Raw genomic sequence first — 114,283 nt, forward strand, 5'->3', positions numbered from 1 at the left:
CAGGATTCCATTCAGTCACTAAACCAGAAACAGCAAATGGATAATGCTGAGCATACTTTGCCTTCCTACTGTTTTGCTGGGAATTTGCAAGGACCTCTCCCCCAAAATAAACCATTTACATGTAATAAGTCAACTACAGAATACTGTAAATAAAAGGTTTGACCAGTTCCATCAAAGAAGCTACAAAACGATGCTTACTCATACTGTTTCAAATTTTTGCAACTCTGTGTAGTGTCTCACTTTTAAAGGACCATCTTTGATTCCAAAGGCAAATGGAGAAAATAAGATAAGCAAAGAAGTCTTTCTCTCCAACTTCTCAAAGGCTTATGACTTCATAAAAACAAGTGAATCTTTCAGCATTCCACAACAGATTTAAAGCATCAAATGCCTGTGAAACAGCAAAGATGGGTAAGCAAAGCAAACTAGTTTTTCAGTCTGTCAAAATTGAACCAAATTACCTTCCTCTTAGTACAGTGAGACATGCTGTACGTCATGGCAATGGAAGTGCTTTCTGTATTTAAAACAATATCTTATGGAAAAGCAATGCTGGAAAGCATTAGAAGTCTTCCAAATTCAACATTTCTTCTTATGGATATAAAGCATGTATGGCATCAATTTTGAAACTAAAGCATTTAAGAATGCAGCTCGTAGGCACAATGTGTTGCAAAGTAGGGTTGGGAGGGGAAATTCTATGCCCAGTATGTTTCATTGAAGACACTTAAAACAAGCTGCATGTACTATATTTCTAACAAATATTAAAATCCTGATGAAATCAGGAATTGGCTTAGATTGCCAAATATATCAGCTCGGATATTGGGCATTTTCAAGCAAGCCATTGCAAACTTGACGTTTAGTTGGATGCCTGACTTTATTTTAGTTTTGTGAAACTGCATTATATGGGGAAATTCTAGTACAAGTGGCAGAACCTGTGGTGAGTTGTCATGTCGCAGGTAGAGCCATGAAGTTCAAAAGATGCTCTTGAATATAGTAGACTTGAAGACCTCCAACTAAAAAAAAACCTTGTTACTACTCTAGTCCTCAAAATAAATTTGCCGTTCATCTTATGGATTTAACATGGCAGTGCACCATTGGAAAGGAATGAGAATCCATAAGCCATGCAACCTATCACTAAGCCATTCCAGTCCATTCCAAGCCAGTGAACCTTCCACCACTTAAAGAGAAGTAGTAGAACTTGAAACACATTAATCTGCAAACCCAAGCTTGTGACTTTTCTGGGACCGGGATGGTTATAGGTTGGATAACCATTTTAAATCTGTTCTAGCTCTGTCATATCTGTTTTAATTGTTACAGGTTGATAACCTTCAAAGGCATGATGGTCCAAGGTACAGTTCTGACACGTCTGCATGGATAAGTGACCGCAGCTGTAACAGTAGGAAAGGTAAATTTTTATAATAGCACTGTAACTTTAAAGAAATTTCCTTTTTTTCCCATGCTCAAACTTTTGATCTCACTTTTTGGGTGGGGGGTGGAAACCATGCCTTTTTCTGTGCTTGAAAGCAAAATTTCTAGGATGTTTGAACGGAGTACTTTAGCAGGTTGGGAAGTGGCAAGGATGACTGGGAGGGACTTAGACAAGGCCTCTGTGTATGTATTTGGGCCATATGAGATGCACTAGCTCGGCTAAGAGCTCAGTAAAGAGTAGTTAAACTAGCGCAATCTGCTGTATGGATGCTTATTTTGGTTTTTGAGTTCACTTTTTTAGCTTTAATTTAAATTTACTCCTGAGCTAACGAAGCTAAGCCAAAATAAGCCTGTTTTAAAAGAAAATGGCCATGCTGCTTTTGCAGTTTTACTTTAATTTTTAACCAGTGCCGCCACCTTTAGGGAGATTTGATCTAAAATTATATGACTGAGGTTAATTTAATATCTAAAGATCTTTTGAGTTTGCTTTTGCTGAGGTTCTCCGACTAAACTGTGGAACAACAAACAAATGAAGCAAAACAACTCAAGTTCTGTAGGTCATTTGCTTATTGTTTAGCATAACAAAACCTACTTTCCCTTTAATCAGGGGCCCAGCAGGCACAGGAACAGATGTTTCCAGTTTGCTGAGACAACGGCATAAGGATGAAAGGCTCACTGAAACAAATACCTTCCCCCAAAAAGCATAAAAGTGGATGGATTATTGCTGTAACACAATTTTACCAAAAAGTCTCCAACCAAACAGTTGCAGTAGCAAAGATATGAGTTAACTTGGATCCTGAGTGTACTTCAAAACCTAACCTAAAGCATAGAAAAGATAGGACATTCCCATTTAAAATAAACTACATGAAAAATCTATACTCTAAAAGCGAACCTGCAGAAAACATTGGCTTCTTGTTTGCTCTCTCAAATGCTGCTTTTAAAAAAACTGAAATAGGGAAGCAGGTACTGCCTTGTGCATGTGACTTTCACTATTCATTTTAGGAAAGTTTTTTGGAGGGTTTTTAGCTGACAGTTGTGACTTACTGCGTTGGGTGTGTTCACATTATTGTTGTGTTGGAATTGTCATTTAAAAGTACAGTGCCCAGGGAATTACATAGCTTCTCAATTCCCTATCAGAATGTTATAATGTTGCTTTGTAATTTATCTTGACTACTTAAAGCTATTTTGACAGGAGGAAAATATTTACTATCTAGGGTACGCTATTAATTTAGAACATTGTTTTACTCTAGGATTTGTTCCTGCACTAATTTACTCTTTCCCACTACCTATCTAGGACAGTATAATGGATGCAACAAAAAGTTGTGGCCAGCCCACATTCCTATTCCTCATATCCCTTTATATATATATAAATATAAATAAAACTCCGGAAAAGTAAAATTAGTTAAAAGATCTCCATTTCAAGTTGCTGTTAGGACCAGTATTAACATCTCTAAGCCAGTGGTTCTCAACCTTTCTACATTACTTCAGGAGTCTTTGTCTTGTATACCCCAATTTTCACCTCACTTAAAAACTACTTGCTTACAAAGTCAGACCTAAAAATACTAGTGGCTCAGCACTCTATTACTGAAAAATTGCTTGCTTTCTCTTTACCATATAATTATAAAATCAATTTGAATATAAATATTTTACATTTCAGTGTATAGAGCAGTATAAACAAGTAATTGTCTGCATGAAATTCTAGCTTGTACTGACGTCACTAGTGCTTTTCTTATAGCCTGCTGTAAAAGTAGGCAAATACCTAGATGACTTGATATACGCCCTGGAAGACCTCTGCATACCCCCTGGTTGAGAACAACTGCTCTAAACCACTACTAACTGGAGCCCAGGGTCAGAGTTAAGGTACATCTGGGAACTGGGAGACCCAATTTTATTACCAGATTGGTTACAGGTGATCTTTGTGGCATTGTACAAACCACTTAATTTCAGCTTTGGTTTCCTTACCTATAAAAGTTACCAACCTCACAGTGGTAAATGGCTAAGCTGTTTGTCAAGTGCTCTGAAATCCTCTTGTGGAAGGTTTAGTACAGAATTAACTTTATCTGAGTCCAGGGCTCAAAAAAAATCTGGCCAGTGGCAAATAGGAAGACAGATTTCTAGCCTTAATGGCTGTTAATAAAATCATCCAAAATCAGAGTAGGATGGCAGAATCTGGAAAAATACTCAACTGCTGCTTCATTTTGTGGTGCATCTCTAGTGTGAGACTGACATTTAAGTATGTTTCAGTGATGGTAATTCCACACCTGGTGGGTGAACAAACTCTTAAATTGACACTGTTTAGGAAAGTTTACAAACATCAGCAAAGGTAGACATTGATCCTTCCCTATACATTACTCACCTCCTCAAACTTCTGCCTCTGACATTAAGAGGCAGACTTCTTTCCTTGCTGAGTCCTCTTTCCCACTTGCATCAGTGGGGGAACTGGAGAGTTGAAGAGATGGTATGTTTATTTCTTCTAGGGGCTAGGGAAGGTGAAGCTTAATATACAAAAAGCCAGAGTCTTGATCAGAACATGAATTCCCCAATCAAGAGTAAAGAGCCAAGTAAGTGGTGCAGCTTGGACTGGTTGCTAGGCTTTTGCCAAGGCATCTTGCTGGTGGAACTCACTTCTCCATCTTTCAAATCATCTGGCTTAATAGATGTAATTCTCTAGCTATATTAGATGTATTACAAAAATTGTCATGCCCTGGTAGAGTTCAGTTACTGCAATGAGCAGTTCTACTTTTGGCAATTGAACAAGCTCCTAATGTTTTGGATAATTGAGCTGCTGCTTATGTCAAATATCTTGACTTATCTAGTGTGTACTGGACCAGTTGTAATTCAAAAGATGTTACACTTAAGCATTGTGTGAGGTCTACTGCACCCTGCTGTAGATTTAATATACACAATTTACACTCATACACCTTATTTTCCTAATTCTTTCCTCCAAGAATGGCGGCTGTGCTAATGGAGGAAACCATTGCAATGGGCATTAATGCAACAAGTCATTTGCCTCTACTTTGAAACAATTTTCATATAAACAGTGTCTTGATCCAGCTGATATACTCATCACTCCTTGTAGTCATGTTTGTCCCAGAATGCACTGGTATTCTAATAATGGTCCTAATGTTGCAGGGAACCGAAGTCACTTGCTGATGAAGTGCAGATCATTTCATGAGCAGGAAGTGAATTAGTAGAGGGGACGTGTAGCTGCAATGTTTTTGTTCCCACAGTTGCATCACCAGTTCAATTTGGTCTGAAAGCTTTGTCCTATTTGTTAGTTAATTCAGTAAGTTATAACGTTTGCACATTCCAGATACAATTAGTGTAAGAGCTGTGCATGTCTTGGGGCACACTCAAATGTTCCAACCTAGTGGGTTTTGCCATCATCTCTTCTTGTGTGAAAAGGGTGCTGAAGAGCATTTAGCTTCTTGAAGTCTAGCCTAAACCGGAGAAGAAACTGCATTACCTCACTGTTTTGCAATACACAATGTACTAACACATTTCCTTTCTTCAGTTACAGAGTGACTGGAAGAAAGCGGTGGAACAATGGATGCGTATTGGGAAATCTAAGGATAACTAGTGCAACACAAATTTTAACCACCTTTAAAAGTGGTCTTGGCCAGCAAGCATTCAGTGTGTGCAGATGTTAATGTTAGCTTTGAAGAAAAAGGTGTTAATTGCCATTTTAGAGCTGTTCTCATTGGAGCATGAAAGGTTACTAATGGGAACATCTGAGAGGAGTATCTCCTTTATAGATGAAAAGTGTGAACTAAGTGGTGGTTGTCTGGCTTTTGTAACGGTCCACTTCCAAGAAGTAAGCGTGGGTGTCGTCTTGATGCTGCAGCAGAACAAACATTCCTGTGCTACTGTTAGGCCTTGTCTATGCTGCAGAGTCTTATCCGGAAAAGGCAGCTTTTTTCAGCAAAACAGAGCAGGTGTAAACACTGCAATGCCACTTTTAGTGACAAAACTCTTCAGTTTTGGCGGCGAAGTTAAAGCAACAAAGTGTCAGTGTAGATGCTGCTGTTCATTATATTGGCGGTACTGGCCTTCCCCAGTATCTTTCAGTGCCTGCCATGACTGCTCTGCTCACTGTTTGGAACTCTGCTGCCCTGCACGCATGTGCCCCTCCCCTTTCAAAGCTCCAGGAAGTTCTGGAATTTCTGACATTGAGAGCTCTGGCAGCAAAGAGCAAATCATTAATATGGAATGCTGCTGTCTCCTGTACTAGGAACATAGAGGCAGGTGTGTGCGTGTTGAAAAGTGCTGTGCTGTACAGAGCCAGGTGGGAGCTAATGAGGGAGGGTGTCTCCGTGCCTGAGGACTGGCTGCTTCTAGCAGCTGTCTGAACTTAAAGACAGCATGCTGACATACTCCCACTCTCCGCATATGCTTCAGTTGAAAAACAGATGGCAATCTAGTAGGATGCCCAAGGAACCATGAGCTTGAGGAACCTGCATCGTGTGATGCTGTACCTGCCCTATGAGACATTGCAAATCCTTCCTAAAGCAACCTGTGGCGGGTTGCACAGTGGATAGCTACCCATAGTGCACTGCTCTGTGTCAGTGCAAGAGTTGCTAGTGTGGATGTGCTCAGCTGACACAAGGAGCCTAGCATGGACGCACAACAGCAATTTAACGGGAGTGGCATAACTTTTGTTGATAAAACTCTGTATTGTCGACAGCCTTAGTGAACAGTTTGCGGAAACTGTCCCTCTGAGCTGAAAATGGAATAAGTTACTTAAGCAAAAGCAGCTGCCCACTTTGCCCACTCACAGTGGTGGGGTGGGGGGAGGACTTGCAAACACAAGAACCGTTTTTGTTTCACTGTTTTCTGCATGGAAAATTAAGTTGCCTAACCTTTAAATCTTTTTGGGGGGTAGGAGTCGGAGAGTCAGAGGCAATATTCATGAACCTAAAAAGAGGTGTAGAGGACTTCTGGGGAAAGTTCAAATCCGTCCTTAGAGTTATTGGTGCCCTTGTACCAGCTAGCATCTTTCATAAATGATTACTTCCAAATGTGATCCTTCTAAGATAGAGATAATTAGTTTGTATGGAATCTTGTCTTTAAGTACATCTTTAGGTTGTCTGTATTGCATTTGTACTCTGTATTACACGTTTATTGCTTATTTTGCCAATATATGGTAGAAGTGAAATCCAGTTTTCAAGCATCAGTAATCCTATATGCCATCCCTCATCTTTCTCATTGGTGAAGATGCAGTGTCATGGTTAATAAACTTTACATTGACTGAACGTGTGATAGATGCAAAGTGGTGTAAGTGAAGCAGGTAGCTTCAGTTTACAAATTTGGTCATTGAAAATGTTTGTGCCTGTCTGGACAGCTAGGTCAGGGACAAAGTATGGCTTAAAATGAAGATACTAACTTTCTGTGTGTGAAGTACTATACAAATTTGAGTTCAACACTGCATTTTAACTAGATCCTACAGAAACAACTGAAGCTGTATGTTGTTCATTCAGTTGGGGTGGGGGGACCTAACTCAAACTTAAAGGTGACTGGCAGGATTGTTAAGCAAAATATCCACCTAGTGTTTATCCTGTGCACCCAAACTCCAATGTGTGTGTTCCCTGGTGCCCAGTATCTACCTCCTAAAAATCCAGCTTCCCCCCACTTCTGCAGTTGATCTAGGTAATGTGGATGCAAAAAATTTTCACTCTGCTTACAGGTAGGCTGGGAGTTTAGTGATTAGTGTGTCTGGAAGTTCTGGATGGTGGACTTAGCTTTGAGTCTACACAATTTGTAGTAAGAGTGCTGCTGTAGAGTTTTAGGTCCTTGGGTTGTAGACTTCTATATTGATATGGACATTAAAGGTGCACAACTCCTGGAATATTAAACAAAATCCAGTTTTTTGCTTGGAATAGTTCTGATCTCTGATGGGAAGTGGCTAGTTACATATAATACAACGAACCTTTGTACTATGTATGTGACAAGTAATTCTCTTCTAAATTCTGATGCTAGTCTTCGCATTTCATAATTTTTAAGCAAGTGTAAGGTTAATGGAACTCTTGAAGTGTCTGATTTAGAACACATTAACTACTGAATAATACCTCAGTTTAGTTCTATACCTGCCTCTATTCTTGTACATGTTTTCTTTAGTTATGTAAAGCTTTCCCAATTCCCACATGTTCTCTTTATATTATGGTCAGTTTTGTCAAACAGTCTTAATGAATAGCTGTACCCACCCCTTTCAATTCACTTTGTCAGCTGACCCCCAAAATCAGCCCGATGGACTCTTGATTATGTTCAGTAGCTGTGTTTTCAGTACTCAGGATTCTGCTACCAAAGAATCCATATCACTAGTTTAGGTGAGCAACTTGAGGCGTGCCGGTGGGGCTTCCTTTGCTAGCACTCATGGAAAGATAAAGGTGACACACTCCTCACTAATTTTTAAATCTTTGCCTTAAGTCTTTCGGGCTGCCTTTATATATCATGAAAGAAAGGGCACCAGTTTATTTTTCTCTGCACAGGTTAGCTTTCAAACTTTATTAATTCAGGGTCAGATTTATTTTTTAAAAAATGCAGTTGCATCCAAATAACCATGAAGGAATGGCTGCTTATTCAGGCAATCTTGGTAATTGTGGATGCAGATTAGGCATTAAAAAAATAAACTCATGGGGTCTGCAAAAAATCCCATGGCACTGCTGTGCTCCCCCTTCAAAAAAAAGTTTATTTTTTAAAGTATTAAATGTCTAGGTCCCTGGGGATGCATTTCCTCAAATGTAAAATCTAGTTTGGGAATATTAACTCTGGAGAAACAATTACAGCTAGGTATTTTTCCTTTTGATGAACAACATGTTTAAGATAGACTGCACATCTTTTTGAAAGGCATTGATAATTATCTAAACCAGGGGAGCTTGTATTTTTGTCAGTTGGTGTCTCAGTAGACTAATGAGCATTTTCAGGTTACCTTAAGTTCCAAATACAGGTATTTGGTGGAAGAAAAAATGTCTTAACACCAAAGATTAAAAACTGATGCAAATAATTGTACTGTGTTAAACTGAAATACTACACAGTTGTCCATAAGAGATAAAAATAAAATATAAAACTGGGGATCACACTTCTGTGAGAGAGGCCTTGTAATGGGCTACAAATTTGAAGCTTGCAGGCAATGTTTGCATGGCAAGAGGCATGTGATTAAATGTTACGGGTTGTGCATCTTAGATTGTGAGCTTGTTCGTTTGCTCCAATATTGCTATTACGGCACCTGCTTTCATGTTACAAATCTCCAGCAGCTGCCATCTTTTTAAGTATCCTCTCAAACATGTTTCCATCTCTTCTTTCCCCTACTAGTGTGTTAAACAATTACTAGGGTTAAAATACTTCATGCCTTCCTGCTTACTGCAGTGTGTTGCCTTACAGCTTACTGGCTAAATAGGGCTGTTGATTAGGAAGTAAATTCAAGCCATCTTTAAAATAATCCATAGGGGGAGTCACTGACTAATGTTATCCTCAAAACTCTTAGCTGGTGTGCCTTTCTAAAATTGTCTGTCAGTGCTGGAAAAATTAATCTTGAAAATGCAAACCAGTTGTAAACTATTGCGTTGATGCCTGCCAGGCAGCCTGAAACAGCTGAGTGTTGTGAAATGCTCCACTCCACGTTCAGTGTAAATTCAAATGTCTTGATTATAAAAATCAGCTATTCATTGCTCATGTCTTTAGAAAAGACATCTAGTTTAATGTGCTTATCCAAAACTGCCACACCTTTAGGTGTCAAAAGCCTCTGTCTGCCAAGCTGGCAAAACAGAAGGTTCTGATAACTTCTTCGGCAGGTCTATACTACAGGCCTATATCTGTGTAACTATGTAGTTTGAGCAATATCGTTCTACCAGCCTAACCCCTTGTGGAGACAGCGCTATGTCAAGGAGAGAGCTTCTCCTGTCAACATAGTTGCCACTCCTCGAGGTGGATGATTAACAACACCAATGGGAGCTCTCAGGCACAGTGCAGTTGCGCCCTGTGCCGCTCTAGCATTGTACATGAAGACAAGTCCTTTCATGCAGCTAGGTGTTGTCATTGGAAAAACAGTAGGAATAGCTTAGAAAAAATTGGGACTCAGTACATATTTTTAAAATACATTTCATACCCAATTCAGTAAATAAAAACCTTCTGATCTGAAGTTGCTGCAGAACTTCTACTTGTGTGCTGAAGAATTCAGACTTGCAAGCTGTGTGAGGTGCCCAACTGTTGTAGTCCCCGTTGAAAGTCCCAGGATTAATGTGGTAGACTGGTATTGGATCCTTGTGCAAAATTGCCCACAAATTGGAAAAATTGCGTTTAGCTAACCAAGTTTTGTTTCAAAATGAAGTTGGCTTCAGGAAAGTGTTGTGTCCTTTTAACTCACATGTAAGCCAGCAAGCTGTGCAGGAATATAGGCTACAATTTTCAGAAGTGATTGTGGACATGTGGGGGGGGGTTGCTCAATTTGTAACACATTATGGGGGTTTGATTTTCTAGAAGTGCTGAGGACTTTCATGAAAGTTGGGCATTGTTTGTACATTAGACACCCAAAACCACTAGTCATCTGTGAAAGTCTTGGCTGCTGCTTACTGGTTCTGGGGCTGTTATCAGAAGATTTTGAAAAATAAAATAACAGGAAATGGAATAACATTTAAAATCGAGAGGATCACAAGAGGCAATAGAATGGGGCTTTATTCCTGTGGAGAATCACATTTTTGAAAAGATGGGGAGTCTGAACTCACGTTAGAAGTTCCAGTGTATAGTAGAAATATATAGTTACTGAAATATCTGCCCACTCTCCTACCATGAAAACGCCACTTCATCGGATGCATATGGGGGGGAGATTTTATATACACAGAGAACATGAAACAATGGGTGTTACCATACAGACTGTAACAAGAGTGATCGAGAAAGGATACAGACTAACACGGCTGCTACTCTGAAATCTGAGAATAGACTCGCACATTGTCAGCTAAACAGGAAAGGAGGTACAAGTTCCACATGCAGAAATGGTCATGCAATTGTGTATCTGCAATTGCTTGGGTAACTACAGGCACATTTTTGCATGTGGACCTTAGTGGTTCAAATAAGGTCACGCTTTCCTTGAAAATGGCACCTGTAGTAGTAGGCCTCAAACTGTCCATTAGTAATTAAAACTTTATTTTCAAATAGAGCTTATTCCTGCTGAGTGTTTCTCCCCAGCTGAGCTGTCAGTTACTGTTTTGAAGGAGATAGCTAGATGTATCCAGATGACCATTTCTGACTGACGCTTGGTGAGCCAGATTCCCTCTGCCATTGGGAAGCATGAACTTGTTACTGAATAGGATGCAGGTTCTGGCTCTGCTGGTACAAGCTCTGAAGAGAACAGAAGAAAGGACAGTTGCCCTCTTCTAAATTACAGCAAGCTCTTACACTAATAGAATGGGCTTTACTCAGGGCCATCTTTAGGATTTATGGGGCCCTACACAGTATTATTAAATGCCTGCAGACCCCAAGGAGAACCTCCCTCCCCGCCGCTATTGTTGACACACCAAGCTTTGTATGCGGCAGACGCTGCAGCAGCCTGGGGTGGGAGGGAGGGACAAGGCAGCAAAGTATACTGAGCTGTCCAGCCTGCCTCACGGTGGTGAAGAACAACAGTTCCCTGCAGAAACCCCCAAAACCTCTCCCTCGTGCAGAATGCACCGTGCTGGCACATTTGGTTCTGTGAATATGGCCCTTGCCTAAGGAGACTGCAGTGTGCGCTGGGTGTGCAGGAGCCAACCTGCTGTTCTGGTGGTGCCCCAAATTTTTGGGTTCCGTAAGCAGCCACCTAGGCTGTGTATGCCTAAGAATGGCCCTGGCTTTACTTTGTCCCAGATGTGTCCTGGGGAGGAGGGATAGCTTGGTGGTTTGAGCATTGGCTTGCTAAACCCAGGGTTGTGAGTTCAATCCCTGAGGGAGCTATTTAGGGATCTGGGGATTGGTCCTTCCTTTGAGCAGGCGGTTGGACTAGATGACCTCCTGAGGTCTCTTCCAACCCTGATATTCTATGTGAGTTCTTTATGCACACTGCAACTTTCCAAAGTACAGTGGAGTAGTTCATATGTGTTTTAGTATGGTGTGTCCTGAGTAGAACTTGTTGAAAAATTGTTTAAACTCTTGTTTCCAGTGGAAAGTGTGCTTTCTTCTATGTTGTTTTGTGAAACTTCGTATTCTTATCAGTATTCTTATCTAAAATGTTCATTTATCATTTTTCTGTGCTCAGAATAACTTCAACAGTGATATTTTTAACAAGGGGCGTGTGTGTGTGTGTGTGTGTGTACACAGAGGGGAGGGCAGAAGAAATCTCACCATATGGCTAAACTGCCTGAAAAGCTCGTATTTCAGATTTTGAAAATGGAAAGATTCAATGCATTCTATAAACACTTTATGTAAGATTTGTAAAAATTATCTCTCAAAAAATAAAGTTATTTAAAAATGTTTTATTGATTTTTTCAATTAAATTTTCAAGCTCTTAATTGTTGACAGCAGTCCTGATTCTGCACACACTTGCAAACACTTAAACATATGCATAACTTTACTCACATATATTGCTATTGACTTCAGTGGGACTATACACAAGGGTAATTATATACTTAAGATCTTGCAGGGTTGCTCCCCTATATTAGGATAAATTACTCAGATAAGATACCGATGGATGTGATATAAATATCTAAACAGAGAGGATATTCATTTTTATTTACAAGCAACCGTTCAACCCAAAAGTTCTACTTACTTTCACCATATTTAAGCACAATAATACAGGACCTGAAACCATTTATACAGCCACAAACTTGTTTCTTCATTTAGAATGAGCATAGCTTCTGTTTTTTTAAAAATCACAAGTTCAGAGGCTTTCAATGCAGAGTTAAAAGTTGTTTCAAGCTTTCGCTCTGCAGTCACTAGAAGAGGCAGGAAGATGCAATCACGGATGTGGGTTAGGGTTTGTAGCTGCACTAAACTGTAGTGAAGGCAGAATTCTTAACGATGAATTCAGAAGAGCGAATCGTGACATGGCTTATTTCATTAGGAGTTTTAAATTCCCCCAAAAAGATTATAGGTGATCCAGAGCAGTTCTTGAAAGCTTCTCTGAAAGATGGAGTAGTACTTTGCAAATTGGTTAATCGGCTTCTTCCAGGATCTGTGGAAAAGGTAACAACTTAAGTGTATTTTGGTAGTCACTATGGCAGGAGCATCTTGCTACACTGTGCTGCATGTCTCTAATACTCTGAGAAACCAGAGCATGATATTTTACCAGCAGGCACGGTTTCTAATGACTCTGTTTTTGGAGGAGGGAAGAAAGGAAATATGCCATCTGTTTTTCAGAGAGACTTCAGTATGTTATCTTGTGTCAAAGTTACTGTATTGTTAGTTGGATTTAAGTAAAATATATAAATTTGGATTGTAGCTTTTTAAAATTTTGTAATCTCTTGGAGAAATTTTGTCAGCAACAAGAAACAAAACAAAAAAAGCATATTGCTTATATTTACAGTTGGAATTGGCTGAATTATGCATGCATGGCGTAAGTCCTGGCATGACTTTTATGCATGCTCTTGTATTTGAAGTAGAAATATTTACTCAACCAGAGGTCAAATCTCCAAGTCTTAGATAATGTATCTATGACTTGTAAATATAATGCTTGAATTTTAAAGACAATTCCATAAAGAATGTACTAATATCTTGCTAACCAGGAAACATAATAGAGAAGGGACTCAAATAGGAATAAAAGTACCTTTCATCAGTGCCAGATTGTATTTGGTCTGGCCAATACATTTGCAATGTTTTGAAGCTGCTAAACCAAATCAGTACATCGTGTTATAGTTTTATTTGGTACGTAGGCAGACAGTTCAAATCAGCAATAAGTAACTGCAAACAGAAAAGCGGAAGGAGCTTGATGAGAGATAGGAAATGGCAACACAGAGGACAGGCTGTCAGTAAAATGATAGAAAAAACAGATTCCTCCCCATCCTATAAAACAGGAACCTTTAAAAAAATAAGTTGAACTAGCTGGATATATGTCTCCATTTATGTATGTAGTGGTGGTTTTGGGCAGTGTGCTGATAAAGGTCAAGCTTCTCACTATCACTTAGGGCAGTGTCATATGCTGACATTCAAAACAATATGCCGACCATTTAGATTTATGCATCATTTCCTCCAGTGGCTCTTCCTGGTTCAACAGCTTGCCTACCACCCCCGAGCCTCCCCCTAAAAAGCTTCTCTAATTCAGAATAAGATGCACATTGTCAAATATCCATGCAAGTCTGGTGAGCAGAGACTTTCCTGATAGTAATACAATAATCATGTCTGGGTTTTGTTTCTTTAGTATTGTCTGGAGCCCAAAAATGAAGCAGATTGCATCAGCAACATTCAGGAGTTCTTAAAAGTCTGTGCCACACTTAAAGTGGAGGTAAGTTATTCCACTTATCTCCATTACACTTTATAAAATGATTATTCTGCTAATCTATTTCCCTTGTGAATGTTCCTAAATGAGATCACTTAGCAGGAGATTAAATTGATCATTATTGGTAATCTCTTGTTTTAGTAAAATACATGAGTTTGAATTCCTTAATATTCGGGACAGGGATTCAGAGAAATTTTGCAAATGTAATAGTGTCTCAGAGTTGAATAGACTACCTTTCAAGCCTTTGAGATGGAGCTAAATGTTGAAATAGGAACATGTACTAAAAATAACATTCTTTCTAGAGAGAGCTGAGGAGTTTGATCCTGTTGAAGATTTTTTGGTACTAAAGAAAAATTCATTCAATCGTCAGCCCTGCTTTAGTTTTCCTTATATTGTAGTAATATTAAGACTACTTTACATTTATCCAAGGTCTTTCCTCACAAAGGGTTCTTGTGTTAATTGTGATAGAATAAATGGTTCCAGAGAGTCAAAAGTATTAACATGACCCTGTCTCTGTTCAACACTAAACGGTTAAATAAAACTTCCGGTTTTGAGTACAGAGACCTTGGCCTACTTAGTCCCATGGCAAACATACTAGAAAATTCATGCCAAAGTCTAGAAATTTGTTGATCAGGATACACAGGAGAAAAAAGAATCAGAAGACGACATTTTGGAATTCAAATTGATGGGTTAACAGAACAAACTTAATCAGAACCTATCTAAATCCCTTTTTCACATAGAGCATGTGTTAGTCTTTCTTTGTCAGGTAGTCCTTCTTAGTGGGGAAGAAAGGGTTGGAACCTTTTATAAACTTTCACCTACTTTCCAACAGCTAAACTTACAATTGGGGTAGGCCTGATAAACCCCGGTTATGACAACAGGATCCTAAAATGCTTTACAGATATTGGGCCTGATTCTGCAAAACATATTTGTATAGATGTAGCAAATAAATTGGTTAGTCTCTAAGGTGCCACAAGTACTCCTTTTCTTTTTGCGAAAAAGTCAATGAAATCAAAGGAATTACTTACGTAAATATCTGATTAAATGAGTAGGGGTTGCAGAATGTGCCTTTTATATGGTCCCAAAGAGTGCAAGCTGATTCCTGTGCCCAAGCCTAGCCCCAATGTGAGTGGAAGGGTGTGCCCACCCACAAAAGGTTGTGGGATCAGGGCCTAAATGACTGTGCTGATTCTTCAAAATAGAAGTTCAGTTAATTTTGCTATATACTTTCAGACTGGTCATGTGGCATCCCTTGTTTTTTTTTTGTTTTTTTTTTAAAAAAAAGCCTCTTATTTCACACAAAGGACATCTTGCCGTGGAAGTTTATTTGAAAATTTGGCATTAACTTCCTCAGAGTGCTAATGATGAGTCTGAGGAAAAAATACTGTTTTCAAGGGAAATAAGTAGAGCTGGTTGGGAATTTTTCGACAACTTTTTTTGTCAGAAAATGCTGATTTGTGGAGAAGTGTCAGTTTAGACTAAACTTTCTTCTGGAAGGCTTCTCGGGTTCAGGACGGAATTTCTGGTCAAAATGAGGGAGAAAGAGAGACCCATATCAGAATATCCACTCACCTGGGATGTGGAAGAATTACTCCAAATCAGACAGAGTAGGAGCTTGAACCAAAGTTACCTACATCCCCGATAAGTGCCCTAACCACTGGACTGGTGGCTATTCTGTATATTAACTGAAGCACATGGCATTAATAAAAAGCCATTATTTAAACAATTTCTTGGTTTTCACATAATTATTAGAAATCCCAGAAACAGTCATACTGTAAAAACATTTCTAAAAACAGGAATTTTGCTTTTCCTTAACTTTAGCACAAAGGGGTCAGATACTGCAAAGCCTTACTCACTCAGGTACCGCCAGTGAATTTTACTTATGGAAAGTATCGTCTCTGAGGCCAATATGAGAATTGGCACTTCAAAATTTGAAAAATGTAAACTAGCTCTATAGTTAGTCAAAAAATGGGAATTTAGCAAAAAAAAACCCCATCTTTTCCCAATTTCAATATTCTGTCTAAATTGGAAGAATTTCAGCCAGCTGTATTCAGTGGGAGGAGATGGGGAGGGAGATGGAATGACCAGTAAAAGTGAAGTCATTAATAGAGGAGCTCCTTCCAGATTTGGATTGAGAGACAGTGGCAGAGGGGTCTGCACTTACCAGTACCTGTGTTTCATTTCTGCTATGCATAAAGCTAGAGAGGATTCCATGCTCAGGGCTGTCTGACCAGCACCTTTCACGAGCATTACTTTCACTTGGAAAAAAAAAAAACTAGCTTTGGGACCCCCCTGCAGCAGCTGTTTACAAATGCAAGAGCAAGTCTGAACTATGAAGATGTACACCTGAGCTTCAGCACTGATGAAAGTCATGGAAACCATGGCCTGCGAAGTATCGGGGTGGCACTTGGAGAATGGAGATAAAGGAGCACAAAAGAGGAAATTTGGTTGGGCAAGGCAGCAGTACTTGAGAGGCAACATCTGGATGGCGAACTTGGTGAGATGTAGGGATGGGTTGCTTTCCTCAGGGAAAGCTCAGACTCCCTCAGGCATGAGGGAAACGGCAAGCCTAGGATAGAAAATACAGAGAAGAGATGGAGAGAAGGAAGAAGAGAGAAAAAGAGTGGAAGGAAGGAAAGAAAAAAGACAGGATTTTGTATGCCATCTTGGTATTACATAATCCACAATAAACTCCCCACCTCAACATACCCCAGGCTTGTTCTGAAAGGACCATTTCTAGGGAGCGAGAAGATTTCGGCTGATTCCTTATTTTTTCTGTTGGGACTGCTGGGTGTGAATTACACTGGTGGTCTCTTGTGGAGTAACACCTGAACCTGACCGCCATGAACCGGAGTCAGACCACCAACTGTCCTCCACAGATCACTGGAAAGCCATTGAGTGTTCATGACGTACAGTCACTATTGACTTTGAGTTCAAATGTGTAAACTCTTTTCCCACCCACCGTGATTCAGATGTGAGGCAGGGCTGTGTAAGAACCACCTACATTTGGGCCAAAAGATTTGTGATTTAAATTGGGTGCAATTTGAGGTGCAGTAGAAAGGACAATTTCTTTTGCATTTTTTAAAATGCTCTGGGATACAAAGCAAGGAGAAAGCTCCTGTACAGACTCACCAGATACCATGTACTCACATGTTTAAGGACACACTTAAAAGTGCAATCTGGACCGAGTGATAAAAAGCGGCTCTTATCCCTTTTCCCATCCCCATTCTCTTAAGCAAACTCATCTCCTGAAATCCTGTTCCTTTTGAGGTTATCAGCTTCTGCACTTTCTGTCTACCTCATGTCATAACATTTTGTTGGTGACTTCACATCGGTTTCCACAGCAATAGTGACACCACAAGCAAATCAAGGATAAGTTTATTCAGGTGGAGAATAAACAGTAATATCTATTTTTGGTACCTACCATTACCATATTCTTTGAGTTCCTCACAAGCTTTAATGTATTTATCCTCACATCATCCCTGTGTGAGAGGGCAGTTCTATTCTCCTCATACGGACAGGGAATTGAGACCCAGAGAGACTGAGTGACTTGCCCAAGGTCATGCAGGACATCTATCATGGAGCAAGGAATTGAATTTGGGTCTCCTGAATCCCAAATTTGCACCCTAGCCACTGGGCCATCCTTCCTCTCCAGTAGATTATTACATTTTACCTTTACATGCTTATGTGCAACTCCTAGCATGCACACATATGAGAAGTCTGAATTTGACTGGATGTTTGTTTATTTTAACAAGAAAGAGAACTTTATTTAGCAAGGTAAAATGGTTATTGGTGTGACAAAGTAGTTCCTACAAATGGCTGGATTTCTGAACCAAGCCAGGTACCTGCAACATTAATCAGATATTTGGATTAAATCATATAGTCAAGAGTCAATATCTGGATAGTAGAGTATGGAACTTTGGTGTTGCAGTTCTGAGCAGTTGGAAATCTGAGCTGCAAGCTCTAAGGCCCTGATCCTGTAAACACTTTTGCATGTGCTTAACTTTAAGCATATGAGTTAGTCTCATTGACTTAAGTGGAACTACAAATCGGCTTAAAGTAAAACATGTACAGAAGTGTGCAGCAGGATTGGGGCCAAAATTTTGGTTTTTATATTAGCTCTCAGTCCAATACTTCCATGAGCCATTTCCTTTCCAAAATGCAGCCAAATACTTTACTGAAGTGTACTGGGAATTTCACACTTCATGGAAGCAGGGTTGTAATTGAACATATGGACAGGAAGAGCCAGGAGGCTTTGAGGTTGCTGTTTGGGGCAATATTTTATTTTTTTAAATGTCACTTCCTTGATTAAATTGTGATTCTTTCCCAGGGCTTTGAATAGCAATTTGTCTCTCTTTTTAAGAAGTTTAGAAAAGCTGACACTTTTTCATTTTAACAGTCTGTTGTCTCTTTGCCTTTGTTCTCTTGATATTGGGCTTTTATTGGATTTTTTCTGCCTTTATCCCACCTGGTTATTCGATCCATATTGGTTTCTATCACCTTCTCTTGATAGTTCTGACAGTTGTGTTAGTCATCACTACTACTACTTTTTCTTCTTAAGATATTGTGATAGTGGGAACCACCAGCGTGTGCTGTTGTGTGTGTATATAGTCTTACAAGTTCTTTTTCCTACCGCAGGAGCTCTGCTGGCTGGCTATGGAGAAAAGCTGCAGTGTTAATTTGGTGGGTTTCTATTTGAGGGAGCTGTGGCAAGCGGTAGGAGAGCTGGTTTTCTTCCCTGACTGGAGTCAGTGCTTGGGGTAGAGCTGCTCCCTGGGAACCCCGCACTGGCGTTTGGGTGGAGATTCCCGACAGAAAGGATTACCTGGTTGATTTTGTGACCACTTTTGTGCCAGGCTGCTGTAAATAAAACAATTTACATTAAGAAAATACTTTGTCTCCATGCCACAGACTTCTCCATCCCCAGAGAAACAAACTGCAAGGCCCCTGACAGATGCTACTCTTTGGCGGAGGGATGACAATATTTTAGAGGTAGTGATTAAAATAGATGGAAACGGGATGGGTGAGATCTTCTTGGCAGCAGCCAGAGCGCTTTTCCCGTCCCCCAGCCACAGCAAAGCGAGCGAGCTCCTTTTGCTTTGGCAGAGAGGGAAACGGAGTTTCTCCCGTATTTAACCTGTTCCCAGAGCTGCCTTCAGCGCTGGGCGGGTCTGAGAAGCGGCTACCCGAGGCACCGAGCGTTTGGCGAGGCTGCGAAGCGGACACGCTCGCTTTGGCGAGAGATGCGCCGGGCACTAGAGGCATCTCCGGGCTTTGACTCTGCGCCAGCCCGGCTGGGGCTGCAGTGCGGGGGAGCAGCTCTGCGCGCTGGGAACCGCCGGTAGAGCGCCAGGGAAGGGGCCCCGGGCTCCGGCCAGGGCCGGCAGCTGCTCGCCCTGGGGGCTGGGGCGCCCCGGGCCGAGCGCTCCCCGGACCCGGCCGGGCGCAGCGTGCGCGCTGGGGGGAGGCGCTCCCTGTCACTTCCCCTTCCTAGCGCCGCGATCCGGCTCCGGGTCAGAGCTAGCAGCCGCCTTCCGCACCGAGCAGCGCCGCCTCCGCCGCGGACAGACCCGGGGGGCCGCTGTCATGCCCCGGGGGTGGCCACCATGCCGCCCTGCGCCGCACGGAGCCTGAGTGCCCGCTCCTGCCGTGAGTAGCCGGTGCCCGCCGCGCCGCTCCCTGCCCTGGGTGCCCTGCGCTGTCTGCACGGCCCCCCGTGCTGAGTGCCCGGGGCCCCCTGCCCTGCGCCCACCGCCCTCTTCCCGCGCCCCCGGCCTCCCCCTCGTCCTCTGTCCCGCAGCTGGTGTCTGGTGCCCGCACTGCTCGGGGCTAGGGCGCATGGGAAGTGACACACACACACACACACACAGCCCCCTCCCCACAGCAGCCTCCTCTCGGCAGCACGTTGATTCAGCGGCAGCCTCCGCCACCAAGTCCCCTGCTCACCGCCTGCCATCGCAAACCCTTCTCTGACCTTCTGTGGCAGCAGGTAAAGTAAGTCACAACTTGTGGAGCGTGGCCCGTTCTGATTCTTTGTGTCCGGCTCCCCCCGGTGTGCTTAGTGCATGCAGAGCTAGGGCAGCCCGTGCTCCGCAGTGACTGAAGCCGCCGTCTGAATATTTTAATGTTCGGCGCTATTTATGTTTGGAGAGAGGATGCAACCAAGGCTGGTGGGGAGCGGAAACAATTGTACCGGGGCCCTGAGCTCAGCCCTTCCCCCACGCCCCCCGCCATCTGTAATGGGTGAAATAGGAGGGGGTGGGGCCCGAGATACCAGGGTCCCAAATGTCTCTGGACCGGCACAAGTTGCATAAGTGACATTTATGGTGGTCGAATCTGAAAAGTGATTTGCTCTTTATGTGGAGAAGGTGCCATGCCTAAAAATGGTACAGCGTACAAGAAAGACTGGCCAGTGCCTAGGGTGTTAGGAAAGGTGGAGGTGTGACCAAAGTAGTGCTGCTAAGACTGTGGGACCAGCTATTTTGTGCTGTGCAGAATCTTCCTTGAGGAAATTCTCTTCATTAGAGCAAGGACTGGATAGTGCTGATTAAAACATTCCCCCCAGTTCTGGCATATCTCAGTTTTGCTGGTTTTCACAGATATAATTTGGTATAATATACAGATAGATATAATAGTTTGGACCTGTTCCTGCTTTCATTGAAATCCATGACAAAACTCTCATAGACTTCAGTGAAAGGAGGATTGGGCTCCTAATTGCCAAAAAGGACTGACTGCCTAATAGTTACAGCAGCAGGTGGGACTACAGCTGGCTTAGTTCACAAACCTTTGTTCTGTTTTGGTCACTTAGGTCTATATCGTTGTTGTCGGTTTCACTTTGAGTTTTGGGTTTGTGCTAATGGTCTGAGTTTTGTTGGTTTCATGTTAGAACCATGCAAATCTGCCTTTCATCCGAAGACCTAATTCATTGTTAAAAGGTTCTTAACCCTTGGTGAACCTCATTCACATACTGGGTTTATATAAAACCAGATATTCCAAAACTTTCTCACACGTCCCTGGGTTTTATTCCCAGTTAGTGACTTGCTAAATATGTTAGAGCCTGATTTTGAGAGATGCTGAGCGCCTACAGCTTTTATATAAAATGAGTGGAATGTCTCTCTCTTCTGCAGACCTTAAGAAATTAAAAATGGCTATGCTGGGTCAGACAGTGGTCCATCTAGCTCAGTATCCTGTCTTCTGACAGTGCCCAAGGCCAGATGCTTTAGAGGGAATGAACAGAACAAGGCAATTTATCAAGGGATCCATCCCCTGTCATCCAGTCCCAGCTTCTGGCAGTCGGATGTTTAGGGACACCCAGAGCATGGGATTGTGTCCCTGACCATCTTGGCTAATTGCCATTGATGAGCCTATCCTCCATTAATTTATCTTATTCTTTTTTGAATGCATTTATATATTGGCCTTCACAACATCCCTTGGCAACATGTTCCACAGGTTGGCTGTGTGTTGTGTGACGAAGTACTTTCTTCTGTTTGTTTTAAACCTGGTGCCTATAAATTTCAGTGGGTGACCCCCGGCTCTTGGGTTATGTGAAGAGGTAAATAACACTTCCTTATTCACTGTCTCCACACCGTTCATGATTTTGTAGACTCTATCATAACCCCCCTTCATCATCTCTTCTCTCAGGTGAACAGTCCTAGTCTTTTTAATCTCTCCTCATATGAAAGCTGTTTCATCCCTTAATTATTTTTGTTCCCCTTTTCTGTATATCCTTTCCAATTCTAATATATCTTTTTTAGCTGGAGCGACCAGACCTGCACACAGTATTCAAGGTGTGGGCATACAATGGTTTTATATAGTGGCATTATGATATTTACTGTCTTATTACCGATCCCTTTTCTAATGGTGCCTAGCGTTCTGTTAGGTTTTTTGACTGCTGCTGCACATTGTGTGGATGTTTTCAGAGAACTATCCACAATGACTCCAAGATCTTTCTTGAATGGTAACAGCTAATTTAGACCACATCATTTTGATTACATAGTTGAAATTAGGTTTTCCAATGTGTATTGCTTTGCATTTATCATCTGAATTTCATCTACCATTTTGTTGCCCAGTCACATAGTTTTCTGAGATCCCTTTGTAACTCTTCACATCTGCTTTGGATTAAACTATTTTGAGTAATTTTGTATCATCTGCAAATTTTATCACCTCACTGTTCACCCCTTTTCCCAGATCATTTATGAATATGTTGAACAGCACAGGTCCCAGTATAGATCCTTGGGGGACTCTCCTATTTACCTCTCTCCATTCTGAAAACTGGCCTTTTATTCCCACCTTTGTTTTCTGTCTTTTAACCAGTTACTGATCCATTAAAGGACCTTCCTTTTTATCCCATGACTATCTACTTTGCTTAAGAGCCTCTGGTGAGGCTTTCTCAAAATTCAAGTACACTGTATCCACTGAATCACCCTTGCCCATATGTTTGTTGACCTCCTTAGAAATTGGTGAGGCATGAGTTCCCTTTACAAAAGCTGTGTTGTCTCTTCCCCAACATATCATTCATCTATATGTCTCATAGTTCTGTTCTCTACTATCGTTTCAACCAATTTACCAGGTACTGTACTGAAGTTAGGCTTATTGGCCTGCAATTGTTGGGATTGCCCCAGAGCCTTTTTAAAAAGTCAGCATTTCATTATCTCTCTGCCAGTCATCTGATACAGAGGCTGATTTAAGTGATAGGTTTCATACCACAGTTAGTAGTTCTACAATTTCATATTTGAGTTCCTTCAGAATTCTTGCGTGATACCATCTTGGTGACTTATTACTGTTTAATTTATTTGTTTGTTCCAAAACCTCTTCCATTGACACCTCAGTCTGAGACAGTTCCTCAGACTTGTCACCTAAGAAGAATGGCTCATGTGGGAATCTCCCTCACATCCTCTGCAGTGAAGAATGATGCAAATAATTCGTTTAGCTTCTCTGCAGCAGCCTTGTCTTCTTTAATTGCTCCTTTAGCACCTGGATCCTCAGGAAAGGATTGCTGCTCTTCTAATCTCCCTCCAAGCTCCCACCTCTATCCACTTCCTCTCTCCCTCTTACAGTTGAGGACTGGGAAAGCTGCAGCTGATTTTATCCTAATATGATGTCACCAGTGCGGCCACATGTTTCCATTGGAGGAAGCCAGGATCTGTTATTTCTAATGTAGGAAAAACACCATGACTCAGTTTGGGTAAATTGGTGTGGGTTCGTTGACTTCAGTGAAGCTACACTGATTTACACCAGCTGAGGAGCTGGCCTCTTGTCTTTTACTATCATAAAGTATCGGTGGAAAGAGCCACACACACTTCTCCTTTTGGATTTGCAACTCATCTTTAATTAAGAGAACAAAATTAGGGACTAGAGAAACAGAAGGAGTAGAGTTTATATCTTACAAGTAAGGGCTTGTCTACATTATTCTAGAATAAGGTATGGAGTGAATTTAAAGTGCAGTAGTTATTTCAGAATAACTCCCTACGTGAACACTGTTATTTCAGAAAGCTATTCTGATCAATTTCCCCCATGTAGATAAACCTAAAAGTTGTTTGCTTTCCTTCCATCATCTTCCATCACCTTTTGCACATGTGCGCACACACACAGAGGGTATGTCTACATTAGACTTTTGTATCTCAGGTTAATTGAATGCCAGTTACGTCGAGGTGTAAAAGTCTAATGAAGATGAGCGCACCCATTCATTCTGGGTCTGGAGAGAATACGGCTTTCTTGAAGTATTTTTCTCATTCACTCCTTTAAATAATATACTGATGCCACCATTCCAAGTCTGTTTTCCTTGGCTGCTGAAGTGGAAGAAAAGGACATGACCCAGAAAATGACACAGCAGAGAAAACATAAGCAAACGTTGCAATCCCAGTGTTTACTTTCAGAATGAAGCCGTGCTAACATCACATCCACTAGTCACTGCCAATGGGGTCACTATACTCATGAGCTCTTTTAGCCCCCCTTTTGAGGGAGAAACTAATGTTGCTATTTAAAGCTGAAACCCTTGTTCAAGTAGCACCTACTGCAGACACCAGTGGGTAGTGTACGGCCCACTCCTGTGGGAGTCTTACAGAAACAAACCCAAGAACAGATTCAGCACACGCATTAGAAGATCTGCTTAGAGTATCCCCAATATATGTGGAAACTTCCTTCAATCTTACAGAGTTATAGAAGTATCAAAGGGATAAGTCTGGGTAGTTTGGAGTAGTGTCATTTGAAAAGGAAGCTACTAAGTTTAACACACTCTATCATACAACTCTAAATGGGGAGGCTTCTGCTTATTAGAGTTTTATCAGAGGTGGTTTTAATACCTCTTCTTGCAGATGATATTCTCCTAGATCCAAGTGGTTATATAGATTTTTAAAACCGAGAACTGCATGTTGTCTTCCTCACCTACTGTGTAGTGCCTGCTGCTCAGATGCTCCGTGATGTGTGTGGCACATACGCTTAGAGAGAGAGAGCGTATAGAAGCTTGGATTCAGGGGAGGGCAAAGGCACATTTTACTTCTAACTTTATTAGGAATTTGGTAAATGTGCCTGAGGAACTATATGTAGGAAATGAAAAAGGGCCACATCAAAGAGTAACCCCTCTTTCTGTGAATTTTTTAAGGTAATGAATGATCTTGTGCTTGTTTTTCACAAAGTACTTTTTAGTGCACTGGGAGAATCTGTCAATGGATAGTGTCTGGCTGGACAGTGGCTAAGGCCTTCCGTGCTCATTGGCTTTGCAGAACTATAGCTCTAGCCCCAGTACAAAGTATACCTCTTAATGAGCAGGTGGTGTCCACAAAGCTTCTTGTACCTCTTCAACCCCACTCAAGGTTTGGAAGGATTTGCACAGACCCTCCGCACTAAGGTGAATTTCTTCCATATCAAAGAGCGAGACTGTGGCTAGAGTGCTTTGAAAACCCAAAAAGCATCTCCTCTATTATACTGGATTGGTGTAACCGTGAATGCCACTTACAATGCAGAATTTTATCTCCAGGGTGATGATGGTCTAATAGGCCAGGTCCAGAAGATCCACTGACCCCAACAGATCACTGACATGAAAATAAAACCCTTCCCATTGATATATATTTTTGCCACCTGCTAATTGAAGCAATGAATCTTTTTGAATGGAATGTCTTATACACTGGATAGTGAGTGCCTGCTGCCTGGGATAACTGTAAATATGTACCGCGTGCTATGTTGTAAGTGCAGAACATCCTGTGTTTGGCACCATCGCTGTTAAAGTATTTACACTCTCAGGCCCATTAGCTTAGATAACTAAAATGGCAGTGAAATCATTCCTTCCCTCCAAGCAAGTGACAAAACTCTGAATGATTTCAAGGGGAGCAAGATCTGACCCTCATTTGCCAACGTCTTCCTTTTATGTCCATAGCATCCTGCTCTGAATGGGTACATGCACCTTCTTTCAGCATCTGTTGCCAGTTTAACTTCACTAAGCTAAAAGGAAGTTGAACAAATCAACTCCAAAACCTCTTCCTATATTTGAAATGCTGCAAAGATGCTTAGGGGGTTTTGACCATTTAATAATCACTGTCGTTGCTTACCAGAGTGGGCCAGTAAAACTGGGATTATAAGATGTTTTGTGTTAAACTGACATAGTTCCTTTTTTACAGCTCTTTGATGCACGCGATCTGTATGCCGGAGGAAATTTCTCCAAGGTGCTGAATACCTTAGCAGCTGTAAACAAAGCTACTGAAGGTATGAAAACTTTTATCTTTTTTTTAAAATACTACCTCTAAGTATGGACTACTATTTTTAGTAACTCATGATTTCTAATTATTTTCAAAGGTTTGGCAGACAGGACTGCCCACCTGGAGCATGTGGTACAGTGGGATTAACATTTGCATTTCTAGTGATTTAGGACTGAAATGTGCTACCTGAGATATGCATTTTGGAGGTTAGAATCTTCTTTATACTATGGCCCTTTACATGGTTCTGGCTGTATAAATGGACCTTCAAGTGCGTCAGCATAAATCGGCCTTAATATAAATGAGACTCTAGCCCCAACAAATGCAAACATCGAATTTTAAATGGTACATTTTAAAGTTTGAAGAAAAAAGTAGACCATCCGCATTGGACATTTGTTGAATGTCTAAACACACAGAATTGCCAGACGCTCAGTCCAGTGTGTCAATGACCTTTGCTTTTCCTTGTTTAGGTCTGTGAAGTGCGTCTCCCTGATCAGGAATCAGATGCCCGCTATGTGCACTGTGCCGCTTACAGTACTGTCGGCTCTGGTCAGTGCAGGAGCAGGTCATTCAGGCAAAGCAAATCTGGGTTGTCCCTTCTCAATATTTAGCTGTTCTCTAAAATTTTCCTCGTTCTTATTTTCTGTCAAATCAGATATAAAGTGAGAAGATTCAAAAGCAAACCACTAAATACCATGAGCGTGGAAACAGTCTTACTTTATTAGGTAGAACTCCTTGCACCCTGTACTGTCTGTAGGAAAGAATTACAGTCTATTCTGGGGAGTGTGGGGGAGGGAGGAGCAGGATGCCTTAATGGGTAGGTTTGGTGAGAGATCTGAAAAGAGGTTGGAGGCGGGAAGGTAGTTATGGTCCCAATCTTGCAACTGGATCTGCACAAGCAGACCTCTGTGCTCAGTGGAGTCTGTAAGGTTACAAATGGCATACTTTAAAGCCTCTCATGTTTCTTTATTATGTTGAAAATTGCATATTAGGTTATTCACACAGAAAGAATTTAAAAATCCAATTTAATTGTCACCCTTCAGGCCCTTTGTTTACTTTTTGCATTTCTCTCAGGGTGGGAAGGGACAATATGCCCACTCTTGCCTAGTTAGTTGTGCTGTCGAGTCCTCTTGCACTAGTGCAATGCTGCAGGGGAACATACAAAGAAGAAACTTTCTATAGCATTTTAATTCCAATGAGAAACATTTTTGCTGAGCTGAGGTTTTATAAAACCACATTTATACAAAACCTAATTTTGGGGCCTGAGTTTACCTGACAATGCCCCTTTAAAAGAGCTCTCCCTTTTCTGAATGCTGCTCCTCTTAGACAGAAAAATGCAAGTTCTTACCTCCAGGTGTCCAGCTGATCCACTGCTTCTGCTGGTTAGTCAGCTGCCTGAGAAGCCCATGAACAGCAATTCACCCTCAGTGCATCTTCGTAAAAGGCCCTTAGTGGGCCCATTAAATGAGAAGCCCTTTGGGGGCCAATTCAGAAGATCCTTGTGGGCCAATGGGATGCTAGTACAAAATGCAGGTCAGTTGGAAGGTATGCAAGGCAAATTTGCATGAAAACAGGATCTTTTGATTTCAGTTTTCATCTGCTCTGGTGCTTTTCCCCACCTGAACTCAGCACCCTCTCTGGTATTGACTGGTTGGCTTTTGAAATTATTATGACATCACAAATGAAGACTTATTTCAGCTAAGGGATGACCTGCAGCAACAGCTAAATATTTAAGACACAAAGATCCTATTTTCAGCCAGTTGAAACCATCTCTCGTATCCATTAATTCTTTAGTGCCTTTGGATGTACACAACATACATCAAGCAAAATAGTTCCCATATGGCCTCAGCATATGTCATACATCTCAGAATTGGAAAGGAAGAAAGTCTGATATGGTAGCAGAAATGTTAGCAAACATAATGTAATTGGAAAAAGTTCTGTAGTGCCAGCAAACTTAATAACAAGTAATGTAATTATAGAGCTAGTGCCTATATGCTATACTCTGGATTGTTGCATTAGATATTATTTATTTATTTATTTATTATGAAAACATAAATAACAGGAGGACTATTTGCCAGCAAACTAGATGTTTTAGGAAAGAAGGTTTCTGCCTAATACATTTGGGAGATTGTTCAAGACTATTATAATCTCTTGTCTGTCTGCTGCATATGTCTCAGGTATTTCCAGATCACCAATCTTTATAGTGTTTAGGGGCTGATAACAATAGTTTTACATTGATATAGCACCTTTCTGTCTGAAGGATATTATCTGTCTTACAAACTATTTACACATAGAACATCTGAAATGCTCTGCTGTGTAATAATCACTGTTGTTACTTTGCCAAAGGGGCCAGTGAAACTGGGATCATGGGAAGTTTCATGATAAACATCAGTTTGAACACATGCTTTTTCTGTTAAAAGTTAGCATAGCTTGGTACCTGTGACATAATTAATCGTTCAGAGGGAGAAAACCTTTGGAAAGAGGAGAGAGGTAAAAAGCTATAGTTCTAAAATGTCAAACCATTTGGTGGCTTGGCCCAGTTCCCAGGAAACAGGAGACCTTGTCCCGGAAACCACCGCCACAGATGGCACAGATTGGCTCCCAGGCGTGTGGTCTCACCAGAGAGGCCCAGAACTAAGGGGATGAAACGCCTCCTCACCCTAGGGTCCCTCCAGTTCAGGGCTGAGTCATGTTAACGGGACAGTGCAGGGAAGCTTGCCCTAATGCTGCCTGGCTGTCATGTGGATAACAGAGATTCCCCTTAGTGGCTTCTCTGAGCTCATGCTTCCCCACCCACTCCATTTCCTCATGCAGAGGACTTTGTGCTAGCCCTCAATGCAATTGCACACCCAGACCAGTGTATATTTGTGAAGCCCACATGCATGGTGACTTCATGGATGCAGCTGTGGAAGGTAACTCTGATTTTCCATAATAGTGTGTAAAGGTAGAATGCAGGACCTCTCTGCATTGCATATCAAGTGTTAGGCTTTCATTTTAGGGGAAAAAAATCAGGCTATAATAATATGATCTATCAGGCTGTGATGATACACCTAAAATAGTGTAATCGGGCTCTGAATGGAAAACTCAGCTAGTTTAACCATATTTTGACAACATATGGCGAGCTACCCACAGCAGCATTCCATTTTGGAGCTGGCGTAAAGTAGGATGTCAGTTTGATGTAACATAAATTATAGGTTTTGCTGCCAATCTGTCAGTCAGTTTTACATTTGTCCCTGGATATTTACATACGTACAGAACTAGTAATACAAGGAGGTAAAACTTTAAAATCTACAGTAACCAAATAATTTTCTTGATACTGTTGTTCATGGCTTGGATAGGTTGAGGAATGGAGACTTGTGGTTTATGTACTCTGTCTTTTCAAAACAAATCATGAGGGAAAACATCTAAAATTGGCCACATGCCAGTCCTGCCAGTTTGCCGACCCTCTGAACACTGAAAACAGCTGAAACAAGTCTGATCAAATGTCAGTACATTTTAGAGAAAAACACCCTGTCTTTGCAAAGTGGGTTTTCATCCTGTTAGTTATTGCTACCAACATTTCAATTCAAGGAGCTAAGAATTAGATTTCACTTTGTGTGCATCAGGCAATCCTATTACATGGGGGTGAGGAAAAGAATTCAGTCAAGAAGAGGTGGTAGAATTACTCATGAACATTGCCACAGATAAGTGGACCATAAATCGTGCTAACCATTGCCACAAACATTATTTATTTTATTATTTGTATTGTGATAATGTCTAGAGCCCCAGTCACAGACCAGCACCCCATTGTGCAAGGTGCTGTACAAACACAGCACAGAATGACTGTCTCTGCCCCAGAGACCTTACAGTCTAACTATGAGCTTGAGCCAGTGCCCACTGAAGACAGCCATTGAGTCCCATTCAATGGTCATTTATTGGATCAGGTCTAGAAAGAGTACTATGATTATATTACAGAAAATCTCTGGGGGGAAAAAAGACCTGACTAAGAGTAATCGTTCTCCCAATCCTCCAAGATGATGAGCTCCTTTAGCTCCAATTGAAGTTCCTTTCGGAATCACAATGACAATGAGAGTGAAGGGCAACCGGTGCCTTGCAGGACAGGACTGGGCCCTTTATTTTCTAATTTCAACAATGTCTTTTGCAACAACCTTTCCTGAATGTGCTTGATATTTGGAGTTCATCTTCCCCTGTTGCAATAAAGCAACACACTTAGGCTTTGTCTACACTATGCAGCTCTTAGTGACATGGCTGTGCCGCTACTAAAAAGTACGCAGTGTAGCCGCAGTGTGTCGGCATGAGAGAGCTCTCCCACCAACAAAAAACTTCCACCCCCCAAGAGCATTGGTAGCTTTTTTGGCAGGAAAGCGTTCCTACTGACAAAGCGCTGTTCACACCTGCGCTTTTCGTCGGCAAAGCTTTTGTTGTTCAGAGGTGTTAAAAAAAACACACCCCTGAGAGACAAAAGTTTTGTCATTCAGTTGCCAGTGTAGCCAAAGCCTTAAATGACCTGGAAAAAGAGGTAAACAGTGAGGTGGCAATATTTGCAGATGATACAAAACTACTCAAGATAGTTACGACCCAGGCACGTTGCGAAGAGCTACAAAACTGTGTGACTGGGCAATGAAATGGGTGGCTGGACAACAAAATAGCAGATGACATTCAATGTTGATAAATGCAAAGTAATGCACATTGGAAAACATAATCCCAACTATACATATAAAATGTTGGGGTCTAAATTAGCTGTTACCACTCAAGAAAGCAATCTTGGAGTCACTGTGGATAGTTCTCTGAAAACATCCACTCAGTGTGCTGCGGTAGTGAAAAAAGTGAACAGAATGTTGGGAATCATTAAGAAAGGGATAGATAATAAGATAGAAAATATCATATTGCCTCTCTATAAATCCATGGTATGCCCACATCTTGAATACTGCCTGCAGACGTGGTTACCCCATCTCAAAAAAGATATATTGGAATTAGAAAACGCAAATGAGTAGGGGTATGGAACGGCTTCCGTATGAGGAGAGATTAATAAGACTGGGACTTTTCAGCTTGGAAAAGAAACGACTAAGGGGGGGATATGATAGAGGTCTATAAAATCATGACTGGTATGGAGAAAGTAAATAAGGAAGTGCTATTTACCCCTTCTCATAACACAAGAACTAGAGGTCATCAAATGAAATTAATAGGCAGCAGGTTTAGAACAAACAAAAGGAAGTATTTCTTCACACACCGAACAGTCAACCTGTGGAACTCTTTGCCAGAGGATGTTGTGAAGGTCAAGACTATAACCGGGTTCAAAAAAGAACTAGATAAATTCATGGAGGATAGGTCCATCAATGGATATTACCCAGGATGGGCAGGGGTAGTGTCCCTAGCCTCTGTTTGCCAGAAGCTGGGAATGAGCAACAGGGAATGGATCACTTGATGATTACCCGTTCTGTTCATTCCCTCTGGGGCACCTGGTAATTGGCCACTGTTGGAAGACAGGATACTGGGCTAGATGGACCTTTGGTCTGACCCAGTATGGCCATTCTGATGTTATATTTAAATGGAATAAGAGTACCTACAGAAAGCCTTTAAATCCCCTATGCTTTACAGCTTCTTGAAATAACATCTGCCTTTGCTTCATTTGCAAATGACAGTATATGAAACTCATATGATCTGATTATTTTTCCGATAACATGGAAATGTGAAACAGTAGTAGAGGGTTAATGAGAGCGATAATTTCTTGAAACATGATTTCTCTGCTTGGAAGCATACAAGTGAAAATTCTGTTGTGCAGGGGACTGGATAGTTCATGGGATTGATAGTGGTATAAGCGGTTTCTAGTACTTATGCTGCTGATTTAAATGTAGCTCAGGTCTATAATGACCAACAGGTTTTTATCACTTGACAAATATTTTAAGTGACTAGAGTAGAAACAAGTAAACTTATTGGTCATGAAATATAGCCATAAGTACCAGCCACCCACTTATCTCCCACATCTCATGCAGGTGGCATTGAGAATAGAGACCAAGAACTTAATTCCAAAACTGCAAGCTCTGTCTGTTGGAACGGAGGAAGACTCTCCGTTAGCTGTCTGTAGGGATTTATGTTTTCTATCAGTCATTAGAGGGTGACATCTCATAATCTCTTATCATGCTAAAATGTAACACATTTTAAATTATTTATTTACATGGTTAATGGCATTGGTCCAATCAAAATAAGCGCTGCAGCATTCAGCTGTCTGCTCTGAGCCCCTAAATATTTGGGGACTGTATAGTTCTGTGCATTTATTTGTTCTCTTAATTGTGAGGAAATAGAGACAATTTTGTAAAACACAGATTACATTTCAGTTTATGTTTTTCCTTCAACAGATCAGCCATCAGAAAGGCCATGTTCACATTTATCATCTCATAGCTCGGCTGCCAGCAGCTCCCAGACTAATTTACACGGAACAGCATCTCAGACTTCAAGAGTGTTACGGAGGCAGTCGAAACCTGTGGTACTCTTGATTTAAAATCTAATATCAAGCATAATAGTGACAACCATTGATCTATCATAGAAAAGGGAGCACATTCTAGTGACAAGAGCAGAGGACTGGGAATCAGAGTTTAAGTTCTGTTCCCAGCCCTGCAACTAGATTGCTATATGATCTTAAGCAAATCAAATGGCTTCTCCGAGCTTCAGCATATCTGTCTGCAAAATGAGTGTACTAATACTTATCTGCGTCTCCTGCTATTGTGAAGGTTAATTATTGCTTGTAAGAGACATTAAGATCCTCTGATGGAAGGTTTTATATAAGGGGGTGATATTATTGCTGTTATAAAAATGCAAACAATAGTATCCTCATGACCTTAGTATAATTCTGGTTACCCCCTGAATTGGTTTCTAATACTCTTTAATGTTTGTTTCCTTAGGAGATGGTCGAAAATGGCAGTTATCAGTTGGTGGTAAAGGCCAGGTTCAATTTTAAGCAGACCAATGAAGATGAGCTCTCGGTGAATAAAGGAGACATTATTTATGTCACCAGAGTTGAAGAAGGGGGCTGGTGGGAAGGTACATTGAATGGAAAAACAGGCTGGTTCCCCAGTAACTACGTCAAAGAAATCAAGTCCGCTGGTAAGCAAATCTTCAGTGGCTCATTGAATAACAGCATAATGCAGTTTGTCCCCTAATGCCTTCCAGAAACTGCAGTTGTTTGTTAAGCAGTGTCAGCGTGCCCAGTGCTGTACCAGAAATAGTGGCAGGAATAGGGATAGAAGGAGACAGCCCCGCCCTTTGCATACCTTGCTCTGCAGCTTCTTCCCATCTCAACTCAGCACTCCTGTCTGAAACGGCAGAGCCCCAACAGCACAGAGTGGGAGTAGAGTAGCTTCCATGGCTTTAGAAACAGGAAGAGCATGCTGGGTTGTCTCCATGGCATTTGCCTTCAGTTTTAAGTGGGGGCCAGTTGCTCTCTCCAGTTTCTAAGCACAGAGCTTGCTTTCTGCTGAGGACCTTTCTATGTGTCCGGTACATATTTTCCTTTCAATGTAGCCATTCCTGGGAGCAGTATAATTAACGCTCAGAATTTCACAGTGGAAGCCAGCAATAATATGTGGCCATAGGGAATGATTCCTTTGTTTATATGTAGCTCTGGCTGATTTCACACAGTATGCTTTATCTAGATGCATCTTCAGCTGCAGGCAGCATAAGAGAAGAGAACCTGCCTGATGAAATTTTAACTCCTTTCAGTTTTGCCTTGAATTTCCTGTAAATTTTCAAAAAGAACGAGGAGTGCTTGTGGCACCTTAGAGACTAATAAATTAATTTGAGCATAAGCGTTCGTGGGCTAAAACCCACTTCATCGGGACATGCATCCGATGAAGTGGGTTTTAGCCCATGAAACCTTATGATCAAATAAATGTGTTAGTCTCTAAGGTGCCACAAGTACTCCTGTTCTTTTTGCTGAGACAGACTAACACAGCTACCACTCTGAAACCTGTACATTTTCAGAAATCTATGCAACAGTCATGACATCAGACATCATCCTGGTTAACTGCCCTCTTGTGGTTCCAATTCCATTTAAATAGAGCTCCCCATGTTAGATCTGTTATCCTTTCGGAGCCACTTTGTGATGATGAATGTTGTATTTTTGAAAACAAAGTTTTACCTTTTAATTATTATTGTTTATTACAGCAGGGTCTAGAAGCCCTAACCAAGATCAGTATATTATTGTGCTAGGGAGGCTCTGGACATAGGTATAGTTAGAGACAGTCCCTGCCCTGAAGAGCTTACAATGTAAATAGACAGAGTGTGTGTGGGGGGCGAAACTGATGCACTGAGCAAGGAAGTGACTTGCCCAAAGTCACCCAGTAGGTCAATGGCAGAGCTGGAAATAGGGCTCCTTCTTCCCATTCCAGTGCCTGGTTCACTAGCCCACACTGCCTCAGTGTATCTGTGAGTTTATTTCATTCCTGGTGCTAGTGGTGATACATAGAACACATCACTTAGATACAAGCGAAGTTACAAGCAGCAATATAAACCTGGCCATGAGATCAGTGCTTCCGCCATTTCCCTTTGTGTAAGGAAAACATAACAGCTGTACCAGGACTTAACAGTGAAGTTGCAGGGTCCGTCTCCACTGCAAGCTCCTCCACCCCCCCGCGGCAGCGAGTCTCAGGGTCTGGGTCAACTGAGTCGGGCTTGTACAATGGGGCTAACACTAGAAGGGTAAATGTTTCTGCCTGGGCTCTGAGACCCACCCTCCTGGCTGGGTCTCAGAGCCAGGCTCCAGCTGAGCGGGAACGTCCACACTGCTGGTTTTAGCTGGGGAGTGTGAGCCCAAGTCAGCTGACCAAGACTCTGAGACTTGCTGCTGCAGGTTTTTCAAAGAATGCGTCTATCAGGGAAAACTGGGCAGGGGGAGGGCCCAGGGGCACGACGACAGAAATGTCAGTCACATGAAGCAGAAAAATGAAGGTTTCATAAAGTAAGAGAAAGGGGCCTCCCTGGAGCTAATCTCAGATCTCCCAGTGAGCCCAAGAGGAGCATGACAGCCTTTTGATCTGTGAATCTGTTAGCCTCCAGTCCTCTCGCTAGCACCCAGCTCGAGTAGGGATTCACTGGGCAAAGGATGCAGGGCAAGAGCAGCATTAATAAGTAGCCTGTTTGCCAGCTCTAGCCCCCGCCCCACCCCATATCTGGGGGTGGAGATGGACTAGACCATGGGTCAGCAACCTGCGGCACGCATGCCAAAGGCGGCATGTGAGCTGATTTTGAGTGGCACCCTGATGCCAGCCAGGGTCCCGGCCACCGGTCCCGCTCAGCCCGCTGTCAGCCTGGATGGACAGAACCCTGGCCAGCAGCGGGCTGGGCGGGGCCGGCGGCCGGGACCCCGGCTGGCAGGGGCCAGTGGATGGAACCCCAGACGGCAGCGGGCTGAGCGGCTCAGCGCGCTGCCGGTCTGGGGTTCCGTCTGTTGCCCGCGCTGCTGGTCTGGGGTTCTGTCCACCGGCCCCACTCATCCACTGCCAGCCGGGGGTTCCGTCCATCCAGGCCAGCAGTGGGATGAGCGGGGCCAGCAGCCGGGACCCCAGACCGGCAGCGCGGGCGGCAGACAGAACCCCAGACTGGCAGCACACTGAGCTGCTCAGCCCGCTGCCGGTCTCTGGTTCCATCTACCGGCCCCTGCCAGTCGGGGTCCCGGTCGCCGGTCCCACTCAGCCTGCTGCCAACCCGGGGTTCTGTCCATCCAGGCCGGCAGCGGGTTGAGCGGGGTTTCAGACCACTGCTGGTCTGGGATTCCATCTGTTGCCCGCGCTACCGGTCTGGGGTTCCGGCCGCTGGCCCCTGGGGTTCCGTCAGGGAGCCCTGCAAATGTAAAATTTATTACTGGCATGCAAAACCTTAAATTAATGAAGACTTGGCACACCACTTCTCAAAGGTTGCCAACCCCTGGACTAGAGAATCCACATAGCTGCTGAACCTGTAACCTCACCCTGCCTCCTGACACCCCCCATTCCCAGCACCCTGGTTCATGTGGTTATGCCAGGAGCCCTTCCAGAGCTAGGCATGCAGAAGAGATTGGCTGTGTTTTGTCAAGGGCCTCCAGGCATATGGAGGAGTGGGCAGGTTTGGGCTGTCAAGCAGGAAGCAGTTACCTGTTTGCCAGGTAACTGCAGACTGGCTGGTGACGTTTGAGTAGAGGTAGGGGTGGTTTCAGGGAGCTGCCTTCCCGCCTCGTGCGCTGAGTTTTGGAATCTGGTTTCAGCAGATTTTTTAAATAGTGGAGAAAGTTTTCAAAGATGCGATCTTAAAGTTAGGCCCTTACATCCATATTTAGGCACCTGCCTGATCCAACTCTCATTAAGTGAGCTGGAGTCTTCCCATTGACTTCAGTGGAGCTGAACCAGGCCCTTTGTGGCCAGAATTTCAGAGGGGAGCACCGGCTGTTGCCATGGATTTTTTCCTATTTTGGGGATAGATGGACCTTGTGCTGGCCCTCTGCACAGGCTTGACAATGGCCGAGTGTTGACAGGCCCAGGGATGCTGGAACAATTTGTATAGTGGAGGTGCTGAAAGCCAATGAACCAAACTGTAAACCCTGTATATGATGGAAACCACTTCAACCCAGGGGGTGCAGTAGCACCCCCAGCACCCTTAGTTCCAGCACCTATGGGCAGGCCCTGTGCCCGCTGCTTTGCTAACGTTTTGCAGGGCTGACCCTGCACAGACACACTAGTGTCATGCAGGGACTGCTCATTGTGCCAGGCTTCATGGTGGGTTTGCAGTTTGCACAGAAGGGGACAGCCTGAGTTCTTTACCTGTGACGTCTGCCAGGACTCTGGTATCCCAAGGGAAAAAGCCAGTACATACACACGCACCCCCATCCCAGAGAACCCTCAGGGCCTAAAGCAAGTAAAGTTCAGAAAGGGCCTGAACCAAAGCCCCCTAGGTCAAGTTAATAGAGGCTGTAGATAAATTTGTTGCAGGTTTATAATTAAAGTCTCTAAATAACATGAAGCAGATGTTAGAACACCGACATTAACTCTCATTGATTCAGTTACCATTGCAGCTTGATTGCATCTGCATAGTGTCGCTCTGCCTTTTTTCAGTGCTGCAGTCGCATGATGCTATTTGCACTTGCACTGTATCCTCAGTGTATTCTTTGGGCCATAATATCTACTGGTGTGGAGTAAAGCATCATCGAGTGTTTTAAGTGATGCACAGGGACCCCCTGTGGAGGAGACAGGAAATGCTGCAAGGGCAATAAATAGAAAATACAACAAGCTGCAGTCTGAAATATGCTCAGTTTATCAACTTCAGCTTTTCCCCCATTGTCTGTGTGACCGAGTGTGTGCTTTGGAGGTTGCAAGAAGAGCACACACAGGACAAAATACCACTGTCTATTCTGCCTGGCAACTCTCAAGCTCTTCCTACATGTTCAGAGTTCCCACTAACACCAAAGGGAGCTTGGTACACCAAAGGAATGCAGGAATGAGCCCGTGGGCAGCCCATGTATGGGCTGATTACCTGTACAGGTGGAGGAGCAGGGCATACCATCAAACCCGTTCTTCTAGACAGAGGAAACAACGCCCAAAATGGAAACGCCTCCTGGTAATTACCATGAATTCACAGTCATAATGTGATTTCTTAGGCCCTTAAAGTTAAGAGCAGCTTAAGGCAGAGGTATTGTTCTCTTCCTTGTGAACCCACAGCGATTTGTCACTGTGTTGTTGGCATGGTTAGCTTTTCCTTGGGAAAAGAGCAGTGCAACAATGATTTGGGGGGGGGGAACAGACCAAATAGATAAAAGGGGCTACTGTAAGTCATCTTAGCAAATGGATGTATGAGAAAGATGTACCATAGGTTGAACTTTGAGCCTTTCAGCTTTGGTTTGTTCCTTATTCACTCAAAACTCCCTTAATTTCAGTGAGGATTTTGCCCTTCAAAGGACTGCAGGGTTGGACCTCAACTTGCAACTTATTATTAAGGTGTGTTTCAATAAATCATGAATTAGAGATGGGCCCACAGCAAAGCCCAGAAACCCAGAAGTCCCCAGAGTTAGGAGTATATGAAGTCTGAATTCTACAGATAGGCTGAAGCAAAACCCCTGCTGCAAACCCCCCCAGCTGTTGCATGGTTGCCAGTTATTTCAGAAAAACTGGTAAATATCATAGAATGGCTGTACTGCAGTTCTGTCCAGACTTACACAGCTGTCAGTTTCAGGCATGCATTCACTTTGCTTCAGGTTTCATTAAAAAACCCCTGCTATTGGGCATCTCTTTTTTCTGTGACTTTTTGCAGTCTGCTGGACAAGATACAGATGTGGATTTTTCTGATGGCAATTCTGCTTTATAATTTACAGGGTTTTTTGTTGTTGTTTTTTTTGTTCAGATAAACCACTCTCTCCCAAAGCATTAAAAGGACATGAAAGCCCTCAACTTACAAAGAATTATTATACCGTGGTAAGTTTTAAAGCACCGATTTTATATTTTAATAAGCAGAGTATTATATTTATCCTCTGGACCAGATCCTCAGCTGATATAAATTGTCGCAGCTTCACTGAAGTCCTTGGAGCTAATTTAATTTCTGCCAGTTGAGGATCTGGCAGTTTGTGTTTAACTATTGAGACTGCTCTGGTTCAAGATATCTACTTGGCTATCGAGATGATAAACTACACATATAAGATGCTACAGTATGTGAGAGAGAGAGACTCAAAATAGAGAGCCCAGATAGAAGAGTGAAGATGGTAGTCTAATAAGTTGTGAGATTGGTATTTTAAAAAAAAAAATTTGCTTTTGTTCCATTTTATTATTTCTGATGTAAATAATGTACCTTCATATAAGTCAGAAGGTTTGTGATGGAACAAGGCAAAATAAACTGAGAGGTAAAATGAGCATTGCCCCATGGCATAAGAGAGAGTTAAAATGTCTGCATTTGGACATACAGACTGGTGGCGGAGGGTAAATGCATTTGTCAGTTAAATATATTTTGTACAAACCAGCTGAAATAGTACATGCCCAGGTGCTGAAACCTGGACTAGGAACAGCCTCATCTGTCTCTAGAGCTTGATCTACAGTAAGAAAGCTGCTGTTCGCAGACAAAGGGTGACTGCAGTGGGTCTTGCTGCACCAGTGAGAAAAGAGATTAACTGCTGAGGTAGGCAGGCGAGGCATGAACCAACTTCACTGTTCTTTCCTCAAGTGAAACAATGGGAAACTGGGTTTCATCCTGTCTACTCTTGCAGTTAAACTGTTTCGATCTAGCACTAGTCCAGTTGCATGTGATTTGTGTGTAGTTACTGTGCGTGCATGCAAGCCCAATCAATACTGGCATACCCAAATAGCCACTTATGCATGCAAATCGCCTTTTGTGGGGGCAAATACCTAATCTGCATGTGCATTTGTATTATGTTCCAATAGCAAAAAAGAGAAGTCGAGAAGGAGCAGCTTCTAAGGCTTATTCTTACTGCTTTCCTGGGATACTCTGCACCTCATGAGATCAAATCTGTAATCTGAAACCTCGTGCCTGTTTTATACAGTTTCTGTCTTGCATTAGCATGTTCTTCAGGCATTAATAACTCAGAGGTGGATTTAAAATATGTTTCCAGGTTGCTCTGTTGTTGGAAGCTGATGTTGTAGTCATGCACCTAGTCATTAGTGCTGAGATCTGCTCTTTGTTCTGTCTCTCACTCTAGGTACTGCAAAGTATTCTGGAAACAGAACGGGACTATGCTAAGGAACTACAGTCACTTCTGGGAATTTACTTGAGACCCCTCCAATCCTATGACAAGTAAGACCCAAGTCAGTCTGTAATAACAGAACACTTCAAAGCCTTTTCACTTTCGAATGTTTAGGGACCATTTTTGCTCTTTAAAGGCACTCATGCAAAACCTCAGAATGTCTCTGTGATCAGGAAAACAAAGCTTGTGATAGCTTCTGGCGCTTCCTTTTCCTGTATTTTTGCGTAGACATCTGATGGTGTGATGGGTTATAAAATATGCAATTTTGATCGACATGATCACTACAGGCTCATACATGGAATTGTTCTTTCATGTGTATTCCCCTCCAGTGTGCCTTATTTTGCCTGCTCATCTTCAAATGGGACCTCCCAGTCATTCCTTCAGGGGACATTATTTAGATGGGGCGATGATCTAGGAATTGCTTTAACAATGGTTAGTCTGGCTCTTGTTTGTTCTGAGCTTGCTAACTAGTAAGCATTGCCCTCTGTACATTGATCTGCTTGAAGTGTTTTCTTGTTCTCTACACATCATCCTGCAGTTATTGATAGCCAAAGTGATGTATGGACAACTGAGGGTCATAGATTCATAGATACTAAGGTCAGAAGGGACCATTATGATCATCTAGTCTGACCTCCTGCACAATGCAGGCCACAGAATCTCACCCACCCACTCCTGCGAAAAACCTCACCTATGTCTGAGCTATTGAAGTCCTCAAATCGTGGTTTAAAGACTTCAAGGAGCAGAGAATCCTCCAGCAAGTGACCCGTGGCCCATGCTACAGAGGAAGGCGAAAAACCTCCAGGGCCTCTTCCAATCTGCCCTGGAGGAAAATTTCTTCCCGACCCCAAATATGGCGATCAGCTAAACCCTGAACATATGGGCAAGATTCACCAGCCACATACTACAGAAAATTCTTTCCTGGGTAACTCAGATCCCACCCCATTTAACATCTCATCACTGGCCATTAGGCCTATTTACCATGAATATTTAAAGATCAATTAATTACCAAAATCATGTTATCCCATCATACCATCTCCTCCATAAACTTATTGAGTTTAATCTTAAAGCCAGATAGATCTTTTGCCCCCACTGCTTCCCTTGGAAGGCTATTCCAAAACTTCACTCCTCTGATGGTTAGAAACCTTCGTCTAATTTCAAGTCTAAACTTCCTGGTGGCCAGTATATATCCATTTGTTCTTGTGTCCACATTGGTACTGAGCTTAAATAATTCCTCTCCCTCTCCAGTATTTATCCCTCTGATAAATTGTCTTTGTCAGGGTCTAGGTGCAGAAATAAGATGTAGTCCAAAATGTTTTCCATCACTATCATGAGAAAAGCTGGTGTGAATTTCAGATTCCATCTACATCCAGTCACAAACGTAGGATTTTATCAAACCTTTGTCTTTCATTTGTCCAAACAATGGCATGTAGATATCTCTCTGTTGCCTACACATCAATAGGCTCAATGTGCATAAGTTATTCCCATTTCAGTAACCTGTCTCTGATGCTTACTGTATTGGCTTTGTAGTTATCTGTCCTAGGGAGTAGCATAAATAGGCACAACATGCATGCTTAGATAATTCCATCTCATAGAGTCAGCCACCCCCTCTTTAGAAGTTGTGTAATTGTAAACGTGGAGTAGCGGTTTCTCTGGATTCTGGTGCAGCATACTGTGAGGAGAACGTAGAACTCCAAGGGGTTATAAGCGCAGAGGTTAAACACAGAGACTTTTTCCAGTTTGGAGAGATCTGAGGGTAGAATCTCAAGCCCTTCATATTTTCTATGGGAACAAAGTTTCTGTTTTTTAAGTCACATGGTGTCCAGATTTCCTCAAACCTTTCAAAATATTTGTGTGGATAAATTCAGCAATGGAAAAGTCTCAAGACCCCAGCCTTTCTTCCCCACAGGATGCATGTTGGCCTTCTTAGTCACAGTTCTTATCATGGGATCCAGGGGCACAACACTAGGTGATGTGACTTTCTCGTCTTGCTGTAACAATCGTATCTAGAAGTCTGATTGATCACAGAACTGTAGAGAGCACAAAGGGAAGTAAGGCTGAAATGACCGAGGGTGCTGAGATGATGATGGGAAGACTAGTAGGAAGTGCAGGGAGCACAGAGATGGTCATTGTAATTTGTATACAATAGGTCCTAAATGCCAGGTGCTGTACAAAGTCCATCCCTGGAAGAGGTTACAATCTAAAGCTCCGATCTTGTAACATGAGTCAGGGTTGGCCTGCCTATGAATACTATTCTGCCCATACCTTGTGTCTACGTCTTCCTTCTCCGCCCCCAGAAGAAATCCTGTCTATATCAATGAGGACAATTAAACAATGTGAGACGATTACATGATTAAAATACAATTCAGTTAATCCTTGAGAGCGAACATCTTCTATAAGGTATTATTTGTGTATCATGAATTTTGGTTTTGTATTTCATTACATTAATTCGTGTTTCTGTTGAAACAAATACTTTAAATCTCCCATATTTTGAACAGGTTATTTGGAGATGTTCTCAGATGTCTTTTTTTTTAAAATAAGAGATTTGTTTTGAACCATTCCGAAGTACCTATCAAGTACTATTTCAGTATTTTAATTCTTTCAGGCTAAGTGTGGTGGATATTGCATCTTTACTGGGAAATGTTGAGGAAATATGTTCATTTCAGCAAACACTGAATCAAGCCTTGGAAGAATGTGCAAAGTAAGCATCTGTCATTGCAATTAAGGGTGATGAGTTACTAACCTGTGGTTAAAAATAATACAAAGGCCTATTTATTAACTTTGCTCCTAGCTATTGTCTGCACATTTGTTTTAATATAGAAGAAAACAGGAGGAGCTAGAGAAGGCTGTCATCAGTGTTAGAGGGTAAGAGAAGGCAATAAAAATAGTGGGTGCGTGTACCTCTGAGGTGTCTTCTGAACTGCCCTGCTTAGAAACAGAAAGTTAAGACTGGCATTTGCCTTTAGGAGACCGATGCCCAGTCCCATTGGAAGTCAGAGGGAACTGAGTGTCTAACTCTCATAAGCCTTTTTGAACAGCATCAATGTAAATCTTTTCCTTTCATCCCAAGTGAATGTACCATCCCCAGCTGTCAATATGACCAGGGCAGAGCCTGGACTAGAACTGGGAGAAATGGATAGTTCTGTCTCATCCCTCTTACTGAAAAGAGAAAAAGAAAGCTGACTAACAGGATAGCGGTGTGGGGAAGCTGGGCAAAATAGCAGAATAATTTCAGACTCTGGGCTTCCTTTCTCTCTCTCATCTCCTATTCAAGCACTGCACAGAGCTTCTGAGGGAAGGAGCCATGCAGGACAGAGGCTCCTTTACCCCAAAGCAACAGGCCAGAGATGTCAGAGAGAACACTCCCACTTTATTAAGCAGCCATAGCAGAGACCTGAGAGGCACTTCCAAGTGTGTCCTCATCTATGGAGGGTTTGACCACCTAAAGTTATACCGCCCCAGCTAGAATTCTGAGTTAGAGCTGTCACTGAAAGGCTCGAAGTGTGTTCTTAGGGTGAGCTAAACACTCTACACCAGTGGCTCTCAACCTTTCCAGATGACTGTACCTCTTTCAGGAGTCTGATTTGTCTTGCGTACCCCCAAGTTTCACCTCACTTAAACTACTTGTTTACAAAATCAGACATAAAAATACAAAAGTGTCACAGCACACTGTTACTGAAAAATTGCTGACTTTCTCATTTTTATCATATAATTATAAAATAAACCAATTGGATTATAAATATTGTACTTACATTTCAGTGTATAGTATATAGAGCAGTATAAACAAGTCATTGTCTGTATGAAATTTTAGTTTGTACTGACTTTGCTAGTGCTTTTTATGTAGCCTGTTGTAAAACTAGGGGAAATATCTAGATGAGTTGAGATACCCCCTGGAAGACCTCTGCGCACTCCTAGGGGTACGTGTACCCCTGGTTGGGAACCACTGCTCTACATAGCTGAATTTCTACCACAGCTAGCACTGGCAGCTGGTTATGAAATACAGTGTGTCCATTTCACTGATGCTTTGTCATGTCTGAGGACCTGGCTCATTAACTCTTGTTTCAATGACATGCTCTGAAGATGTTGCTGCTTATATTTGCAGGCTTCCTGAGAACCAGCAGAGAGTGGGAGGCTGTTTTACGAACCTGATGCCACAGTTCCGATCTCTGTACCTCACGTATTGTGCTAACCACCCTTCCGCTGTTAACGTGCTAACCCAACACAGGTCAGGAATGGCTCGTGTCGAAAAAGCAAACCATCCGTTTTTTAATAATGGCAAGTCCAGCCAGGGCCTTTGCCTGAGATCTCGACAACAGGATCCCAAGGCAACATGATTGCACGGAGTCTTTCCAAAGACCCTGTGTGTGTGCAGAGGAACCTGCCACCGTGCAGATCAACCTGTGCTCACCTGCTTCCCTGCAAGAACGCACAAGCATCCCACATAACTCTGACATGCTGACATCAGGGGTCTGATCATGTGAGGTTCAAACACCTTCAACTTGCATTCACTTACTTGTGGGTGCTCCACACTTCTCAGGATCAGGCCCCAAATACGGCATGAAGAGGCTTGAAACAGAGGTTTGCTCAAGCAAACCACAAAGAGGCCATGCAGTTCTGTACGTTATTGCACTAATCATGGCAACATTCTCATTCACGGTGTGACTCCTGGACAGACATCTGCATGTGCCTTAGCTGTAAACTCAGAGCTAAGAGAGTCCTCTGAGCTGACAGGCTATTGCTCTGTTCCCTCCAGTGCTTGCTTAGCTCTCCTGCACACATCTGTGAAAGCAGTGACCTCATCCCAGGGTCTGAGTTCTTGTATTTTTAAAATGGAGGCCTTTACAATGTTTCTCTTGTAACACATCTGATTGTAATTTACCCTAATTACAGTCCTGACTATAGTCAGTGACTCCTTCATTCAGTTCATTAGCCAGAGAATGTTTAAAATGCGCATTTAACTGATCTGTTTTGGTGAATATGCTGATACACACAAAATGTGCTCTCCAAAGTGTTATGAGCCAAAGCTGAGCATGTTTTGCATGTTTAGTAGGTTCCAAGGCCAAAACAGACCATTGTGATCATCCAGTCTGATCTTCTGTAAAACACAGATCACAGAACTTCCCCAAAACAATTCCTAGAGTAGAGCTTTTAGAAAATCATCTAATCATGCTTTTAAAATGGCCAGTGATGGAGAGTCCACCACGATCCTTGGAACAACTTCCAATGGTTAATTACCCTCACTGGGTAAAATTTACACTTTATTTTCAGTCTGAATTTTTCTAGCTTCAACTTCCAGGCATTGGATTGTGTTAGACCTTGGATTGTGTTAGATTGGATTGTGTCCACTAGATTGCGTTAGCCCTTTCGCTGCTTGATTGAAGAGGCCATTTTTAAGTATTTGTTTCCCACGGAGGTACTTATAGACTGTAATTAAGTCACTCCTCAACCTCTCTTTGTTCAGCTAAATAGACAGAGCTCTTTGAGTCTGTCACTGTAAGGTGTGCTTTCTAATCCTTTAATACTTCTTTGACTCTTCTCTGAACCCTCTCCAATTTAGCAACATTGTTCTTGAATTGTGGACACAGTCTTCCAGCAGTGGTCACTGGTAACTTAGTGATCTCTATCAAGTGTGTTCTCTAGAAAGGAAACCCTGCTTACTATTCCCAGGGGGTTGTTCAAGCACCCAGCAGCAAGTGGATCCAGGATACCCATACCTCACACCACAGGAGAGAGGCCTAGTGGTGATAGGCAGAGCCCTGACAGTACTTGGCATGCCTACGCTACAGCAGCCAGTAACAATGGTCCCTACTTGCCATCTAACATGAGCAATTGTCATTACAAATGTGTTCTCCATACATTGGGCCTGTGTTGTGTCTGGGTCCTGGCACAGGTATGTGGGGGTGGAGGAAGGGTGCTAGGAGCCATCTCTCACTGGGGACGCCATGCAAGGGTCAGTTGCAGTGGGAGGGAGCACAGGTACTGCTCCTTCCTAGTGTTCCTGGGGTTCAAGTCACCCTAGGGGAACTTGGTTTCCTACCCCTGGTGAGCTGGCCAGTGCACTAGTGTGGGGAGGTGGCTGCACCTACCCATGGTGGTTTCACAGAATGCACATGCCTGCTGAGCACCAGGGTTTTCCATGTCCTCCCCTACCCCCCTGAGCTCTCCTTGGGGACCAGTGGCCTTGATCTGCCAAAACCCCAGCCTGGCCCTCTCTGGCCCACTGTGTTTGCATCAGCTGGCAAATGTGGAAGAAGCTGGATTTCTTTTGCAATGGAGTGTAGCTCAGAACTGGGCCACCATTATTTGGACAGTGAAGGCGTTAGTAAAACATGGCCCTTAGAGGCTGGTGAACTTTCCTTATCTCTGTTTATAGTGATGAACTGGAGAAGTTTATGGAGAACCAGGGCGCGTCCAACCCAGGGATTTTGATCTTAACAACAAGCCTCAGCAAACCCTTCATGAGACTGGATAAGTACGTCACCCTTCTCCAAGAACTGGAGCGGCACATGGAGGTAAATGAAACATAGCATCTGCCAGGCAGATCATGCGGGGGGTTTTGTGCTGCCAAAAAAACTGCATTGAGAATTGCTTGTACCAGGGGTCCTTCTCTCTAGATATTGATGGGGGGCCCACTACTATAGTAACTGAGCACTCCACATGCTTCAATATATTTCTCCTCACACGCTTCTGCGAGGTAGGACAGTGCCATTATCCCTGTTCTTCTGGCACAGAGGAATTAGAGGCTGGCCCAAAGTCACACAGGAAATTTGTGGCCGAACAAGGAACTAAACTTGGGTCTTCCAAGTTGGAGACTAGCATCCTAACCGCTGGGCCATTCTTACTCTCAGGCCTTATAGCTGAGTCTAATCATGATGCTTAATCAGGTTCAAAGTGCTCTACTCTAACATGGGTCAGCTGAGCAGTGAGGGCAGGGCGCAACCGGGTTGCAGCCACTGTGCTGTAGCCTATATAGAGACTTAGTGCATCAGCTCCCCCTCCTCAAAGCTACAAGCTCTCAGCCCCCCATCACCCACCACCTTTCCTGTGGAGCATCGTGACCCTGAGCCCTGCCCTCTGGACACTGCAGCAGCAGCAGGAGGGAGGTATGGGAGAGCAGGGGGCTCTTGGACGCTGTGGCAGTGAGGGCTATGAAAGTACCAGGTGCATAGGCTAATGAGATAGGAGGTGAAGAGGGGAGGGCAGCAGATTGGCCAGCAGTCTCATTTTGAGCAGGACAGATTTTGGCCTCTGTCCTGGGTCCCCATGTAGTGTCCTTGAGTGGCTGAACCAAAATCGCTGTTTTGTTTGCAATTCTTGCCTGCGGCCACGAGAGGCCACTGCTCCCAGTGTAGCAACCAAAGGCTGCTTTGCTGTTGCTCCGGGCTTCTCTTGGCACAAGTGCGCTCATACCAGTGAGGCAGCTGCTCTGTTCATGCACCAGGTTTATGCATGAACAGACCCTCCCAGTGGCAAGCAAGAATGCTGCAGGCAGCAGGCGCATACAGTGGGGAGAGGGCAATGAGGAAGGAGGGGATACAACTAGGATGGGGCAGAGGAAGAGTGGAAACGGGGCTAGTGCAGGCAAGGAGGAGCTACCCCGGGAAAACTGCTGAGGCACAAGCAGACCTGGTGACACCAGATGGGGGGCAGGCCCCTAGAGGGTGGATAGGAGAGGCTGCTCACCCTTTGGGGGTGGGGATTTCTGGAGGAGGGTCTGGTGAGGCTCCAGTGTTAGGCCCCTCTTCCGGAGGGTTTGCCCAAGGCAGCTCCAACATGGCTGCTTGTGCAGTTGCCGCTGTCCAGTTTGCCTGCAGCACGGGGTGAACTGGCGAGCAGCTGTGGCGCTCTGCGGCAGTCAGGGTGGGCCACGTGTGGTGCTGAACGCACAAGGTGGCAGACAAAACATCTATTTTGGTTCAGCCATTCAAGGACACAACATGGGGACCCAGGACAGAGGCAAAATCTGTCCTGCTCAAAATGAGACTGCTGGCCTATCTGCTGCCCTCCCCTCTTCACCTCCTATCTCGTTAGCCTATGCACCCAGTACTTTCATAGCCCTCACTGCCACGGTGTCCAAGAGCCCCCTGCTCTCCCATACCTCCCTCCTGCTGCTGCAGAGGGCAGGGCTCAGGGTCACGATGCTCCACAGGAAAGGTAGTGGGTGATGGGGGGCTGAGAGCTTGTAGCTTTGAGGAGGGGGAGCAGATGCACTGAGTCTCTATAGGCTACAGCATAGTGGCTGTGACCCAGTTGCGCCCTGCCCTCACTGCTCACTGGCACCAGGGCAGGGCTCTGAGAAATGCCCAAAGCAGGCTCAGTTTTGAGGCTACTAAATAAGACATTTATATTTTTGGAAAGCTGCTATAGTTCCCCACAAGCCCCCATGTCACTGGCTTATTTGGAAATTTGGCCCTAGCAAAATCTATCAAATGCTGGCAGCAGCAGAGGTGTGAGAGAGGGGAGATCAGGTCACCTGGTTACGGCACCGGGATAGGATTCAGTCCCAGAGGACACGTTTTATCGAGACTTTTTATCCAAAATACATCTTAACTCTGGATGGGCAACTAGAGGCTTGTTCGCACCAGAGAAATGTCCTAAAAATGTCCTACCTTGATAACCTAGGTTCAGGTGAGTTGCTGTGATAATAACATTGAAAGCCCTAGTACAGATAATCCATCTGGTTACTGATCCTGTTTCTGCCCAGGCCTGCTAAGTCTGTGTAACCCAGTGGTCTCCACCTTTTTATGCCCAAGATCACTTTTTGAATTTAAGGGCAACCCAGGATCTATCCTGCCCCTTCCGCAAAGCCCCACCTCACTCACTCCATCCCCCTGCTTCTCTATCACTCACTCTCCCCCACCCTCACTCACTTTCCCCGGCTGGGGCAAGGGGTTGGGGTTCGGGAGGGGGTGCGGGCTCTGGGCTGGGGCTAAGGGGTTCGCAGTGTGGGAGGGGGCTCTGGGCTGGGTCAGGGGTTTGGGGTGCAGGAGGGGGTGAGGGGTGAAAGCTCTGGGAGAGAGTTTGGGTGCAAGAGTGGGCTCCGGGCTGGGGCAGAGTGTTGGGGTGTAGGAGGGGGTACGGGCTCTGGGAGGGAGTTTGGGTGCAGGAGGGGGCTCCGGGCCAGGGCAGAGTGTTGGAGCGCAGGAGGGAGTACAGAGTGCTGGCTCTGGGTGGGGAGTCGGGGCTGGGGTTTGGGGTGCAGGAGGGGGTTCAGGGTGCAGGAGGAGGTATGGGGTGCTGGCTTCGGGAGGGGGCTCAGGGCTGGGGGTTGGGGTGAGGCTTCCCATCGCGCAGCACTTACCTCTGGTGGCTTCCGGTCTGCGGCGCAGTGTGGTTGCTGCTAATGCAGGCTCCCTGCCTCCCCAGCCATGCCGCTCCCAGAAGGGCCAATGCACGCCTGGAGGCAGGGGGCACGTGGCTCCACACGGTGCCTCTCTCTGCAAGCACCGCCCCTGCAGCTCCCATTGGCCACAGCTTCCCACTCCTGGCCAATGGGTGCTGTGGGGACGGTGCTTGCAGGCAGGAGCAGCATGTGGAGGGAGACCTCTGCCCCCCGACCCTCCGGGGCTGTGTGGGCTGCGCTGGCCACTTCTGGGAGCAGCGTGGGGCCGGGGCAGGCAGGAAGCCTGTCTTAGCGGCAGCCCCTCTGTGCTGCCAGAGATCGCGATCGACTGGTTGGTGACCACTGGTGTAACCCCTGCCTGCTTGGTGTGATGTCCTGTCCCCCTCTAGTGGCATCTAGCCCAGCTAGAGACTGATGAGTCAGCTATAGCCTTAGCTAAGAGTCATGTGGCTTTTAGCTCATGCAGTAGAGGCTCATATACTAAGCTTCAGAGGTCCCAGGTTCAATCCTGCCTGCTGATGACTGGTGTCTCTTCATGTTACATCTGCTCCAGGGACAGCTCAGCCATGTTTTCTATAGCTGGGTTAAACAGGGCTTGGTCTGGTCTGTACTTTGCAGTTACACTCCTTCCAGCACCATTCCAGTTGCGCACATCAGCAACGGCTAATGTTTCTAGTGTAGGGCCCAGGCTAGAGAAGGAACAGAGAAAAGAGAAACTCCCCTAACTCTCTCACTGACTACAGCCCATGGTCCTCTGACTGCATGCCCACAGCTGTTGTGGCCAACACCCTAACCAAGATGAGAGAAGAGCTGGAGGGTTGGTCAGACACAGGTCACCTATTTTTGTTGGTTTCTAGATTGTGAACATGGTGTGTGGATTTATATGTGCTGCACTTTGTATGAGTGTATAAATGTGATAGAAGTGGGAGTGGCTGTATCTTGTGAGCTTAATTTGTGCTGGGGCTTGCCAGGGCTGAGCCTCTGGGCTTGCTGCATCAGTTATGAAAGTAAAACAATTTTGCTTGAGCCCCTGGGACCTATTGAGTCCCAACACCTCTTTCGTTGCACGTTAAGCACTGTCCTTGGCCCATCTTCCCATGACTGGCCCAGCTATTATGTCCAGCGATTGGGCTCTGGATTATGGTTGTAAAGAGTGTATAATGTACAGGCCAAATTCTGCCCACAGATCTGTGTGAAATACTCCAGTTGAAGTTGATGGGCGTTGTGTGTGCCTGTTCAATATCAGAATGGCCACATGCATACAGTGATGGAGGCAGAAACTAAGGGCAGTGTCCTGCCCTGATCTCTGCCCCTCTAGCCTTCTGTTCTCTGTGCAAGTGCAGAGCTCCCAGTGATGTTAATGGGAATTCCATAGATGGGAGGTGAGCGGTGGATTTCATACGAAAGTCAAGATCTGCTTTGTGGACAAGAGAGCAGAACTTTGCCCTATACAATCTGGCACTGGGCTGTAGATTTCTTAAAAAGCAATGTTTGGTTGAGCTGAAATGGTATCTATCCTTGATCCCTTTTCTTTTGTTGAAGAGTTTTGCATCAGTGCATCACTTAGTTGCTTTAAATCACATCAGGCTGACAAAGGCAGCAGAAGAGTGAAGGGGGGTCCTTCACCGCATTGGGATGCGTAGTTCCCCTGGGCCATGATGCATCCTCCCTGTGCTGCACTGTAGCAACGCAGCTTCATATGGCCATACAGAATTTCCATGGCTTTTAAACCATGGCAGGAATGAGGGAAATCTCCATTTCCAAACGCTGTTGCTCTTCATAACTAACAAAGATTTCTTCCTTCGCTAGGAGGCACATCCGGATCATGAAGACGTTTTGAAAGCATTCACATCTTTCAAGTCCCTTGTGGTAGGTGGTGATTCTCAAAATAGAGCGCTCCTTCTCTGTGCTTTGTTTCACAAAGAGTGAGTCAAGCCTGACATTTGTCTCCTTGTGAAAAGGTCTTTTAGAATGGAAAAGACAGGTTACGGAGACACCTTATTTGAAATTTTGCCTGACTTTGCCATCTGGTAGCGTGTTCCAACACTTGCATTGTGATCTCTGTAGTGTAGTAACTTCACTAGATAAAGAACTTATTTTAAATGTGTGCCACATAAGGAAGCCATGTGTGGGTGGGGAGTTTTCTTTCATCTCTTTCCCCTTTACACCTTTGTCATTTTTGCTTCATGTAATTGTACAATTCCTTACTCATTAAAATGAGCTATGAAGGATTAACACAAGTATATGACTCAACTGCAATTTCTAATAAAGAGATGCATTCTGGGCCTGATCCAAAGCCCATTCATTTAATTGGGATTCTTTCCACTGGTATCCATGGCCTTGGGATCAGGTCCTTGTATATTATAAACATTTATAACACCATGTGAAATGGCAATAAGTAGAGAAGTTATTAGTTTACTGTCTCTTTGTGTCTTTACAAATAACAGTAAAGCAATCAGTAGCAATTCAATAGTGAACATATTTCAATGAATCATTCCAAATCACTTTAGAACCTTTCTGCAAATGAAAGGAGAAAGAAAACCTTCCACATGGTTGACTGTTTTACTGGGGAAGATTTAATGCTCAGTTATCAAGAAAGTTATGTTCTGTGTCTCTTAAGCTACTGAATACCTTTCACTATAACCACTACAGATGTGCTCCAGCTTCCTTCCTTAGCAGAGAAGATGCAAGTTTACAATGATTAGCAGTGCAGATGAAGAAAGGAGGGAGGAGAAATTTCATAGAAAACAGGAAACAGGGTGTTGTGTTACATTTACTTAGAAGCTCAACAATTTGCATTCATTATAGCAGATAATAGGGAAGTAATTCAGTTATATTAACTTCAAAATGGCTTTAAGCTTTAGAGATGCTCGTAATTTAAGGAGATTTGTACTTGAGCTATTCATGTACAGTATTAGGTCCTATTGTTAAACTGTCTGTGCATAAGGCTTCAATGGGATTTGCTGATGCTCAGCATATCTCAGGATTGGGCTCTTACTTATCACTGTAGTGTACTTACTATATGTCTGAGGTGAGGTGGTCAAAGAGTTAAATTTTGCCTTCAGATATGCCAGCATGACTCTCATGGAGTCAGGGATCAGTCAAGTGTATGCTTCCAAGCAGAGCGTGTGGGTTGCAGAAAGCTAACGAAAATGCTGTTTGTAGCCCTGTCATAGCAGCAGGGTGATAATACAGTGGTTTCAGTTTATAGGGATTACAGAAAACTTTTGTAGGTTTTATGTGGGTTTGCATCTCCTGAACTGCAGGTTCAGCCAATCAGGGTCACAGAAGACCCACCCTGTGACTTGTACCGCATGACTTTTGGCACAAAGTTTTGCAAACCAAAAAGGAAACCACTAAACGCTGGTTCTAAAAATGAGTGTCTCAAGGGGATAGCCAAAAGGGGCTTCTCCTTCAGTCACAGCGAAAGGGTCACAGCCCCTGAAGGATTTGTACAAAACTGGGTCAAATCCTGAGTTTGAAATGGAGTAAGAAATAAGAGCTTGGCCGGCGTGAGGACTGAGTAAAAATTGAGCCAAGGCTTGGCCTTGCAGGATTTTTCCTCCCAGGTCATCAGAACTTCACCCTATATCAGGTTCCATAATGAAATGCTTGCACAGCCCCACTGAGTAGCACATGTGCTTTAGGACAATATCCTTCAATCCTTTCTCAGTCAGCACCTCCAACGACTTCACTGGGAATTTTGCCTGTGTACGTACTGTATAAAGACTTCAGGAGTTAGGGCCTGATCCAAAGCCTATTGAAGTCAATAAGAGTTTCCCCATTAACTGCAGAGTGCTTCGGACCAGGCCCTTTGCCCTCAGAAGTGAGATTGTGTGTGTATAATCAGTACTCCTGAACCAAGATACAATTAATAAGACACAATTTATAATGACATTGTTAGGTTTTTTTAAAAGTAAATTTTTCTGAGCAGCTCTGGTATTTTCTTTTCCATTTGCATCTTGTATAATTATTCCCATATGGCAATTAAGGCAGCTGGAAAGAAGAGCAACACATGGAGCTCATTGGAGCTATATGGATTTAGACAGGCTGAGCGTTTGGCCCATTCTGTTGAATTATAACTAGATATTCTGGTTTTAGGTCAACTTAAATGGATTCCTTTTAAGTTATTCTATTCCTCTATGTACTCAAGATGTGCAAAATTCAGTTTTTGTTATGCAGTATTTAATAGGAAAATATTTGCTGATCTGGTTCATGCAGTTTTGCACCCCTTCCAATTTGACTTTATTTACAGTTTGGACAAAATTGCTGTTTTCTCATTAAAAACCTACAAAAATAGAAAGTTCACAATTCCTACTCTGTGGCCATGTTGGCTTAGAAAATGGGTACATTTTTCACTTAGATACAGGACTGGTTTGACAAAAGAAAATATACCTCAGTGCCCCTTTTTCTCTTTTTCTAATTTTCATTTTTAAAATATCTTCTGACTTTGTAATTCATCAAAATGTTGTTACTTTAACAAACTTAGTACAATAAAGCAAATTTCAGATTTCCTGCTTGCATGAACGCAATTGTATAAAGCTGAGTGATGCTGTTGATTTCTCATTGAGATAATTGGTGGTGGCCTGGTCTCTTCTGGTCTTCCTCTAAGGCCAGATTTTTGATACTTTTTATTAAGGGACAGTTACAATAAGCCAGAATCTTTAGCCAGGTTTATGTGATCCTAAATAAGTAATAAGTAATATACAAGGTAGAATGTTAGGGCCAGATTTTTAAAGGTATTTAGGCACCTAGTTGGATTTTCAAAAGCACCCACGCACCTAACACCCATTGAAATCAGGTTTCAGCATAGCAGCCGTGTTAGTCTGTATCCGCAAAAAGAAAAGGAGTACTTGTGGCACCTCAGACTAACAAATTTATTTGAGCATAAGCTTTCGTGAGCTACAGCTCACTTCATCGGATGCATGCATTTTAGATGTCTAGATGCCTTTGAAAATCCTAAATACCTTTAAAAATCTGGCCTGTAGAAAGACATTCTCCTTGTGAAGTGGTCACACTAATGACTGCATTTGGTGTTAGCCATCAGACTGACAGGAGTATTGCCAGAAAATCTCTTCTTGGTGGGCTAGAGAAGGTTTGATTCTGAAGTTTCCTGTTCTCATTTTAACAAAACTTTTTTTGTCTGTGATATCGGCTTTACAGTCACAGTGCCAGGAGCTGAGGAAGAGGAAACAACTTGAATTGCAGATCCTTTCAGAGACCATTCCAGGATGGGAAGGAGAGGATATCAAAACCATGGGCAATGTAATCTATATGTCACAGGTCGTGGTACAGTGTGGGGCAAGTGAGGTAAGGTGTTTAACATGGCAAAAGTCCTTCTCTCCCTCTCAATGTCAAAATGGAAAAAAAATGCTCAGGTTCAAAAATTTTCTTTATCCTGGCCGTGTTTGTAAAAGATGCTAAGTGCTCTGGCCCCAGGCCAACAAAGCACTTAAGCATCTGCTTACCTTTAAGTTCAGGATTCAGTGGGACTGCTCGTATTCTTAAAGTTAAGCATGTGCTTAAATGCATCCCTGGATCAGATCCTGAGTGCCCTCAGTACCATGCAGGCTCATGCGCTATCTGACTCACATTTATCTCTCAGACAAAAAGCTGTTTTCGTGTTGTCAAGCGAGCATGCTTCTGTCATCAATCTATATGCACTACTCCTGTTGCCGTTACCAGAAGTTCTGCGGGTAGAATCATGGCAGGTTTTGACCTTTATGTTTTAAATAAACAAGTGAGACATGGTAGCCTCTAATGCTCTCTCTCTATGTATTAATATATGTGTTATATATTCTATTACATATATATGTGTACGTGGGTGTGTATTATATATGAGTAATTTCTTACCACAGTAGCTCTTACTGGTTTTGATTGAGTATTTACCTATTAGAGCATTGGTACTTCTCATAGCCAGCCAAATTAATGCTTGGTAGGATACATGTATCAATGTTTATAGACTCTGAAGGGATATTAAGTAAAGAAAATAAAGTACATTTTAAATTAATAGGTCCAGTTCTGGTGCCCTTATGGTCATTGGGAACATTGCCATTGATTTCAGTTGCAACTGGATTGCGCCCATTATACTAATGTCTCTGAGCAAAATGTATGTGATGCATTATAAGATGGATGTATTTTTCACTTTAGGAAAAAGAAGAGAGGTATTTCATGTTGTTTTCCAATGTTCTGCTAATGTTGTCTGCAAGCCCTCGGATGACTGGGTTTATCTATCAGGTAGGCAAATTTGATTTGAAGTTGCAAGTATTTGCGCGTAAAGAAGGAAACCAAATGTCTGTAATCAGATTAAATTCCTCTGCTTTCTGAAATTTCTCTGTTGTGGTGCTAACACCCCACCGCCAGGAAACAGAGAACTCTAGTTTATCATACATAGCAGCATGGGGAGTCGTTAGATAGTTTCCACAAGCATGAGTGCCCTTAAATTAAAATATCTCACTTTCTTATACTCAGAGAGTTCTGAGCAATTACTCTGGTGCATGCACAATAAATGCTGACATGGCTTTACCATTCTGAACCCAAATAGAAACTTCAGACTGGGTGTTGGTGGCGTGTACCACCCCCATCTCAATAATGCCTGGTTAAAAGCTTTCATTATGACCTTTTTTTTTTAACCATAGGCTGATAATTTCCATTTTACATAATGCAATGCTCCAGGCAATGCATTTTTTGGGGGCTTACCACACTACTGAGTGGCGGAAGTCATTCTCTTTTGGCTTTAATCCCCACAGCCTACTGGAGGCATGAAATAATTCCCAAGAAAGGAACAGCCTTGTGCTGATTTATCACACTCAAGCACACATGTACAAGAGCAATCATGACGATAGTAAGGAGTCATGATGGGCATTCTTTGGCTTTGATTTGAGACTGACAGCTCAGTTGTGCAACATGACTTTTCCTAAGAGAGGCTTATGGAAGTTAGTGAAAATGACCCTCCTTTGTAAAGCTTTTGAAATCTATGGAAGAGCTAGGTACTATAATTTATTATAATTCAGTTAGCATGGGAGTTCTTTTAATAGACTTGACCTTGTGTTTGGCCTGCTAAGGACAGGGAAATCTAGATCCACAAACTGAAGGGCAATCTTTTCTGGTTTCCTGAAGCCTTCAGTGATTTCTGGTGGTGACTCCTGAGAAAGGCAAATTGGCTAAAAATGATAGATGTAGAGTCTGAATCATTCTCAATTCTTTTTGTAGGGAAAGCTGCCGTTAACCGGAATGACGCTGACAAAATTAGAAGGAACCGAAGGGACCGAGCATGCTTTTGAAATCACAGGTCACTACACTTGTTGCATTTCCTGACCAGTGGGAGCAGCAGCTACTGTATAAGTAGTTCCCATCTGCTACTACATGAGATGCTTTACACTTTCACTGCTACGATATGCTAATCTGTTCTTGTTCTTATGCTACTATGACATCTGAGTTCTTTGTGTCCAGCTCCCTTGATGACCAAGAAGGGGGTCTGCTTCTGATCCATTTGTGTGCAGTTTAACCTGCCATGACTGTGCTCAGGCTGCTTCAGACTCCATTATGGGTTACCAGTAGCTTGTATGCTGAGGAAAGAGGGGAGTTTAAGGTACAGCCAAGGTCTGCTTAAATTGGTACAGTCCTCTGAAAATGTTGGGAACCACTTCCATAATCTACTAACAGTTGATTCACAAGCCACTACTTCTGTGCATTGAGTCAGAGTATCATCAGAGCTAGAAATGGAAAAAGATCTGGATCATCCAGTCCATCCCTGACCAGTGCAGCATTGTTTCCTGATTTATATTTCCTAATTTCTTGTCCATTCTAGTTATAAATGTCTTATGCTTTGGGGTCCCTTGACAGATCATTCTACAGCCCTAAACATTTCACGGCTAGGATGCTTTTCCTAATACTCAGTCTAAATTTCCCTTTCATAATTTCATCCCATGACTCCTAGCTAGACCAACCTTGTATCATGCTCAGTACTTTGGCTGCATCATTAGCATTTGAACCCTGTAAATATTTGTAGACTTTTATCATGGCCCCCATTAGTTACTGCTTAATGAAGCTACACTTAGCTTTTAATAATTCCTCACACGTTTATCCCTCCAGTACCCTGGTCATTTCTGCTGATCTTCTCTGAACTCCCTCCAGTTTGTCAATATCTTTCCGGCAATGAGGTGCCCTGAATTGAGCACACTATTCCAGATATAGTCATACCAGAGTCACAGAGGGCTTGATCCCCAAAGCCCACTGACGCTAGAAGAAAAGCTCCCATTGACTTAATTGGGCTTTTGAACAGGCTCATATAAAGGGACTTGTACCTTCCTCCTCTGGGATGCGAAGCTTTTTTTTTTTTTTTTTCCAGCCATATCGCATTGCAAACACAGGAGGTGCTTCTTGTCAGAATGAGTTGGGCTGAATTTCTCTCTTTGGTGGATTGATGCCATTTTATAAGGAATGTAATTTAATCCTCTAATGCAGGGAACATGATAGAACGAATCACAGTGTCCTGTAACAGCAACCAGGATTTGCACGAATGGCTCGACCATTTGCAAAGGCTAACCAAAGGGACGTGCAGCACAATATCAAAAACACAGTCCTGGAGTGCTCATTCTGTAAGTATGTTGTACCATTCCAGTCCTTTCTGAACTTATTGGATCTCAATATTGACACTAGGCTTTCTTCTTACCTAATGTGACAAAAACAGATGGGTTTGTATCTAGCTAGTTTCACAGAATCATAGAAATGTCCGGCTGGAAGGGATCTCGAGAAGTCATCAAGACCAGCCCCCTCTGCTGTGGCAGGACCAAGTAAACCTAGATCATCCCTGACAGATGTTTGTCCAATTTGTTTTTAAAGCTTCCACAGTCTCCCTTGGAAACCTATTCCAAAGCTTAACTAGCTTTGTAGTTAGAAAGTTTTTCCTAATATCTAACCTAAATCTCCCTTGCTGCAGATGAAGCCCATTGCTTCTTGTCCTATCTTCAGTGGACATGGAGAACAATTGATCACCATCCTCTTTATAACAGCCCTTAAGTATTGGAAGACTGTTATCAGGTCCCCCATCAGTCTTCTTTTCTCAAGACTAAGTGGTTTTCTAAACCTTTCATCGTTTTCATTGCTCTCCTCTGAACTCTTTCCCGTTTGTCCACATTTTTCCTAAATGGTGGTGCTCAGAATTGGACCCAGTACTTCAGCTGAGGCCTCACCAGTGCCAAGCAGAGCGGGACAGTTACCTCCTGTGACTTACATACAACACTCCTGTTAATACACCCCAGAATCATATTGGCTTTTTTTGCAGCTGCATCACATTGGCCACTCCTGCTCAGTTTGTGGTCCACTATAACCCCCAGATCCCTTTTGGCAGTACTATCGCCTAGATAGCTACTCCACATTCTGAGGTGGTGCATTTGATTTTTCCTTCCTAAGTGAAGTACTTTGCACTTGTCATCATTGAATTTCATCTTGTTGATTTCAGACCAGTTTATAGAGCTACAGGATTTTTCACATTGAGGTCATGGTTCTGAGCCCTCATCATGCCTGTGACTGTTGAGTTCACACCTAACACTGTAGCTAGCTATTCAGGTCATTATTCTAATGTCCCTTGCTATCTTTGTGGTAAGCCATGACCTTACAGTAGTTCAGATGGAGAAAGGTCTTTTTTCCCCCCTCTCATATATTGTATGCGAAGGCAAACAGCTTTCACCATCTCATCAGGTATTTTCTCAGACTTTTAGTTCAACTGGACAGCTTCGCGGACCACTGGAACCACCCAAAATCCTTAAACCCTGGACCTTAAGTTGTCTCCGACCCGCTCCTCCACTCAGACCATCAGCAGCTCTAGGTTACAAAGAGGTAATCTTGGATACATGCAGGGTATTGTGCCTTTCATAGAAATCTTTAACGTTTGTGCACAGAGTTGTTTTGCATGATGATAGTAGAAAGGAGTAGGTTTAATGACCTTTAACGAAGATAGGTGTTAAAGGACTGCACAAAATAAAGCAATGATCCTGCAAACACTTAGCATGTATGTCCCACCAAGTCAATGGAACAAAGTTTCGTGCTTCAAGTATATACATATTTGCAGGATTGAAGAGTTTATATTTTCCACTGATTCCAGTCCTGCAGTCTTTAGGCAAAGACTCCATTTGAGAGTTTTATGTACATGAGGACTTCAGAACTGGGCTCAACACAGAAAATTGTGGGAAGGAAACCACTATTAATTTTTATTATATTTCTCCACCCTGTATTTTTGGTGCTAGATCACAGATCCCTTGTTAGTATTATCCCCCTTGGGAAACTCAGTTTCCAGGGCTTAGGTGACACACGGGAAGTCGGTGGGGAAGCCCATAATAGAACCCGGATCTGATTCTTAGTCCCCTGTTTTAACCACAAGACTATCCTTCCCTCCCTTAAAATAAACTGAGTAATTGTTTAATGTTCCCGGTAGCAGTAGATGACTAAACAGCTGAATCACCAATCATCCTGGTTACAACGAAGGTGTGAACATTACTGTCTCATGGTCCTAGACGCATCCTAGGCTTGTGTCAGCCACCCTTCTGTTATAACAGCTCATTCTCAGGGCCTGCAATACTCTGAAACCTGATGGGCAGGGGGGGTCTGTGGGCTGCAGGAGTGAATTATTTAGGAGGAGGGTTGAGACATCACGGTGGCAGTTGAGATGATTTTTTTAATTAAGAAAAATCAGAAATTTTATTTTGGAAACTAAATTGGGTTTTAAGATCCCTTAATCTTTCCATGCTCTGAGTCCCTAATGTTGACTAAGCAGTTTCATATATAACAAACTGTTGCCCATTTACTACATTTTAATCTAAGGATGAATCACTGCTTTGCAATAAGAAATGAATTTTCTTTTAAAATAGGCCAAAAATGTCTAGGTTGACCAATATAACTATTGACACCACAGCCCTTTGAATCCCATTCACAAGTTATGACTGGGTAATTGCAACACAGCACATTAGACTATATGTCTAGAAAACAGCTTAAGCTTTCTTTAGAAGAGAATTTATTAATGGTGATTCCATAACAACTGTTGTGTGATAAGAGAATGACCATGTGACTGGTGCGTGAAGCCTACAGTACTGTGAAAAACTCTCTGCTGAGCATGGGGCAGGCTGTGATGATCCCACACACAAAGTGGATGTCCACAATGCCCTGTGTGCTAAGGAGCAACGTTCTGGTGGCAGCCCCCAGCCCTCACCCACACAAACCTTAATATGACAATGTGTAAGTGAAGCTAGTGTTCATGGAAAGATTCCAGGTTGTCAATTAAAAGCCACTTATTTAACGTCTACGGATCAGGCACAGCATGTGTAGCTGATGTGTCTCTCACTGCCCTATCAGCGTGCCTCGCATGCATTTTGGCAGGGTTGGATCTAGGAATGAGCCATTCAGCTCAGGCCCACCCTACTGACGTTGCTGGCAGGGTGCTCGTAAGCGCCAATTGTGAAGAGGGTTCTTGGGAAGTGGACCTCATCTGCTAGGATCTGTATGTGGCCCCTCCTCTGCACCATTTTATAGCTTAAAAATAAAAAACCTTTTCAGAATCATTTGCGTTTTGCAAATCAGAACCCCAATTCCAAGTAGAACCAGACCCGACACGACTCATCTGGAATGTACACTAATTGATTGGCCCACTCTGAGCAGGAAGGAAAAAAGTAAATTTTAAACACATTAGGCAACATTCTGATCTTGGTGTTACACCTGGGTAAATTCAGATGAACTCCAACTGGAGCTATGTTCATGCACTAGAATCCAGAATTCGGCCCTGTTTTTAAAGGCATAACATTTCTGTTCACACACTAAGTGGCTCAAAGGGCTCCAACACAACACATATGATTCTTAATTCACACCTCCCACAATTACCTGGTGGACAGTAATGGCTTTGAACGAGACCTTTTAAAATTTAGGCTGAACCTCATGGATACAACCATGAAATGGGGATGAGAAATCAGACCAGGTCAGGTTCCTGTTATGAGACATATGAAAATGATTTTAAAAATCCATTTCTGTAAAGAGAATTTAGAGCTTCAATTGAAAGAAATTCATTATTGTCTGGGGGGAAGGCGCAGAGTTTGATGGAAAGATACGAGATTTTTAGACATCCACTGAGATTTCAATTGGTTTCTTGTTCGTAGGGCGGAATTTCACATATTCATGTGCTCTTTCTCGTAGCTAGCTGCATTCAGGAAACCCCAGAAGCCTGCTTACGCACTGTGTATCAGTGTTGCCATTTCCATTTAAACTGGGTCATTTTTCCTGTTCTGTTTCTAGTCATAATTTGAAATTACAGAGCAGGTGCCCATCAGTAAATTCTCATGTACGGATTTGGGGTAATGGGGTGTGACACACATTTCCTAGTTTGAAAAATTACCTGCCTTGTATGACTTGCAAGGTTTCTTTTTACAGCAGCACATTTCTGTGCAAACAGCAACTTCTGTTGGGTCAGAGGGCACCACGTGAGTGCACTTAGAGGACGAATCTTGCCTCAAAACCCATGTCATATATGGTCTCTGGGTCTTTCCCAGAGACCCCACAAAAACATTTGTAGTAAGAGCTGCTTCTAGGAGCAAATCTAGCCCTCAGTACTTTGGCCATGAAACTTGTTTAACTGCTGGGGAACACCTGACTGCAGGTTATCAGGCCACGGAGCTACTCTGCTAATCCAGCCTAAGGACTGTAATAGTTTCTGTGGCCTTTGCAACCCACACTAGGGAAGACTAGAGGTTCAGTCATCCCTGTCCACTCCACACTGTCCTCAGAGCAAATGGATACCACAGAAACCTATGCTGCAGGCCCGTACTGGATGCAGCATGTGTGGACACCTCCCTGCAAAATCTTCTGGCATCTTTCTGTCCTCTTCTGCAACAGATCCACAGTGGTTTCACTGTGTTGAGAGCCCAGTGTGTCTGCTGAGGAGAGGGCAGGATTTGGGCCATATTGACGATGATTATAGGGGAAAAACTATTTCTCGTGAAGTAGAAGGAAAATTCTGGTGTATTTCAATGCCTCGCACTGTAGCAGTCGCCCATTTAGGGGGATGTTGATCAGGAGAAAAAATAATTTCACTAGGAAAGGGTCCCATTCTACTTGAGAAAACACAGTTCACAGCACGCCAGCGGGTGTTGTCACCCTTACACCAAATGTTCCCTCACCCCTGCTGACTTGAAGAAATGGTTACTGTTCTTGAAACAAATCTGAGCATAGAGCAAAACCCCTGAGCCTGATCCTACAGCTTCTCCACAAGTCTGGGTGAGAGTTGTGCATGCAGAGCAGCGGCAGAATCAGTGCCTTAGCTTGCATATTGAGGTTGGATTTTTCGTGATTTATTGCATTTCTAAGATGTATGGTTATAAATAGGCAAGATTTACTGACATCCTACTACTACTCATTGAAGCATGATTACTTTTTTTCCTGTATTAGGAGTATATTAATGCCTGCTTGTCATGTATTTCATATTTAATTAATTTTTCAACATTCATAATTTTGCATGAAACCATGCTCTTTTTGGTTCTTTTGCACGTTGATATTGAGGATGTGACTATCCTTGTAGCACATTAATTGCAACACTAACATTTAAATGTTGTTTTAGAACTATTGATTAAATGGACTTGGTCAATAAAATCATCGACCACTCACACTCATCTTCTCTTTCTTTACATATTCATTTTAGAGGATGTCTTATATCTTAAAGGTAAGGGTAGATACATCTCTTTGGCTTATTGTAACATAGAATGCTTGTGCCGTGACATTTATTAAGCAGATCTTTCCTCTCCCGTTTGCTTTTTCCTAATTGTGCCTGCTTTTAATAATTTACAACACGATTCAATTCTGATTGGTAAATACATTTTGAACAGGCTCACCAAAAATATTTAGAACTGTGACACAAAGGCTGCATTGCATGAAAAACATGACACCCCTGTTATTTATTTAGTTACTAGATCTTTTACCCTTGATATTTATATTACACATAACCTGTCATATACAAATGCTTTCAAAATCAATAAGAATGATTATGGCTCAACAAAAGAACTAAACACTTGTTTCTTATCTTTACAATCTTATCAGACACTAACTCTGTGTGTATATGCCTATATTTCATATATATGTGTGTGGGAAGGTGTTTATAATTTTACACACACAGATATAGTGTGTGTGTATATATATATAAACAAACAATGTATCATTTATGATATGTTCTGTGTTATAAATAAAAATGTAGTCTAGGAATTAACATGTATCCAATTCTATAGGGAATTTTATAACTGACCACAGAAAAGTTGATCATACTGATATTTCTAGTGAATTTATGTGAGTCACTTACCAAAAGATTATATTTCATCTGATTGTGTTTTATTCCCCTGTCATTTGCCTGAGACACATGCACAGTTCCCGTTGCTTTTACTGGGATTTGTGCACACAGACCTAGTGCAGGGATAGCCCTAAGTGCTGTGAAGTTTCCTTAACTTTATAACTGCTTACAAAGGAATTTAGTGCATAATGCAATGAACCACATTCAGTCTGAATTGTTTTGCTATTTTAAGTATCAGAGGGGTAGCCGTGTTAGTCTGGATCTGTAAAAGCGGCAAAGAGTCCTGTGGCACCTTACAGACTAACAGACATATTGGAGCATAAGCTTTCATGGATGAATACCCACCTTGTCAGATGCATGAGCATAAGCTTTCGTGGGTGAATATGTTAGATGCATCTGACAAAGTGGGTATTCACCCACGAAAGCTTATGCTCCAATACGTCTGTTAGTCTATAAGGTGCCACTCTTTGCCGCTTTTGCTATTTTAGCTATCTTTGGCTCTTGTTTAGAAGGAAAGTCTGTTTCTCTATAGGATACCAGCAAGAGTCCAAAGACCATGAAGAAGTTTCTTCCTAAAAGGAAAACAGAGAGAAAAGCATCTGATGAGGAGTTTGTTATTAGAAAAAGTAAGTGTTTCCTTTTCTGTAGGGGAGTTCTGTTTGCAACGTAATTTACATGAGATTTTAAATGAAAACAGAGCCATTTGTTCAATGCATCATATGTTGCACATAAATAACTAAAGGTACTTTGTTTCTGAGATTTTTTGAAAGCCTTCATCATACTCATAAGCTTCCCACTATGCCATGCACAGCTACCATCTATCTTAGTTTTGAGAGACCCTTGTGGGAATGCTTAGGATTTATATCACTCTTACCATTGATTTAAGCATCACAAAATCACGATGAGGTAGGTAGGGAAGTTATTATCCTCACCATACAGATAGAGAAACAGGGACCGAAAGGATAATCTTCAAAGCAGTTAATGGTTTAAATTGAATTTCAATCTATGAACCATCACAATAGCTGTGCTCTTCTAGGACAATGCAGATCACAAAGCCCAAGAAAGAAGCCTGTGAGAGCTGGGGGCAAAACATTCTTTGTCAAGGAGGTCTGGCTATGAAACTAACTCTCAGAGGAGATCAGGCCAGTCCACCGTCTGCCCATCTTTAAGGAACACTGCAAAACCTATCTCTTCAAAAAAGCTTTCCAACATAAGAATAATATTCCCAATGCAGGCGTCTCCTTGTACTGCTAAACCCCTGCCAACAAAAAAGAAATTGATAAAATCTAACTCCCCTTCTTGCCCACCAATTTTTTTTTTTTAATCCCGTTATGGGAGACCTGCTGGAGACTCCATGAAGTCTACTTGGGACATAACTTGATTTTCACATGGAAGTGGATCAGATACTGTGGTGAAGAGTGGCAGTACAAAACCCTAAAATAGATAAATGACTTGCCCACAGAGTGAGAGAGTGACAGAGCCAGGATTAGAAACCAGGACTTCCTGAGTCCTAGTTCTTAGTTGTACCTCTCTCAACGATCCTAGCAGTGGGGTTTTAAGCCTGCAACTTCTTAACAAATGCACTTATTTCCCCTGCAAGTCCCTCATACCGTGGGTAGTAGCTACCTGATTCTTCACAGCACTTGCTATCCAGGACCCCGTCCTTCCTTTAGTCAGACCTCAGCCAAAGGTAGGCGCCACTCCACTTAATTGGCCTTCATGTGAAATGCAAAGCTCTCCATCCCTGTGAATTGAGAGTATCACCTCTGCCCCTCTCCTAGAGACAGTACCATTTGTCATACAAGCAAGGCTGTCTCTCCTTGTAAGTGAGTTTGTTGCAGGAGTTTGAGAGAGAGAAAATGAAGCCAAAATATATTGCTTTTAGCCAATATTTGCAATGTTTTGCAGGTACTGCTGCACTAGAAGAGGATGCCCAGATTCTGAAAGTTATTGAGGCCTATTGCACTGGTGCAGGTTTTCAGCAAACTCTCAGTTCAGGTAGACACACAAATATATTACATAATTCACAAGGTATCTGAAATGATGATCACCTCTTAGGAAAAAAACAGTGTTGCAACATACGGCAATCAAGCTTGTGCAAAGAAACCGTGGTGTTTGAATCATCAAGATAAGAACATTTCATACATTTAGTGGTTTATTTGCTATTGTTTTTCTTCTGTCACAGAGGATGAACAAGTAGGAGGTAAGATGGCAGATGCTCTGGGTTGTAGTACACAGCTACTTCACTAGCACTTGGTAGGAATTAAACAAACTTAGTTTGTGCCTGTGGCTGTGAGTAAGAGAAACTGATGCTAATCTCAGGGTGGTAGGTAGCTTTTGAAAGGAAGCTTGAATATTATCTCTTGATCAGCCGCGTGTTTAAGAACAAGCTGCTTCATGAGAACCTGAGTATCTAACATTTTCTGAAACTCTGGAACTACGGCTATTTATCAGTGCTGTTGAGAGATCAGATTCAACTGGTGAACTATCTGATGAGGAAACATTTTTAAATTGGGATCCATGAAACATGTATCTCCTAATGGTTCCTACCCTAAACAAATACTTTAATTTATAAGCAATCAGATAATTTTAGATTCAGCGAGTGCCTCCAACAACTTGCCATTTGCTGCTTTAGCCCCAGTTAACTTAAGCACATACTTACGTCCATCCTTGCTAAAGTCCCATTGAAGTCAATAGGATTTAAACACATGCTTATATATTAAAACGTGTGATTTAGTGCTTTGCTGAATTAGGCCATTGCCCATTTTGTACCTTCTTTCCGTATTCCTGATGCTTAGATTGAGAATGGCTACAGCTATCATGGGGAATCACTCAAAAAACAAGTTTTTAAGGGTGCTGACTCCATGTGGGTATTTAACATACTGCAGTGTAGGCATTGTGGGGATCTAGAGGAGTCACTTCTGCTCTCGTTGTTAGCAGGCTTGACGTGTCTGGCTCTGCACATACTGTTGAAAGTTTTACTCCTGGATGCACAATGTTTGCGCAGAAACTAGTGTGTTATCAAGGCTTAAATGGCAAGTTAGCTCAAAGGAAGAATGTTGATCATGGCATTTGAAGAAACCATCTAAGGCAGGGGACATGTGTACACAACAGGGACCCCATCCTGACCAGAGCTTCTGGGTGCTACTGTCATATAAATACTAATGAATGAATGCTAGCAGCAAACACAAGGACTTAGACTTACTCTGAAGGGACCCAATTCCACCTCCAGCCGTTTTCCAATGAACTATCCTAATATCGACTAGGGTGAGCCAGTTCACAGTTAGGCTTGTTATTTCTAAATGGTGTCAGCTGTTGTGGAAGGTTTCAGTTTTTCTTTTTGTTTGGCAACTCTTGTTTATAGGCTCTCGTAAAGACTCCATACCCCAGGTCCTACTGCCCGAGGAAGAGAAAATCATCATAGAGGAAACAAGAAGCAATGGTCAGACTGTCACGGAGGAAAAGTGCGTGAGGCTAGTCAGCTGCTTAGAGGCTTCCCTATTTGTGTGTTTATGCTTTAAACTTTATGATAAATTCCAGTGGATTTTGGATGATACCTTAAAAACCAAGGCCATGTCTTCTCTGTGTAGTGTTATTGGAAGGATATAGGTACTCAGGTCAGAATATAGCCAGTGCATCCTTTACATTCACTGGGAGTTTCAGGTGGCGAGGAGTACAAGATTCATTCCAATTTGTATTTAGCTCCTTTTCTTTTTAAAATTGGAGGCCAGATCCTCAGCTGGTGTAAATCAGCATAATTCCATTGGAGGTTATTTATTTGTAAAACCATTACTGCTCCTGCCGAGCCCCGACAGATTCATTCTTGTGGCCATCCATCCATATTCCATGCATACCATTTGATGTAAATGCCTTGTATGTTTTGTTGTTGAGACCTAGATAAACACATGTTCTGGTAACTGTTTTGATGGCTGTGACATTTTAAATGCTCCTCTGCTGAGACTCCAGAACAAGGTCTTATGGATGGACCCTCAGCACTGAGGTGCTGGCACATACTTAACTCAAGAAATGTTAATAGCCCTGCTGAAATAAGCAGCCTAAGATAAAATACAAACTGCCAGCACCTCCCACAACTAACTCTTTATTTGTATGCAAACCTCATTCTGATGTTGATTTACTGCACCTCAGCTCTCTTATCTTAATTTTCTGCTTATTTTCTAGAAGTCTGGTAGACACGGTTTATGCACTGAAAGATCAGGTCAAAGAATTAAAGCAGGTAATTAGAGCATTTCTGCATGTGCTGTCAGTAAGGAGCAGTGATTAAACAGGTGACCTTGCTCTACCAACATTCTATCAATTAGCCGATCTTTGTTTGAGGACTGAGATGGCTTCAAAATTATGGGTCTAATCCTGCAGCTGCCTGACAGGCACACTTCCTATTGACGTCAGCAGGAGTTCTATGTGCCAAGTGGCTGCAGGATCCGTGGGGCTCTATACTTTGTGTCAGTATATGAAGAGTACAGAGCAGGGTTTAGCCTCTGGCAGCCATATATTGGTTTTTTAATTGTCCTGTGTCCTTTAATCTCTATGGACCTCATTGTTCCTTTTATAGGATTATGATAAACAGATGTAAAAATTAATCCCCGTTGGGGTAGGAGAGGGAAGTACCCTACTTCCCCTCCTCTGCACCCCAGTTCTGGATCTTCTTGACATCACTCCACTACCAGAGGGCCTTGAAGTTGTGGTCCTGGAATGGGATTCCTGCAGGCGGATGCTTATGCCCATGTGAAGTCCCAGTAACTTCAATGTGGATCTGTACAGCAGCAGGATCTGGCTGAGCAGGATCAGGCCCTTAGTGTATTCCAAATCACAAGTGACCCGGTCTGTGACTCTTTGGAAACCAGCACTAAATTTTGTCAAATGTCCCTGCTTTGGGTGTGTTTGGGTTTTGGGGGGCTTTTCCCCCCACCACTTTTCAGTGACGATTAAGGCCATGCTACAGCACAACACTTAAGCACATGCTTATGTCTATTACTATTCAGCAAAGCACTTAGGCATGCACTTAACATTAACCGCATATTTAAATGCTTTGCTCTTTTGGGCCTATGAGGTTTTTGAACTTTGATAAGAATAAATATAGTGGGTTTTTTCTTCACCCCACAGGAGAGTAAAAAAATGAAACAATGTTTGGAAGAAGAGCTGAAATCAAGAAAAGATTTAGAGAAGTTAGTCAGAAGGCTATTGAAGCAAACTGATGAATGTGCCAGGGATGAGACTGGGCGCAAGTCCTCGGTTTTAGCTTGAATTCTGGATGAAGCTGCTGGCAGTTGCGTGTGACCTCAGGCGTTCTTGGGAAGCAGAACTGGATGCTTTGCTTCTTCTTGCTCCTTATTTTATTTTGTTGTGGTGGGGTTTTTTTGTTACAAAAAAAAAGTGGTAGTGAAAAATAGTCTGTTTCTATTCCATAAGGATATAACACATACCACAAACGAGTAGATAGTCAACAGCTAAAATGGTCAGCAAGGGGTCTACGATTCACAATTCATCTGCAGCAACTAATACCTCATTGTACCTGCTACTGGAAGCAAATAAGTCTGCAAATGACTGCCACTCAGAAGAGGGATTTGACAGTGGTTTCCTATAAAGGAAATGTAAGCACTTTTTATGCTTTCCTTTTTATTCTTTTTAATGTGCCCGGTACTTAATTTATTGAATGGAAGTGTTATTGAGCTGGAGTCAAGTAAAAACCAAAAAGCAACTAGCACTTGTTTTCTGAAAATCAAGAATGGAAGTTTTCCCCTCCAAATATTCCTCCCCACCACCCTTAGTTGTCTGTAGTGAGCTAGTGCCCTGCAATAGTGTGGTTCCCATGTGGCCTTTATACAGATGAAAATGTGCAATTAACATTTTAAGACATTTTTAATTTAACTCCTTGGAGCAGTAGGAACTTCTTTTGTCATTAGCACATCAGGAAGTCACATTGGCTGAAACTGCCTCTTAGCAGCTAATGGTTAACACAACAGTTAACTTCTCTTTTGCCCAAAGGCCTGTTTCTAATGCATGACCTCTAATACTTATGTCCTGTTACATTTTCACGTTCTAAATGTCCATGTACTGAATAAGCTTTATATTTTCCCAGTCCTTTTACCTTGCCATATGTGCTCCCCTCTTTATGGAATGCACACTTGGCTTGACAAGGGGTTGCTAGGTTCCCCCCCCACACACTTAAAACATTTGCGGTTCCTTCACCTTGGTTATGAAAAAAGACAATGACAACTAATTACTCCGTCCACCCCAAAGGGGCTTTATAATAGGAAAAAATGTTCTGTTGCAATAGGAAAAATATTTACATTTATGCTTTGACAAGAGCTGCAATGATCAATCTCCCTCCTGTATAAGAATTTATACACTTTTTACAAATTGCTGGCAGAAATACTAGCACCAGTACATACAGTGTGTGTATATATAGACGGCGTATTGCGTTTCCATCTGGCTCTGGGTTCCCCTTGTTTTGTTATTGTTGCCTTTTTTCCCTTGCTAGCAATACATCGTTAATTTTAGCAGAAGGTCTGGAGTATTCTAACTGTTAAGAATGAATATCAAGGGGCAGTGTGTCCCAAAGAGATATAGACACATATCATAGCTCATTGCTCTTTAAGTTCTTCATGAAGGAAATATTACAGGGAATAATTATAACCCTCATATTGCAATTAAAGTTCAACCTGAGTGTGGCAAATTGCATTTGGGAATGAAAAGCAATTAGGCTGAAAAGCTGGATTCTAAAAACGGTGGAGTATTTTAAAATGGGTTTTCATTTTATTGTGAGTTTGTTTGGGGTGATCTTGTTTGTTTGGTTTTTTTTTTAAAAATCTTGGGCCTTGTTTGCTCTGGCCAGCATTCACCATCCCTGTCCTTACTTCTCGATGGTAGGCGGTCCCTAAAGTGACCGGCTCTCTGACTCCTCGCACTTCAGCAGTAAGTGTGTGAAGCTGAACTGTACTAAGCTGACCACTGGTCCTGGCAATCTGTCCATGCCTCATTGCATGGGCACTGGGTTTTAACATCCATTCGCTTATGAAGGGTAGAAGTGTGAAATGTTGGTGTGTGGCTGGGTGTCATGAAGCTGGTTCTCCCACTTCCCGAGTAACATCCCTGTGCTGCTCCTGTCAGAGTAACTTCACTGAGTTTTGGGGAGCCAGGGTAGAAGAGGCAGTAATCTACACCATGCTCCGGCAGCAGCTTGGCTGTGTCTGCTGTCTCGCTGGCATTGCACATATGCACACACCCAAGCGACATTTGGCTCATGAACTGTAATCAATAAGTGAACTCAACCCGACTGTGACTTATAGTCCTGGGCAAAAGGTATAAATATATCCATCTAGTTCAGAGTTTATTTGAACCCATGCTGTGTACATATGCATGTTTATAGGATTTTTAATGTGCTGGAGGATGTGCTATACGTTTTTGGAACAGACGCATGTACTGAGCGTAACAAGCCAAAAATAAAATTAAATAAATAAATAAAGGAAAGGAAGCCATGTCAAACTGATAGCAGTGTTGCCATAGTTACTTTGTTTACAGTACTTTGTAAATAGGTTCTGGTTAGTCTGTCTTAAGATGGATGCTCCGTGTCAGCTGCCTTCCACTTGATCTTTTGTCATGTAGATTTATTTACTTATGCAAGTTCAATTTTTCTAATGTTTTTATTTTGAACTATTTTTAAGTGACATTTTCAACAAATAAAGAAGGATAAAAATTGCTTCTTTGCTACATCTGTTGATTTCTGTGTCCAGTTCCCCTCTTCCCCGAGACTGGTATCCGCAAAATACAGCACCTGTTCGGTTAGCCTTTCAGTGTCTGTGTCACAGGATAGCTGGTTTCTGTGGACAGACTGAGCCCAGTACCACTGCACTGGAGCAGGGTAGCCCAATCCAGCTAATTGAAGAGGGCTGAGCTATACCTGGGCCTATTAAGTGCAGCTAGTAGTCAGCTGGTGGGATAGGACTGAGACAGGTTGAGCCCAAGTCAGCAGAGGTCACACTGGAGTGGAGCTGACAGCTGTGGTGGGTCCCTTGAGCAAAGGGGCAACTCCACAACCTCAAGACGGGAGTGGAGCTGGAGGAGACAAGGTGCTGCCAGGAGCTGGAGAGCCAGAGACCCCTAGGAGGGGTGACTTAGCAGCCTGGGGACCAGGTATTAGCTTAAGACTGTGTTCTCTTCATTTGTTAACCTTTGTTATAAAAGAATAAACCTCCTGGACTGGGCCTGGGCATGGAAGTGCATGCTTGGCGACAGGGCAGCATTCTCCCCTCCTCCCCCCCGACAGTCTGGCATTTGGCCCAAAGGCCATACCAAGAACGAGTTGCCAATGTAAGGCTAGAGTTTGCAGGCTCAGGGTCCTAACTTATCTAGGATACAGGCTGTTGGCAGGCTCTGGCATCAGTGGATTTTACTGAAAATCCTGCCGCGGTGAAATCTGGAGGTGTTCAAAATACTGCCCACAGTCAACCAGATTTATATGGAACAGGGGAGTTTTGTAAGGATTGCTGGCTGATTCTCTGTTACATCCTCTGCAGCACTGGGAGGGGTGGTGGGGAGCTGGCCGCTGTTGAGGAGCTGGCCGCTCCCTGAGTCTCTGCCTGACTCCAGCCATGGGTTAGAACAGCCTGCTCAAACGTATGTCAGCTGGCGATGGTCCCACCCTCCTCCTGTCATGCCCCCTGTGCTGGGACTATAGGGATGTGGGTGGAAAGAACTGGCTGAGCAGGTGCATGTTCACTGGGCACTCCTCCATCCTGAGGGAAATCCCAGCAAGCAGAGGAGCTGAGTCTCTGCTCCATTTGGATGAGGATATGCTCCTTCACATGCCAGCTTACAGTACTCACCCCTGGTCCCTCTCACTGGCTTCGGGCAGTGTAAGGATGTCCTGCATGGACATCTATCTAGGTAAGTTACTTACATGGCCCCACTACTGTAGTATCTGAGGGTCTCATTATCTTTTAATTTGTTTATCGTCACAACCCTCCGTGAGGCAGAGCAATCCTATTAGCCCCATTGTACAGAAGAGGAACAGAGAGGCTAAGTGACTTGCCCAAGGTCACACACGAAGGCAGTGGCAGAGCAGGGACTTGTACCCAGGTTTCTCAAATCCCAAATTACTCAACTGTAGCACAGATCTGCTGTAATTTACCTGCACAAGCCCTTGCAACATTTATCACTAACCCGTCACCCTCTGAAAAATTAGAAAAGCCCTTCTAGCTAGGACACGTGAAGACAGTAGTGAAGCTTTGGGTCTCAAAACCTTGCCTGTGCCCCATATTCATTCTTGTAAAGATTTTCTAATTAGGGTATTTTACAGAGAAGTATCTGTTCTTTCTACTGCATCAGTCACTTGCCTGTTATACGTACAGTATGTTACTTTCTGTCCAGGTGGAGTTTATTGCTTCTCTGATGATTGGGAGTTGCAATGGGATTTCTGTCAGTCTCCCACTTGGACAAAACCTCTAGTACATGCCCATGTTTCTACTACATTTGTAATAGCACATTGTGATATTTATTAATTAATTCAACCATCCTAGAGGAACTAGTGCTCCCCATAAGTGGTTTATTGGTGTAAATTCAGGCCTAAAGTCAGTGGGGAGAGCGGGTGTGAGGGTAGTTGTGGAAGGGAACAAGTTTTTGTTCTTGTGTGACAGTCAGCCTCCAGACACCCTACCGGTGATGCTTTCATGGGGCATCCAGAACAGTAAGTCACCTTGTTACCCTTCTGCCGCAGCAAGAGAGAGATTTGCTGCTGCTAAACTTCATCAGCTCCATGTCACTCCAGACTGTTAGCTAGCCTAACAAACTCCTCAGGACTCTGCTAGTCCTTGCCTTGCCTTGCAGGTAACTGTTGGTGCCCCTAATTCCTGAACCCCGCTGGAAGAGCGTTCCCCTGCAGTATCCAGGCCCTCTTGCTGGACACGCAGAAATTACTAAGCCTGCTATCTCCAAAGAGACAGAACGCACACCAGCCCGCTGGCTCACCAGGGGATGCACACATCCCTTTTATATAACCGCACTGAGATGAGTTCATAATAAAACTAGTTTATTAATAAAGAACAGAGAGTTAAGTGATACCAAGCAGAGATAATAGAAACAGAAAATGATTACAAATAAAACAAAAGTATAACATGCTTCTAGGGGACTCCTAGCAGGCTCGACGCTTTGTCTACAGTTTCTCTTCAGCATCACCAACCCACGTAGCGGGGAGAACCCACCGTTCGGAGATACAAAGAGGGCCTACCTCTTTGTTCCCTCAGTGATGGATGCCAAAATGGCTTTTTTTCTTCTCCTTATGTTTCCCAAAACTCATTTTTGTACCCAGAGACAGGATGACTCTCACCCCACCCCCGCGGTTCTTCTCTTCTTCTTGACTCCTGTGTAAATGGGGCTTCCAATGTTTTGGTTCTACAATGCTTAATTTACAGCGCAGACAGGGAGATAGCTGCCTGCCTTCCTGCCTGGGAGAAAGCCTTTCTCCCTTTGCTTGGTCACAGACTTTAAAACATAATATCAGTAAGTAGCCAGAATTCCTCACATAGTGCTAAAACATACAGGTACGCTGATATTAATCACCAGTAAAAGACCTTACAGGATACACTTTTACAGGACAATAATATTGTATGCAATCAGTTGATTCCATCAGGGTTATCCTTCAGGGTTCAGACCCCTGTTCTCATGCGGTGTCTGGACCACGATTGTCACAACTCCCTCGTGAGTTTGAGGCTGGAGTTTTGGCCACTGGCCATGATGTAAGCTTCACCTCTGCCCCCTCTTTTCTCGACAGGGCATTGACTGCTTCGTTCTCCAATCTCACAATTGGTTTAATGACATCTGAAATGACCATCCTAAATAGGGTGACCATATTTCCCTATGCTAAACACGGGACACCTGGTAAAATTACTCATATTCAAGTGCGTTCAACGGCAATCAATCAGAACTATGCAGTACAAACGTTCAAATTAACATCAAGTTGATTAAGACTGCGCAAAAAAGAAATACTGCAGAGTTGGACTCTTTTTATTACCTTTTTTATCGTTAAGGCTTTAGGGGTCCACATAGGGAGGGGTGACACACACACCTCTCTCACACTGGGGGAGGGGGTGACCAACTGACTCGACTCTCCCTGCCCGGCGCTCTCTGCCCTCCATGCCTGGCTGGGCCCCTGGGACAGACACACCTCTCCCAGTACCTGGCACCGTGTCGTCCCAAAGAAACACGTGGTGGAGCACGCAGGGTCACATGGCCCCCCACCAAGATTCAGGAAGATGGGCTACGTGGATTGCAAGAGATTCTTTGCTCCTCAGACTCTCTTCAGTTTTGTCCATGTCTGAGACAGCCATATGAACACAGCTCCAAGGCCACTTTGCTCAGTCCATGGCAGCTTTGTGCATTTGGGGTGGGGGACTCCAACTGGGTCTCTGCTCTCTTAGCACTGGATCTTTCTACCCCTTTCCCTACACTCTGCCTCTAGGATTCTTCGTGGTGCCAGTCTCCTGCCTTGGACTATGGACTCTTTCTTCTTCGGTGCCTTGATCTTTCAACTGGTTCTTTGTACCCTAGGGAACTGTGGCAGCTTGTATGCACATGATGCAATATCCATTCTCAGGAAAACACTGCAGTTATACTCGGTATCCATCCGCTCCCGCAGGTAGCACATGGTCTGCTGGGTTCCAGCCTCTCCCTCCCCCCCCAGCCCCAAAGTCCACCTCTCGCGCTGGTATTTCTGCAAAGTTATGCTTGCAGTGGATTTGAGGGCACAGCTTCTTGATATTCACACGGTTTCCTGCCTGGGTGTGGTGCTTACTCTCCCTTTTTCCTCTGAAAGGACAATCTGCCTAATTCCTGTCAAATTCCTACTAGAAAGCCCTGCAACCAGACACAGGGGGCCTGAGTCTCCATTGCTGGTCACCCTAATCATAAACCACAGAGTAAGGGGCATCTTTCCCCCTCTTCAACATCCAGACTCCCCCCAGCAGTTGTGCCATGCCCATCTGGGTCACTCAGGCAAATAAAGGGTTCTGTCACCCTGAAGGCATGATACTAGCTCTCTTACGCGCCTGAGTTGTCTTTACTCCCGATGGAGTCCTGGCCCGCAGCAGTTTATGGGGCACAGTATCTTTGAGCTGTGCCTGTTTCCTTCACTTAAACCAATAAAGGGTTCTGTCACCCCCTTAAGGTGTGAAACCAGATCTCTTTCCACGTGGAGTCTCCCCTGTTCCCAGCAGAGTCTACAGCTTTACTAGCTGTACCAGTGACTCACTGACCCCAGCACGCCACTGAGAGCAGGGAAGACCACTGGGAGTGGTGAGACTCTGGCACAGCTGGGAAAGCTGTGAGCCAGTACGCCACTGAGAGCAGGGAAACTGAGGCATAGCTGGATGGGGCTGTGGGCCAAAACCGCTGCATCAGCACTCATTGCATTTCTGAGCAGTAGGTCCCAGATTGTGTGGCTTGGTGACACTGGACAAGTAACTAGGTGAGAAAATTGCTTTAGACAAAGCTTTGAAGCATGTCATATTTTTGATTTATTTGTAACCATTTTCTGTTTCTATCATCTCTGCTTGGTATCACGTAAATCTCTGTTCTTTATTACTAAACTTATTCTTGTTTTATTGTAAATTAATCTCAGTGCTGTGATATTCCAGTGAGGTGCCCATCCTCAGCTGAGCCAGAAGGCTGCTGCTGTGTGTTCTGTTTCTTTGGAGACTTGGTTATTTCGGAGAGTGGCCAGTGAGAGGGGCTAGATGGAGGAATGCTCTTCCAGCGGGTTTGGGAGCTGGGGGAACCCAGGGTTACCTGCAAGGCAAAGTTTGGATTGGCAGAGTCCCGAGGAGTTGGTTTGGCTGGCCAGCAGACTGGGAGCTATCACATAGTGTAGCAAATCACTCTCTTGATGAGGCAGAAAAGTGACAATGTGACTTACACCTCAGGACTCCCTGAGAAAGCGTCTCTCACAATAACAGCAGGAAGGGACATGCATTTATTCTTTGATAATGCACGTGGAGTTTGATCTGACGTCAGCAGAAAGACTCCCATTGACTTCAACAGCCTTTGGGTCAAACCCATGAAATGGAGCTGTACTGAACAATGTTAGGGGGCTGTAAACCACTCTTTCCTTCAGTGACTATAGTTATACTAGTATAACGCCGACAGACCCCGGTCAGCGGCAGGCGGGATCGAACCAGGGACCTCTGGAGCTTAGAGCATGAGCCTCTACAGCATGAGCTAAAAGCCAACTGTCTGTTAGCTAAGGCTGTAGAGCAGACTCATTTTCTCTCTCTCTCTAAGTGGTCTTGGTGCCACTAGATGGGACAGAACGCCACACCCAGAAGGTGTGTGGGTTACACTAGCACGAGCGTTTGTTTTAAGGCGAGGAGAAACACATCAGCCTAGCTGGGGAGGCAAATGTTTGAGGCTTGGCTGTGAGGTGCATTGGAAGGGATACTTGGTGCTTAGGCTGGACTGTGTTCAGAACTGCGCAGTGTGAACACAGCTGAGCGCAGGGCAACACTGGTGTTTCCTGGCAACTTTTGAGATTTTGATATTTGTTTTTATTCTGCTTTGTGACAAACACGCCCTTTCGAAAGCCTTTGTGAAAATGGGCCTGTGTCAAAATGGTCATTTTCAGCTGGAAACCTGAGCATTTTGGGAGGCAAAGGGGGCCACCATTCCCTCCATTCAAGTTCAAGTCTCTGCACTCGCCGATTCAGAGCTGAGTATTTTGTCCCCAGATCACTACAGAGTATGAGGGAGAGTGTCTGTCTGTTTCTCTTCCCACTCTTCCCTAAGCAGCTTGGATCATAAGGCTAGATGTCTGGGACCCAACTGTCCCCTCAGCTGCATATGCACAAATCTCAGGAAGTTACTAGGAGAATCTAACCCTTCTAAATGCCTGGTCTTTTGAGACCATCTCCTGTCTGATGCCTCACAATGGTTTAATGTGGTTGTCAAGTCTGACTGAAATGTTATCATCTTGTTCCCAAGGTAGGGGAAGAAGTGTGACCACAAAAAACCAAACTGCAGCAGGATGGGAATTCCCTTCCCCTCCCCCAGGTCATGTTCACTGAGCCTGGTTGCTTGTTGCCCTGAACCTTGTGCTGCCACTGACTCCAGAGCAGAATGGGTGTAAAGCTACCATTCTTTCCCTGCACTCAGCACTGACAGGGCCTCAGCTGGAGGACTATGTCCAGTTCTGGGCAGTGCACTTCAGGGAAGATGTGGACAAACTGGGGAAAGTCGAGAAGAGATCAGCAAAAATGATTGAAGGTTTAGAAAACATGATCTATGAGGAAAGAGAAAAAACTGGGTTTGTTAGTTTGGAGAAGAGAAGACTGAGGGGAGACATAGTCTTCAAGTATGAAAAGGTTGTTATAAAGAGGAGGGTGATAAATTATTCAACTTAACCATCGAGGACAGGACATACTGGGCTTAGGGAAGCAAGGAAGATTTAGATGAGATATTTAGGAAAAACTTCCTGTCAGAGTGGTTAAGCACTGTAATAAATTGCCTAGGGAGGTTGTGGAATCTCCGTCAGTGGAGATTTTAATGAGCAGATTAGACAAACACCCGTTAGGAATGGTCTAGATAATACTCAGTCCTGCCATGAGTGCAGGGGACTAGACTAGATAACCTCTCGAGGTCCCTTCCAGTCCTACATTTCCTCGATTCTGCTTTGGTAGAGTTTTACATCTACTTTGCACTGCTGTCAATGACTGCACAAAATGTATGACAATGGAAACTCAGGCCCCCTGTGTCTGGTTGCAGAGCTTCCTAGTAGGAATTTGACAGAAATTAAGCAGATTGTCCCTTCAGAGGAAAAAGGAAGAGTAAGCACCACACCCAGGCAGGAAACCATGTGAATATCAAGAAACTGTGCCCTCAAAACCACTGCAACCATAACCTTGCAGAAATACCAGCCCGAGAGGTAGACTTTGGGGTAGAGGGAGGGAGAAGCTGGAACCGAGCAGACCACGTGCTACTTGCAGGAGCGGATGGATACCTAGTATAACTGCAGTAGTGTTTTCCTGAGAATGGATATTGCATCATGTGCATACAAGCTGCTACAGTTCCGTAGGATACAAAGAACCAGTCGAAAGAGCAAGGCACTGAAGAAGAGTCTATAGTCCAAGGCAGGAAACTGGCACCACGAAGAATCCTAGAGGCAGAGTGTAGGGAAAGGGGTAGAAAGATCCAGTGCAAAAAGAGCAGAGACCCAGTTGGAGTCCCCCACCCCAAATGCACAAAGCTGCCATGGTCTGAGCAAAGTGGCCCTGGAGCCATGTTCATATGGGTGTTTCAGACATAGACAAAATTGAAGAGAGTCTGAGGAGCAAAGAATCTCTTGCAATCCATGTAGCCCATCTTCCTGAAGTCGCTGCTGTCTGAGGCTGCATTAACTTCAGGGGCATTTGACTGGTCAGTGGAGCTGGTTGGAAAAATGTTCGTCAAAACCTTTTTGCAACCAAAACAGCTTTCTGATTAAACAGACATTTTCACAAGAAAACATCTATTTTTATCTGTGTTTTAGGTGGTTAAAAAAACAAAAGAAATTTTTGGTCTTCAGCAACCAAAGACCAAGTTTTTCAACAAAATAAAATAAAAATGAAAAAATCAGTGAAAAATACATTTTCCAACCAGTGCTATTATTTCCCTTCTTTCCCACGGGTCCTTGCATGCTGTCCACAGGTTTGGCTGCATGATTGTCTTCCATGTGTGCTCACCATTCCCTGGCCACCCAGAACAGACCATGGAACATAAAACCGTTCCATGCCCAATTCACAAATATTAAGGAGACATCACAGTAGTACACTTCACTACTCCTGATGCAATTATCTGTCTTAATCTTCTGAATGTAAAATTATAGTTTACATCAGCCTTATGAAGAAGTCAGAACTCTGCTTCTTATTCAAGGCCTGTTTACAATATGGAGATCCTGCACACAGGTCATTGCCATTAGCAGTAAGGGACGTGGCAGGCAGACCAACTTATAGGACAGATCTTTGCTGAGCATACACATGTATGCTAAGGGGCCTGTGCTAGCCAGCAGCCTGGCCCAGATCACGTTGCCAAGTCTCATGAAGAAAAAAAAGTGGCACTGCCTTTCAAAACGAGTCCACCCCATTTCAGAGGAAGGGGAGTGGGGATGTGGGAGGAGGGATACAAATTCCATATTTTTAGTAGTTCTAGTTTTGCTGCATACAACATTGTTACACATTAAAAATATTAAAATAATACATTTGTGTGTACTTACGTTATTTAAAAAGGTCATCCTTGCTCTCTCCATCCTCCACGGTCTCTGTTGCCTCAATGTGGTATATGCCTGTGTTGAACCGTTGAAGCATATCCCGGTTTGGGACAAAAAAATGGAACATAGGCTGTGTCAAGTGGACAGGCCAGAAAGTTCACAAACTTGGGTGTGTTTTCTTAAATGAATGGGAGTGGGGATAGGAGGATTCTAAAATTCAAATGAAGCGCATATACCTTGATGCCAGTCAATCACTGAAACCACTGCTAGAACCGTTCTCAAACTACACCTCTGTGTGGACGTCACCTATTACGAAAAAGCCCCAAATAAGGAGCGATTTGGTGTCACTTTGCAGCAAATCGCTCCTGAAGCCAGACCCTCCCTCTCCAGTTCCACTCCTCATACTACAGCTCTGTCACTACAGCCATGGTGCATTGTGGGTAGGCATCCCAGAGTCCTCCACCTCCTTCCCAAACCCACCCGCATCCCACTCTCCCTGGGGGGGGTCCTGGGGGGAGCTTCACGGCTGACGGGAGTGGCGCAGTGTGGGATTGCAGCGGGAGGGCTGCCGGCATGGGGGTCAGCGTGCACCTGCCTGACCCCCGCCACCTTCTCAGCCACAGGGCCTTGGCCTGGGCGTGAGCCATTCTGGCCATGAAGGGAGGCGCTCTGGGCTTTTGGGGAATTTGAGCCCTCTGATTGGATGCCCAGCCTGCTTGCCCGCCTCTTGGGGCAGAATAACCAATCAGAGCTGCTGCAGGCTGAGCTCGCTGCTGCGCTCTCTCTCTCTCTCCTCAGCAACCTCAGCCTCTCTCAGGAGGGGGCGGGGGTGCAAAGAGCCCAGCCACTTAGGGTGGCCCCCACCCCATCCTCTGGGCAGTGGGGACAGGATGGTTCCTCTGCCCCCACCCCACCCCCCCAGCATCGCCTGGGAAGGGGCACAGGGGGGGTGACAGCCCATGGAGCCCCCCTCCCCCCCTTCTAGCCTGGAAGGGGGAGGGGACCCCACTGCAGCCCCTAGGCCTGGGAGAGGGGTGTGAAGAACCCAGGAGGAGCAGAGGTGAGGCTGGGGGGCTGAACTTGGGGATGGGGACAGAACTAAGGGGGGGGGCTGAACTGTGGGATGGCTAAGGTGGCCGAACTGAAGCAGATTAAGGGGGCCGAACTGAGGGGGGGGGTCTGAACAGACAGGGCTGAGGAGTCTGAACTGAGGGGCATTGGGGGGCTGAAGTGAGGGGAGTTGTGGGGGGCTGACCTGAGCAATGCAGGGGGATGAACTGAGGGATGCAGGGGGCTGGACTGAGTGGGAGACTGAACTGGGGGTTTGAGGGAGCTGACCTGAGGGACGCCGGGGTTCTGAATTGAGCAGGGAGCTGAACAGATAGGGTTAAGGGGGCTGAATGGAGGTGCTGGGCGCTAAGGGTGGCTGAATTGAGGGGGTGCTGAACTGAGGGGGGGCAGAGGGCGCTGACCGGAGGGGCACGGGGAGCTGAACTGAGTGGGGATTGAATAGAGGGGGCTGAACTGAGGTGCTGGGAACTGAGGGTGGCTGAATGGATACGGGTAGGAGGACTGGAGGGCTGAACTGAAGGTTTGAGGGGTGGAGGCTGAACTGTTGGGGTGGGAACCAGGTGGCAGAATTATTTGCTAGGCAGGGGACAGGAAGATGTGGGGGTAAGAGCTTCTGCAGTAGGGACCAGAATCACCTGACCCAATAAATTTGGGAGAGTGGACAATACTGATTGTCAACCACACACGCACACTGGGGATGGGCCAGGGCAGATCAAAAGACAGACCAAAAAAGCACAGTATAATTGTCTTTTCAAAAGAAAAACTCATGATTTTTTTTATCTGTGGAGGTTGGCAATACAGTACTGATGCCTGTGTATCCACGTTGCCGCTGTGCTGATATAGCTCCGCCATTAGGGATTTGCGCAACTCTGAATAGGGGAATAACTACACTGAAAAACCTGAAGGATATTTTGGTGGTAGACAGACATGAGTTTGGATGCATGTGTGCCACCACCGAAAAAGGATGAATTCTACTGGTGCAATTCTTGTGTCTATTGTATTCTACTGTATATAGCCTCTTCTACCACCACATTTATCTCCATGGTATCTGAGCACCTTCAGTAGTGCATAAGCACAGTGACTAACATCTGTCACGTGTTATATGTTCTCTCATCCTCTCCCCAGGGTGAATTGTGTGTGCAGTGGAATGTTTTGTTTTGGTAGGGTTTTTTGTTTGTTTGGTTGGTTTTTAATACACATTACTCTGTCAAAGAAATGCATCTTAAATTTGGAGCAAAAGGTAGTGAGATTTGTAATGGTCCTTCGTTCCTGTGTGTTACAATAGCTAGCTGCTTAATGGGGCCGTTGCGGTATGATGAGTATGATTATGTATAGGGTAATGGCTAGGAATGTAGAGAACTCTACTTTCAGTAAGTGCTTGAGGAGAGAGTGCATTGTATGTGGAGGAAGGATTAAAGCCTGAATGATGCTCTCTCTGTTTTTATGCTTGAACGCAGAACATTGGAGGAGTTTGTTCCATAGTCTCCGACCAGCCCCCAGGAAAGCTCAGTGTCCCACACAGAAGAGCCTTACCCTTATTGCAGAGAGTTCCATCGTGTCTGAGCAGTGCAAGTGTCGACCACTGTCTTCATCCCAGGTCTTTAGGCTCTTTTAGATGTCTTGGGGCCAGGCCAGGGAGTTCCTTGATCACAGTGCTTTCACCTCTCATAGGTGAGATGGCAGTATCTCATGGTCACAGCATTGACTGCTGCAGAGACCTGGTGAAAGCCCCTGCTTCAGGGACAGAAGGCTTGATAAGTTCACTGTTTCCCAGCTGTAGCTGATCTTCTGCCCTGAGATATCTGCTGTCCATTCCTTCTGACTCCATTCGCGGGGTTTGATTTCTATGTCAATGTGAAATGATGTTAAAAACTCCATAAGTTTCTATTATGCTAAATATCCCATATTGTTTCTTATTTTAATATTGGTTGTTGAAAATGCGACACCTGTATGTATTACATGCTGCAGCCACCTCTTCCCCCCATCACAGGATTCACCACTACTGCATTGCAGGAATGGAAATGCAAAGAGTTGCATTTACAGAACAATCTGTGAGAAATAACTATCCAATGGTTCTACCGATCCTTGTTCTTTAACTGGCTGATAATGGCTGGCAACCAACTAGGGTACATATATTTGTATACTACGTAGTTATTGCACAGAGTCAGTATGCAAATAAGATTCCCTAAATCAGTCAGTGTGAAGAGAATTGTATGTAACTGCACTCTGATTGGCTGAGATAATTTCACTTTTCCACTTCCATCTGATGAAGAATAACTTTTGCAGGAGGAGGAAGTTACGCAAAAAAAAAAAAAGAGGTGGGAGGAAACTCATACAGATACACAGGAAATACATGGATGAAACAAGCACTGGAATATTGTGTATGGCAACAGAGAAAAAGTCAAAATCCCTGTCAAACTGCAAGAGTATATATAATGTTGAGTGTCATGACTTCAGTTAGGAAAGCATATATAGTATCCGTGCTCAGATGATACAGTGATGGGCAACAGTATAGAACTCCACGCTAGACCCTTAATCAGAGTGGCAAACTCTGGCATTATATTTTTTAAAAATGCAATCACATTAAAAACTGTATAAAATGAAATTTTATTTCTTAATTTATCAAGGGTATGTTATTTGTAACACTACAGTATGCAGAATTCTACACCAACTGTTGTAGCAAGACTGTAGATCAGCTCAGCGCTGTGATGTATAAGCAACACAGCACTTCCGGTTTAGCTCTTCAGAACTCAACATTCAATACTGCGGATCCAACATTACTGCACAAACATAACAACAGTCATGTTTATTCCTTGCACACTTTCTATTTTCCAGTGCAGCTTCGAGTTGTTCCCTCCCTTTGTCCATGAATATAATACAGCTTTAATTAAATAAATAATTTTTACACAATGCATCAAACAAAAACATTTCACTGACTCCATTTTCTAATAAAGTTATGCCACCAACACTACATATTAAATTATAATAAAATTAGACTGGCAGTTTCTGAGCATGCCTCCCATTGACATCCGTGGGTGCAGCATCAGACCTTAAATCCACAGTCACTGGTGTTGGTATGTTCTGTGTGTAAAGATTACTGCTTTCCATCCCAGAGGTGGCTGCATACTGAAGATGGGGCAAGTGACCATGGTATGCTATATGGGCCAATCTTGCAATCTTTAGTCAGGCAAAAATCCTATGTCCCAATCCTGCAACCCTTACACAAGCAATCTTATTTACTTCAACAGAGCTACTCCCATGAGTGAGCACCACTTGAGTGAGTAAGAGTTCCAGGATCAGGACCCTGAAAAGTCTCTTGGTATTTGGGATCTTTGGGTGCAAGGTGCTATGTAACTGTCTTAATTTATTATGGCCCGGATCACCCTCTCAAACAGTCCATGGGAGGAATGTCTGGGGAGAAAAATCTCAGCAAGGACATCCCCATACTACCCATTGATCCCACATGGAAAAGGCTCTGGGGCCTATCCATAGAGCTCCAGTCCCTCTGCACCAGCTATGGCCCCAGTGATCACAGTGGAGCCGCTCTACCAGGAGCTATCCTGGCTGTGGTAGCCCCAAGATGCCCAGGGGAGGCTCTACACAATAGATAAGACAACTTAGAGGTATATCATAGGACTGGACAGGGGATCCTGCCTGGTCCAGCCTTCTGCCTTCCCATTCCTTCCCATAGTATGCAATAAGGGCCCATGGAGGAGGGTTGTCCGGGGGGCCTGGGGAGAAGGGGTAGTGGTACGGGGAGGGTGGCTGAGGCTCCCTTCCACGTGGGTGTGGGTTGTTCCATGAGCAGTGTCCCCTTCATTCGCAAATCTATACAGGACAGTCTAGGCCTGTGCATGAAATTCACCCTGGGGCAGAGGACTATTTACGGCTCACTGAAGCCCTGTTCTGAGGACATGAGTGGCTCATGGACCTTGTGCAGGCCCTTCTTCTCTGGAGTGAATTTCACCTAGTGTGAACAAGCCTCAGCAAATATCACATGATTATAAAAGGTACAAGGCTCTGCTGATTGTATATTATACATATACAGAGATGAAAAGAAGGGAGACTTCAGGTGAAATATAGAATTTAAATGGTAAATATGTATCATTGGCAGTTACTGCTTAAGGATGGCAATTTGCTGATTGCTTTTTTCCTAGAGAAGATGTTTCTAAACCCTTAAAGTTTTTCCACTGTTACTTTATAAGCAGATTGAAAAAGAGGTACATATAATCTATCTGACTGGCGACCCCTGAGAGATACATAATGTTGTTTGGAAAGAAACACTCATATTATGTTCTACTAAATAAGCATATCCACCCTGTCAGACAAGTGATAGCACACAGGGCATGGAAGGCTTAAATACATATGATACAGATGTGTACAGACATTCTGCAATGAGAAAAGGTGAGAACAAAGTGCACACAGTAACAGCTCCAAACTTTGTTCTGTTTCTGTTCTAAGGGCTCATTCCACCCCTGTTAATAAATAACACAATATACAGAACTAGATACAAGAAAACTAAAGATGCAGAGGAACATAAATATTGGAAACCAGAAGTCACTTTGTTCAACAAAGTTGGGATTGGGCCTCCTGCAGCTCTCTTCTTCATGGCAGGTCACGTCTCAATAGAGTTTAAACATACCAAAGTATGTGTTTCCATGATCATAGTTCACTTGAGTCGAATCTGTCACATTAACAAACACCACGTCACCTTTCCGGAGTTCAAACACTCCTCCTAGGTGAGTGGATTGGAGGGCACAGTAAACACTGGATGAGCTGTGTGTATCCTGTCCCTTTAATAAGAGCCGATCAAATTCCGATGGTAGGTTCAAATAAATAAACACCGTAAATGGCGCCCCAGGAGTTTGCTTGGTGCAGAAGCTGACCTGGGAGTAGATGTAGTAGAGCCCTTCTTTTTCCACCTTCAATTTCCCTCCTTTGTAGGATATCAGGTTGCTCATAGGGGCATACCCCGTTTTCTGCCACTGTAAAACTGTGAAGGGAAAAACATCGCTTTTGAGTTGAATGAGTCAGAAATCACATTGGGAGAAAAAAATACCATTAGAATGTTTCATGTGAATGACAGGTTTCAGAGTAGCAGCCGTGTTAGTCTGTATTCACAAAAAGAAAAGGAGGACTTGTGGCACCTTAGAGACTAACCAATTTATTTGAGCATAAGCTTTCGTGAGCTACAGCTCATTTCATCGAGCTGTAGCTCACGAAAGCTTATGCTCAAATAAATTGGTTAGTCTCTAAGGTGCCACTAGTACGCCTTTTCTTCATGTGCATGGAATCAGTCCAACCCCGAGTCTCTCTTGTCTCTTTAGACTGTAAGCTCATTGTGGTAAAAACTGTCTCTCTCGAAGTGTATCTATACCATGTAGCAAGATAACTGCTCCCCAGCACAGCTTCCCAGTCTCCATCCTGCTCCTGCCCAGATGCTCCTCCTCTGGGGCTGTGAGAACTGCCCACAGCACAGCACAGCCTCCCTCTTGCTGGGCTCCCTTTCCTTGCTCTGGGAGAAAGGGGCTCTTTGTTCTTCATGGCAAGTAGTTGTATCAATTGACATCATGTACAAGTTGACCAACGGTGATGGGAATTATTAGAGCTGGATTGGGAGCTCAAGGAGGATATTCTGTCCCTCCCCTCTGTACTCTGATGGGATCCCAGCACTAGAGTGGCCACAGATTTGCACTGCTGTCTTATTTATACACAGGAAGGAAGTTGGGTTTTTTTGATTCTTAACCCACGCTGTCCCCTCTGATTGACCTGGTGTGTGGCTTAGCATTTGGCCTTCTTTATGCAGCAGAGAAGTAGTCATGGTTATAATACATTTTGCTACAAATAATCTGCCACAAAGAGCCAGATTCTCAGCTGGTGTAAATGGTCATAGCTCCATTAAAGTCAATGCAGCCTTCAGATGCTCGGGTATTGCCTTTGAGAGGAGCTGACTCAAAGCCATGAAGAGTCCCTCTGAAATGAATGATGGTTTTTGTATTATCAGGTGTGTTCAACACCCAGGTGCTGACATTCGTTTCTGACCTGTACACTGTCCTTACGTTCCTCCTTCCATCGCCCTCTTCCAGCTACTGAAGAGGGTGGGAATCAGGTGAGAACGTATAAAAATAATCTTGCTACAGGTTTCATTCTACAGTCGTAACAGGCGCCTCCGAGCCTAGCAACTTACATACCATAAACTTTCTCGTGGCAAAACACAAATCTCCCCCAACAGCATCGGCAGCACTGTCTGCTGCATGCCAGGATGGGCTCTTGTTTGTGCACCGGCTGCCACAGTTGGTGGGGGTGAGTGGAGGTGTCAAGGACATTTGCGGAGTACGTCCTTACTCAGGTAAAATGCCCATTAGAGTCAAAGAGAGCTGGGTCAAAGAGCACAGGAGGGGCCTTTTCTTGGCTGACATGTACATCCACCTTGAGCACTGTCAAATAGCGAAACTGAAATAACTAAAACCCTCTCTAATGTAAAACATGAAATATGCCAGGCAATTAGAGTCCACCTACACTGCCTGCAGCAGCGAGTCTCAGGGCCCCAGGCTACAGACTTGATCTCGCGCTACAGCGCTCAAAACAGCTGCGTAGATGTTGTGACTTAAGCTCTGAAGCCCACCCTTCTCCCTGGGCTGCCAAGCCTGAGCTCCAGCTTGAACCCTTTGGATACATCTGCCCAGCAGCTAGACACTTGTGGCTGGCCCGTGCCAGCCAAGAGGCTTACAGGGCTTGGGCTGCAGGGCTGTTTCATTGCTGTGAAGATTTCTGGGCTCGGGCTGGAGCCCGGGCTCTGGGACCCTGTGAGGTAGGAGGATCCTAGGGCTCAGGCTCCAGCCCAAGCCCGGAAGTCTACGCAGCAATGAAACAGCCCAAGCCCCACGAGCCCAAGTCGGCTGGCACAGGCCACAGTCTAGTTGCTGTGTAGACATACCTTTAGAGGGCTTTTTTTCTCTGTGGGCCTGATCCTGTGCCCACTGAAGTCAATTACCAAGTTCCCATTGACTTCTCTAATGCAAAATCAAGTCCTATTGAAGTTTACTGAGCAAATATTCATCTTCAACCTTACATTAAAAAAAAAAGTCTTGATTTTTTTTTCCTAATAGGAAAAAAAGAGTGAGAATCAGGTAAGGAAGTACAAAATAAATAACTAAGGTTTTTGGGAGTTTGCTAGACCTGATGGAGTTCTGAGAGTGGCTTTACAACAAAGAGCAGAATTTAAACACCCACAGGCTAATCTGGATTTAGGGCACACAGATAACCCCACTGAAGGTTCTGTCTGTTTCAGAGCAAGCTGTGTGTTGAGTGACCTACTGTAGTCCAGTAAAGAGAAGAGAATGAACTCCAGCCTTGGATATTAATATGAAAATAATATCCAGTATCAGTGTTTCTAATTACCTCACAAAGAACCCAACCCTGGAGAAACTGAAATACCATTCGCTGCAATGGGAGCAGGAGGGGTATCTTGACCTTTAATAGGAAGTTCTCTGAGTGAAGGAATAATCCAGCATGAGGTCTATACATGTGCATGTTACTGTCCTGTTTTCTTTTCCCCAATGGCTGAGTCTAGGCACTGAGTTCCAGCCAAACTAGTTCATTTCTGAGTGTTTGTTAGTTTGCATTATAATATCAATAGGATTACAGGGAATTTTTTTGTGATTTTTATTTGGTACAAAGGTTTCCCCAAGGTTATGCGTTGAGCTATAAAGTGGAATAAAGTCTGTGTGAGTTGTAGCGTCAGAGATGGAAAGAGCTATTGCTGTTACTGGTAATTACTCCGGAGTCAATTGAAATGTGCTTAGGTTTAGAGATTCTTACCAGATTATAGGTCTGATCTTGCAGACTCTTACTCATACACCTTTGCTCTTGCAGGCTGTCTCCTGGGCCAGGACTACTCTAGAAAATTTACCTAGTGCTGACAATTAGTGCAGCCGAGCCAGTGATGAAAATGGTATAACTGCAAGTGTAGACAGGCCCACAACCAATTCAGCACAGTTTCAGGAAACTGTTCTAGATAAATGTAATTGAGATGGTACAGAACATGGCTCTGTGGTGTCTATATGTTCATTATAGTGACTAAGGGTATGTCTACGCTGCAATTACACACCCATGGCTGGCCTGTGCCAGCTCTCTCATGCTCCTGGGGCTCTGGCTAAGGGGCTGTTTAATTGCAATAGAGAGATTTGGACTCAGGCTACAGCCCGAATTCTGGGACCCTCCCACCTTGCAGGGTCCTAGAGCCTGGCTCCAACCTGAGCCCAAACGCCTACAGTGCAATTAAACAGCCGCATAGCCTGAGCCCCATGAGCCTGAGTCTGCTAGCACAGGCCAGTCATGAGTTTTTAATTGCAATGTAGAGATACCCTTTAAAGCCAGTGACCATCAGCGCCTTATCTAATGAGTGTTCTCCCTGTTGATATCAAAGGTGGGAAATTTTAGGGGAAATGTGGAGACAGCCTTGAGAAGAGTGAGACGCTTTGCATGCATAAAGACAACACTCATGACTAAGGGTTTGCAGGACTAGGCCTTATTCTGTTCTTACAGTTTAGCATGGGCTATTTCAGATTCTGCATATGATGAACATTACTCTTCACTTAAACCAGCCCTAACCTTCTCCACTCACAGCTGAGCCTGACAATCCCTGGTATGATGGGATTTCTTCATTTAGCAGTTTTTCTTGTAAAAATGACCACCAGAAATAACGTTCTGAAAAGCACACACATACACTACACACACATAGACCACACAAACACTCTCTCTGCTAAAGGCACCCAATTCCCCAGTCCTTCATGACATGCCTACAAAATCAAATGTATTTTAGCCAGGTTTCAGCAGGAGGGTGGTCCATTTGAAAACAATGACATTATTTCCTTTTCTTAAAGACCATCTATTATTTATTTCTAGGAAACCTGATATTAAAAAAACAGAAAACAACCAAAAATGAAGCAAAAGGAAACATGTTCATTGCGAGGTTTAGTTTATGTTGTCACCAAACTCCTATGCTGGAATTATTGTCTTCTAACTCACTGTAGCCTTTCAATTACACTTCACATAAGACCAAACAGAGCCCACCTTATTCAAGTGCATTGTCACAGTGGAGTCCAGTGGGGAGATGGACACGAGTAAGGCAAGCAGGAGTTAGCCTACATGAAATATCATCAGACTCAAGAATAATACTCTACATAGTTACCACTGAGTTTGATTCCCTGAAGTGTGAAATCCCATATAGGAAAATGTGTGCCCAGTGGTTAGAGCAGAGGACTGGGACTTAAGAGATCTGAGCACTATTCCTGGCTCTGCCACTGGCCTGCTGGGTGACTTTGAGCAAGTCACATCACCTCTCTGTGCCTCAGTTTCTCCATCTGTAAAATGCGGATATGCTACTCCCCTCCTTTATGAAGTGCTTTGAGCTCTATAGAAAAAGCATTACAGAAACGCTAGATATTATCATAGAATGATAGAAATGGAGGGCTGGAAGGGACCTCAAGAAGTCTTCTAGTCCAGTCCCCTGTGCTGAGGCACACTAAGTAAACCTAGACCATCTCTGACAGGTGTTTGTCCAACCTGACGGGGATTCCACAACATTCCTTGGAAGCCTATTCCGGAATTTAACTAGCTTTATAATTAGAAAGTTTTTCCTAGTATCTGACCGAACTCTCCCTTGCTGCAGATTAAGTCCATTACTTATTATCCTACTGTCAGTGGACACGGCAGAACGATCGATCACAGTCCTCTTTAGAACAGCCCTTAACATATTGGAAGACTGTTCTCAGGTCCCCCTCAGTCTTCTTTTCTCAAGGCTAAACATGCCCCGTCTTTTTAACCTTTCCTCCTAGGCTAAGCTACCTAAACCTTTTATCATTTTTGTTTCTCTCCTCTGGACTCTCTGCAGTTTATCCACATCTTTCCAAAAGCATGGCACCCAAAAATTGGACACAGTATTCAACTGAATAGAATGGGACAATTACCTGCCACGTCTTACACACAACACTCCTGTTAATAAACCCAGAATATTAGCCTTTTTCACAACTGCATCTCATTGTTGACTCATATTCAAGTTGTGACCCACAGTAACTCCCAGATCCTGTTCAGGATTTGGGTACTACAACTGCCCGGCCAGTTATTCCCCATTTTGTAGTTGTGCATTTAATTTGTCCTTCCTAAGAGAAGTACTTGCACTTGTCTTTATTGAATTTCATCTTGTTGATTTCAGACCAATTCTCTAATTTGTCAAGATTATTTTGAATTCTAATCCTGTCCTCCAAAGTGCTTGCAACTCTGTCATTGAAAATTTTATATGCATGCCCTCCACTCCATTATTCAAGTCATTAATGAAAATATTGAATAGTACCAGACCCAGGATTGACTCCTGGGGGACTCCACTAGATATGCCCTCCCAATTATTATAATAATTATTATGATTATTTCACCACTTATAAATCCCACTTTCCCCTCCTTCTCCACCCCTCCAATTTGTGAATAGGGTCTGGCAAAGCTGAGTTCCTTACCTGATATTTTCTTGGTGCTGTTCTTGAACCCCGTTAGGTGAGCTGAAATTGGTTGCTGCCTGTCATCTGCAATCAAACAATGCCAGTGATTTATTCATGTGTTTATCCTTATTCATTATCTTAGGCAGTACAGCGACTGCCCTAGACGCACCTCCGCGCTGTGTAATAATATTAAAGTACACAAGAGCCAGAATCATCAGGACTGATTTTAAAAAGCCTCACCCCTCATAGAAAACTTCCCTGTCTAATAGAGATAATGGCCCCGATCTTGCAATGAGCTCTATGGAAGCAGCCCCCCGTGCCCATGCTGAGACCAGTAGGACCAGGGCCTACAGTAATATTCAGTCAAAAGTCTGATCGAACAAAACGTGTACAAATTCCCATGTGTATGAATGCGAATTCGAGCTCTGATGGGCACAGCAAAGTGGGGACTTTCAGCTCAGAGTGCCCTACTGCTGACCTTGAAAGGGTGTGTTCCAGGCACTGACAGCAAAGACATCTCAGGTTCAAATGAGGTGACAGATAGAGCTTTAAATAACCAACTCCCAGACCCTGGAGGGCTGGCTGGCACGCTGAATTACCAATAGGTTGCTGGTGGGGCACACAGTGTAAAGGTGTTATGCACTCACAGAAACCAACCTCACCCAGACGGTGGGATGCTGTGAACTGCAGCAACTAACCACTTCAATAAGCCTTACCCTAACACTCTCTGCTTGGGGTGAGCAGGGAATGTCTTCACTGCAGAGTTAGCCCAGGCTCTGACGCACACAAAAACCCTTTCACCCAGGTTTGATGGTGCTTTCATCCCGGATTAGCTGGGCTGGCTGGAGGTGATAGAGCCTGGGTTCCACTTTCACTCGGGCTGGTAATGTGTCCACTTTCCAGAGAGGACACAGGCTAAATCACTGAATGCTGATAGTCCACCATTGCCTTGCCCTAATTCCCCATGTGCCTGGAAGGACAGACAAATCCTCCCACAATTTACTGGGAAAGAATTATAGAGTGGCTCAATTTACTGCAGTGCCAAGCATTATGGGATGTGCCTCCAGAAGTCCTAGTGACACACATGCGTGAGTGTAGCATCAGTGAGGATGCAGTAATACAGGCAGCTAGCCTAACTTGTATGCTCAGACTCAGGTGCTAATCACCTGGGCTAACTCTGCAGTGAAGACATTCCCTTACCAGGAGCCCAGTCAAGATATGACAGATGCACCAACGGGAATGCATCAGGCAAGACTATAAAATGCACACCACCAATAAGTATTTACATGCATGCCACCTTGACATGCCTTCTGAATACGTTGTGTTTCAATCCTCCCTTTGGTTGCGGGTATAGAGCCCCACTGACTTCAAAAGGGCTTTAACTCGCTGGCTCTGATTAGCAGCAGGAACTCATTCATTTGTCTGGTACAAACACTGGCCTCACAGAGATGATGGGCATACAATACATAGTAAATAGTTGGTAAAATATTTTCTGCCTATGTAAACTAAAGGATTAGCAGCATTGGGGCACTGGCAGAACAGTGCTTTGTTACTGGTTTAGCAGATTTAGCAATTTAGCACTTTTTGGTAGCTTTCCTGGCAAGCACTTTCTATTCTTCTGACATCTTATCCTTCTCACATTCCTAGAGATGTTCTTCTGCCTCATGCTATCATGATATAATAGCACTGAAAGACCCAGATGCTGAGCAAAGGACGCCTCAAATCTTGTTCCAAAATGACACCGTAAAGCTCAAGGATTGCCATAGGTATTAAGATACTGACTCTAGACCTTCTGAAACATCATAAGGAACAAAACCTGCTGCATGGGAGTGTTGCCATTGACTTCACTGGGAGCAAAATCAGGCTCCAAGCACAGTGCAGGCCATCCCCAGATTTTTTATGTTATCGATGGTGTTTTCAATGATGCAAAGAACATTGTCTCTTGACAGACCTACTTTCCACTTTATTTCATTTAGTAAAAGTTTTCCCAGAATATCAAGAAGTGTACCTTTTTGCATTTCAAATTTTGCACCATCCTTGCTGAGTTCTGCATCCTAAAACCAGAGCATTATAAAAGGTTATTCAGAGATTTGAAATCACATTTAATTAGTGTTCCAAACACAGCACATCTAATCCTACAATGTATGTGTGATAACCAAAGGTATCAGAATAGTATCCTTGGAGTTATCTGTGACCATATAATGATATTCACAGTAAAAGCGCACCAGCATAACTGAGAACAGAGTTTGACCCATAATATTTTAGATTTACATGAAACTTATCATCCTAAAGGATTGCCGGGCCGTACGAAAGGAAATGCAGCCAATTTGGGGAGCTAGAGGGTAGGACAGCTACCAATGGGTGTAGAGCACACTGAAAAATAGTGGCAGGGTTGGGGAACCACACCTTTACTCGTATGTAAATATCCATACAGAGCAAAACAGTTTGACCCTAAAGGTTAACCTGTATTAAACTGCATGTTATTCCTTTTGTCTGACAGAAGGATGAAGGGCTGCTTGCATTTCAAATCAGATGCTTAGAACACTAAGGCATCCCCTACCTACCAGCCTCATTATACAGTAAAAATTCCATGACTGGAAAAAGATTGGAGAACAGATCACCCAATTTTTGTTCTTCTGGCAAACCACCCTGACTTCGCATTAGCAGAATCAATGCTAGTACATAAACAAAGCATAGCACTTGGGGGGACAATATAGTGCCCCTCCTACACAGATACTCTACAAGTGACATTGGTTATTACTGTTTGGCAAGGTTTGAATAAAATAAATTGACAGCTCATCATCATTGAGCGTAATCTTCTCTGTTCTCTCTAGTGCCTGAACTACCTGATCAGTATTTCTAATGTGTGGAGAGAAAATAAATATTTGAGAAAGCAGAAGGAAAAAGGCCAGTAAGTTCCCATTTTCATCACCTGTGTTGTGAGATCTTTTCTTCCCTGCAGTGCAGCCCATTGGAATTCATTTTTATGGTAAGCAATATTTTTCATTGCTTTGGTGCAGCAGATATTTAAGACCTACTACAGACCTAATTTATTTCTGTTCCCCAGCACTGGATTCAAAAGGTGTTAGTGAGGTTACAGTTTGGCCCTGAGAGCTCTATTGACTCTCGGTTCTGGGATACCTATCACCAGATCTTGTGAAAACAGCTCTGCTGGGGTCACGCGCAGCAGAGTTTTTACTTTCCGTTTGTAGCTCACGGTTTAAAGGGCCTTTTATTTTAGGTTTTATATCATGAAAATGCTGTGACAGGAAAGGTGTATTTGAAAACACTTAGAAGAATGACTGTACAGGGCAATTCAAAAAGTGTGATGCTTTCCTACAAGGCTATAGTACAGCGCTGCAATGCTGGACTCCTCCAGCTCAGACACACTACAGGGTATTCAGAACTGATGAGGCTGGTCAGTTTCAGGCATGATTTGCTTTATCAACTAGAGCCTGATCGAAAATGTTCGGAAGGACTCCCATTTGACTTTGATGGGCTTTAGTTTAGGCCCCTTATGTGCATGCCACCAAAATCCACTTAACACAGGTAGGAAATTATATCTACTGAACAGAATAAACACTGCTAATTAATTATTTCAAGAGCTAGGCAGATTGAGGGCACCATCCCCTAATCTGACACCAATTCAGAGTTCATTAGCTGGTTCCCTTCACCTATTCCATTCACTAGGATATGCCAGAAGGAACTTACTGACTATACCAAATGGATCCTAGTTAGTGCCTCGTGAATGAGCTCATAGTTAAGTACCTGAATTTCAAAAAAAACATGATGATAATATGTCCCTGTAGCTGACATCAAATATCTGGAGCCCTGTGCTAGCTTAGATGTATGCGTGGAATTCTCATTAACATTAATGGCACTGCACTTCCATGTGCAAACCAAGGACTTTGTAACATCAAGCGTCTATGCCGGAGCAGAATTAAGCCTCAGATATGCTATGCACACTGTTCTCATGCATCTCGAATAACCTGCTGTTTTGCTTCTTCATGAATAGCAGACTTTTTTCTAGCTGCCGAACTGTATGTGCTGCACCTCAGCCCCAGTAATGAAAATGAGCACAGTGTCTGGGCTCAGTTCTCAAGCGCTTTGCAACTTGTGTAGTCATTGACACCTATGCAGTGTGGGTGTAAAAACACAACCAAATCTCACACTGGTGGCAGCATTTTACACCCACCTTCCAAAGGTGTTAGTAAGGTGCAAGACAGTTGAGAATCAGGCCTTCTGTGTACTGTTTAGCACACAGGGTCAGATCCTACCAGCAGCCCACAAATGGAGCTCCCTGTCCAGTTCTGCATGAAAGCTGGCATCAGAGCAATGTTAATAAATCATAGAATCATAGGACTGGAATGGACCTCGAGAGATCATCTAGTCCAGTCCCTGCACTCATGGCAGGACTAAATATTATCTAGACCATTCCTAACAGGTGTTTGTTTAATGTGCTCTTAAAAATCTCCAATGAGGGAGATTCAACAAACTCCCTAGGCAATCTATTCCAGTGCTTAACCACCCTGACAGTTAAGAAGTTTTTCCTAATGTCCAACCTAAACCGCCCTTGCTGCAATTTAAGCCCATTGCTTCTTGTCCAATCCTCAGAAGTTAAGGAGAACAATTTTTCTCAGATACAATCTGAGATCAACTTGTAGGGCGTCAGCTCCATCACTCCCACTAAGCCGATGAGAGTTAGGGTATCAAAGTCCTGAGTGTTGTACTGCGAACACAACCTCTTGTGTACACTTTTGTAGCTACTGTCTTGTTTGTTAAATAATGGGTGCAATTGTTGTTACATAATGTAACTCATTTTAATGTAAAAAAGAGCAAATCTTGTGAAGGGCTTAGAGTGACCCAGTATTTTGTCATCTATATTTTTGCCGTCTATATTTGTCATGCTTGGTGCATTGTAAATATTGTTATGTATAATGTTATTCCTGTGTAATAATTATGATGTGTTAAGTGCCACTGGTATACCATGCACCAGGGGTGCTGGAACTAGGAGTGCAGGGAGTGCGGCACCACGCCCTGGCTTGAAGTGCTTTCCATCATAGATAGGGCTTACAGTTTTGTTCAATGGCTTTCAGCTTCCCCTCTATAAACATTGTTCCAGCGGCACTGCCATGCACTATATTTAACATGGAGGAGACATGATCCGAGCCCTCTGGAGCTCACACTCTAAACAGACGCAATAACTGAACTCCAATATAAATGAGCCTTTCCTATACCTTTGTCTTCAGTACATGATAAATAATTAAATATCGTTTTATCCCATGACTGTTAAAAGTTTCATTCAATGCAAATGATCCTCAAACTTTCTAAGACAAACATTCCATTGTCAACTGGGGCAGATTGTGTGAGTAAAATTACCTACAGGTGTTTGTGTTTGTACAATCAGGCTCTATAATATTTGTTTTAGTGGGCCAGATTCTGATCACACTTACGTTATAATAATTCCATTTACTTCAATGGAGTTATTCTGAATTTAACTCCAATTAAAATGGGATTAGAATCTGGCCCAATATGTGGAAGTGTACAAATATTGCTTTTTAAATACAGCTTTGCAATATTGCCTGTGTGTGCCTACATATGTGGCATTGCAAATCTTTATCAGCATCTTTATTTATTTAACAGCATCTTACCTTGACGAGCAGATCCTGGAATCTGTTTATGATCTCCTTACAGTCCAATAACGATGAGCCCGCACCTTCTGGTTTCCGACATTTTTGTATTCTTCTGAGGAACAAATAATCTTCATGTAAGCTCAACTCCTGTTCCAACTGTCAGTGAGATAATAGATAAAACAGAATGCTAGAGGCCAAGTGACAAAAGAACATAAGCTCATTGTGTTCTGAAACAACGTCTCATGAAACAGTAGATCCCTACACCATACCATACCTCAAGGGCCCAATCCTGAAGGCCATACTCAAGCAAAGTTCCCACTAACTTCAATGGGAATTTTGTCCAAGTAATGGCTGTAGGATTGGGCCCCACATCAGATTTCTGTATAAAATAAATAACAGCAATTGAAACTTGCTCTCAGATCTTTTGTATTAATTTTAGGGCTGTCAATTAATCGCAGTTAACTCACGCAATTAACTCAAAAAAATAAATCGCAATTAAAAAAATAAATCACGATTAATTGCACTTATAACAATAGAATACCAATTGAAATTTATTAAATATTTTTGGATGTTTTTCTACATTTTCAATATTGATTTCAATTACAACACAGAATACAAAGTGCACAGTGCTCACTTTATATTATTATTTTTTATTACAAATATATGCACTATAAAAACGATAAACAAAAGAAATAGTATTTTTCAGTTCACCTCATACAAGTACTGAAATGCGATCTCTTTGTCGTGAAAGTGTAATTTACAAATGCAGATTTTTTTTTTTTGGTTACATAACTGCATGCAAAAACAAAACAGTGTAAAACTTTAGTGTCTACATGTCCACTCAGTCCTACTTCTTATTCTGCCAATTGCTAAGACAAGCAAGTTTGTTTACATTGGTAGGAGATACTGCTGCCTGCTTCTTATTTACAATGTCACCTGAAAGTGAGAAGAGGCGTTCGCATGGCACTTTTGTAGCCAGCATTGCAAGGTATTTACATGCCAGGTATGCTAAACATTCGTATGCCCTTTCATACTTTGGCCACCATTCCAGAGGACATGCTTCCATGATGATGATGCTTGTTAAAAAAAAATGTGTTAATTAAATTTGTGACTGAACTCCTTGGGGGGAGAATTGTATGCCTCCTGCTCTGTTTTACCCACATTCTACATATATTTCATATAGCAGTCTCAGATGATGACCCAGCACATGTTTATTTTAAGAACACTTTCGCTGCAGATTTGACAAAATGCAAAGAAGGTACCGATGTGAGATTTCTAAAAATAGCTACAGCACTCAACCCAAGGTTTAAGAATCTGAAGTGCAGTCCAAAATCTGAGAGGGATGAGGTGTGGAGCATGCTTTTAGAAGTCTTAAAAGAGCAACTCTCTGATGCAGAAACTACAGAACCCAAACCACCAATAAAGAAAATCAGCCTTCTGCTGGTGGCATCTGCCTAAGATGATGAAAATGAACATGTGTCAGTCCTCACTGCTTGGGATCATTACATTAAGTAGAACCCATCATCAGCATGGAAGCATGTCCTCTGGAATGGTGGTTGAAGCATGAAGGGACATATGACTCTTTAGTGCATCTGGCGCTTAAATATCTTACAATGCCAGCTCCAACAGTGCCATGCAAATGCCTGTTCTCACTTTCAGGTGACATTGTAAACAAGAAGCAGGCAGCACTATCTCCTGCACATTGTAACCAATCTTGTTTGTCTGAGTAATTGACTGACCAAGAAGTAGGACTGAGTGGACTTGTAGACTCTAAAGTTTTACATTGTTTTATTTTTGAATGCAGTTTTTTTTTACATAATTCTACGTTTGTAAGTTCAACTTTCATGATAAAGAGATTGCACTACAGTACTTATATGAGGTGAATTGAAAAAATTTTTTTTGTTTTTTACAGTGCAAATATTTGTAATAAAATATAAACATAAAATGAGCACTGTACACTTTGTATTCTGCGTTGTAATTGAAATTAATATATTTGAAAATGTAGTAAACATCCACAAATATTTAAAATAAATGGTATTCTATTGTTGTTTAACAGCGCAATTAATCACGATTAATTTTTTTAATCGCTTGACTTCCCTAATTAATTTACATGTTTCCCCTTTTCAAAAGGCAGAAGGTGAGACTTCATCAGTTGGTATAGGTATCTATGTGTGAATCTTGATGAAGAGCTTGATTCTGCCACCCTTATTCCTGTGGAGTAGAACCTTGAATTGGTAAGAAGTCCCACCGAAATCACTGAGGCTGTATTGGGATGGAAGAACACAGACTCTGTGCCGATACACATTCCAGTGATTGGAACAGACTTCTGCATGGTCTGTGCTAGTGGATCCAAATCGTGAGGAAAGGTGAGGAAAGGTTCATCGTGAGGAAAGGTGACGGATTCAGACTGTTTCTATGGTGTACAACCGCATTTCATCTTCTCTTAGACCAAAACAGTCCATTTCATAACTCAGAGAAGAAATATTTTCTTGCAATAATTAGTAATTACATTCATTCAGACAGACCGTGTTGCTTTGTTTCTCTTGAGTAGTACCGTACTGCACAAGTAGTTCCATTAAAATCAGTGGGACTACTTGCATAGTAAGGTACCACTCAGGGTGAGTACAGAATTTACAAACTGATCCACCACATGCAAACTAACCCGTTCTTAATCTTCCAGACTGTTTTGCCTCTTGTACTTTAACATTTGGAGCCGAGCTCTACATTCCATTGTTAGGGATCAGTATTAACTCATTTAAATTTAAATTAAAAATATGCAAATATGTATATTTTTAATTTCAATGAGAAAATATTGTCTGCATGCCTTTTAAGGAGAATACACTTTATTCTATACCCAATTAGGTAGTTTTACTTGATATATGAAGCACAGCTGGCTACTTACTGTATATCATTTCTTTTACTTGACTAAAAATTAGTTTTAGGCAAGCGACTATAAGCATAGCATGGTCTAGCAGCAGTTTAAATAAGAGCAAACTTGAAAACAGTTTTGAAATTTTGAATTCTTTAAAAAATATTGTTAGAAGCATGAAGCAGAATAATTTGGATTATGCTTATTTTAAAAAACTCCACTCTCCTTAAGTGCAACTTACTATAAAATTATCATAGGCAAATATTTAAAAAGCTTCTGAAACCTCTTCCTTTGCTAGGTATCACTGTAAAGCTCAATACTGCTGAATCTAAAATACTATCACAAAATAAAAGATTTCACCTTACTCCCAACAAAGAGCATAGAATAATTGTCAAACTGTTCAAACCAACCAAACAATATTTTCATTCTACTGTCACTGTATTTAATCTGATAAAATAAGCAGCTTGATTTGATATAATCTACACTGCCCTTTGCTACACTATTATCATTTTGTTAATTAAAGGGGAAAACTCTTTATGACAATGTATCTTTTATTAAGTGGAAAATTAATGCATAAACAAGAATGTTTACATGATAAATGCTGCTTCTATGTAAGTACAACTATTTGCATTATTCTGCCTCATTTTTCACTGTTGTTAATCAATTTTCTTCGTGCTAAATGTAAATCATTGTTAGAACCAGTCCATTTAACATGATCATATTTCTAACCTTACCTTATCCAGCTTCATGTGAAGATATAAGCAAAAAAGTACAGTCCCAATAGTCTGTGCTATAATAAATACAATAAGAAAACACATAAAAATTTTCATGGTGTTAGGTGAGCTGGTACTGATAGGTCGAGGCGTAGTTGGGCTATAAGGTTCGTTCATTCTGTGTTCAAGTGGCTGTGGCCTCCCCTTCAAAAACACGGTGCAGAAGCAGCATGAGAACTGCCTCGCTAGCACGCTTCTCAAGATAGTTAAAGGACAGGTAGTTGTGACAGCCCACACTTCCTGGAAAAAACCCTTCGTAGTGGGTAGGTTTGTTCATTACCGTCTCCCACAACAAAAAGTGACTTGAACTTTCTTCTTTCATTCACTTCCATACTTTTTCCTATTGTTCTATCAGAAGTCAGTTGAATGTTCTTATTCCATGTATTCATACTTGCCTCGCAACGCTCCAGAAAATAACTGTATTTTTTTCCTACTGAGGACAAACATTTCATGGCTGATGGCTTCAAAGAAATGAGGAAAACAAATCCACAAGCAAAGCTGCTGAATTTCAATGTGGAGAGTAAAAGATTGGGAAATAGTCAAAACCAACACACACAAAAAGTCTTACTTTAATTTTTGTTTGTCTCCGTGAGGAAGGATGGCTTTGTAATTAAGGACCTAGACAGGACTCAGGAGATGTGAGTTCAGTTCCTGGCTTTATCACAGTCTCCCCTTTGTGATCATGGACAAGTTGCCTAATCTCTCTATGCCTGACATTCACCATATGTGAAAAGGGGGGGGTAATAATACTTCTTGTGTCTGTTTTGATGGTCTCTTACCATGTGTTTGTACAGCACCTGGCACAATGGACTGCCAGTCTTGGTTGGGGCCTTTATGTGCTATCATAGCCATAGTCTTGGGTACTACATCTTCTAGTATCTATTTGCTTTTATAGCCAAGTTTTCAATGAATCTTCTGACTTTATGGGATGGCAGAGCTGGCCTTAGGGAAAATGGCATCCTGGACGAACTTGTATTTTGGTGCCCCAACCCCCCGCTGGCTGCCTGTGCTCCTCACCCATCCCCCCATTGCACCTAGCATCCGCTGCCTCTCTGAGCTCCCCACCCCTCCCATCGCTCCAGGGCCCAGCTGCCTCCCCTCCCCATTGCCCCAAGCTCACTTCTGCTGCCTCAAACCCCATGCCTATCCTGCTCCTTGCCTCTTGACTATGGCACCTTCCTGACCACAGCACCCTGGGCGGTCACCCACATCACCCACCCATAAGGTCTGCCCTACGTGACAGAATGTCCACCCCACTTGGCCTGAGGGGGGTAAATTAGGCCAATTAACCCATAGGCTGCACCTGGAGTAAAGCCAGCGTGTATTAAGGCCTAATTGCTGATGACGTCCAGCTGGTGGAGGACCTGGGCCGGGTTTATAAAGACAGGAAGTTGGCAGCAGGAAGGAGCTGTGGGGGGAAGTAGTCTGTAGTCACTCCCTGGGAGAAGGGAGGTGTGTTTGTGGGGCTATGGTGCCAACTGGCCTGTGGTTACTCCCTGGGAGGAGGGAGTTTGGGCTGGTAAATCTAAAGCAGAGGGGAGCCAGAAGGTACAGCTGGGAAGTAGGAAGGCATCCAGGGGAAGAGCAACATGATCTGGGAGTGTGTAGGCTACCTTTGCTAGAGAATGGGTCCGTGGACTGGAACCCAGAGTACAGGGTGGGCCTGGGTTCCCCTACCAGCCACTGGAGGAGTGGCACAGTCAGGGCAGTGAAGGGAAGACTGCCATTTTTATAGGGAGGGACTTTGATACCCAGAAGGGGTAGACTATAGTGACCTGGTTGGAGGGCTGAGTCACAAAGGAGCACCCTGAGTTCCACAGAAAGAGAGACCATGGGGCGAGGAACTCACAGAAGTGGGCATCAGATCTGGAACTAGCTAATCCCCAGAGCAATCAGTAGGAGGTGCTCCAGTGGTGAGTGGACCCCATGACACTTGCACAATTAGGTGACAATCCTGCTCACATTGAAGTCAGTGGAAGTTTAATAACTGAATTCAATAAGACCAGGTCTTTAAAGAGAGACAGTACATTGGAAATCTGGTCCCAAATATTCAATAATCCGAGGGCCAAATCCTGGAGTCCTTGCTCAAGCAAAACTCTCCAGGCATTTCACTGGGATCCCCAAGAAAGTTGGGGGAAGGGGGGTAGTCCCCCCACCTAGATATGGAGAAGCTATCCACAAGCATCACCTTTTTACTCCCACTGTCTTGGGATCAAAGCAACCAAAGCTCATGAGTGCTAACAGTTGCGGGAGTGGGATCAGCACTAATCGTAAATAACAAGCCCCTCTATTCATAGAGAGGAAAGTTGGTCTCATGGTTAATGCACTGGCCTGGGATGGAGGAAATCTGCATTCATTTCTTGGCTCTGCCACAGACTCTTTGTGTGACGCTGGACACGTAGTTCCAAATGTCACTTCATTTCTCTGGGCCTCACTTCCCCAGCTGTAACAAGGAGATGGTATCTCTTCATTTGTCTGTCTTGTCTGTTTAGACTGGAAGCTCTTCAAGGCAGAGACTGACTCCTAGTATGTGTTTGTACAGTGTACAGTCCCAGAAGGTTTTGGGCTGAGTTGGACCCTCTCGGCACTGCTGTAACAAAATCATGGTAATCTGTGGGCTCCTAAACCATTAGCAATTAGTGGGAGGGAGTGCTTGGATTTGCGTGGAGCTGAAAGTGGATCACACCATCGCAGAGAGCCAGATCTGCAGTTGCTGTAATGTGGGATTAGCTGTTTGCAATGTAAATCAGAGGGTTAGGTCTCTTGTTCAGACAGTGATCAAACCATCATGTAAAGTTGTTAAATGTAACAATCTTATCTGATGTGCACATGGTAATTAAAGAGCCAGATCCTGCGGGAGTTTGAGTGTGAGCTGTGAAGTGCTGAGTGCTGCTCCACTCGCATTGACTGCAGGTGGAGTTGAGGATGCTCAGTGCCTTGCACGGGTGCTCAGCACCTTGCAGAACTGAGCTTGCAGCTTGCTGCAGCTATACACCCACTCTCCAGCATCCTGTCCTGTGTGGTTGGGGAGCTGTTTGCTGCAACTGCAAATGCAAATGCTGATAAGCACAAGCACCAGTGCCACCAACTCAGTTTGACCTTGGGCAGGTCACTGAACCTCTCTGTACCTAAATTTAGGATCAGTAAAATGGATGCCCTAATACTGCCTCAGATTTATCTAATATGAATGTAATAGAATAGTAGAGGAAGGCTTGCCAGCCTTATGGTTAAGACACTAGCTCTGGACTTGGGAGGTCTGCATTCAGTTCCTAGCTCCTCCACAGATTCCCTGGATGACCTCAGACAAGTTCCTTATCTCGGGGTTCCCCGTTGGTAAAATGAGGATTATTATCCTTCTCTATTTAGATCGTAAGATCTTCAGGGCCGGGACTGTCTCTTATTATACATACACATACAGCTCCGGGCAAAACAGTGCTCTGATCTTAGCTTGGGCCTCTCAGCACCACCATAATACAAAGAACAAAAACCCTTGCTGCAGTGAAATGTTCCAGGTCAAGTTTCTTCTGCACACCTGGAATCTGATTTAAACATCGCCTTTGCTTTTCTATATGACAAAAGTTCCCCAAACCAGTTAGCCAAACCACAAACCCTTCTTCATTCAAAAGCCTCTTGAATCACCCCATCCTCTGCCAAGGCCAAAGGAAGTGAGCTTATAATTTAAAAGAAGCAAACAAAGCGAGCCCCCTCCTTCCCAAGTTACCCCACCTCTGGGTTTCCCAGTATATCCTGTCTTTGGGCTGTCTTTCTTTTGGACAGCCAGTTCTTCGGGGATGGGACTATTACTATTTTTGCATATTATACATGGCTAAGCCCACTGTATGAACCAAACATTAAAACAGTATTATTATTTATTATTATTATATGTATTATGGTAGCAACAGAGAGCCTGACACTTAGCCATTGAAGTCAGTGGAAAGATTCCCATTGCCTTCAGTGCGTTTTGGCTCATAGGTCCCAACTGAGTTCAAGGCCCCATTTTGCTAGCCATTGTATACACACATTGAGAGTAGCTGGAGACTACCATTTTGTTCCTGTTAAACTCAAGTTGACTAAGACCTTTGCAAATGCTAAACTAGACACTCAGCAAAGATTTGTGCTAGGACACAAATGTTTGTGCCTATGCTAGACATGTGCTGAGAGACAGTTGCTGCCCCAAAGAGTTTACAATCTAAACAGACAACGCAGGCAGAAAGCAGGTGCAGTGGGACTATCTCCATTTTACAGATGGGGAATTGGGCTCACAGAGATTAAGTGACTTGCTCACACAGAGACTCGGTGGCAGAGCCTGGAATCAAATGCAAGTCCCTGAGTCCCAGCCCAGTGTCTTTACTACAAGGGCATCCTTCCTCTTTAAGCACATGTGATAATAACTCAATTTTCCTGACTTCTTCAAAGTTTCTTCTGAATTTAAGACTAGTTTTCAAAGGAACTGTTTAAATGAGGGAAAAAAGTGCTACATTAAGTCATTACCTAATACTTTCCCCGAATCCTTCAGTGTCAATAATGTGTGAAACCACAGCGAAACATTTTATAAAGAACAGCAGCTGAGGTTTTGCACAGATATTCCTAAACCCTGGCTATCACCTGCAGATGAAACTCATTCAAATAATCTTTTGGATAAGTACCAGCAGCTATTTCACCGAAATGAGCACAGCCTTTGAATAACACCGGAAACTCTTAAAGCCCTTTACATGCACCCTGCAGGGAGGAGATGGTACTTTCTAGAACTTAGCTCAAAAGGCCCAGGTTTTCAAAAGTGGGTTAGGGTGGCCTCCAATTTTGGGTGCCCAACATGAAACCCTTAAAGGGGCCTGACTTACAAAGGTGGGTACTCAGCACTTTCTGAAACCAGGCCCCTTTCTGGTGTTGCAAGTTGAGTACCCAAAATCACAGTCACTTTTGAAAGTCTTGGCATAAAGTCACTTGAACAATGAATCTACGGGAGAATAGTACATCTGGGGTTCTGGCAGCAATTATCAATGCCCCCCTTGAGAGAGGGAAGATTGACAGCTTCTCTTAAGGAAGTCTGGCCTCTGCTTACTTGAAATTGGCAGTCTGGCCAATCACCATCCTGTATCTCATCTGAAAATCTGGTGGCAAAGCAACTCTCTGAGTGTCTGGCAGCCTCAGGTCTCTAACTGTTGTGGGGGTGAGTACCAACCGGGGCGTGGCACTGAGACTGCTCTGGCTGAGTGAGTAGGTGATGCTAGCAGTAGATCTGCTGGCTGTCTTTGACACCCTTGACCATGAGATGGTGGTGACTCTTTTGTGGACTTCGGTGGGGCTGGGCAAAGCTGCTCTTGGGAGGCTCCATCCTTTTCTGACCGAGCATTCTCAATAGGTGGTTTGCTTCTCCAACCTGAGGGAGCTCTCCTGGGAGTCTCCAGAAGGCTCCATCTTGTCACTCCTCTTGATCAATGTGCGTATATGGGGCTGCTGGGAAGGCTAGGGAGGAGAAGGAGGTTGCAGTGGTTTTAGTATGCTGTTAGCACCCGGTCTTATAGTTCCATCCCACGGGGCCCTGCCAAAGTGTTCAGTTGCCCAGCCCAACGTTTGATGAGATCAGGGCAGTGGAGGGTATGAGGAGGTACACCCTGTCCCCACAGGGCCCTCAAGGAGCCCATGCTGCACACCTCCCCACCATGCTTGGGGGAAGCAGTCATCCAGCAGTATGGAAGACTGGGTGGATGTAACAGAAGGGCCCTGTGGCCCTGTGGGTGGCTTAACTGTCTGAGGGCAGTTGGGAGCACAAAAAGGCCCCAGTGGAGGATGCCAAGGGCAGGGGAGTGTTTAGTTGTGTAGGATTCCCCATGGGAACTGAAATCTGTCAAGCTTGAACCCATCAGTGTAGACCTGCAGGGCTTGGGATGGTTTCATGCCCAAGCCCTTTGAACAGAATCCCAGGCCCCAGCTCACAAACCCCCTCCTGAACCAAACCAGGCTGGGTTCTCTCACAGCCAGATCACCGCCCGCTGTGTGACAGGATGGGAAAATGTGATCCATCACTTGGATGCCGAGTGACCTACTTAGGGTATTTCCACTGATCAGCAAATTATCACAGCTATGGTTAGAGCATTCAGCTTTGTTTACTAAGAAAATATCCGGTAGCCTCCCCTGATGTTCTGGCACATACCGTAGTGTTGCTGCAACGCACCATTGAGTATGCTGATGAAAGGTGTGATTTTGCATTCTCACTAGTGGTTTGTGTCTGGCTAGCTGATATATATCGCTTGCCCCCCTGTTGCTTTACAGTGTCCTGCATTTAATGAACATGCCACAGTGCAACATGCTAATAGCAATACAGTGAAAGGGAGGATTTTATTTTGAGTCTCAAAGGCAATTTGGTGCAATGCTGTGGGAGATACAAGGAGTAGAATCTTTAAGAGGATGTAAATTCAGGTATGTCGCACAGGGGTAAGGAGGGCACTAATATTTTAGCTTCCCAGTTGTAACTTTTTTATAGCACATCTCTCTTATTGACACATGAATTTGAAGGCTCTAGGTTTAATATATATTTAGAAAACCAGCTATCAGCCCCAAGTTTCAAGATGGTCTTTGCAAACAGGGAAAAATATAGCCAGAAAACAGCAAAATGCTGTCAGCCTAAAGAGAAATGCTATGTTTGACTCTCCCTAAGTTTTGAAATAGAAAGTTATATCTAGCCACATGAGCACAGAAAGGACATGCAGGAGTGATTGTGAAAAGGTCTGAAGCTCACAGCCCTGTATTTAAAAAAAAAGTATAATTATCATGATCCCGTACAAACCAAGTACTGCACTTGCAAATTGTCATTTGAACATGGAAATCCATAATTTGTGCATGTAGATATAAGAATGTGTAACAACCTTCAGCACGTTTGAAAGCTATGCCTTCAGTGCTGCAGCAGAGACCTCCACCACTTGACCTAAAGAAGTAACTCTGCTAGCTAGCAGCAGTGACAGGTTTTTCTCCTCTAGGGAACGAAGCACACACTCTGCCAGTATGGTGCATATGCAGCCCAGTCTGCAGTACTATATTTTGGTCCCGGTGCTGGCTCCACATTTTAAAGCAGCCAGGCTGAGTTCTGGAGAAACACTCCATCAGTCATCAAGTGGAGTTGCAGAGAGCACCTAAAAAGAACCACAGAGTGATGTGCTGACACAGCAGCATCAGAACGCTGTGCCCCAATCGTTCTGAGGCTTTTTGCAACTACATTTCCCATAATCTTGTCTTCTTCCCTGCCCCTCTTCTCCTCTTCTGACTGCTGCGAGGAGGAAGGTGTCTCCGTTCCTCTTTTCTTTCAACCTTTCTTACTCTGCACCCCGTCTGTCTGTAGGGATAGCGACTGCAGTCTGTTTATTCAGTGCTGCTTCCAGGGGCTCAAGTCACAGGGAGCGTGAGGAAGGCCCCCAGATGGTGGCTTGTTCTCTAACCAAGGCCAGGCACAGAAAAGTGGCTTAGGCCACACGCTTGGTTTTGATGAGAGCAGAATGCGGGCCTCCAAAGGCTCAGTACATGGCTTTGGTGCTGCTGGCTGAGCTTCTTGATTATAAGACTAAACCCACCATCTCTTCACCAGGAGGGCACCTTTGACTTTCACCAGCTCAAAAGTGATGCTGCATCCCACTGCATCTGCTGTGACACAAATAGCATCAGAAACTGCTCACTGAGGCAGCTGTGCCTACCACTCCCTGCTTCCTAAAAATAGACCCTGGAAAAGCTCCACGCTGTGGCATTAGCCTTGCCAAAGCCTTGCTGTCTGAGTCACAGGGGAAGAACCCGTCAGGCAGAGGCGCCCCATGAGCTCCCCAAGCAGTGCGTGGCCAGGCTTAGCACATGCCGAAAGCAGTTTTCACCAATACAATTTTCAGAGGCTTGCGCGCATCAAAGCTGAACTGAAATGTGCAAGTGGGGCTCTGCCCTTTTATCTTGTGACAGAAAAGAGTAGGTGTGTGGAAGAGCAAAAGCTGCGGGAGGCCCCCAGCCCTTCTAAGTGCCAACACCATCTTCCTACAGGGTGGGTGGGGAGGGTCCCAGCATTACGCTGGCACTCCTACTCCTAGGCCTTTCCTGAAATAGATACGTGACAGTGTTCTTTATCTCTGCCGTGTTAACCAGCAAAACAAAAACACACGGAGGACTGAAGGAAGACACAAGCTGAGTGAGCAACTGCAACAATCTGCCAGAGACTAGGTTTGCCCTTTCTCCAGAGTTAGCGGGTCATTCACAATGTACTTAGAGCTGTTTTATGTTGTGACCCCCATCACCTGTACCTGGGATTGTCCACACACTGGAAATAACATTCAAAATGCAGGGGCTGCTTAACCCTTGCCTTGTGCCTTGTGTAGTGATTTACACCTGTTGCAAAGTGGGTGTAAAATGTTACCAGGTCAGAATTTTCCACTTATTTACATGGTGGGAGCATTTTACACCCACTTTGCACTGGGTTTTCACAAGTGTAAGTGATAACACAAGGTGCAGGGCAGTGCAGGATCAGGCCCAAAGAATTTTGGAAATGGCTCCTTTGCTTACACGGTACGTGAGACACCTCACCAATATCTTGCAAGGTGCTGAGCATCACCCAACTTCTACTGCCTTCAAATGTCAAGACCAAAAACAGGTTTCAGAGTAACAGCCGTGTTAGTCTGTATTCGCAAAAAGAAAAGGAGTACTTGTGGCACCTTAGAGACTAACCAATTTATTTGATCATAAGCTTTCGTGAGCTACAGCTCACTTCATCGGATGCATACTGTGGAAACTGCAGAAGACATTATATACACAGAGACCATGAAACAATACCTCCTCCCACCCCACTCTCCTGCTGGTAATAGCTTATCTAAAGTGATCACTCTCCTTACAATGTGTATGATAATCAAGTTGGGCCATTTCCAGGACAAATCCAGGTTTTCTCACCCTCCGCCCCCCCCCCCCCCAAACTCACTCTCCTGCTGGTAATAGCCCATAGTTTGTGTGTGTATGGGGGTGGGGGGTGAGAAAACCTGGATTTGTCCTGGAAATGGCCCACCTTGATTATCATGCACATTGTAGGGAGAGTGGTCACTTTGGATAAGCTATTACCAGTAGGAGAGTGAGTTTGTGTGTGTGTGTTTTGGGGGTGGGGGTGAGAAAACCTGGATTTGTGCTGGAAATGGCCCACCTTGATTTTCATACACATTGTAAGGAGAGTGGTCACTTTGGATAAGCTATTACCAGCAGGAGAGTGAGTTTGTGTGTGTGGTTTTTGGAAAAAGGGGGGGAGGTGAGAAAACCTGGATTTGTGCTGGAAATGGCCCAACTTGATTATCATACACATTGTAAGGAGAGTGATCACTTTAGATAAGCTATTACCAGCAGGAGAGTGGGGTGGGAGGAGGTATTGTTTCATGGTCTCTGTGTATATAATGTCTTCTGCAGTTTCCACGGTATGCATCCGATGAAGTGAGCTGTAGCTCACGAAAGCTCATGCTCAAATAAATTGGTTAGTCTCTAAGGTGCCACAAGTAAGACCAAAAACAGGAGCACTCAGTGAGAGTGCAGCTCCTGCAGATTCAATGGGAATCTGTGCAGACGTCTGAACTGGGACCAGTCCTATTCAACATATTCATAAACGATCTGGACAAAGGGGTACACAGTGAGGTGGCAAAATTTTCAGATGATACAAAACTACTCAAGATAGTTAAGTCCCAAGCAGACTGGGAAGAGCTACAAAAGGATCTCACAGAACTGGGTGACTAGGCAACAAAATGGCAGATGAAATTGCATTTATCAACATTAAAAGTAATGCACATTGGAAAACATAGTCCTAACTATATATCTACAATAATGGGGTCTAAATAGGCTGTTGCCACTCAAGAAAGAGATCTTGGAGTCATTGTGGATAGTTCTCTGAAAACATCCACTCAGTGTGTAGCGGCAGTCAAAAAAGTGAACAGAATGTTGGGAATCATTAAGAAAGGGATAGCTAATAAGACAGAAAATATCATATTGCCTCTATATAAATCCCTTGTTATGCCCACATCTTGAATACTGCCTGCAGATGTGGTTGTCCCATCTCAAAAAGGATACACTGAAATTGGAAGAGGTTCAGAAAAGGGCAACAAAAATGATTAGGGGTATGGAACAGCTTCCGTCTGAGGAGAGATTAATAAGACTGGGACTTTTTAACTTGGAAGAGAGACAACTATGTGGGGGATATGATAGAGGTCTATAAAATCATGACTGGTGTGGAGAAAGTAAATAAGGAAGTGTTATTTACTCCTTCTCATAACACAAGAACTAGGGGTCACCAAATGAAATCAATGGGCAGTAGGTTTAAAACAAACAAAAGGAAGTATTTTTTCACACAATGCACAGTCAACCTGTGAAACTCCTTGCCAGAGGATGTTGTGAAGGCCAAGACTATAACAGGGTTCAAAAAAGAAATATATAAGTTCATGGAGGATAGGTCCATCAATGGCTATTAGCCAGGATGGGCAGGGATGGTGTCCCTAGCCTCTGTTTGTCAGAAGCTGGGAATTGGGTGACAGGGGATGGATCACTTGATGATTACCTGTTCTGTTCATTCCCTCTGAAGCACTTGGCATTGGCCACTGTCGGAAGACAGGATACTGGGCTAGATGGACCTTTGGTCTGACCCCGTATGGCCGTTCTTATGTTCTTAAATTTGACATGTTGAGTACTCCCCATTAAGCTCAACATGTGCTTAAATGCTTTGCTGGAATAGGTCTCAGCGTTTGATCCATTTCCGGCCACCCTCACTAAATATTCCCCACTAGGTTAATAAATGCTAGCTTTGCTCTGGAAATCATTGCAGAAATATTAATAGTTAATTTTCTTCTTTTTAACATGAGGACAGACCCTAGGGTGGGTCAGCGAGAGCATGAAATTAAAGCCTGAGATTCTGCTGCTTGAGCTCAAGTACTCACCTGTGTTAGCCAAGGCCATAATATGCTCATCAACCCCTGTGGGTGGCCCAACCATGACTAACTGGGGACAGAGCCACACTGGGTGGGTGTGGGTTACATAAATAGCTGGCACATGTTAAGGAGGAAGGCTGACTTTGGGGTTAAGACATGACACTAACACTCAGGAGTTTTAGGGTCAGTTCCCTGTGCTGACCCAGACTCCCTGTGTTCTCCTCCATCTGTAATATGGGGATAATATTTCCTTTGTGTAGCTCATCAATTTAGAGTGTGAACTCTTCACAGCAGGGACTGTCCCTTTTTGTGTGCAAGTACCTCACCTAATATCACAGGTGAGGTAGGTACTGCTGTAATATTAAATAATGGTAAGGGAGGAAGGATGGTGCAGTGCTTAAGATGGCAGCCTTGAACTCAGAAGACCTGCATTTAATTCCCTGCTCCACCGTAGACAGAGACCTCTACAGTAAGCAAGTCACACAGGCCCAGATCCTCAGTGGTATTTAGATGCCATAGATTTCAAGTGGAAGTGAGGCACCTAAATACCTTTTGAGGATCTGGGTCTTAGTCTCTCATTGCCTCTGTTCCCCATCTGTACAATGGGGCTGATAGCACTTCCATGCCACACAGGGGGTTGTGAGGATGAATACATTAAAGATTGGGAGGTTCTCAGATACTTGGGGGTTGGGGGCCAGGTAAGCACATACAGCAGATAGAGTAATAAGAACTGGGAAGGGCAATAAAAAGGTCTGTGCAGTGATTAGTTTGCCAGTGGAAAGGCTGCCACAGAGGGCAGGACTGCACCCCTGAACAGGACCAGCACAGCACTCAGTCTGAGAGAACTGGTTAACTATGGAGTCTGGAACGGGAGAGGGACTGCACAGAGCAAGGACACACAGGAATCCGAGTCCATGCAACAGGCTGCTCCTAGAAAGCTGTTTCCATCTGAAGGCTATTCTGGCATCTCTGTGATATGAGTTGGCAGTTTCACTCCACTTTCTAGTGGACAGATTTCCATATAATGAAAATTACCCCCACCATTAGCCACGCTTCAGCAGAGTGGCTAAGGACCAGATGGGCCCTTCATGCCAGAACATCCCTCGGATGCTGGATGGCTCATCCAGGTCCGGGTCCAGGTGTGCCGGCCTGCTGAGGAGGGGATGTTGTTTTGTGACGAGAGAACTCCACGCAATGATCGCTCCAGCACCTTTTCACTTATTATTACTAATATTTAAAATGTGCATGATTGTAGCATCTAGAGGCCCCAGCAGAGACCAAGACCCCCTTCCAGGCACTGGGCGTTCACACAAAAGAGACAGTCTCTGTTTCCAATCTAAACAGACAAGGTTAAAAAAAAGCATGGCAGTGCTATTGTCCCCATTGTACTGAGGGGAGCTGAGGCACAGAGATTGTGTCTTCCACAGGAGTCTGTAGCTGAGTCAGGAACAGGTCTCCTGTGTCCCATCGCACACCTAAGGGTACGTCTACTACACTGTGATAAAAAAACCAGCTGCACCACGTCTCAGAGCCTGAGTCAGCTGGCTCAGGCTTGCAGGCCTCAGGCTGCGGGGCTATAACATTGCAGTGTAGCTGTTCAGCCTCGAGCTGGAACCCGGGTTCTGAGTCTGTCCCCCCCACACGGGGTCTCAGATCCCAGCCCGAGTCCCAGCGTCAACACTGCTGTTTTATAGCCCTGCAGCCTGATACCCATGAACCCAAGTCAGCTGACCTGGGCCAGCCATGGCCGGGCTGTAGGTCTTTGATTGCAGTGTAGCCATGCCCTTTGTCACAAGGCCACCATTCATCTACTTTCCCAGTCTTTTTAATCATTTCAAAACTCCTTGTGAAGGGGTTGGGTGACTTTGCATTGAGGGCTGCTCAGGCAAGGGGTGGTGCATGGGCAGCCTTTCTTCCTGGATCTTGGCCTCTGCTCACATTCACATACAATAATATTTCCATGAACATGAGATATTCCTGAGCTAAAAAACGGAGCTCGGCCCACTAGAAAAGGCAGGCAATCAAGGGTCAGTGCAACGCAGCCCCACAGGCTGAATCTAATAGACCCTGGTCATAAAGATGACGGAAAACCTTCCTGCCCAAATTAGCTTCTCCATAAAAGTCTCACCACCTGTCTGTGACTTAACATGAGGATTAGTATGGGGCAGATGGGATCATTGCACTAAAATGGCAATTTGCATGCTGCTGAAATCCCCAGAGTGCTCCATTTAGTACCTCAAGCCAAACAGAGAACACAACCCAAGCATGATGAGAGCCAAAGCTGATGCTCTGGTATCACAGGACCACTTGCAAGACAAGGCTGGGGCACAACAAACACGACTGATACCATAATAATAGCCCACAACACTGCAGTGTTAGTACTGTAAGCTGTAGCGTTGTGGCCACTGGTGTAAGCGTTCCTTTATAAGGAGCTGAAGCTCTGAACACTGCGGCACTTCTATTGCCAGAACGTAATGCCTGCATGCTCTTCCCAGCTCAGCTGGTTTGCCACAGGCTCTCCTGCAGTTCCAACCTTCATCCCCTCCCACCACCAGCCCTTGGAATGGCAGCCTTCTCAGCCAAAGCCAGACACTAGCCTGGGATTGCAGTAGCCCTTCATTATCCTTTGCCTCTAGAAAGTGACTCTGCTAGCAGAGATCCCTTGTAAAGATGAGGAGTACTTGTGGCACCTTAGAGACTAACCAATTTATTTGAGCATGAGCATTTGTAAAGATGCTGGACTGCAAATGTTAAATTGCAAGCCGCATGTCAGATGCCAGCTCAGCTCTGCCACCTACTGACTCATCATGCACCCATCCAACCATCTCACACTTAGCCACACACTGCTTGGTCAGGAAAGTGGTTGGTGAAAAGAAATTAACAGTGCAGCAAATGTGATGCACCAAGTGACGCTGGGGAAAACTCTAAAGTGGGATGCACAAGTAAACTCATTTTCCAAAGGCTGTGTAAAGATGACACTTGGAAGTACACTAGAAAAAGAGTGCTGGCCTCAAGCTAGTTTTAAAACTGCAAAACAAGGTTTCAGAGTAGCAGCCGTGTTAGTCTGCAAAGCAAGGGGCTCTGTTAAGAGGCGAATAAAATACAGCTGCATGAACATGCATGCTGCTGCAGGCAAAATCAGTTTCTACCACTCAGTCTCGAGGTTAAGTGATGCTTCAAGCAGATCTCAAAGTCTGGGCCTGCACCTGCCCTCACTGACGTCCACGAGAGTTTCCAGTGCTCTGTACTTATGAGGATTTGCCCTTTGGAGCTGTGTGAGGCCCAGTCCTGTGAGGGTAAATATAACGGGAGCTGAGGATTGCTTAGCATACCACAAGATCAGGCACAATGCACATGTCCCTGGGATGTTGTGGTGGTCTCCCAAGAAAAACATTTTCAAGATCATTCTTT

At 43.7% G+C, this 114,283-nt stretch overlaps 2 protein-coding genes across 4 annotated transcripts; one reads left to right on the forward strand and one right to left on the reverse strand.

Moving 5' to 3' along the window:
• The first annotated feature begins 6,804 nt into the window (after window positions 1-6,804).
• Window positions 6,805-70,588, forward strand: ARHGEF6 (Rac/Cdc42 guanine nucleotide exchange factor 6). 3 transcript variants are annotated; one of them, XM_077825842.1, is made up of 22 exons: window positions 6,805-12,570; window positions 13,742-13,825; window positions 25,432-25,516; window positions 31,863-31,990; window positions 32,406-32,607; window positions 37,867-37,937; window positions 39,170-39,264; window positions 41,817-41,912; window positions 43,314-43,436; window positions 45,585-45,723; window positions 50,364-50,423; window positions 53,718-53,864; window positions 54,705-54,791; window positions 55,767-55,845; window positions 57,021-57,154; window positions 58,257-58,394; window positions 62,233-62,253; window positions 63,404-63,497; window positions 64,780-64,869; window positions 66,236-66,335; window positions 67,051-67,105; window positions 67,993-70,588. In XM_077825842.1, exons 1-22 carry the CDS (start codon window positions 12,406-12,408, stop codon window positions 68,131-68,133), a joined length of 2,334 nt encoding a protein of 777 aa, XP_077681968.1. In that variant the 5' UTR covers window positions 6,805-12,405; the 3' UTR covers window positions 68,134-70,588. The 3 variants fall into 3 exon arrangements, with proteins under 3 accessions (XP_077681968.1, XP_077681969.1, XP_077681970.1); XM_077825843.1 differs by having other exon boundaries at window positions 58,269-58,394; XM_077825844.1 differs by lacking the exons at window positions 6,805-12,570; window positions 13,742-13,825 and adding an exon at window positions 19,338-19,468.
• Window positions 70,589-82,776: 12,188 nt separating this feature from the next.
• CD40LG (CD40 ligand) lies at window positions 82,777-100,906 on the reverse strand. Its single transcript, XM_077826984.1, has 5 exons — window positions 99,918-100,906; window positions 96,333-96,470; window positions 92,690-92,735; window positions 90,700-90,765; window positions 82,777-85,181 (listed from the first exon to the last, which is right to left on the reverse strand). Exons 1-5 carry the CDS (start codon window positions 100,071-100,073, stop codon window positions 84,811-84,813), a joined length of 777 nt encoding a protein of 258 aa, XP_077683110.1. The 5' UTR covers window positions 100,074-100,906; the 3' UTR covers window positions 82,777-84,810.
• Between the last annotated feature and the right edge of the window lie 13,377 nt (window positions 100,907-114,283).

This window comes from Eretmochelys imbricata, chromosome 9, assembly GCF_965152235.1.
Source record: "Eretmochelys imbricata isolate rEreImb1 chromosome 9, rEreImb1.hap1, whole genome shotgun sequence".
In the NCBI taxonomy this organism is placed as follows: domain Eukaryota; kingdom Metazoa; phylum Chordata; order Testudines; family Cheloniidae; genus Eretmochelys; species Eretmochelys imbricata.

Coding starts and splice junctions, on each gene's coding strand:
- ARHGEF6 (XM_077825842.1), top strand. CDS start 12,406: ATGAATTCAGAAGAGCGAATCGTGACATGGCTTATTTCATTAGGAGTT. Junction 25,517..31,862: donor TGTAAACAAAGCTACTGAAG/GTATGAAAACTT, acceptor TTCCTTCAACAG/ATCAGCCATCAGAAAGGCCA. Junction 53,865..54,704: donor TACAGTGTGGGGCAAGTGAG/GTAAGGTGTTTA, acceptor TTTTCACTTTAG/GAAAAAGAAGAGAGGTATTT.
- CD40LG (XM_077826984.1), bottom strand. CDS start 100,073: ATGAACGAACCTTATAGCCCAACTACGCCTCGACCTATCAGTACCAGC. Junction 90,766..92,689: donor AAAATTTGAAATGCAAAAAG/GTACACTTCTTG, acceptor GTTTGATTGCAG/ATGACAGGCAGCAACCAATT. Junction 85,182..90,699: donor CAGCACCAAGAAAATATCAG/GTAAGGAACTCA, acceptor TTCCCTTCACAG/TTTTACAGTGGCAGAAAACG.